This window comes from Lissotriton vulgaris, chromosome 4_1 (genome assembly GCF_964263255.1).
Source record: "Lissotriton vulgaris chromosome 4_1, aLisVul1.2, whole genome shotgun sequence".
Lineage (NCBI taxonomy): Eukaryota > Metazoa > Chordata > Amphibia > Caudata > Salamandridae > Lissotriton > Lissotriton vulgaris.
In genome coordinates this window covers 2,066,380,314-2,066,524,492 of record NC_141691.1, presented here as the reverse complement: position 1 = coordinate 2,066,524,492, position 144,179 = coordinate 2,066,380,314, and the positions used below count along the sequence as shown (strand labels likewise).

At 46.4% G+C, this 144,179-nt stretch overlaps 1 pseudogene across 1 annotated transcript; it reads right to left on the bottom strand.

The window, feature by feature from the left end:
• Window positions 1–31,140: 31,140 nt before the first annotated feature.
• LOC147725000 (uncharacterized) lies at window positions 31,141–132,935 on the bottom strand (annotated as a pseudogene). The gene is made up of 4 exons (XR_015309947.1): window positions 132,898–132,935; window positions 50,159–50,229; window positions 34,438–36,846; window positions 31,141–34,349 (listed from the first exon to the last, which is right to left on the bottom strand). The product of XR_015309947.1 is annotated as an uncharacterized LOC147725000 (transcript).
• Between the last annotated feature and the right edge of the window lie 11,244 nt (window positions 132,936–144,179).

The following is a 144,179-nucleotide window of genomic DNA, read 5'->3' as shown; positions in this document are numbered from 1 at the left end:
CTTGGCGCCTTCGTAAGGCCTCCTCAAAGCAGGCCCGTTGTGTCACAGCCGCTTTCGGGGGTATTGCGCCGTTGCAGGACTTCGTAGGCCTCAAAGCCGGGGCCTAGAGTGAGCCCCTTGTGGTTGTGGGCGGAGCCCCGCCAGCACTCCGCTCCCGAGCGGACCTCGCACTGACCTCAGGGTCCGCCGATGCTCCGGGTGGCCGCCGCCGTTTCCCACGAGTCCAGCACTTCACGGCGCGCCACGCTGTGGCCTCAGGACATCAGGGGCGGGTTCGTCGCTATTCCTTAGCGGCTGCGATGCAGGGAGCCGCCATCTTATCCCCTGCCGTCTTGGGTATTTCGGGCCCTTCAGCGTCCGTTATGCCAGGTGTTGCGGCGCGCTGTCCCAACTGGAACAGACCTGAGGGTTGGCTCCGGGATCGACCCGATTTCCACGGGGATCCCGGGTCTGAGTCAGGATTTAAGGCGGATTACGGGCTGAGGGTCGGGAGCCTCGCTAGGCTGCGACCGTTTCCATCGGCTGCTAGCCACGCCCCCCCGCTTATGGTACTGCTTGGGCTACTGGAGGGAGTTGAGGGGAACAGGGTGGACCAGGCAATATTAGGGACAGCCTTACTGGTGGCCAAGTGGGACATCGCGCCCAATGGAAATCTTACAGGCCCCATGCACCGGCAAGGTGGAGGAGGGGGGCGAACTGGTGCACCCAACGATAAGCTGGTTTTGGACACACGGGTATGCATAGATAAAATTGCCAAAATAATGAGCAAATGGTTTGAAGGGGGGAGATATGGATCTACTTTAAAAGTAGAGTTTTCTTACATCACCGTATGGGACTATTCATTGTATGCATATAATGTCTTTTACTTCTTCAGGGTCTTGTACTGACTGCACTGAAACTTGTTAAAGTAATGAAAACCGTGGATGCGAGACCCTAGCGGACCTCTACCCGAACGACACCTTTGTGTCCTTTGAAGGTGCCAGGGAGTCCTTTGAGCTGAGCGAGGGACAATACCTCCATTATGGTAGTCTCCAGGATGTGGCCAAGATCACGTGGCCCCAGTTCCCGGAAGCGCCTCCGCTCACTGATACCCTAGACATCATCATGTCCTGTGGGAGGGGTAGACGCCTGATCTCCCTCCTTTATTCCGCTATGCGCCGGGATTCAGCCCCCCCCCCCCCCCCCGTCTGCTCTGGCCTGGGTGGCCTGGGAAACAGACCTGGGTGTAGAATTGGAGCCTGCCCAAAGAAAGCGGATTGGGCTGTTGACCCACAAGGTCTCCTGCAATGCACGCTTTAAACTTATTCACTTTAATTTTGTCCACCGCACATACATGACACCGGTCTCCCTTCATCGCATATCGGCGGATAGGCGCCACAATTGTCCTTGGTGTGGAGTGCGATTGGCGGGCTTCCTGCACATGGCATGGGAATGTCCTCTTATCCAGGACTTTTGGCACAAGGTGGTGAGGTATATTGCCCAGGCTACGCGACTCAGGCTTCAACTGGACCCACTCCAATGTCTGCTTGCACTGGTGCCCAAACCTAAAAATAAGAGATTATCTTATAAGTTCCTGCAACTCCTACTGGTCTTGGCTAGGAGACGAGTGGCTATCACTTGGATGGGTCAAAGGGCGCCGGAGATTTCCCTATGGTTGAGGGACGCGAGGGAATGGGCTTTGGCTGAAGAGACCCATATGCAGCGTACCCGTAAGGATGGAAAGTTGCAGGATGATCTACTGGCTTGGAGGATGCTGTGCATGGAGGGCCTGGCGGAAGATGACTCAGATGCCACTAGCGCTGAGTTGTTTTCTTCTGATGCTTCGGGGTCTGAATCTGGAGGGGAGAGTGGTGAAGGGGAGGGCCGTGGGACCGTGTAGGTGTCCTCTGTTGCCACGTTACAGTACCCTAAATATGTATGAATGAATATAGCCGAGATTCTCATGGGTCTATGTAGTCTTGACATTGACTAGGCCTTCGCTGGCCCTCACACAAATATCCTACTCTATTGGATCAGTACTAGCGATGCCATTCTGGGGGTAAATTGTTGTTGTTTGACTGTTATGTGCTATGTAGTCCTGCTGTGTTAAAAAATGGCGAAGACATTGATACGTTTCTTATCCTTGGAGCGCGGATGCAGATTTCTCCTTTGTTAGACATGCCCTGATCCTGCGCCGCCCAGCCTCCGGGATGTGGGCCATACATGGCTGTGTAGTGTCTTTGGAACTACATACTCTTGTTGCTTGTATGTCAATAGTGCTAATGTCGCTGTGCTTTGTGCCCCGCTTTTTCTGAGACTTCGCTACAATAAAAACATGTTTTAAAAAAAAAAAGTAATGAAAACCATAAAAACATGTTTATCAAACAAAGAAAAAAAAAGACGACCCTCCAGAGAAGACGGAAGATGATGACTGCCTTGGACCCAGCCCTGCCGGCCTGTCTCCAGCTTCTGTGGACCTGTGACCTGTCTTGCAGCCAGCGAACTCTGAAACCCTTGAGAGGACTGTTGCTTTCGAAAAAGACTCCAATCTCCTGTGGACAGTGGACCTGTCCTGAAGAAACCTACCCCAAGGGCTACGGATCCTGGCGGATCTGCGTCTCTGGCCCACTCTGCACCTAACACCCACTGCCTGAGTTTGAGTGGCTTACCTGTGCAGTGAAGTCTCCCTGGCAACCCTGACTTTGTGTCCAGAGTTAGTTGACCTTTCCTGCCCTCCACGATGGTGCCTGTAGTGCAAATCCAGATTACCCCCGTGATAGCGACCGGCTCAGGTAAGAAGGCTCCGATGTCGCAAGGTACCCCTGCACCCGTAGTACCTGGGGCTTGGTGAGCTGAACCGACGGTGCCCCCACGACCCCCTACATCATAACTTACCTCTGATGTCACTGGTCTTCCTCTTGCAACCTCCAGTGCAGCGCCTGCAACCTCTTTGCCTTAAGAAGAATCCTCATTGGAAAGCATTGGGAGCCGGACATCGAAAATGCAGCCTGTACCCGGCCGACCCTGTGCCGTGGTGGTGTATGTTTGGTGTTGCTTTGTGGCCCCCCTGTGCTGGTGAAAACCCCCAAAGCTTGACCCCTGCAACCGATTTACCTACCTGCAAGCAGTGTGGCTCCAGGATACCTGTTGTATTGACCGAGATATTGGTACTTTTTGGCTCGGTTATGACCGTTGCCCACCACCATCTCAGTATATGCTACTGTCATCTGAATATGTACGGGGTTCTGCCCATTCTTGATCTTTATTTTACCCAGTTGGTAGGGCTTGCCTATAGGCTTTGACAGCTTTATGTCTCATTATATGCTGTTTTTCGCTGTTTTTCGGGCCTAGAGGCCTATGCCTGAGAGATGCCATGTTCTTTTCTGCCACTCTTGCTCTGGGTAGCTTGTAGGTGAAGGGTGGTGTTTGAGTTATAACTTGTTATTCACTAGCTAAGAACCAGCCCGGACTGGATCTTATCGGAGGAATGTGCTTATTCTCTGCGCTTCAGATGCAAAAACAGCTGGCCACTGGGGGTGCGCTGGTAGCGCGGAGTCTGGTGCAGGAATCTGGTAGGAGGCGGGCTGCTTGCTGGAAAATTCCATGAGAGAGGGCATTCCATATTAACGAAGGGAGAGAGGAGCTGAGGTCAGTTTGAATGAGTTAGAGTTTGAACTCAGTCAGAGTTTGAAGTCAGTTGGAGTTTGAAGCCAGTCACAGTTGGAAGCTGCAGTTGGAAGTTGGAGTCAGCAGTTCGAAGTTGCAGCTGAAGGTGTTGGAACTTGGACAGTTGGTGCTCAGTTCAGATGGAGATCACTTGGTCTGCTGCTTAGTTCCAGTCAGTTGTGCAGTTGGAATTCAGCCAGTTAGTTGGAGAGTTGCAGAGCTGAGTTCAGAGATGGAGAGCTGAATGCAGAGATGGAGAGCTGAGCTGCAGTTGGAAGTCAGAAGGAGTTGCCAGTGGGAGCCAGTTTGTTCAGATGGAGAGGCCATGAGTAACACCAGATGCTGGTGATAACAGAGCACCCTGATCGAACCAGAGAGATGGGCCCCTTGTTAAATATGGTGAGGTGTTCTGAGAATGTTTTTATTATAACTGTTTATGTCTAACCATCTTTACTTTTCAGCTCTTATATGAATGTATGTGTTAGTGATTGCTTATTAGTTGTCATTCTATCAGTGTTTCATAAAGAGCATTGGTTATTTCTTCTTCTCTGTTATTTTGTGATCATTGATCAATATAAAGACCCCAGTTTGCATTGATTCCATTTGTTTGTTGTCACTAAGAGGGAGTGTGGGCTCTTCTTAACCAGATGCTGACAGGTAACTGATGACGGGAAGGTGCGCTGCTTCTAATTAGGGATAACTGCCTTATTCTTTGTGGATGAAGGTCAGGACCCTTTTTTACCAAATGCTTACAGAGGGATGGGTTAGTTCCCCTCTAATGAGTAATTGTTGATACGGGAGGGAAACCGTCACTGAAGCATGAATATCCAAATTGCAGGTAAACTAGCCCAACATAGTATTGATTCACTGGAAGGCGTTGTTCGTGCAGATGCGCATTGATTCGCCGGAAGGCGTTGCTAAGTACGCACCAGGGTGCTTTGCTGATCTGATTCACCAGAAGGTGTTGCTCATGCAGATGCGCGTTGATTCGCCGGAAGGCGTTGCTAAGTCCGCACCAGGGTGCGTTGCTGATCTGATTCACCAGAAGGTGTTGTTCGTGCAGATTCGCATTGACTCGCCGGAAGGCGTTGCTAAGTGAGCACCAGGGTGCGTTGCTGATCTGATTCACCAGGAGGTGTTGCTGATTTTGCTAAGTCTGCACCAGGGTGCATTGCTGATTGATCCGTCGAGAGACGTTGCTATGCATACCCTCTGAGCTATGATTTATTGTATCTTTAGCTGTTAGTATTATTCCTTTCTCAGGTTGGTATTTTATGTTTATGTGTGGTGTTATGATTCCTGGGAAGGGCTGTGGTAAGTAATAGCTGTATGTTTGGCAGAAGCTCCAAATTGCGCCAAAAATCAGTCATTACACCCGTCTTCATTGGAAAGCCTTGGGCCGATTTCCGATTTTTACCCCTGCACCCGGCCATCCCTGTGCCTCTGGTGGTGTCGTTTTGGTACTCACCTGACCCCTTGCCCTTGCTCACTGGTGGCTCCGAAGGGTGGGATTGTAAGTGCTGTACTGACCTATTTTTATTTATTTTTAGTGGTCAGTCAAATAGTACAATTTTACACAGCGTACTTACAACATCATTGCGAAAGCAATAGCTACAGTGGATTTTACCACTTACATGCATCATGTTACCGCTTTTGGTGTCTCTGGCTTTACAGGTCTAATCAATGAGATATTGGAAAAAACTAAGATAATTGCACATCAATAACATCATAAATCAAATGATCAGGAAACATAGGTGCAGCACCTAATACATATACATATAAGTAGGTCCTACTGCCAGCCGGCAATAGGACTAAGTGAGGCATGCATCTCCCATATCGTATTGTGCCTATGAGCCAACCAGCTTGCTCAATCATTCCTCTGCTTGCTTAGACAGAAGCTATTGCACCAGTGGTTCCCCGAAATCCCTTGGACTAGAGGATTGGGGTATGTCTTCTAAATACATGTCTAGTTGTGTTTTACAATATTACATATCCCTGGATTTTTTTGCTTATCAGGGCTTATGGTATTAGCCCTTACTGTAATGTGGGGTGCTAAGAAAGTCACAGCGGTCCTAGAAACAGTGTTGCTTGTGAGTCGTTGCAATTGCCACAAAGGGTAGTGGCTACTAGTCAACCACTCCAGTGACCATATAAAGGTTAGTTGAGGACCGGAATCTCTGTTAGTATGGTTAAAGGGGGTCAAGGAAGCGGTCAAAGAAGGTTGTTTTGATAAAAGGAGTATGATGAATGAGGAAGATGTTAAAAAAAGGATTTTTCTGGAGAAGTATATGGAATGGTAGGTACGTTCTAAAAGTTTATGATTAGCAGCTCTGGTGCACGAGGTACAAGGTCCAGGAGAACTTCTATTTGTGGACTTGAAAAAAGCTTTCAACTCAGTGGAGTGGGACTATCTGGCGTGCCTGCTGCAGAAAAGTAAGTTTGGACCCAAAATTAGAAACGAGGTTCAACTACTTTACATAGACTTGATACCATGGGTCACATTTGATGGGGTAACCTCAAGCTGGTTTCTGATGCAATGGAGCATGCTGCAGGTTTCTCCTTTGTGGCCCCTGCTCTTATCATTGGCACTCGAACCACTTGCCTACTGGTTCAGGATCTATTTCCAGGTTAGGGGGCTTAGGTGGGCACCGGGAGGCTCAGATAGAATGGCACTGTATGCCGATGATGTGTTAGTGTTCTTGGGTGATCCGGAGGAGTCATGTCTGAGGGTACTGCAGATATTTGACAGGTTCATGGGGCTCCACATCAACAAAACCAAAGCATGTGTTTTTATTTGGGGATCCCCTCATGACCAGAGTTAGGTAAGAGATTTGTCGGTCATGTAAGGTGGTTCAAATAATTGGGCATTTATGAGACACTAGACCTTCAAAATAGATGGGACAGACATATCTTGCCACAAATTGACAGGCTGCAGATCTAAAATTCTGGGATACCCTCCCGGTGTCATTGTTGAGTTGCTCCAGTTACAGAACCACCCATATGCAATCCTCAGTTTTTCTTCCATGAAGATGATCTTGATATTTTGTGTGGCACTATAATAGACCACGATTGCCTGCACAGAAGTGTTTGAAATTCACATTCAAGGTGGGCATTGCAACAGCTGACATTACCTCCTATTAGAGGGCAGCACACCTTCTGATTGCAAATGAGTCGTTGAATGACATGGGGTACCCAGCCTGTGCAGCAGAGAATTGGGCCATGGAGTTCCAGTTGCTACACTCACTGTATGGAGGGATGGCTCCTCTTTCTCTGCCGCCACCACCACCAACCTCATGCTTCAGTAATGGCATTATATGCTCACGATATATGAAATTAACAAGGACCCCCTGATGCATAGAAACTTCTAGGATAGGGCAAAACACAATGTGGGTACCTTCCTAGACAGTCAAACAATAGGTTAATACAAAAATATGTGTCTCATAATTCAAGTCAGCAATGTCAAACAAACATAGTCAATCTGATAAAAACAATTTTATGAAAAGATCTTATGATTATTTTATTTAGCACTTCATACATAAAAGTCAAAACAATGTAGATATTCAAAAAATAAAATACAACTCATATATATATATGTATATGTATATATATATATATATATATATATATATATATATATATATATAACAATTATATTCCATAAAATACAATACAATGAACAAAACTGTGGAAAAGCTGTATATTGTTCGACGCGCGTTTCGGCATGTGTAGCACCTTCATCAGGAAGTAAGGCCACAAATCCTGTGTAGCTGAAACAGGGGACTCAGGTTTACATATAAGGCTGAGGTACTTCTGTGCTAGATAATACCTTGTTATTTTAAAAGATGAATATTCCTTAGAGCAACATAATGTCGTCGATATTTTAATATATACTATTCTTGAGGAATTATGATGATGTGGTATTCTTAATATGGTCCCAATGTCAGGAATTATAGCGATTAGAAATCTTTAAAGATGAATATGTTCATATATCTAGTGTCTCATATATAAATCTTAAATTGATATTCGAGAAGAGCGCATGGATTGAGATTGATGCCCGTTTATTGTTAGTTTCAGCGAGTGCAGTAGACTGTATTCGATCATATTCAGTCTACTGTCTTCATGTTAAAAATCTGACTTGAATTATGAGACACATATTTTTGTATTAGCCTATTGTTTGGCTGTCTAGGAAGATACCCACATTGGAATATATGCTCAAGAGCCTCGGATGGAGACACAAACATCTCCGGCAGACACGGCAGATCCTAAGATTGGAAAAAGCACAGTGCCACAGTTCCAGAAGTTTACCCCAGTCACAGTCTCCGATATCCGTAAACTTCCAGAGAAAGAAGATCAGGGTCACTATTTGATCCATGCCCTCCCTCTATATTAAAACTAGCACCTGAACCAGTCACACTAACTTTGACGGCCATCATTAATGCTATGTTGGCGGAAGGGTATTTCCCCATAGCATGTAAATCTGCATCCATACTACCTCTGCTAAAAAAAAAAACAAATCTAGATCCTAAAGACTCCAATAACTTTAGACCCATTTCTAGGCTGTATAATGAATACCCAACTCCATCGGTTTTGGGAGGAAGAACGCTGCTGGATCCCACCCAGTATGGCGAGCAGGGGGGACACAGCACGGAGTCTGCTCTTCTTAAATCCACTAAAGAAATCAGGACTACTTTGGACCAGGGAGGAAAAGCGGCCATGATTACGCTGGGGTGTTCTCTGCGGCCTTTGATACGGTCCATTATGTTCTACTGATGGACCAGCTGCAGGAGATCAGGGCACGGCCTGGAAACTAGTCAAATTGCTTCTAGCTAATAGAGTACAGACAGTCTCCCTCGGAGACGTTACTGCCAAACCTTTAACACTTCCTTGTGAAGTCTCTCAAGGGTCATCCATGAGTCCGACTCTTTTTAATGTATATGTGTCGCAGCCAGCTCCCCTGATTGAATTCTTCGGGTTCAATTAGACTTCTTTCGCTTATGACAACTAGATTGTAGTATCACTGCTTCCAGACAGAATACAGGATACGGCGTCCTGCTTCCACACCTGCATGACAGATGTGGGTATTAGGATGGCCCAAAATTGCCTTAAACTTAACTCCAGTAAATATGGAGGTGATACTTTTTGGCAATGATCAACATTAGTGGTGGCGCTCCCTAATAACATCGAGCAAGACGCCCTTAAGTTCTAGGGCGATGTTGCGGCAGTGGCCGAGTGGATGACTGCTAACTGCTTCCAATTGAATTCCAACAAATCGGAGGTTTTGGTGGTCCGCAGAGACCATGGTCTGTGGAGTGACCTCTGCTGGCCAGCTAGCCAGGGCACGCCCTCTCCCCCCAAGCAAGTGGCTAAGAACTTGGGGGTCTGGCTGGACTCTTCTTTAAACTATCAAGTCCAAACCAAAAAAATTGCAGGTACCTGCTTCGGACTTCTACGGGGGCTCAGGCCGCTGTCGGGCCTCCCCAATGCTTCTACTCACCAGATCATTGTTCTGGCTATGGTATTGTCTAGATTGGATTATGCCTGCTCCCTCTATTTGGGGTGCAATAAAGCAGTGGTTCAGAGGCTGCAAAAGACACAAAATGTGGCAATCAGAACACTGTTAGGTCTGCGCAAGTCCTGCTCTGTGTCGAGTGCTATCCGTTGCCTCCATTGGTCACCGGTGGCCTGGCGCATTGAATTCAAGGCTTTGTCCATCCCTTTTAAGGCCTTGAAACTTGCCTCCCCGCCTATTTTGGCTAATCTGCTTTTGCCGTATGTCCCTTCACGTCCCCTTCGGTCAGAGGGTCAGCACCTGATAGTGGTCCCCAGAATACGTAGAATGCGGGCTGGTGGTCGCTCTTTTCGTTATAGAGCTGCCGCACTTTGGAACACACTTCCTGTGCATATTCGTGGCCTTGAGAATTATCTTGAATTTAGGAAGGCCATTAAGACTCTGCTCTTCCCCACTGGCTAGCTGGTGTCACCCTGCAATCTGTTGGTCTTTCTTTCAGCGCCTGGAAACCCTTTTGCTGGGGCAGCTGCTGCGCTATATAATACACCCTAACAGTAACATACACTAACATTTCTGGACCCCGGCATGGTGGCCGGACTCACTTAGTCCTCTTCCAACTCCCACTAGGAAGGTAAAACATTTAGGAGTCTATATAGACAACAAACTCAGTTTTAAGGATCAAGTGAATGCAGTTGTCTCAGCTACATCCTACATTCTGAGATCCTGCAAAACCTTTTTGCCACTCCTACCCAAAGACAGCCAACAAACAGTTGTTACTGCCTTAGCCATGTCCAGACTGGATTATTGTAATAGCTTATATCTAAATATCCAGGAGGGGTTTATGAAAAAAAACTTAACCTCCTGCAGAATGCAGCTGCCAGATTACTCACTGGCATCCCAAGGTATGCCTTAATCTCAGGGGAGATTAAAAGGCTCCACTGGTTGCCTATCAAAAAGCGTGTTTTGTTTAAAGTTCTGTGTGTTGTCTACAAGTCCCTTCAAGGAAATGGACACCTTCACTTGAAACAACGTTTTCACTGGTATGTACCTAGAAGATCATTGCGCTCCCCAGAAGCAAAATTAGTCTCAGTACCCTTCGTAAAAAAAGCTAACTGGGGTGGCAGAAGCTTTTTAGTCAGTGCAGCCAAAGCGTGAAATTACCCCCCCTTTCCCTCTCAGATGCATGACAAATCTTCTGGACTTCAGGAAGGCCTTGAAAACATGGCTTTTCACTGCCTAATGACTAATCAAATCAAATCAAATCAAAAATCCTTTATTCAGTATTTAAATGTGTAAACACCATAAAAATACAGATAAAATTTACAATAAAAATTGAATAAAAAGTCGTCTTAAAAACAGTTCCAAGTTAAAAAGGTATTGTACAATAGCAGCAAAACAGGTATTGCAAGATAGTCCAAGCGCTGGTAGACAAGCAATATGCAACTGTCATATTTCAACATTTTAAATTATTACATTGAGTAGGTTGCATATCCTAGCCTAAATTTGGCCTTTGCCTTATACAAAACTTCAGAAATTGGGCAATATTTTTTGCAAAGCTAGGGTCTTCCAGAAATTGCAATGCAAGATAAACTGGGCGACATCTTCTTAAGCCCAGCATTCTTAGTAGAGGGATTAACCAAAGTTTTCTGGGTTCGTTATAAAACTTACAAAAGAGAACTACATGAATTGATGATTGAGTGGAAATATCGTCACAAGGACATGGCATCAAGGTGACTGACCAATCATTTATTTTTGGAAAGGACAGCAAACGATAGAATATGTTCAGCCTAAAACGTGTGAACAGAAATGTTTCAAAACCGCTCAAATCAAACATTAGATATGGCTGCATATTCAAAGTTGTTTGAATTGTTAAAATGTGCTGGACGGTCGGTTTGGACGCCTCTGAGGTCAGCCGTAGTTGTGGGTTAAGCACAGTTTTTTTAAGCTCTTTCTAGGAATTTCTGAGATTGATATAGGGGAGTGGTAATACCTTATCATACCTAAGTCATTTAAAAAATCTTTGATGTATACCAGCCAACCTATCCTGTGACCGTATTCTTAAGAGAGACAGTCTTGCAAAAGTGCTTGACTAAATGTGGTGTTGGGGGAAGACCAAATACGGTACCACAGGAGGATTGGTTGAAGTTTGACTATATCTGAAAGATATGGCAGGCCAAGTTCCATATGACAACCATATGTTGAGGTGGTGCGGGGCACGGCAAGGAGGAACCTCAGGAAGTTATTCTCTACCTTCTGGAGGGCTTCAACCCTGCTGTATCCCCACACTCCCGCTCCATAGGTCGCTATGGTTAAGCATTTTGCCCTATAGATATGAATCGATTCCGTAGGAGGCTTTTTCCCTAGCCGTTGAGTGAACTTAACCAGTGCTATTGTCGCCCTGATGAAGAGTAATTTTCTAGTTTCGATAGCCTGTTTAGTATTTTCAATGAAAATTTCCCTGGTCTTCTTGGGTCTGGGTCCAATAGACATAGCATAGGTTTTTTTGATGTTTATTCTAAGATCTAACTTTGCCATAAAACAATGGTATCTAGTCAGAAAGCATTGCAGTTCTACAGGGGTTTGGGCTAGAATCACGGCGTCATCGGCATATAACAGGGATCGGGCGTTTGTCGATCATAGGTAGGTCCTGGCATCCCTCCAACATGGCGCGCTCCAAACCATTTGTGTATAAGGTAAAAAGGAAGGGCGCCAGGACACACCCCTGCCTTAATCCCCTATCTATTCCGAATGGGGCCGTGAGTTTGCCGTTCTTACCGAACCTCACCCTGGCTGTGGCGTTGGAATATAATTCCCGTAGGAAATTTAACAGGGGTAGCTCTACTCCCATGTCGGACAGGATCAACCATAGTTTCTAGTGGCTTAATCAGTCGAACGCTGCAGTAACATCAACGTAAGCCAAGTGCAGATTACCGTCCTTTGCATTAACATATTTACCAGTGAGTAGGATTAAATTTAAACTTGGTCAGTAGTACCTAGTCCTTCTCTAAAACCGAATTGGATGTCGCTTAGCTTGTTATTGTCACCTGCCCATTGCTGCAAACGTTCAAGGATAATCCTCCACATCGTTTTGCCTGGGGAGTCTAGCAGGGATGTTGGGGAGTAGCAAGATGGGGACTTGCGATCACCCTTTTTAAAAATCGGGAATGGAATGGATTCCGACCATGATTTTATAAGCCCCGTGGCACAGAATGCTTCGATGACTCTAGTCAATAATGGGGTCCACAGTTCCAGATTGTACTTAAATAGATCGACTGGGACCCCATCTGGTCCTGGGGCCTTCCCCCCCACTAGCTAACAAAGCTCGCTCAACTTCCAGCTGAGTAATTCCGAGATCTATAGGGAAAACTGATTCCGCTGGATGTGGGCTAAAAGTTTCCACCTCATTTTGGGACAAATGCTCATGAGTCGGTTTGTTAAAAATCCCTGTGAAATGTTGTACCCAGAGAGCTTCATCAATTGCCACCTCTACTTTTGGGTTATCCCTTTCTTCTGAGACGAAGAGGGCTTAAGAACTTTACAAAATGTAATATTGTCCTTCAATTTGCAGCTATTATGCAATTGGATCCAAAGTTCCTTTTTCAGCTCTGTTTTCCTATCTTTTATGGCCTTACTGTATTCTGAGATTAGCTATTGCTTGCCTGTCTGTCTGATTTTTATAGGGCTTTTTTAAGATTTGAGTAAGCTTTGGTACAGGAACTGTTGAACCATCCTTTGGTTTTTCCCTTGCCTTCATTGAATTTTCTGGTCAATGCTTGTTTTACTACATTAGTAATATTTAAAAAACTGTCCAAAATCTCGTTATTAGTAGCAGTTGGATCTAAACATTTCTTAATGGATATTAGGGACTTCTTCACAACCTCTGCCGTAAACGGAGATGGATCTACTTTATCCCATTTTAACGAGTACCAATTTGTTTTATCTAAGGTTAAAGATCCTTGCCCGAATTTCCTTAGGTGGTCACGCTTCTCTGTGTTATTTAAAAGGGATACTATGATACTGTTTGGAAACTGATCCCTAGTAGCGTTGTCTTGAGTGCTAAAATTCAAGATGCGGGGCGCTGCATTTCTTGAAACGAAAGTAAGATCTATGATGCTTGAGGCTCCCCTCCCGTTAAATGTATTAGTAAGTGGGACTGCAGGCACCACTAGTTTGTTTGCCAGCCCCAAATCGAGGGCAAACAATGTTTCGTTTAAATAGTCACCAATTGGTATGTGGGGAAAATGGGCCAACGTGTTTTTGTTCTCATCCTCAATACCACAGTTTGATTTCGTGTTAATATGGGTACAGAGTGTTAAATTGAAGTCGCCACCCCAAATTGTCAGTGAGTTATTAAAGTGAAAATTATGTGACTCTTGAAGTGAAAGAGAGATATGCTTTAAAGTTGTCAATAATTGAGCCTGTTTGATATTACTATAAAAATTCACCAAAATATAGGTGCCGCTTTTATTCATATTTAACTTTATTATTTGGAAGTTGGGGTCTGTTCTAAGCACAGTAATTTCCTTAATCTTGATGAGGTTAGATATAAAGGTGATCAGGTCCTCTTTAGCTCTCCCAGAGACTGTGGGAATTGCTGGAGTAAAATAGGTTTTATACCCCTCCATGTGAATTGGTAAAGTAGCACACGTCTCCTGTAAGCAGAGGACATCAAAGTCCCCCGCAAATCTCAACCAGAGGTCATTGGTCATTTGAGCCCAGCTACATTCCAGAATAATATTTTCAGTGCATGACCGACCGGAATATCGGAACGAGTCAAGCCCTGGTCATTTGGCTCATCACCTAGAAGGGGACGTTCCAGGATGACAGGACCTTCTTTGTCTTGAGCAACATTCATGTGGAGGGATGTGCCGCAATTCTCTGTGGTAGGTGGATTTTACAGGTCAGGGAGATTCGAATTGCTGTTTGGATCTTCAACTGAAGGTGCCCGAATAGTTGTATGATAAAGGTCTGCCTGGTGTGTCCCTAAGTGTGTTAAAACTCTCAAGGGGCCCGGGAGGCTAAAGTCAAAATTGACCAGTCAATCGGTTTCATCCAGGGCAGATAGTAAGTTAATTCTATTGGTAGTTGCGACTCCGTAACATTCGCCCTGGTGTGGCATTGGATTCCTCAGTTTTATGTCATGTGGGAGCCTAGTTAATGGAGGATAAAAGAAGCCGAGCAGGAGGATACTTATACCTCTCGTATTTACAAAATCATTTCCAGCCTCCCGAAGTATTTTCCTGACCAGTACCGGGGATCTAAATGTTAACACAATGCAGTCTCCAAACAGGGACTTCCCAGTATTTCCCACCCACTGGACCCTTCTTGCCATCTTAAATTCTCTGAATAATAAGTCTGTTGACCCAGTCCTCCCACCCAGCCAATGAAGTGATTTATTTCTAAGTGTCTCCCGGGATTCGTCCTCGGAAAGACCCTTTTTAGGGACGTTTGCCAAAATTATTACATAAGGAGTAGCCTCTGGAGGGAGATGGAGTAATGGCTCTGAACTGGGATTTTCCCACATTTGGCATGAAGGGGTAAAAGGTCTAGTATGTGAATACTGAGGAGGTTGTGGCAATAAGGTTGGTACTTTTGGTAAACTTGATAACCTTTCATCCCTTAGATCAGATAGTGAGGTTGTCGCTAATTTATTTGCCATGAGCTGGGTATAGGGACCCGACCTTATATCATTAATACCCTGAATTGGTAATTGGGTTCCCGCCGTTCCAGGTTCCTTATCACTGGTCTGAAAATGCCCTCTTTCAACAGTAGTTAAGGGGCCTGACTCCATGTTAATCCTCCCAACCTCTCTCCTGTGTTCTTGATTATCTACATTTGTGCCACTAGTCTGGTTGTTATTAGTACAAGTGAAATGATTTTCTATGAGGGTTAATCTGCCCCTCAGTTGATCCGGATTCACTCTATAAGGTAAAGGTCTAATCTTTCCACCAGAATAGTTAAACTCTTTATGTCATTACTGAGTGCGCCGAGGGTTCTGCCGTTCTGTTCTTTGCCTCTATCAGAACCTTTTTTTGCGCCTGTACTCGTTTGGCCTTTCTTATCCATTTTGTTTGCTTAGCCCGCCCTGGGGTGTTTCTACCCTCCAGTCCTAATACTTTGGTGGAACGTGAGCTCTCGTCCAGTGGCTGGTTCTTCTGTTTTTTCTGAGGGGGTTGCAATGGGGAATCAGAGTCACCTATTGAAATTTTTTAAGAGATAGGTTGTATACACCCATTTATAGGAGTGGTAGGGGCAGCGGCCTGGTTGGATAACACCTGTGCTTCCTGATGGTTTGGCTCTGTAATAGACTGTAAAGAGCCAGCCTCTATTGACTCCTCTACCGAGGTAATCTGCTTGTTCAAGGCCCCCATAGCCCCTGTTAAATAATTCAATAGTGATTGCTGTGAGTCCATTGTTTTTTTTTTTGTTATACTTGGCTTTGGACTAGTAATTTTCCTTTTCCCCATGTCTAAACACGTTGCTTGAATTCAATATTAAAATCAATGCTAGACTGCATTAATAAACCAACTATCACATAGCAGATTAGACAAAATGTGTGCTAATATGTACAGATCCCATACACCGCGGTTCAAAGATACATTCATGGGAGAGTTCACAAAAGGCAATAGCTGTATACTTGCCAGTCCTTTCCTAGGACGTTGAATCCCCAAAGGAAAATCCAAGAAAATGAGCCCAGCCCGGCCTCACACGGCCACAGACGGGCAAGGACGGGCCCGGTCTTTGCCAGGGCGAGCCCGCGCGCGTCCCGCGCCGCGGGACCCTCGGACAGATTTGAGTCCTGGTGGCTGGGTTGTGGAGGCTCGCGCCACGCCTCTCGCGAGACCGCACTGCCTGCTGGAAGTAGTCTCCAGGCTGTCGCGGTCCGGAGGTCGGCTGAAGTGGGGGCAGAGTCCCGGGGGCAGGTGAAGAGATCCGGCGAGCAAGGGCGGGTAAGGGCCAAACAGAGCAGCAAACGTGTCCCGCACCACGGGAGCCCTCAGGCAGATTTGAGTTCTGGTGGCAGCTGGGTCGCGGAGGCTCGAGCCACGCGTCTCGCGAGACTGCACTGTCTGCTGGAAGGTGTAGTCTCCTGGCAGTCGCGGTCCGTGGTCCGGAGGTCGGCGGCAGTGGGGGCAAAGTCCCAGGGGGCAGGTGAAGAGATCCGGTGAGCAAGAGCGGGTTAGGGACAAACAGAGCAGCAAACGCGTCCCGCGCCGCGGGAGCCCTCGGGCAGATTTGAGTCCTGGTGGTGGCTGGGTTGCGGAGGCTCGCACCGCGCCTCTTGCAAGACCGCACTGCCTGCTGGAAGGTGTAGTCTCCAGGCAGTCGCGGTCCGGAGGTCAGCGGCAGTGGGGGCAGAGTCCCTGGGGGCAGGTGAAGAGATCCGGCGAGCAAGGGCGGGTAAGGGCCAAACAGAGCAGCAAACGCGTCTATTCAATGCTCTTTCTGCATTTGGGCCACTGCAGGACATCAAGTACAGCGCCAAGACACCTTCCGGTAGCAGTCGCCTTGTAGAAATGTCAATAACATTAATATTGATAAACTTACTCAAGAAACATCTTTGTGGGTGGAGACTTGGCTTAGATAGATGGTGGGAATGCCATGGTTCCCACAACGGGTCATCCTGGGTGTCTTTAGATTGGGCGACGTCATGTCAGAGATGGGGATGACGTCCCTTATGGCTCTGCAGGAGAAATTCAAACTTCACCAGAGGCAGATATACAAATGTCTGTAGCTGCTAGGCCAAACTGCTGACAAACGATCTTCAGGAGCACACAGTCTTACAAATATACAAAATGGTAAAAAAAAACTCCACTGACTCCTTGCCTGAGCAGGAGACATTGGAGGGAGACCTGAGCTTACTGGCTGACAATAACTGGTGGGAGTCATACGCTGCCTGGGGAATCAGCTATTTAAGTTTACTCAGCTAAGCTACCTATTCCGAACATACCTTAATCAATATTGATAGTGGAAAATGGGTCTGGTGGCTTCCCAATGTGCCTCAGATATTGTCTTATAACGGTATCCTTCTTCACATGGTTTTGGACCTGTATGGTGGGCAATACATTTTGGGAGGAGATACTTTCAATACTTTGCGCAGTGCCCTAGTTGGATACTTCTTCAAGACCTCCAAATAACTTTGCTAAATATTTCCATTGACCTCAATAGTAAGTTAAAAACTATCACTACTCTGGGTTGGTTAACTGGTTCAAACTAATCCACAGTAGTGGCAGTTTGTAACTGTTACTAACTTGAGACATTGTTCAAACATTGTAGGAAATTGAGTTTCTGGTTCAGAGAGGTGAAATCCTACTCAAGCAGCAGCCACAATTCTTGGCAGGGCAAAGTCACAAGCAAATCCCAAATCAACTTGTGCATAACCCTCTAGTAGCTTGGCACAAAAGCAGTCAGGCTTAACTTGGAGACAATGTGTAAAGTATTTATGTAGCACCACACCAATCTAGTACAATTTAACAAAGTATTTGAAACCAAAACAACAAAAATCCAAATAGCAAATCTGGAGATATGTAATTTTAAAGATATGAGGGACAATAGAGCTAAAAAGCATACATCTCCAACTGTAGTTATATGGTGGCACTACACTAAGACAAATTAACAAGTTAAGGCCGACCGTGATGGAGAACACATTCGTTCTTCGGAGTGTTCCAGAGGTTCAGATGTGAACTGAAGACTAAGAGTTGGGTCTGAGGATCCAGTAGAGTAGGAGAAGTTTCTAGTGGCTTCTACCCACAAAGGTGTTTGGAATTTCGTACCGCCCTGTCCTGGCCTCAGACTGTCTGGGAACATTGTCTGGGATCACAATAGCCTAGAGTTATACCCTTTGTGAGTGTGCTAGAGCAGTGGCTTTGAAATGAAATGTGACAGATGACAGCTCCTCCTCATCCTGACAGAGGAGGAGCATCCGGACAACACCTATTCCCTCTTTGCCTCACTGTCTGGGAGGAATACACAAATCAAATCAAAGGCACTCGTAAAGCACTCGGCTACTTCAAGAGTGTCCCTGTTCTGCAGGTACTACAACCACTGATCACTAAAAAAGGAACAAGGAAATACCCAGGTCCTTGGACCATGCTTTAAAGAACTCAGATCCGTAGAGGCCCAAAGAGAACAGGAAAGAGAATTCCAGCCTGGAGCAGCCAATGCAGAGAAGGAAGAGCTTCCCCAGTTCTTGCTGGCCTATAGTGAGAGAGTCTCTTAGTGAAATAGCTAGGCTCTAGGCCATAGTAAGCCTTGAAATTCACTGTCTCTGATAGCATCAAATACTCTCTTCCAAATAGGCAACTAATGCATCTCCTGAAGAAGTGTTTGGATAGAGATGTTTCTAGGGATATTTAGCAGGAGTCGAGCTGCAGCATTCTGCACCAACTGGAGCCTCTTCAGTTGGTACAGAGGTAGACCCCAGTATAGTGCGCTGGCGTAGTACAAGCGAGATGTTATTAGGGCATGGACTACCGTCTTCTGACATTAAGCCGGGAGCAGAAATAGGGATTTCCTCAGAAACTGAAGGAGGACAAAGCAAGTCCCCAATACACTCTGTACCTGGGGTTTGAAGGACAAGTTATTATCAAACTTCACTCCAAGGTTCCGAACCACTATAAACAAAGTCAGGGGAGAAGGAGCACAGCTAGATCCTACCATTCCAAAGGGGGAGGGGAATCTGTCAGCGAGGAGGCTTGTGGAGTAGACAGTGGTGAGAGCAGACCCCCAAGTAGTTTGACTCACTGTTGTTACTATTAGCTGGCGCAGTCTGGCTCACAGAGCCACTAGAGTCAGCGTAATTGCTGGTACCAACTACTGAAAAAGTCTCTACAATACCCATGAGCTTACTCTAAAAAGAATCCATAAGTTGAGAGCAGATGTTTCGGCAAGGGCTCCAAAGGCTGAGCGAGGGAGGAGAGATTGGCAAATTTTCTTAATATTTTAAAAACCTCTCTAGCTTTGTTATTAGATGAGGCAATTTCATTGATGAACTATTTTGCTTGGTCCTTTTTTATTTCCTTATTGTAGGACTGCAGCTCCTTTTTAGAACAAGCTTTATCCTTTGCTAAAACTTATGCCAGGATCTTACAAGCCTTTTACAATTCTGTTGCCTAGTTCTAAGCTCCTTAACACACCAGGGGGCCGAGGGACATCTCTGGCCAAGAGACGCTGACTTGATGGGAGCCACTTGGTGAGATATATTACCCAACCAGGCATTAACTGCTAGTGCATCAGCATTGATCCTCTCTGATGAATGGGTAAGTTTGTCCACAAATTGTCTTACCTTCCAAGCGGACATAGAATGCAAATGGGAGTGAGTATGGGGGTCATCAATGTTGTCTAAATGAATATTCAAGTCTCCTAGACAGAGAAATTGGGATATTTTAATAGATGACTAGAAAGACTGTCCTCTAATGAGGACAGGAATTAAGTGCAAATAAACAAAAGGGGGAGGTCGAGTGAAGAAGTAGGATTCCGTCTTCGGAGGACAACTCATCCAGAGTTTATTGCACAATAGCAATCACCCCCCAGACGTTTCTGAATGCTCATGAAGCAAGCAAGCTATACCTAATAAGTCATGCGAATTGCATTGAACTTGAGCTATACCGCTGTAGGCACATTATAGCCTGTATTTTTATATACACATATTCCTTCACTTTTTGAGATCCACACAATTTTGTGACAGAATTAGTGAAACGTGAGTAAGGTGGGGAAGTTGTGCCCCCGTCCTGAAGAAGGAGCCTTTGCTCCGAAACATGTCGACGCACACATGAGGTACTGTCCATTAACACGACAGGACCAACCTCGCACTTCATTTCTTTTAGTAGTACCAGCCCGGGGTATGAATACATTTTTTTCACCAAACCCACGAGCCAGGTATCTTTTCAATCCTTCACTAAAATCCCACCACTCACATATAAGTATCCCTATCACATGCATCACACACACCACACATAGTCTAAACTATAAGTGCTCCCGCGTAGTCGTAGGTCGCAGCACACCGCATCCCGTTAGCGGGGTGCGAAGACCCCAATGATGAAGCATGACACCAAGGGGCCTGTTGGTGTGTGAGGGGTATTTCAAGAAACACTAAGTGCTCCCACACCACTGTGAGGAACACTTCCCTAAACTCCCCTAGTAGGATTCTTGTTGATTTTGTGTGACAGGAATTCAGTGGCATAGCCTGGGATGATAGATCAAAATTCCAGCCAAGGACCTATTTGATGTAAGAGAAAAGCAGAAGCCCAAAGATTCAGCTCTCTGAAGCTCTGAAATCTCAAAGGAAGTAGACTTTAGGGAACGTGTTGTGACTATAGCCACTCCCCCACCTCTCTTACCACTCTATCATGGAGGTCAATAGAGTAATCTGCTGGAATTTCTAACGCGATATCCGGCGCAGAGTTATCGCTTAACCACGTCTCTGTAAGAAAGACGATATCCAACTGTTCCTCCCTTAGGAGCTCAAAAATGTACAATGCATTTCTATGGAGCGACCGTACCTTTATTAGCACCACATGAATCATAAATGTATTAGCATGATGCTTGCTGACATTCACCAGAAGCCTGGGAGATGTTAACGCAGGGAATGTTGGCAGGCAACATATAGTCGGACAGCCTAAGTGAACACAGAGGGCATGTTGGAGGCAATGATGAAGTTAGCAAGGGGCGCTAGGTGGCGCACTAGCGTATTGAAGCCTTCACATGAGGCTCCTGCAGTCCGGCGACAATTATCTGTCTAAAAATCCAAGGTATCCGACAACTGCATGCCGAGTTTGGTCGGAATCGGAGTGACGCTGCACTGGTGAGATGCTCCGGCAGTTTTGACGGACTGGCCAGGTGGAGGAAACGGCGTGATCAACCGGCCGTATTAACCAGGCAAGCCCGGGGCTGTGATTACGGCCTTAGGCCCTAAGATCAGGCGAGTCGTGCGGCGCGACCTTGCAACATCGAATCACCGGGACATTTGCGGCGGTGATTGCCTGGGGTAGTGGCGACACCGTTCCCCCCCCCCCCCCCCAACAGCGTCTGAAGCGGTCAACAGGCCTGTTGCTGGTGCTCGGTAGAGCCGATACTGCCCTGGAATTATGGGGGCCCGACTTTTGGAGGCGCAGGTCTTGGGGATGTGATTACTCAACTAGCTGACCGGGTGTGGACGTCTCTCCCTCCCCCTCCAACGGGATGCAAAAGTGAACTGCCGGGTGCCCACACAAGGGGTGAACGAGCCGCCAGGGATATCAGCGGGAGTGTGGGGAAGGAGCCCCCGGTGGAAGCCTAGTGACGGAGCGCCTGGGGGTCATGAGAGCTAGTGCCGCCTCGGCACTTCATAATGATCTTAGTAAGATTGGCTGTGGAAGACCTTACTCCCCCATAAGAGATCACTACAACCAGCAAGAGCCTTAAAGTGAGTGAATATACTGTTTGGCGGGCTGCGCCTGTGATTGTGCAAGAGGCCATGCTCCAGAATTACTTATCGGGATAACGACAGCGGAGAGTCGAAATATTGGTGGGGATTACAGCGTCGCCTGTCGCGCCAGTGGTGTTGTTCTGCTCTTCACTCCTTCATACTGCGGGCAAGTTACTGCGGGGTCTGGACTGCAGCGCCAAGGGACTGAGTGAGGAGGACGGCGCCATTTTGGATTTGGAGGCGAGTAGATCAGTCCACGCCCATTGATTGGCACAGCACACAGTACTGCCCTGAGATTGCTGAGTATCGAGTACGGGTGGTTACGCTGCAATTACTGTTCCAGAAAGCGTGGGGCGAGAGATCAGAGGCCGAGGGACGCACTGTGCTCCTGGCATATCCTGCTACTTGGGGATCCTCTCCCCCCAACTCTTCCTGTTCCCCGTACCACATTAGGACTGCTGGCTGAAGAGATGACGTGTGGTTATCTACAGAGTGAGACAATCTGCACTGATAAGCAGTAAGGATGGGGCGGCTGGACACGAGACAGCCAAAACTCACCTTTGACTCTACCAAGAAGACGAATCGAACTGGAGGGGTCCAACACAGTCCGGCTGGAACGAGTGGAGCAGCGGGGGAATCATCGGACGCAGCAACGAACCTACAAGAAGTTCTGCACGAGATGCATCAAGGATTTGCGATGATCGCTGACAAAGTTGATAGAATATCATCGCGCATGGATGCAGTAGTTCATAAATTGGATGCCCACGAAGACCGTCTGAAAGAAGCGGAACAACGGATCTCGAACTCGGAAGACACTACGACGCAGCACACCTCGCAGCTCTCCAGAATGGACAACCTGCTGCGGGTTATTGCGGTCAAGAACGAGTATTTGGAGGCGAGAAGTAGACGTAATAATGTTCGTATAGTAGGCATTCCGGAGACGTCCAATGTGGGAAAATGGAGGACTATGTTGAGAAGATGTTATTGGCGGCGATTGGCTCAGAAGTTTTTTCTCCGCAATTTATAGTGGAGAGGGCGCATCGATCCTTGGGCCCCAGACCAAAACCAGGTAAGCCTCCTAGACCTATCATCGCTCGGCTACTGAATTATAGGGATAGGGATTTGGCCTTGCGTGCGGCCCGCAACACGAAATCACTCTCATACGATGGCAATTCTTTTACCATATACCCAGACTTCACACCGATGGTACAGGAGGAGCGGAGGAAGTTTCTGGCTGTGAAGGCCAAGCTGCGTAATTTGCAAATGGACTACGCATTGCTCTACCTGGCTCGCCTGAGAGTCACGTACCAGGGACAACAAAGCATTTTCTCAAACCCTCAGCAAGTAGAGGATTTTCTTAAACACTATAGGCGTGCTAACAGGCCTGCTGAGGGGGCAGAGGAAGATCCGGATCCACTGCACGAGGAGATGGAGGAAGGTGAACAGTGAGTGGGTGAACATTGACCACATATCGTGACTTTGGTTATCTGTATATGAGTATGGGGCAGGAGGTATGAGAATGGGGTTCTTGGCCGGGGAAGGTATTGCAATGGAGTACGCATTTCTGACTGTCCCCCACATATATGAGTACTGGGGTGCACGAGTATCTTTGTATACGCGACATTCTTTGTTGCTTCTTTTTTCTGTTTTATATTGGCCATTGATAGTATTGCTTGTTGATGCGGTACCCAAGTTGCCTATGTTTATAGCGCTGGACACTCCTCAGGGTCCCTGGGCCGGACTACAAGTAACATTGTGGTTTTGGCTAAAGTGAGGGGAATTAGTGTTGCCGCCTAGAAATGATCCCCAAAGGGAAATACCCTCAAGTTTCTTTGTTGAGTAGGGAGTTCACTAGCCCTAGTTCTCGGGCAATTGTGGGAGGGGGGGAGAGTACATGGCTGGCAGGTTGGGGTTGCTTCAGTGGGAGTGGGGAGGGTGTAAAGTGCTAGAGGAAGGACATACAGAGGAGGGTGGTGTGGGAAGTTCATTGGAATGCTGTTTTGCATATTCATGAATGTACATTGCTATGGTTGCTGTGGCTAATTTTGATACGAATGCGGGTTCATGTGAAATGTAACATGCTTTGCAATATATGGCTGTTCAGGATATGGGGATTTGATAAGGGATGGCAGATACTGAAAGAATAATTAAACTTTCAGTTTTGTCCTGGAATGTGAGGGGATTAAATGATGCCAGAAAGGGCAGGAAGGTGGTGGCATATCTGGAGCAGCATCATGTACAAATCGCATTATTGCAGGAAACGCATCTGAGCCCACGCTCTACTTATGCATTTGCTAGCAAGTGGGCAGCGGTAAGAAGTTTCTCTTCATATTCCGCATATGCCAGGGGCACTGCAATCTTAATTATAAAAACTGTGCCTTTTGTGAAACTTGGTGAGCATACAGATACAGAGGGGAGATTTGCCATATTGTGAAGCAGGCTTGGTACTGACACAGATCAACAAAAAGAGAGATAGGGAGAGTAGAAAACACTCTTAGTCCCCAAGGTTATCAGAAAACAACAACAAAAGAGTGTTCCTGTGTTAGTTGGGTATAAACGGAGCACAAGAGATCAACAAAGCCCATTAGGTACGTATCAGACTTTGAGGCTAAAAACATCCAGTCCATCAACAACCCCTTTGCCAGGAACATTTCCTTTTGGAAACGGGACATAGATGATGTGCTGCTAATATGGAAAGGAAGTATGGAACGACTGATGGAATTCCTGGGCTGGATCAATACCATCAACAGGTATCTGCGGTTTACCCATACAGTTAGCACCACGGAGGTGGTGTTCCTGGATGTGGTAATAACGAACAGTGGGACGACCCTTACTACCAAAACCCACTACAAGGCCACAGCTAAAAATAACCTACTACAGTTTTCCAGCTTCCACCCACGACCATTAAGGGAAAACCTACCCTACGGACAATATCTACGAATCCGTCGGAATTGTAGTAGCACAGATGATTTTAAACTACAATCAACTGACCTAACTGCAAAATTGCAACAAAGAGGCTACCCCAATCACATTCTCAACAAGGGATTCAAACGGGCACGGAACCAACCACGAGAGGTACTACTGGAACCTGTCTTACCAACCAGGGTGGAACCCCCTCTGACTTGTGTCACCACCTATAGTGCTCTGTCGAACCAGATGAAGAAATCCATAAATAAAATTTGGAAAATCATCTCTAGCACTAAGAAGGATTGGCAGAAACCCCTGTTCTCTTTTAAGAAAGGACGTAGCTTGAAAGATGCACTGGTCCATACGAGGCCTAAAGAACTAACAGCAACCCCAATCAGGAGTGTCACTGACGCATGGAATCTACCTAAAGTCACCGGCCACTATCCATCTGCCAACTGTTCTGTATGCCACCTGACTACTTCCACCAAATCATTGACTGTGGAACCTGGCAAAACATGGTGGCAAAAAGCACACACCAACTGCAACTCCACTAATGTTGTCTACCTTGTCACATGCCCCTGTTTACTCCGGTACGTGGGTATGACGACTAGAAAAGTCAAACAGAGGATATGCGAGCATAGGAGCAATATCAGGTGCAAAAAAGCCACGACGAAAATGAGTGGCCACTTCCTACAAACTAACCATACAACTAATGACTTGAGATGGACTGTTATCGAGCAAATTACCGGGGGCCCCAACGTTGCCGATAGACTGTTCGAAAAGGAGCAACGTTGGGTGTACCGTCTGGAAACCCATATAAATGGCCTGAATGATGATATCCCATGGGGATCTATCCTTAAGTAATCTATTACACAATGCAACTCGTATAAGTTCTGTTACTTCCCCCACCTGTGAAAGACAATGTACGAACCAACTGATGTCCTTAACCACCGTCAGTGTTTCCTCCCAATTCAGTACCCTGTGTCTGAATTATATGAGGCTCCATCACCTATTTAGGATATCGCTAGACTCTTTGAGTCTTTTCCTGGGTTTGTTTACCTGAGACCCAATTGGCCAAATTCTCACACATGCGCACACCATTCAACGCCCACCCCGGAAGTGCGTACACCTCTTAATGAGCCTGGGTATTTAAACCGGCTTTTCATTCCAAGCCCGGATCGGCGAGACCCGGTTCTGAGGGCTGTTCAGGTGTACACTCGGGAGACTGGCGTCGTGGGCGTGAGTAATACTCTGGCTGCACTCAACCATATGAGCTAAGTACCTTTGAAGCTTCTGTATCTAGTTTGTCCCTTGTTTTGCCTTTTTCTTCACCTTGCAGGATGTGCCAAATACGCCGTCCCCTCCCTCCCGCGGTCTATGGGGTGAAAGTTCATCCCTTGTGAAGTGAGAACCTGTCTATCTCACTTTTTCTCGGTTGGGATGAGTGGTCACAGGCCCTTGGCCCATTGATCGCCTAGTGGTAAAGTTGTGAGCGAATGTCCACACCATCGCCATTCCCCTTCTTTTTCACTTATTTTTCTCTTAGCGCACGCGCACTGAGGGCCATTGTACTGTGAGCAACCGCCAAGTACGACACGTGAGATTGCCTCCACACTGTTAAAAGCTAGACAATAGTCTGATTAGTCCGAGCCACAGGGAGAGCCACGCACCTCTGCTACTAGGTATGAGTGGTGCACTTGTTGGCACCTCGAGCACAAGTCACCGGCTTTAATTTGCTAGCCTATTGACAAATTCTAATTGTTTGTTTGTCTCTTCATGTTTGTCTGTACCTTTTACCTCCACAGGTGTTTTGTTTTTGGTCTCTGAATCAGAGACTCAGAGGCTGTGTGCTTCCCGCCTTTTGGTTGGTGAAGCCCCCTCGGTTTTTTGCACTTCACAGACACTTTTTACTTTCAAGTCCTTTGGTAGGGTGGGCCTTAGCGTGCCCATACCGCCGGGGTTTATTCACTCTAGGTCCTGACGAATGCCAGGTTAATTACACCATTCCGGCTGAAACATGTTGACCAACCACTTTTTCACCTAATGTTATTGGAAGCAGACCATCTAATTAGTTGGCCTTGCTTACCAACACATTTTTTAACCTTGTCCTTGATGATCATAGATTTAAACACTTTTTTGATACATACAAGGCAATTTTAACTCACCACCTCACTCTGTTCACATAAATTCACCACATAGCCCTCACCTCTTCACATTACCAGCTCCGCAGCAAATCTGGCGTTGTAGCACACTGGGGTGACATTCGGTCACACCCAGTGGGGCCCGATGATGAAGCAAGTCACCGACCAGGTCAGTGAGTGAGGGCTTTAATAACAAACCTAATGGGCTTTGTTGATCTCTTGTGCTCCGTTTATACCCAACTAACACAGGAACACTCTTTTGTTGTTGTTTTTTGGTACTGACACAGTCACAATAGTAAATTGTTATGGTCCTAACGTAGATTCGCCCGAATTTTTCACGCAGCTATGGGGAAAGATACTAGACACTGGGTCAATGCATATTATATGGGGAGGAGACTTTAATGTTGCGATGGCCCCTGGACTAGACAGGTCTGATGGAAGCCCCCAATATAACAGACATGCCAGGGATGCATTAGAGGATATCATGGGTGAAGGAGGACTTATAGATAGCTGGAGGTTTGTGCATGCTGGGCTTCGAGAGGGAACACACTTTACCACACACGCCAACACGTGGGCCAGGCTTGACTACTGTCTCCTGTCTCGAGGATTGGCGGTTAATCTGGGCAGAGCTACTCACTTACCACGGTCCTATTCGGACCATTGCCCGGTTCTGGTTCAGATATCGATCCCGGGATTTGATAGGGCCGCAACAACGTGGCGTATGCAACCCACAGCACTTTTGGATACACAGTTTAAAACGGAGTTGGGGGAGGAAATCGCAGACTTTTTTCCTCGCAATCATGGATCGGTGGATAGCGTAGAAACCATCTGGGAAGCGTTTAAGGTGACGGTAAGGTGATATTGCATATCAAAGAGCTTTGGGGTACTGAGGGACATTCGAGGAACGCTTGAGAAACTAGAAAAAGAATTGAAGGAGATGGAATCTAGGATGACTCAGGAACCGATGGGCCCCATTCATAAGGAATTTAGAGACAGGCTCACGCAATATGAGGAAGAAGCAGATAGAGAGGCCAAGTTCAGGGGCAAACATTGGCAGGTACGACGATACTGTGAGGGAGAGAGGCCGGGTCGAGCACTGGCAGAAGTCACAAGACATCCACAATGCAACACACACGTACTGGAATTACGCACACCGGAGGGTGGAATACGCCTGGATTCGAAGGGTATTCTAGGCCTCTTCACAGCACACTATGAGGAGTTATATGCTACGCAACGCGCTGCGGAGGTCCGATTTGGGAACTTCTTGGACAACGTAGCACTATGCTGGCTGAGTGACACCCATAGGCAGTTCCTTGGTGCCCCATTCGAACTTGATGAAATATGAGATGAAATTATGTCCCTTAATAATGGCAAGGCGACTGGATTGGATGGTCTACCGGTGGAATTTTATAAATGTTATATTGATATAATGGCCCCGGTGTTAAGAGAGGTCTTTGAGGAGTCTTTGGAGGTGGGCATCTTGCCGGGGTCGATGAGGGAGGTGGTAATCACTTCTCTGCTGAAGCCAGGTAAAGATCCCGCTGAATGCGACTCGTATAGACCGCTTTCTTTGATAAACTGTGACGCTAAGATACTGGCGAAAGAACTGGCTACTAGGCTCTCCTTGCTTATGACCAGGATAGTCCTTCCGGATCAGGCAGGGTTTGTCCCAGGAAGATCCACGGCTAGTAACTTGCGTACTCTTTTTTCTCTGATCCAAACGACCTGCCTGTAGCTGCCATATTCCGTGATGCGACAAAAGCATTTGATTCGGTCGAATGGAGCAACCTTTTTGCCGTTTTATACAGGATGGGGTTCCCTAAAATATTCGTGGCATGGATAAGACTACTTTATACGGATCCAACGGCGAGAGTGCTAATTAATGGTGAGCTTTCGGACCCGATCTCCCTAACCAGAGGCACCATACAGGGGTGTCCGTTGTCCCCGTTACTATTCGCGATTGCGATTGAACCCTTAGCATGTCGTATCCGACAACTGCACAAACAAAGCGCTTTTAAATGTTTTCAACGACAGATAGATGTATCACTCTATGCTGACGATTTAAAGTTATATGTGGTAGATCCATGGACTAACCTCAACCCACTGCTCAGGGAATTTTTGGTATTCAGTCCACTGTCTGACATACAAATAAATTGGAGGAAATCACAGGTTTTTCCCCTGACCCCTGCAGTGGCCCGGTTCTCATTGGATTATCCACATGAATGGTGTGACTCTGACCTACCTTATTTAGGGATTCAGATATCGATTGTAAAGGAGGAGACATTTTGAATGAATTATGGCACTGCCATCACTAAACTGACGGAGGATGTTACACGGTGGATATCTTTACCTTTCACCATGGCTGGTAGGGCTTCACTAATTAAAATGGTGGTTTTACCTCGATTTTTATACTTGTTTCAGAATATCCTGTATTATCCAGGTGCATTTTTTTTTTAAACACTACTTTCTGAACTGTTCCGGCTGTTCTGGGCAGGCAAGCAACCGAGGTTGGCATGGTCGATCATCACCCAGCCTATATCAGCAGGGGATTTGATGTCCCTGATTTTCTAGTCTACTACCTGAGCGCTCAAGCCCATTTTGCCTATCACTGGTTTACACCTACACCATTCATGCCGCAACTGGCTGTGGAGGAATGGATAGCCCGACCTCTTCCATTGAAAGGCATTATTCATGGCCCAGTAAGTGCAACAGAGACACCGGCTACTACGGTGACATGCACGATTGATGCGTGGCGGCGAATACTACACAAGCTACCAGTTACTTTCCTGTATGCACCGGCTATGCCACTTGTTTATCATCGAGGTCTCTCCCTATTGCAGGAGGGGGGGATTCCAAGTGATGTGTACTAAGTTGAAAATTTTCACCTGGGGCAACCTGTTTGTGAACGGTCAGTTCAAAACACGTGAACAATTGCTTGAAGGCTGCCAACCTACACCGCTGGAAATATTCTATTATGTCCGGCTACGGCAGGGACTGAGGACTGTTATACCGCATTTTCCGAAGGAACCTGAAACAGTACTTCCATTGCAAGTTCTGCTTACATCTGCGGATGGAAGGCATCTGGTTTCTCACCTATACCGTAGCATCGGAGGGCAATGTGAGAGTGGAGAGCGCTCAGGCACTAGAGTGCTGATATCGGCAGGGATATAACTGAGGCACAGTGGACATATTGCTGTGATCTCACTTCCAAGATCTCGGCCAGCTGCAGCCTACGAATTATCCATTATAAGTTTTTGCAGAGAATGTACTATACGCCCGAAAAAAAGATGAGGTTCAACCTATCGGATAATGACAGATGTGAGCGGTGCAACTCGGAGGGCGCAGGCTTCCCACACTTGGCATGGGCATGTCCAGGGGTGTTTGACTACTGGACTCAGGTTCACACAGCACTACAGGCTATGTTGGGTGATACGATTGAAAGAGATCCACTTACTATACTACTGGGATATACTTTGCAGGTACCCAAGTCGAACAGGAAGTTTGTAAACGTCGCACTTTTGCTAGCAAAGCGAAGGGTTGCATGTAGGTGGGGGAGGGGCCGTGCCCCGAAATTTAAGGATTGGCTGAATGATTTACTATACTGTCAGGAACAGAACACGGTATATGCTGATACACAACCATTGAGCAGCAGGGCCAGGGACATATGGGGTCCGGTAAGGGAGTACTTGGTAGCCACTACAAATTCATCTGACGATGGGAGTCAGGGAGGAGCGGATACAGCAATGGATGTGGGATTGGAGGGTCAATGCACTACAGATATGGCAAATGCCTAATAGAGATCTACAAGGGTTTGATGTGTAGATGAGTCCGTAAGGGTGGGATTATTGTACTTTTGATAAGGTGCTTCTCCGTGTTGGTTTATTATGACTATGGATGCGCTGCAGATTTCAGGGAGTAGGAGGGCCTAACTGCACAGTATAGGTTATGACATATGGTCTATGGATGCGTGTAGACCTGCTATAAGGTCCCAGCATGCAACATGGATGCCAGACTAAACGGCTGAGGGTTGAGTCCTGCAATGATCTTGTGCTTGAGTATCCCTTGGATTTGTCGTCCTTATTGATATATCATTGCTGTGACAGGTCAGACGGAGGTCTGTCATGTTCGAGGAGGCTGCTATTTCTATGGACTTGCTATGTATGTACTTACATTTATGTGACTGGCAAGATTACAGCAATCACAGACTTATGTTTAGCATGATTATTGTGGGAAAACCATACCCCAAGTTCACGTTCACCGTTACTACGACAAAAACACTTTGTGGACCTTGGACTAATGTGTACCACGCAACAGTGGGAAGAAGTGTATGCTATTGAATTCTGCCGCCGGGCCTCCAGGTTGTCGGCACATTGGCTGTGTATATATACGAGAGCAAATGACATGTTTCATCGAATGCAGCCGGCCCGTGAGGTTGTAGGCATTGAATAAGTGAAGATGACGTATTTACAATTTTAGAAAAACAGAGTTTCATCAGTCCATATTTGAAAACTTTAGGTCACAACAATCATATTATTTTCTTTGTTTGTGTTGTGGCTTAGGATGGACGGATTGGCAAAAGTAACGTCAACGTTTTGACCCTAGACGTTAGTGCAGAATTATTTGCATCTGGGGCGGGTCTTCATCAGGACAATAAGAGAGCGACAGCCTGTGGACGTGGACAGCTAGAGGATTCTTCAGTAGCCGTTTGGAAGTTTCGGTGTCAGCCGACACCCTGTTTCGAGATATCCTGACTTGGAGGATTCTTATGCCATTTATACAGGTTTCTTCACCAGTCGGTGAAGAGATTTGCGGTATGTACCGCCTGAGCGATCACTTGTACGAGCTTAGCTGGGACGCCTGAATCCGTCTCGGTGCGGCAATGAATGGTGAAAGTGCCGCGCAGCTCTGCCCTATTTAACTGGGAAGGCTACGTGGCGTACGTGTGTTTTGGCATGTCATATCTCTTAATTGAGGGAGAAGGCTAAAACGTGGTGTTGGTTCCATATTTTAGAAAACCTTTACGATTCCACATCTTGTAGATTCAGAAAGAATAACAAGTATGTACATAGAACATTGAAACATTAAGTGATGCTGCTGGTGATATTGATGTTACAAAGTGACACCGTAATTCTCACATGGTATTTTTTAGAAAAAACATAACATAGTGACATTGTAATTGTATGGATTTAAACTTTTTACAAGGAATATGTACAATAGAAATATCATGTATTTAGCGCAAACCACTTGTGATATGTGGCAACAATTACATCACAATTAAAATTGGATACCTGCAATACTAATTTACTAGGGACTAACAACTAAATTAATTGTGCTAACTGGATGTAAGCCAGTGTTACCATGTTTTAGGGAGTAAGCATGCATGCTTAGCAGTGGTCAGCATTGGTAAATTTACCTGAGTCCTTAGGCCAACAAAAATGAGATCAGATAAAATATGGCGGCGTAAGGCAAAATGTTTGGGAGAGAAACCACCCCAAGACTAACAGGTGTAATGAACATGGAAAGATCTTGTCATTTTTTTTATACAGGGCCTAATGTAGTTTTCCCTATGTTAGCCTCACTGTGCACCACTGTGCATTAGCTTTGCACATGTTACCACCTACTCACATTTGCTTCTGTGCCACATTATATTTTCACACAGAACCTGCTGTTTTCTCGTTCTGTTCGTTCCTGGGATTTAGTCTGAACAGTAGACAAGGTCAAACAACAATGTCCCTTCTTATTTTTTTCTGGTCAGGCACTCGCACCAAGACACAACACAGAAAGGAAGCTGTTGTTTAATAACATGTGAACCTTGTCATATAGGTATCCATTTTACTATAACACACAGAGAGACCAGTTTTTCCTGAGAGACAATCACGGCTGTATCTGAGATGTACAAACTAAGTTGTACAATTCCCTTCTCCAGTTCAGACCCCTTACATTCTGCAGTCTGAGCTGTCCGGTGCCCCTGTCCTTGTTCTTTAAAGCCAATCCAGGAGGCTCTGTGCAATGTAGCATTTGCCAGGGGCTGGCAGTGTGCAAGCTCTGTTGGATCGCGCCCCGGGTCACCAGACCCAGCTCTTTGCGGGCTCGCGGGCTCCTGGTGCGCGTAGATGCTAGCAGTCTCCGGCTTCAGGCGCGTGAGCTCCCAGTCCCAGTCCATGTCGCTCCGTGCACCGGTCACACCTTATCACATACCGGTCATGGAGGGGAGGGGGTGGTTGCCGCTTGTCGGGTGTAGCGAATTATGCCCCTCTGATTGTCAGGGGCACCTCGTAGTCCACTATTTCAGGTGCACTGATGGCAGTGAGGGAATACCATAGACTATCATCGCTGAATCTCTGATGTTAATTCAGTTGGGAAAGTTTTTCTTTAAAATCACTAGGATCGCACTTCTCACTAAAGCTTTTTCCACATTCTGTGCAGTGGAAGGGTTACTCACCAGTATGGATTATCAGATGTCTGAACAGTTTGCTCGCTTGAGTGACTTTTTCCACAAATTATATGCCCAAACAGGGTTTCTCAGCAGTGTGGGTTTTTCTCACATTTACCACACTAAATCTTCCTTGAATAATTATGCATCCTCCAAAGCTGGAAAAGACTTGTGCTTTGATTAAAGCTTTACCCACATTTTGTGTATTTATATAGTGTGTCCCATGTATGGATTATTTGATGGCTCAGTAGTGTACTGTTCAGAGAAAAGCATCCCCACATTCTGTGCACTCATAAGATGTCTCACTAGTGTGGATTCTTTGGTGTACCAACACATTGTAAAATTCTTTTACAGCATTCTGTACACTGTTAAGGTTTATCACCAGGATGGGTTCTGTGATATCTCAATGGTGTTCTCTTTGCAGCAAAGCTTTTCCTACATTCAGGACACTGATAGTGTTTCTCACCAGTATGGATTTTTTGATGTTTTAAGAAACCGGATTTATGAATAAGGCATTTTCCACATTCAATACACGGATAGTGTTTCTCACCATTATGGAATTGCTTATGCTTCACTAATGTTATCCACGAAATGAATCTTTTTCCACATTCAGAACAATTGTAGGGTTTTTTACCATTCTAGTCTCTATGATGCATCAACAAATAGTGAGTATTATTGAATCTTTATTCTTTTCCCACATTAAGTACAATGACAAGATTTCTCACCAGTATAAATACTCGATGATTCACTAATCTCTGCTTTTCACCGAAGCATTTTCCACATTCGGTGCACCAATAGAGTTACTTACCAGTATGGCCAACAGCCCTCTCTTCTTAACAAAGCTTTACTCACATTTTATTGTTTTTTCACTAGTATGAACTCTGATGCTTTACAAGTTCTCTCTTCTCAATAAATCTGCTTCCACATTCTGCACCGTCATAGGGTTTTTACCAGTATGGATTCTCAGATGCACCAAAAGCCTTCTCTTATGAGTGATGTTTTCCTCGCATTCTGTACATGGATATGGTTTCTCACCAGTATGGATTCTCTGATGTACCGACAAATTGTATGTGTTAACAAATCTTTTGCCCCTCAGTCTGCACACTGAAAAGAATTTTCAGCGGTATGAATTTTCTGACGACCCAACAGTGTGCTCTTTCGAGTGAAGCTTTTTCTGCATTCTGTACAGTGGTAGGGTTTCTCACCAGTATGGACTCTCTGATGTAGTAAAGGCCCTCGCTGCTGAGTGAAGCTTTTCTCACATTCTATACATGGATAAGGATTCTCACCAGTATGAATTTGCTGATGCTGCACCCGGTTGCCCTTCACATGAAGCTTTTATCACTGCAGCAAAGTGGCAGGGTTTCTCACCAGTATGCATTCTCTGATGCCGCACCAAGCTGGATTTCATAATGAAGCTTTTTCCACATTCAGCACAGTTGTAGGGCTTCTCACCAGTATGTCTTCTCTGATGCTGATGCAGGCTGTACTTCAAAATGAATCTTTTCCCACATTTGGTACACTGATAGGGTTTCTCACCAGTATGGATTCTCTGATGCTGCACGAGGTTGCCCTTTCCACTGAAGCTTTTATCACATTCAGAACAGTCGTAGGGTTTCTTACCAGTATGGATTCTCTGATGTATGAAAAGCATTTCCTTCGAAATTAACTTTTTCCCACATTCTGTACATTGAAAGGGTTTTTCACCAGTATGGATTATCTGATGATTCACCAGCCCACGCATCCTACTGAAGCTTTTTCCACATTCAGCAGAGTTGAAGTGTTTCTCACCAGTATGGCTTCTCTGATGTTGATGCAGGATGTATTTCATAATGAATCTTTTCGCACATTCTGTACACTGATAGGGTTTCTCACCAGTGTAGATTCTCTGATGTAGCAAAAGATTTTTCTTCTCAGTAAAGCTCTTCCCCCATTCTGAACAATGTTAGGGATTCTCACCAGTATGGATTCTCTGATGTACAAGCAGTGCACTTGTCTGCGTGAAGCTACTTCCACATTCTGTACATTGATAGGGTTTCTCACCAGTATGGATTCTCTGATGTACGAGCAGTCCACTTGCTTGAGTGAAGCTTCTCCTACATTCTGTACACTGAAAGGGTTTCTCACCACTATGGATTCTCTGATGCCGCACCAAGTTGCACTGGACACTGAAGCTTTTCCCACATTCTGTACAATGATAAGGATTCTCTCCTGTATGGATTCTCTGATGTACCAAAAGCCTTCCCTTCTGAGGGAACTTTTTCCCACATTCTGTACACTGATAGGTTTTCTCAGCAGTATGGATTCTCTGATGCTGCACGAGGTTGTACTTTGCAATGAAACTTTTGTCACATTCTGCACAGTGGTAGGGTTTCTCACCAGTATGGATTCTCTGATGCTGCACAAGGTTGTACTTTGTACTGAAACTGTTGTCACATTCTGCACAGTGGTAGGGTTTCTCACCAGTATGGATTCTCTGATGCCGCACCAAGTTGTACTGGACACTGAAGCTTTTCCCACATTCTGTACAATGATAAGGATTCTCTCCTGTATGGATTCTCTGATGTACCAAAAGCCTTCCCTTCTGAGGGAACTTTTTCCCACATTCTGTACACTGATAGGGTTTCTCACCAGTATGGATTCTCTGATGATGCACGAGGTGGTGCTTTGCACTGAAACTTTTGTCACATTCTGCACAGTGGTAGGGTTTCTCACCAGTATGGATTCTCTGATGCTTCACAAGGCTGTACTTTGTACTGAAACTGTTGTCACATTCTGCACAGTGGTAGGGTTTCTCACCAGTATGGATTCTCTGATGCTGCACAAGGCTGTACTTTGTACTGAAACTGTTATCACATTCTGCGCAGTGGTAGGGTTTATCACCAGTATGGATTCTCTGATGTACAAGCAGTGCACTTGACTGCGTGAAGCTACTTCCACATTCTGTACATTGAAAGGGTCTCTCACCAGTATGGATTTTCTGATGATTCGTCAGACTTTGCTGCTCATTGAAGCTTTTTCCACATTCAGTGTATTTGCAGGGGTTCTCACTAGTAGGGATTCTCTGATGTATGATTAGTGTGCTTCTCTGAGTGAAGTGTTCCCCACATTCTGTGCACCAACAGGGTTTCTCATCAGTGAGGATGCTTTGGGGACTTAACATATTTGTCTTATGACTGAAGCCTGTCCACATTTAGTACAGATAGGGTTTCTCACCAGTATGTATTCTCTGATGTAACAGTGTGCTCTTCACAGCAAAGTGTTTCACTGATAAGGTTTCTCATTCCATACACTGATAGGACATATCCTCAGAACAAACATTTTGATGCCTGTGCAGCAAAGAGCCAGTAGTGCAGCTTTTCTCAGGTTATGTACACTGCTATGTCTCTGAATACGCATTCTCAGGTAATTCACATGATTTCTTTGGTGAGTGAAGCTCTTCTAATCCTCCTTACAATGGTATGTTTTCTCAAGAGTATACAAATATGGTTTATCGCCAGAACACAAACTCTGCGGTACATATAGATAAAAGCTCTAAGTAAACATTTCTCACTCCGTAGACTGATAATTATTCATGGTATGGAGCTTCACACTGTCCACAAAGATCAGCTCTGTATGAAGTTCTTGCTCAAGCTAGTTCATTGTTTTACCCCAGAACGTTTTGTAGAGTGTGTATACATCGCAAGCTTCCATGTAGATGTTTTCACAGACTCGTCACACTGATACAATTTTTTCTTCTGGTGATGCTGCTCCGGACTTTTTTGGTGCAGGGGAACTGCAGGTCTGTTCATCAGCTCCTTCGGTTCTGTGATTGAGAAACAAACGTCAGTGAGGTTGTCACAGCCAGGTGGCTTAAAGATTGAAAAGAGGGATGAGGAAGGAGTTACTGTGAAGACAAGAGAGGCATTGACAGAGGAATACTGCAGAAGATATGCTGAGGTTTGAAGTTAAAGTTAGAGCCTTAAAAGACAATACAGTGTCCTAGTTTCAACTGCTGAATTTGCAGGTTAGGTGGACACTGCTGCCAATCCTGATCACAACAGCCCAGTTTCGAGGTACAGCCTCTTGAAGTCTGGAGCCCCTTGAACATGACACTTAATTGGTTTCCAGGCCAAGTCCAGCACCAGTAATCTCACCTAACTTGACAAGTGACTTTAAGGACCAGTTGACCCTGTGAAGGTTCCTCCATTCATTGAGACCCCAAACAGCAGTCAATTGGAAGCACAGTTTGAAGGATGGCATGCTCTGGTTGACTTTATGAACTACCATTCCATAAAGCAATGAATATTTGATTAATTTTCTGAGCACATTAGCAGTGCTTCAAATACATCAAAGGAGCTTTCTCATATCACTCCCACATTACAATATACTAAAGCAAGTCAGTCCTCTCCTACGCCACCAGAGGAGCTATGTGAGAATATTCCATTCCAAAAAATACATTTCAAAAACCCAGACACTTTTCTCCTCCTGTAATCCTGGATGACTATGCAAGACGAGCCTCACCTACGAACATGCTATTACAATCTGAGCCAATGGCAGAGGTCTCACTTATGGTCTTTCACCTTCAGTCTCCCATAAGGACTTCATCCCAGTAAACGCTATGAAACACCTGAATCCTTTTTATTCCTCAAACAAGAGCTTCTTTCAATACTGCATAATTGCTGGCACAAGGACACACTTGTTTGGGAAAAACACACACCTCAAAGGGCTGATAATCAGAATAATTGGCATCCCAATTTCCTACCACTTTAAATACTGGAGAAGTTAACCCAACTTCACTGATAGAAATACTCCACTGGACCACCATTAAATGGGGATTTTCCTCGATTAACTAGTTGACCCTTGCTCCAGGTGGGCCACACGAGGCTTCTAAAATATAAGAAAAACAACCTCAATGTAAAGTTTCCAATACAAAGAGGATAGCACAAGAGGTCCGACCCACAGCAGGAAAAAAACTCCTACTTTCGTTGCAATATACTGCTTTAATTCCTTTCGTGAATATCATTATTCAAGTCACTGCTGCTACCTTTCTGCAGAAGGAGTAGCCTAGTTGCTCTGGGAGCCATGAGGGGAGAACATTTTCATAAACAGAACGCAATTTAAACTTTGTTTTACTCTGGAGGGAACTGCACCAGGCTCCATCCAAATTGCCACTTTATGTGTTCCAGGAAAAACCTATTTATTATGGTTCAAGAGTGTCAAAGGTGGTCCAATTCTGGCTTTATTATTTTTCAACAGTCTAAAAAGTGCCCTTTTGCTTCCTTGTTGTGTTGCTTATTCAATCCTCTGACACACACATTTTACCAACAGATATTCACAACAGTTTAAAAAGCAATTAAAAGGAGAGTAGGAATTTTGATCCTCCATTCTGTGCGTCATTACATTAGCCACATTTGGCACTTGATTAGTCCAGGTGAGGCTGCTCACTTAGTTCTTCACACTAAGCATTCACCTTCCAAACACAACACTCACCCACATCCACCACCAGTCACAATCAACCACTACCTTTCATCTACCAGCACTCTTCCTCAGTACTAACTACTCGTCCCTCTCTATTCGCCCATCATGATTGGGGTTTTGCGAATAATGCTCATTGGCTATCAGAAGATATGGCATCAGTCCCTCACAGGAGATTAGATGTACAGTGGTATTTGTGGTAATAGCAGGGCATGGTATGGTGGTGGTGCATTTTATAGTCAGGGCCACCAGAATTAGGCAATTGTGTGGCTGCTGCATTTTATATACAAGTATACAACTGCTGCATTTGCCAGATAATCCAACTGCTACTGCATAATTCACACAATTTATTAAATTACTAAACTAATTTTAGTTACTAAACTAAAAGAATCTGCACACTTCTGCCATATCACCCTCTCAATCATCTGAGTTGAGAATGACAGCCACCACAAAACCCTCTTTCCAGATAATACATACATGTTAAAACAACAGCCAATAGTGGCATGTAGCACAAACACTCTAAAGCTAAACCCGGACCTGCTGATATGCTGAAGTAGCACTATCCACGTTGGATCTACCATCTCTCAGCCGCTCCAAATTCAATCAAACACTTTGAAAGAAAGTCTACAAGTACTCCAGCTACGCACTGGCCCCAGTAACACCTAAGAGACAAGTTGAACGAAACAATGGGTGCCTACTAATTCTACAGACTCTTCCAATCTTCAGAAGAAATGTAGCAACTTTATTTGAAGTACAACATTATGTATAGCAATGGTGAACATCAACACCCAAGATAAAAAACCAAAGTAAAGAAGGAACAAATCATGGTTCCAGCATCTCACTTACAAAAAGAAGCAAGAGACAAGTAACTCTCTCAAAACCAGAAACCAATGAGCTGCATCTAAATTAATGGTCAGTTGGAAAACAAGTGGTGAACCCTTGTTATCTGGGATAATGAGTGAAGTCGGATCATTGAAGTCTTTCCTGACATTAACCTCAGGTGATCTGCAAACAGTAGAAGAAAACTCAACAACAGTGAAAATAAAAAAAATGAAATTAATACAAAATAGAGCATTTGGAATTGTTTTGCCTGGAGGGCAAGAACTTAAATTCAGTCTACAAGCTCGGTCAAGCCTAGAAAGACTTACAGAAGGGGAAAATGAGGAACAATGTGAGTATAAATTGCATACGTTGAGGAAGAGAAAAGAGGAAGCAATCTCCATTCTAACCAGCTTGTTAACCAAACTACTGGTTATCCTAATAGAACTTCTCAACATTCCATTCACCCACTGACAAGGCCCTCTAATCCGTATTCCAATAACCCAAAACCTAGGAGCACAATTATATACTGGGACCACATGTTAAGAACCACTAATGTAGAACATACCCAAGCCTCCATGATTCTGTAAGCTGCAAGTAAAACAAGAGAAAATAACCTGGGGTGGCCGGCAAATCTAGCACCGCCAGAAAAAAAGATGCAAGACTAACAACGAAACACTATCACATCAAATATGGCATCATCCAACGTTTTGACTTCCGTGGACCACCCTCTCTAAATCATTATTGAAATCCAGGGAGAAAGATATTAATCTAAGAAAGTCCATACTCAATGAACCTTATACTGGAAGTGGATTGTAAAACTTACATTAATGCTATCATGTACACAAAACCTACTGCAATGTTCATCATAAACAAAAGAAGTTTCTTCTAAAGTTGACTCACAGCAAAAACCTTGTTGATGTAAGGTGCACTGCTAATCTGACAAAGCAAGAAAACACCTTTTTCTCCATTGTTCATAATTCACACCTGAGGACCAATTACTTCCAACATCAAAACACTTATTTAACATCCTCACTGATGTCAACTTTGGATCAATAATTGTATCAGGTTATACTCCAATATCACTGGTATTTGACAACACATCTGTCGCTGTTTACATCTCCAGTTGGCAGTTAAACAAATATTGCTGAACAATCCAGACATAGTTAATCATTTAAAAAAATCCCCTAATAAATGTTTTAATATGAATGACACAGACATTTAAAAAAAGACTATTTTAGGGTGCTCACAATGCAACTCTAGGTAGAGAAAAGGCAGTGTTAGACACGAAATCAAAGCTATAGATTATCAAAGACTCTGAAATCCTACTAAAGAAAATTAAAAAACATAGAAGATTGGCAGGTTAAGGACATATACCATTCTACCAAGTAATAACTGCTGAAACTGAATTTAACAAGAGATTTACATATGTTGCTGACATCATCCTCCGCGGCATCAAATTGTGATGAAATATTGGTGGGAATGAAAAAGCGAAACTCCTGGCCACCTTCCACAAGGTTAAGAAGGAAAATAGCTAAATAATCTGCTACATGCATCAACAGAAGGAATTGTGATTCCTAAATAGCGATTTTTGAGAAATCGCTATTTAGGAAATCGCAAAAGCCTATGCATGTAGGAATCGCCATAAAAATAGCGATTCCTACATATTCCTTAATTGCTACTCGCAAATTGCTAGTTGCAATTAAGGAATGCTGTCCCATTCATTCCTATGGGCCTTCAGGCCCATAGGAATGAATTGGAGATTGCATGAGCAATTTGCGAGTACCAGTAGGTACTCGCAAATTGCTCATGCAATTTCAAGGGTACAAGGGTGTCAAAATGACTCCCTGTTGCACCCCTGAAATTGATTTGTGCACATATGTTGCACACACACATGCCCTAAGGGCATGTGTGCGTGCAACATGAAACTTTGAAAAATGCACAAAAGTAAATTTTTGTACCTTACCATGAAGTTCAACTTCATGGTAATTTGCTACTTCTATTAGCAAAATCGCATTTTTTTTTACTTTAATGCATTGCATTTAAGGAATCTCAATTTGGGATTCCTTAAATGCAATCGCAATTTAAGGAATCGTAATTTAGAGATTCCTTAAAATGCGATTTTTGCATTTGGGATGCATCATCCCAAATGCAAAAATACCGGTTGCATAGGGGAAGAATCTGAGAATCTGCCCATTTGCGAACGGTTTTTCCTTTGATGCATGTGCCTGAATATCCCTTAAAAGATAAATAATGGACTTTTAAATCTAAAGATAAAAATATGATTACAATCTTCAAAAATGTTTACGAAAGCTTATACACACCAGTGAAAAATAAAATGGACCACGTAGAAGATTTCAAGAAGTTTGTTTCACCTGTCAGGAAGCAACATAAAGAAGTCAAAGATAACAGACTTCACTCCTGCTGAACGTGTCAGGGTCACCCCCAAACTTTTTTGCTTTGACTCCTCTTGTTTTTTAACCAGTTTTTTGGGGCTTTCAGGACTCTGTGCACTTAATTACTGCTAACCAATGCAAAAGTGCTTGTTCTCCTCATCTAAACATGATGAAATTGGCTCACATCCAACTGGCACATTTAATTTACTTGTACATCTCTAGTAATGTGATACTATATGTATTCAGGGGCTGTAATTTAAATGCTACAAGTGGACATTCAGTATCCATTGTGCCACCCATTAAAGTAGCATTTTAAAACAGGTGGGAAGTGGAGTTTAAAACTGCCATTTTTACTTTTTAAAACATATAGAACCACTAGGGTGGGCCCTAAAAAGCCCATAGGGCAGGGTGCACGGTGTCTAAATAGTAAAACGTGTTTCAAAATGTTACATGTTCTGGTAGTGAAACACCCCTAAATTTGTTTTCACTACTTTAAGGGCCATCTCTCCCATTTAATAACATTAGGTTCCATTATTACATTTGATAAGTGATACATTTTGACAGGGAGAAGGTAGGAATGTCATGTGTACACACTAATGAAAAATTATTTAAAATCCTCTATAATGTCAAAGACAAAATTTAAGTCATGATTCAGAAAATGTTACTTTTAGAAAGCTTGCTTTTTCATATCCTAACGATTTGGTGCCTGGGTCACATGACCCTGCTACTAGGCTTTGTGTATTCCTCCCTGTGAGACAATAGTGCTTAGGTGTGAGCAGGATGGGTCATCCTGACAGAATGAATGTTTGCGGAGCGGTTCCCTAACCTACTTGGACTACAATAGGGGCTGCCTCCAGCACACTCAAAAAAACATTAAACCATCCTATTGTCACCCCAGGCTTCTTGGAGCCTCCCTTCAACCCAGGCTACCTGAGTAACTCCAAGGGTAAGTTTTATGACCTGTTCTGAGCTACAGGGACCCAACAAGTTCGAGAGGCCTCCCTACAACTGGCCCTGCCTGAACCAGCAACTGAAACTGGTTTGTGCCAAGCAACCACAGAGTTAAACAAAGGTTAACTTAATGACGTTTGTGGTTCACAATGACAAGGATTGTGGTTGTTGCCTTAGTGGGGCTTCCACCCCCTCAACCAATAACAGAATTTCTTAAACTATCACTCGAAAAAGACATTACCATTGGTGACAAAACAGTATTCACAGGCTGACAAAGAGGGCTGTTGGCTAGAAAGAATTCCATCCAAACTTTACCAAAAACTTCAAGATACCCCATCTCCTAGAGTTCCTTAATAATTTCATATACCATACCACACCACACCACATCATCTGGAACATTCACCAAAGCCACTATCATATTGACTCATAAGAAGGACGGAGATCTGCAACATTCTAAAAAGAACCAATCTTTATAGGTAATAAATACGGATTAGAAAATCATGGCCAAAAGTCTTGCCACTCACTTAATCCTCAATGTTCCCTCCTTTGTCCAACCAGAACAGTGAGGTTTTATGAAGTGCCTTTCCTCTGCATCCAATGCTAGAGTTACCAACAATAATTCCAAAGCAGAGATTGATGAACAAAACACTTGATATGATATAGAAATGGATGCAGAGAAATCCATTGACAAAGTAGAATGGTCATATCTCGTCAAAGCCTTGGTGTGCCATAACATCTATAACACTTTCACACACTATGCTAAAACCCCCATGCCACTCCTTAAGCCTCAATCCTCGCCAATGGAATGCTGTGTGAGAAATGCCCAAACACTGAGCCTATCTATGGACCGCAGCAACTAACATCTGTCAAGTAAATGTGTACCAACTACCTCGCCACGTAATACGTCTCTGATATATACCTATGATATGGTGAAGATGAGTTTTTATGAAACCTGCTGGTTTCCTTGTAGCACTTATACAATGTACATGATTTTCTTAATTACTCTTTTCATATTCTCGTTGATGCCTATGTGCAGTGGGGCACCTTTGTTCACGCAAGAGCTGTATCAGCTACTTAATAGTTGCTAGCCTGGAACTCTGCCACGGCGATGCTCATATTTAAAAAAAAAAATAACTAAATTCAACTTAGTGTAGACGATCGGAATTATTACCACCTCCTCTCTCACGATAGCCATAAAATTCTGATGAACCTGGTCCTAGTCCAGTTACAGAGATTCAGTGACAGAATTATGACATACTTTTCAAATGGGATTTTCTTGCTGACATTGGCTTCTGGGGGACCTCATGAGGCTTCTAAATGTAAGCAGAACATCAACTTAGAGCATCTGAAAAGAAGCAAACTTAGGGCCACATGTACATAAGGATTACCGGTTGCAAACAGAGAATCAGACCTGTGTGACACCTAATGGCCTTTTGACATGTATTAACCCTAGTTTGTGAATCGGTAACCAATTACTGAATCACAAAATAGGGTTTGAGAGTCGGTATTAGGAAGGGGTGTGCGAAGGGTGTCCTTTCCTATTAGCAATTCGCAGTGGGATGTATGAATGTTTTGCAACCGCAATGCAGTTGCAAAACATTCGCATTTTACTGCCTACTTCAAGTAGGTGGTAACCCAGTCACAAACAGGAAGAGGTACCCAGGGGACCCCTTCCCTTTTGAGAACAGTAGCAAATATGATTTTTATGAGTAGGCAGTGGTCCTACTCTTCATTTTTCTTTTTGAAATGCATCTCGTTTTCCGTTAAGGAAAACAGGATGCATTAAAAAAAATAGTTAATTTATTTAAAAGCAAACGCAGACCAGGTGGTCTGCTGTCCCGAGCAGGCCACCATCACTGTGTTTTTAGCGATTCCCAATTGATCACAAATTAAGATCTGCCTCATGATTATTAATTAGGCATGGGCGGAAAATCCGTTCCGCTCGCGGATTTTGCGGATTTTCGGGAAATCCGCAATCCGCGAGATTTGCGAATTTCCCGCAAAATCCGCAAATCCGTGAGCAGCGGATTTTGCTCGCACTGCTCGCACTGTTCGCGTGAGTTCGCGCCCCGCGAATAAGTGCAAAATTGCAGAAATACGATCTTAGCAAAACTGAAAGTAACTACTTACCAGGTTCAAAAGTTCAGGCTCATCATTAGTAGCCATTTCCTGTAGTGCTTCCTGAGGGGCCCCTCCAGAGTTCAGTTGCCAGTTGAAACTATTATGTGACCCTGCTCTGAACCTCAGAATAGTTACACATATGCCACAAAGGTCCTGAATTACAGCTAAGGGAGACAAGCAGGAGCCAGGCTGGAAGTTAAAATCCATTAATCAGCCCCTAATTCATTATTGTCAGTTGGGGCAGGGCAGGTGTTGTAACTAATTTTGCAACAATGAAAGCACTTAGCAAGTGCAAAAGATCACTAATCAGGGCGCACTAAGGAAGCAGGTGCCAGCTAAAAAAATATTCTGTGACACATTAATCAGCCCCAAATTAATTCAGGTCACTTGAGGCAGGGAAGGTGTGCTTTGCTTTGCCGAAAATAATGTACACTGGACAACCAGAGGGTGTGGTGATGAAACAGAGGGTGGCATGGGTGGGCCAGAGGGTGGCATGAGTAGTCAGAGAGTGGCAGTGGTGACAGAGAGTGGCAGTGATGAAGAAGAGTGTCCCAAACAGGCTGGACACGTAGAAACAACAAGTTCGCAAAACTTGCGACCCGACAGGTAAGTTCGCAAATTGCGAAATTGTAAAAACCCTCGCGAACTGGCAGAAACACGGGCGAACACAAAAAAAAAAAATCCGCAAATTCGCGGGAATTCGCGGATTGCGAATCCGCAAATCCTCAAAATTCGCGAACGCGAGATCCGCAAAATTCGCCCATGCTTATTATTAATGAGGCAGGCCCATTTGCAACCCACTGAGATTTGCAAACAGTATAAAATGCACTGTTGTACATCGCATGTTGTTTCTTCCTCATTGTGAATCGCAAAAATTCGCAATTGGAACTCACAATATCTGGTGGTTGAGCATGTGGCCCTTAGTCCTGCTATGCTGCTTGATGAGTGAGGTAAGACCTACAACAGGAACAAATGGTGGTGTGCTGCTTTGACACACTTCATAAATCTCTTTACTTGAGCAACTAATGCCCCTTTCTGTTGAGTGAGTAGCCTGGTTCTTTTGTAGAAGAAAACATTCCATGGGAGTCACCAGATGTAGTCTAATTGACTTCACAGGAATCAGTCTCCAGTGCCATCAATGTGGAACTTTCTGCTCATCTAAGAACAGCCTCTTTTTTTTTAAACCTACAGGAGATAGAAGATGGTCTAATTCTAGTGTTATCTTTTGAGGGTTTGCTTATTCAATCCTCCCAGAAGCATTTTGCCAAAAGAGGTTCCTGACACTTAAAAATGTATTAAATAGGAGTATATATTTCTTCCTGTGCATCATTGCATCAGCTACACTGAGCATCAACCTGGGATCAATTAGGCATCAACACCATGTGGTAAGCCGAGTTCAGACAACTCGTTTAGTAAAGGCGGATGCAAGTTCTTCGTACTGAGCAGTCAAATCACCACTGCATTCACCTTCCACCCTCAGCTCTCATCTTCATCCACTACCACTCGCAGCTATCCACTACAATTCACATTATCCCTTTTCCCCTTTTCTTCAGTACTACCCACTCTTACCTCTCTCTTGACCTTCCTAGATCAGACTTTTGTTGTGAATTCTCAAGGATACCAACAGATACTGGCATCACTCATTCTTGGGAACTTTGTGGTTCAGAGGTAGTGCTATCCAAGAGCCCCCAAGTTCCTCGTGGGAAAATAACTGTTTCTTTGCAGAGGCTTCTGCACACTGCTTGGATAGGGGTTCCAGTGGTATGTCTGAATATCCAATAGGGTGTGATTCCTTTCAGCATAGTGTACTGTCAGTTTCTATGTGTTCTAAGGGCCTGATTTAGGTCTTGCAATTTGGTCTGCAGTTGCATTTCTACTGGATTCCCGCCTACTACTAGGCCATTCATCCGCTCTATTTGGATGTTGGTGGGTCTGTAGATGATGGTCCAGCCAAGTGCCACAGTCTCCGACACATTTTTCTGTCTGTGTCGATGCCGTCATAAGCAAAAGTGTCATGAATAACAATCTTGCATGCACATCATGATCTGGTATGTTTAATTAAGGCATAGAAGTTAACATTTACTGTTGTAGGAAAAAAAAAAACCTTTCCCGTGCACCAGCACTCCATATATATAAATGTATTGTTTGCGTTATATTTGGTAAATTGTGTTCTTTTGGTGAAACTGTATTAAGGGTGCACAGACATAATATCGACTCCAAAATATCGACTGGACATAATATCGACTTTTAAATATAGACTGGACAAAATATCGACAGGACAGAATATAGATGACCAGATTATCGTTTTTAAGTTAAGTGATATAATATCGACTGTAAAAAAATATAGATAGTAAAAAATATCGATTTTTTAATAATATCTAATTTTTTATACTGTATTTTTATGGTATAATATGTGTGAAAAGTGTGTATTTATGTTATAATACATTTTTATTAATGATTTTTGTTTTTATAATTATTGCGTAATTTAATTCTGTAGCGGGTTGTGGGTTTATAGGGGAATAGGGTGGGAAGTATTTTAATTATAATTAATTAAACATTTAAATGTATTTATTGATAGTAAATTTAAATTAATAGTTAATTAATTTATAATAGTTAATTAATTAAATTTCAATTGGTAATTAATTATAATTAATTGATTAATTGGTAATTATGTAACTTTTACAAAATTATTTTTGTAGCGGGTTGTGAGTTTATAGGGGAATAGGGTGGGAAGTATTTTTAATGATAATTAATTAAATATGTAAATTTATTTATTGATAGTAAATTAAAATTAATAGTTAATTAATTTATAATAGTTAATTAATTAAATAATAATTGGTAAATAATTTTAATTAATTGATTAATTGGTAATTATGTAAATTTTACTAAATTATTTTAGTAGCGGGTTGTCAGTTTATAGGGGAATTGGGTAGGAAGTGATTGAATTATAAATAATTAATTAATTACATTTTTTTATATATTTAATTTCAAATAATTGTTAAATACTTTTTCATTATTAAATAATTAATAGTAAACATTTTTATTAATTAGTATTAATAGGTGATCAATAGAAATAATTATTGTTAATTAGTAAATTTAATATATTAATTATTAAATTGTATACAAATATTATTTATTTATAATTAATTATTAATATATATTCAATAATACATTTTATAATTATTTATGAAGTATTTACTTTCCCTAATGTTGTATTCTCTGGAGTGGGAATAGTAATTTTAACCCCTACTCTATCCAACTTTTTCCCTACTGTTGCACCCACTGGAGTGGGAATAGTAATTTTAACCCCTACGCTATCCAACACTTTCCCTACTGTTGCACTTACTGGAGTGGGAATAGTAATTTTAACCCCTACGCTATCCAACGCTTTCCCTACTGTTGCACCCACTGGAGTGGGAATAGTAATTTTTACCCCTACGCTATCCAACGCTTTCCCTACTGTTGCACCCACTGGAGTGGGAATAGTAATTTTTACCCCTACGCTATCCAACGCTTTCCCTACTGTTGCACCCACTGGAGTGGGAATAGTAATTTTAACCCCTACGCTATCCAACGCTTTCCCTACTGTTGCACCCACTGGAGTGGGAATAGTATTTTTTACCCCTACGCTATCCAACGCTTTCCCTACTGTTGCACCCACTGGAGTGGGAATAGTAATTTTTACCCCTACGCTATCCAACGCTTTCCCTACTGTTGCACTCTTTGGAGTGGGAATAGTAATTTTAACCCCTACGCTATCCAACGCTTTCCCTACTGTTGCACCCACTGGAGTGGGAATAGTAATTTAAACCCCTACGCTATCCAACCCTTTCCCTACTGTTACACTCACTGGAGTGGGAATAGTAATTTAAACCCCTACGCTATCCAACGCTTTCCCTACTGTTGCACCCACTGGAGTGGGAATAGTAATTTTAGCCCCTACGCTGTCCAATGCTTTCCCTACGCTTGCACTCTTTGGAGTGGGAATAGTATTTTTTACACTTCTTCTATCGTACGGTGATATAATAGTATCTTATTTAATTATAGTATGTTACTATATATATATGTTTTAACAAATATGATTGTAAACATTTATTTTTATTAATTTCATTTAATATTTAATTATTATAAGTTAATTTAACTATTTCTAAGTATATTTTAGTAATTAAATTTTAATATTAATTTAATTTAACACTGTTTTTAATAAAGTCGATATTTTTCAAAACTATATTTTTGTAAACAATATTTTGTACTCGATATTTTTGTACTTACCTGTTTGTAGATACAAACTCGATATTCTGTCTGTCGATATTTTGTCCACGATATTTTTGTAAGTCGATATTTTGTCCCTTGATATTATTTCAGTGATCCGTATTAAGTTTGAAAACTCACAGTATGTAACTCAGGCTTGGGTGGTAATAATTGCAAAAAACATTTTTTGAACATCTTGCATCTGTGGTGTTGCACAAGCGTATTCGATATTGTGGCGTTCACAGCAGCACGAACATAATGACATTGATTTTTGATTTTGGATTTATAGAGCGCGTAGCTACCCTCGGGGGTCCCAGCGCTATAGTATTAGCCTGAAGAAAGTACTCCTGGGGTAGGATTATTGGGGGGAAGAGCCAGGTCTTCAGTAGCCTGCGGAATGACAGTAGATTGGTTTCTTTGCGGATGGTAAGGGGAAGGCTATTCCAGAGCTTGGGGCGTTGTATGCGAAGCGGCGTCCACCCGTGCACGCTTTCCTGATTCTGGGGACGTTGGCAAGGAAAAGGGAATCAGACCTGAGCTGTCTGTTGGATTTATGAGTGGTTTTAGTATGGGAGGGCCTTTGCCTTGTAAGATTTTATGAGAGATGCATAGGGTTTTAAAGGCGATGCACTCCTGGATGGAGAGCCTTGAAGGAGGGCTTTGCCGAGCATCTTGATTTCGTCCCAGTAAGGAGTCTTGCTGCTGCGTTCTGTGCATGCTGAAGTTTTTTTATGACAGCTACTGGTGCGCCCAGGTACAGGTCGTTTCCATAATCCAGTCTAGAGATGATAAGACCCTGGATGAGAATTTTTCTAGACTGGTGGGGAATAAGAGGAAAGATCTTCTGGACAGCACGCATGAGCCCAAAGCAAGTGCCGGCTGTCTTTCTTGCTTAATGGGAGAATTCTACCGCTACCGATCTCAGCGGTAATTTGCCTCGACAGAAGAAGCGCCTCTTTGCGTACTGTCATGCTGGAACGTGACAATATGTGATAGGCGCTTAGGGTGTGACTGACCAGGGTGCGGCAGGCCTATAAAAGCCACACCCATCTTTCCAGAAGGTGCTAGCCTTCCGCTCGCCATCCAGACAGGAACCACAACTTGTGAAAACCTTCAACTTACCAGATTACCGCACGTCACGATTCTGGAATTCTGGCTTGGATTTTCTTATTACCTCTCACCAACAGCAGGATCTGCAAAGAAAGAAAAGAAAGAAGATAAGTAACTTTAAATCTTATCTTTGGCGCCCCATGCAAGAAAGGCATCTTGTTGAATACTTATTTTAAGGACACTCAGACTTGTTCAGGAATTCTGCTCAGACACAGAACTGTGCACAGAGACCCAGAACATCAGTGAATTTTGGTGGACCCAAAAAACTCACCTCAGTACCTAGAACCCCTAACTGACTAGCATCAGTGTCACATTAGCTCTTCATCCTAAAGCAAAGGTACCAATGATTAGACAACCAGAACATGCGACTTATGTTACTCTCCGGTATGGCGGGAATCAAGAACACTCTTTCGTTATATTGTCATACCAGTCCACAACATGGGTGAAAAAAGATAAACAATAAAGTTTAAAATATTTATTTTAACGCCGTGCTCTAAGATGCAGTATTATTGCAAGCATAAGCAGACAAATGATTAACAATAATACGATCAGCATTGTTACAACTCCATAAAACACTAAAGGAGAAATCATATCATAATGATGGTGGGAACAGGTTATATAGCACATAGTATGCCACCCTCTCTAGCTAGGAACTTTGTTTATAAAATATAGAAGGTCTCAGGTTTGAATAGGGGACCCATACCTCCAAGATCAGCAGAAGTGAATCACATCCGGATCTGCAATAGCTCTTGGTCTCTCTGGAAATGGGCTTCCTTTCAGAGTGTCTAAATCATGCATTCAGTGTTATATTAAAGATGCCATGATTGGAGAAGGAGCTTCGCGCGCAACCGAGATGGCCGCGTGAGCACAGGGCTCCCGAGACTCTGGCATCCTCCCGCATCTATCCTGATAAATATCCTGATTACGTTGACGGGTTATTGAAGACGAGCTATGGCTGTGGCAGTAACCATTGTCCACATTTGAATTGGACTTCAGGAACCGGAATAACGATGATTTGAATATTGAGGCCTGCCCCTCGGCGTCGCCCGGGGCTCGAGTTGGCATGGTGCCCTGACAGAAGTTGAACAACAACGGCCTGAGGGGACACGGACTATCGTATTGATTTGGACTTTAACTTTCGCTTTTGAAGCTCCAGTCTGATCCCGTCCGGAGGCGTGCCTCTGCGAGCAGAAAGCCATTGGACTGCGTGGCGCTCATGCGTGCTGTCCTGAGTGTGTATGCTGGGCCCAGACGATCTGTGCCCTCTGATTGCCGCTGATGGTTTGATTGCGTTCTTAGAGCGGCCATCTTCCCTCGTTGCCCACTGCTTCTGGGTGTCTCTTTGTCCATGATGGCGGCCAGACCTGATGGAGATATGCAAAAGTCCAAGATTACTCGGCAAGGTGGTTATACCCAAGCGAACAACATGGATCGCTATGCCCAATCTAAGGGATCCCCCAGTGGTCCGGGTAGATCTCTGGAAGGTACTAGGGCGACCCTGCCTTATCGGGGGAACTGACTTTGCAAGACGTCATGGGCGCCCTTGACTGGATGAAGGCCTCCATCGGCCAACAATTTGAGACTCTCGCCCACAAGCTGGACACTGTTTCGATTGATATCAATTTCATCCTCACTGATTTATCAAAAACTAATGAGAAGGTCAAATCATTGGATCTGAAGACTTCCAGCCTAACGGGTGATGTGTCCGACTTGCAGACAGAGGTCCGTAACCTGCGAACCTCCAATGATTTTTTTGCCCGCCGGTTGGAGTGTAGTGTAGTTCCTATATTCCCAATAGGGTCTGCGCATTGGAATAATATACTCAGCAGTGTAGACGTAGGACTGAGGTCGACTAGGTCTCTACCGACTATATTGGACTTAAGTTTCGCCAGCTAGCTCCGAGGTCACTAGAAACTTTCTCGAAAAATGAGGAGGGGTTTAACCTCCCTGGATAGGCAAGAAGGGATTAGCTTCTGACAACCATACAACATGACAACTTTGCTCTCCCAGAATAAGAGTGTATCTCTAGAGTCGTGTGAAAACAATAGACAGCTATTTCACACAGTCAATCGTGCGTACTTAGTTTCACCAGAGTGCAGAGAAAAGAGAGACGGGCGTTTTCAATAAAAGGTGTAATTTATTGAGCAGTCTTCTTTCTCATGCAAGAGAAATGAATTGCCACGATTGCAATACTTAATGTAAAGTAAAGTGCGTACAGTAAGATGAGTATTATGAAATAATACTTTAAAAGCATTGATATGGTTTCTTAGCCATAAAATACTTAAAATGGATAAAATCTATACATACATATATACATTGGCTAACCTACTCAACTGGTGCTTCTAACTAAGCCTACCCCGGTGTACCTGACCTAAGCCTAATACGGGGGAAGGAGTAAGGGAGTAGCAGTTTAAGTTAAGTTTGTTTTGCCAAGGATCTGAATCAAGAATTCTCTTTAAGGGTTTAGTCAGCTCCGTACCTTGTTATTTAGAAAGCAGGAGGTCTGGTATATCTTTGTCAGGACTCGATATCCCAGCAACCCACGAGGGTAGGCTGGGAACGCCGGAGCTGGATTTTCTCGGCTGGAGAAAAAGACAGAGTCTTTCTCAGCGCGTCAAAGAGGAGGGGCAGCGTCCGTGGGCTCTCGCATCAGCTGGGCTCTCGGGCAAGTTGATACTGCTCTGCTCCAAAAGCACCACCGCGTGTTTGCTTAAGGCAACGTTGGTATATTTATACCTGAAAGTTGCAAGGATTGACGTATGGGTGGACATAAGACGTCAATAAAGAGGTCACCAAGAACTGGCCGTTCTTACAGTGATCGCAGGAGTTCTATTACAAATCAAAACAAAGGCAAATGGGGATTTCCCAGGTTTCTGGAGGTTTGATGCGTTTAGAGAACTCCTTGTGCTTTCTAGGAGTCAGGGGCAGTAGCCTTGCTTAATATGACCGCGCGGGCTACTGCTAGATATGGATCTAATTCTCATGCCGTTACAGGGATATTATGGATTATACCCGTGTAAAGGCATAAAATAGGAATATCGATATAGATTCCTAGATAAAACACTACACCTACTCCACGATCTAATGTCCATCATTACTAAACTTAGCAATAGTAAACATATGAAAGGTGCATGTGTATTCCAACCCGCCCCAAAATACATTATTTTTTTTTTGCATTTGAAACAGTGTATGTGAAATACATGGAAAAGATTATATGTACTGTACGCTTATTAAGCAGGGTAATCATTCAGTAAGAAATATTTTCATAAGTATCCGCTGAACAATCTGCGAAAATTACACATGAAATGGCTCTTAAATACAGAAAAAAAGTCGAGGCCATTCCGTCACATATAAAACAATCGCTGTAAATATGCTAGAGGCTGAGGTAATGTATTGTCTCTAGAGGTCACTAAAAATAGAAGCTCTGTTCTTTAAGAATAGTTCTACTTTAAGCAGATTATATGTGCCAGGAAAAAAAGGTAAATATTTTGGAAGTATTAAACGTTCTCAGTGAGAAAAAAAAAGAGTTCCAATCGTGTTCAGTAGCTTTTGTTATCAAAATCGAAGGCCAAATTCAGATTTCATAGGAAAGCTGTGTGCTCGTTTTTCTTAAAAAGTTATTCTCTCTGTTCAAGGGAGAACATCATTTCAGACAGATGTGCAAAAAAACAGTTGACAGCTTTAGGTGAAAGTTCGACCCAGTTTGAAAATGCCGAAACCGTGCAATTGTCTGCATGATTGCTATCATCGATGTTTGGATCAGCAATGCTCACAGAAGATCGTACCTGGGTGATGTTGCTCTCATCTCGTACTTCACCCCACCTAATTGTAGTGATGAAGTCTCAACGAATGCCGTCATCAGGATTGGTAACCGCTGGGGACAACACGATGCATGAGCCGTTACAGGACTTAGCAAAGTATCGATATCCATTGGTACTGCTGATTGTAGTGTAAGACAGGTGTCCAACACGCATTCTTCTCCGCATAGCATACATCGAAGCACAGGTAAGATGCAATTTTGTCAGATTGGTCTGAATGAAAGAAACCAGGTCATATTCAGATCTCTCAGCCGGGCTAACCCAAGGACTCTAGTTATGCGGTCCCGATAGCGTATAGCTAGGATCGTTTCTTCCATCGATGCTGGAGTCTTGCCTGCGACTTGGCTTGCTATATCAGAGCAGGAGTATTAAAAATAGAATTCCTGCTACGAGTCCCAAAAGTAGAGGTAGACCACCAAAGACAGAATGGACAAAATTGGGAAAGATGCCCAGGACTGCTTCGAAGGGTGTCAACAGTCCCGAAAAAATTGTCTTAAATACATGTGCGATCCCACTGGTCTCTGACATGTTTAGGATTTGGCTTAGCATTTCTACGAAATGCACGGGGCAATTTGTTGATAAAAGGGTATGTATCTCCGCAGTCGTCCTTGCAACTTGCAGATCATACGTTTCTTTTGATGACGTAAGAGGCACTGTTGTCTGTAAGAGAACAGACTTCATTCTGCTTAAAGTATCAATTTTTATAGAAGAGATATTCAAAGAAGGCCAAATCGTCATCTCCGTATCAGGAGAGGCATTTGGATACAATACTAGCATATAGCAAGTGACCATGGAACTAACGCTTATGAGATAGGCTTTCCCTGGCACCAAGCCACAACAGCTGTGATCCGTTATTAGAACGTAACTCCCGTTAGGAAGTTGTCTAAAGAATGGCTCTATTTGTGTTGCAGGTGTGCCGTGCTGGTGGCATGAAAGGTTATTTTAAGTCCCTTCACAAGCCCCATGAAAGTTAATACCTTGGCACAGAAGTATACCGCTTAGTGATCGTTTACAATTGTTACCACTAAGAAATACATTCTGTTTTTTGTCACTATAACATTTGTGTGTATATGGTAAATTCCATGATGAATTAATGTATCCTTTACCCAACCTTTCATACTGGCCTGCTGGTATATACTCTAGGCAATTTTTAAATTGGAAAGTTGTTATCGGAATTGTGATTATTCCATGAATTATCCATTCAATGACAGGTCTTTCTGACATTGTCAATGGTAATCTCTCAAGTTTTTCAATGCTCAGAATCGTATAGTCTGCTCCTTTCTGTGCCAAACTGATTTGTTTATCAGTAAGGGTAAAGATAGAGAATAATGACGTTGTGTTGATTAAACGCCAAGGCACGTAGCCTGAACGCAGATTTTGCAACGTCAAGCCAAGCTGTACAATAGAACGTAATTGGGACTGACCGTGTTGTAGCATTAGTAAGTCCTGCTCTATTATATCAATAGCAGATGATACAATACAGTCCAGTGAATATATCCAGGAGGACAGAGTCATTAACCCATTGTCCACAACAGAAAGTGATTTTTCCAAATTAATACGATCAATTTCTCGTATTTTCTCTGCAGTTTCAATTTGCATTATTTTCCAAGCTTCGTTGTATGCTGCGTATGTACTGGCCGCTATGAAACGTTTTTGACGCTGTCTGCGAGGTCCCATTAAGAAATCACGCAAGTCAGCACCGTCTTTAAGTAAAGTCAAGTGTTGCTTAATTTCAGCCAGTGTGGATTTTTCTAGCCACTCAAGACATAGTTTCCCTACACTGTATGTTGTTACTATCCCTGGATGTTGTCTCTGGGAGTATCTAGGGTCTGGCCTGGTCATTTTAAACCCCTGTGTTTTGTTCAGGAATCTATTTTGACAGTTATTTGTGTCTGTGGGCCAGATCAACCATATTTTCCAATCAGGATGTGTTCTGTTTTGGTATAAAATGTGGAATACGTCTATCTCCATATCAGTAGTGCTATTACTATCAGGTATGGGCTTTGGAATAGACGGTTTGTTTAAGTCTTTAATTTTGGCTAGGCCAAGACAGGATGTTTGTTGAATGGTATCATTCAGGAATATAACTTGTTCTGGGATCATGCAGGCTCTAAATAGTGCTCCTAAACCTTGCACTTGCCAATCTTTTGAACCCCAGATGATTTTCGTTTTAATGTTGTTTTTCCAAAAATCAAAACCAAATGTAATCATTTTTTCATAAAATGTTTTTGAATATATCAATTTAGTATTTGTCAACATTGTCTTTAAACCTGTTTTTTCTGTCAGTTTAAAATAAAACGTTTCTGCATCACTTGTGTTAAACCCTGAGAAGTATGGAAATTTCTCATAAAATGTCTTTGAACTGCTTTCGGGTGGAGTTGCACAATGTTCCCACTGATTATAATTAAAAACATTTCTAGGTTGTGCAGATTTATGAAAGTAGAGATGAGCATAATGGTTATAGCAGTACATCTGTTCATAATTTGATGAACCCTGTAAGTAATCATGTTCTGTAAAGTTTGCTGACGTTACTAAGTCTGACATCATATTATTTATGCTTTCAAAGTCCCAATCATCAGAGAATGTACTTGGTTTTACAAAGTCACTTAATGAAACCTTGAATTGATGTGGATACTTCAAGAGCTCAACCGGGCCATAGATTTTGTAATCTGTTTTGTCCCAAGCTACCCCACCGGCTATTGGAATGGCTGTGACATTTACTGATGATAGTTCTCTTTTCTCGATGTGAGATGACTTGTGTGGCTTCAGGACCAAGTTGATGTTCTGTTTTGCTTTGTCCATTGTACTGTATTTTCCTTCAATGAACTTTCCCAGGCAAAGGACCATGATGAGAAAAAGTACACCTAACACAACCCAAAATTCAATCCATGGAGAAATCAGATAGGTTTCTTTGAGTTGATGAAAGAGTTCAGTTACTTTGTCTTTAAAAGTTTTTGTTGCTGGCGTTTCTTCAGGTTCGCTTGGATCTTCAGAGAAGTCGTCAAAGTTGATGAAATAACCAGATGCAGTTCCGTCAATTGATGGAATTGCTTCCGAATTTTCCTTTGCTTTCGGATTGTTTCTTTCATTTGCATAGTCTGAGGCTACATCATTGTAGACAGGTGTTTCTTGACGAACTGTTGCAATTTGGGTTTCAAGAGGCACAAGTTCCATGGCATTGTTGCATAGTCCTTTTTTATTCACTGTAGGTTTATCGAATGTGATTAGTCTCTCAGTTTGAACCTCTTGGATTGTAGCAAATTTTGGTATTCTGCTACTTCTTGGGAGACCACTGGGCCTACTATTTATTATTGGCCACATGATTGTGGTTTTACCAGGTCGATGGATACAACTCTGTTCTCCTTTTTACCAGCAAGGGGCGGTAGTACGACAGATCTTGTTCCGCTGATGGCTAAGACAGGTACTGCTTTTCTGTAAGAAGGCCCAAATTCCTTCTTCACCGCGATCTTTTCTCTGACCAGATCCCCAATCTTTGGAATCCAAACAGGCCTTGCTGGGACTGGTGGTGTGTCTTCAGTGGCTGTTGGCTGTTGTTTTAACTTTATGTTGCTCAGGGCTTTTCTTGTTTCATTTAAGTCCTGTAAAACAGCCAAACGATCTTTGATGTCAAAGCATTTCTTGTCTACCACTGAGACTTGACTATCTAAGTCCTGAATGTGCATTCTAACACCAAACAATAGTTCGTACGGACTGAAACCTTTTAGAGAATTTCTTGGCAGATTGTTAAGACTACGTTGGACACTTGTTAGATGTTTGACCCACCCATCACCCGAACCTAATACCTTTGCCGTTATAGATTGCTTTATGTCTCGTTTTTTTCTTTCCACAATCCCATTTCCCTCAGGATGGAAGGGACAAGAGTACCGCAATGCGATGCCCATGCTGGTCTTGGCCTCCTTATAAGCTCGAGAGGTAAAAGCAGGACCTTGATCAGAATGTAGCATGCCAATTGCGTATATGCCGTTAAAGACTCGCAAATCTTTTATAACAGTTCTGGTGTCAGCCGAGCGCTGGGGTCTGTATTTTTAAATGAATCTAGTCTTAAATATTATGGGGCGCATTTTTGCGTATAGACAGCATTACTCTGTCTAGAAAAGGTATCTGGGATACAGAGTGGACCGGTTCGCAACTGCGATCTCTGTTGCAGTCCTCGCAATTTTTTGCAAAATAATGGATATCTACGCTCATTCCCGGCCACTAGTATTCTGATTGTAATTCCATTAAAGATTTCAGGATTTCTTGGTGCCTCAGACCCAACCCCATATGTGCTTCCTGTAATAGGAAGATTCTCCTGTTCGTGTTTGGAATTACCCTATCCCCCACTCCAGGGATTCGAGCAAAAGGAACGGAGTTCGCATCAATGATGTATGTATAATTGAGTGGATAGTTCACGGGTAGTGCTGCACAATCTTCTTTCGAAGACGTTTTTACTGCAAGCATGGTTTCCCCATCTATGTATTTTTCTGAACGCTTTTTAGTGGCTACGGAAGCCGGTTTAGTTGCTTCCGCTTTGGCTGTGTCAGCCAATGAATTCCCTGCAGCGTGAACGCCATCACGCTGATTGCTCAGTGAGTGTATCACGTGAGTCCTTTGTAGTTCTTCCTGCAAAAGAACTACCTGTTCCCAAAGCGTTTTATGCTTGATTGTGGCACCTGTGTCATCTTTGTAATCGTTTTGAACCCAGTTCTGCAAGTCAATATTGTAAGATTTTACGCAGAAATGCGAATCACACACTATTAGTGTCGGGAATTCACGATCGGCATTTTCAAGCGCCATCTTTAAAGATCTGATTTCAGCTCGCTGAGCCGAACAGTTTCTCAATGATTCAGTTTTTGTTATTTTCGGTCTGAATTTACCAGAGAGCCAGCGACCTTGAACAATCGCGCACGCAGCATTGTAGGATTTATTATCCAAGTCGTAATGTTGTACAAATCTGTCTGTATAGATTATACAAGAGTACCGTTGGAGAGGCAGAATTTCGATTGGCAGAGGATATTCTTCTTCAAATCTCAAGTCTTTCAGTTTTTTCATGTTTGGGTCAAAATAGTACTTCACGTCTTTTGCAGCAAGAGAATTTTCCCACTGTATCCATTTTGGATCTAATGCCACCGTTTGTAGATTAACTGGGCTTAATAATGCCTCAAAGGCTGATTCTGCTGTATATACAGTTATTCGTTTGCCTTGGGCTAGGGCTCTTTCTCTTGCTACAGCAGTCTGAACCGCATTCACAGTATTTTCTGAAAGACTGAATGTTTTTTCAGCTTGTGTGTACAAGTGTGATTTGTAAGCTATTGGTACCGTTTCTCCCTCGTTAGAGGTCAGGTATGTGAATCCGCATCTTCCTGGGATAACTCGGATTACAAGGTTGTCGCGAGTTTCCAATTTTGTTTTAGCCAACATGTCTGTTTGCAAAGATCTCAAAATTTCAGTGTGTTTCTGAGTCCAATTGATTGGTTTGAAATCAGGTTTTATTAATTCATAGAGAGGTTTTACCCTCTCCGCATAATTTAGAATGTAAGTTCTTACGAAATTCAGAAAACCTAGTATTGATTGCAAGTTCCTCAGCGTTTTTGGTGCTTGGAGTACAGCGCACTTCTCTAAGAAGTTGTCTGCTAGGCTTTTGCCTTCACTTGATAATTCATATCCTAAAAACAGGACAGTCAGATGGGCAATTCGTGACTTCTTAAAGTTGAATTTGTAACCCTCAGCTGTGAACCCAAGTATTATGATGTTCACTTGTTTCAAGTGAGTATGCAGGTCGTCATCTGTGAGATAGATGTCATCGACATAAAATAATGCCTCATCATCATATATTTGTAGTAACTCTGTTACCCTTGCTGAGAATAATCCTGGGCTATCCTTGAATCCCTGTGGGAGACGACAAACATTTTTTTGCGACCCCATTATTGAGAAAGCGGTCAAATACCTGCTTTAAGGTGCAATATTTTGACAAAAGAATCCATTAGAAATATCTAATGTCATTTTGTATTTTTTGCGCACAATGTTATTCATTAGTGCTGCACTGTGTGAGTTTTGTACTGCAAATGTTTTGCAACATGAGTTAAGGTGTCTGTAGTCCAAGACTAGACGATATGAATCATCTGGTTTGGAGACAGGAAACAAAGGATTGTTCATTTGAGAGGTGCATGTTTCAATCACCCCTTGATATTCAAGTTGATCTAAGATCTCCCTGACTTGTTTTTTAGCACTTGCTTAATTGGGTACTGCCTTTGTGCAGTGGGTTGACATTTTAACTGGGTTTTGTGAGGAGGGGAGTCCTCATCCCATCCTACATGGTTTTTATATAATGCAGGAGCTTGGGCCACTGCCCATTTTCTTGCATATGTGTATTTTTTATGAATCGGGATATGATCAGAGAAAGCAGGCATAATCATTTCTTCGCCACAAGGGCACTCCCTGACAAACTCTGGTGGCCAGTCTTTCTCAGCTAACAGAATGTCATAGCCTTTTGAAAGTTTTTCCCAAAATAGACTTTTTACTTTCGTGGTTTTATCTCCCTCTATACGTAATGTTATTTCATATAGTTTGTGGGGCACACTAACTCGTGTGTCTGCAGTTTCCACTTGAATATATTCATTCGTGTCCACTGTCTCCAGAAGATTCATCAGGGTCTTGTGAGCTATGGTCACTTCTGCTCCACTGTCTAGCATTGTCTGTGCCCACTCTCCGTTTTTTCAGCTGTGTCCTCAGTATCCTCGGCATGTTTGATTACTTTAATACTGGCTACCTTCTTTCTTGGAAATTGTGATTTTTTATTTTGATGAGCAGGTTCCTTGTCTTTGGACTTGACGTGCTCTTCTCTTTGTTCTGAACGTCCTCTTCTTTCCGATTTCTGGGAGGAAGATCGAGAAAGATTTGGTGAGAAGGATCTAGAGGGACGTGTATCAATATCTCGATATCTATCAGGTTTCTTCAGATTGTCCCTATTTCTAAGGTTATATCTTTTTTCAGAGGGTTCCCTTTGGGGGGGACTTGTCTTCTCGGCCTGGAGATCTCTCTCTACGCTGAGGAGACCTTCCTCTGGACTGGAATGTTTTTCCTTTGGTAGTGGATTGTTTGTTTCCATCCCAGCTATTTTTCGGAGTATATTGATTATTTTTTCTAAATACTTTTTCAGGATTTTCTATTAGTTGGGGTTTCACTGGTTTCTTACCCAAACTATCTCTACCTAGTTCTTCATAGCATTTTTCTATGATTCTGGCAAGTTCAATTGGTTTGTCTGTTATATCTGTTCCTTTCAATTTCTGGCGGATCGCCACAGATGCTGCTTCACCTTTTATGTTGGCTAATAATATAGCCGAGACCTGCTTGAAGTCTTTCAGTAATTTCATACCCAGAGTTAAAGCAGGTTCTGGACCGTATTCTTTTTGAATCTGTCCTAGTACATCTGGTATTACCGCCATGGACGGAACACCATGTGTTTTTGTGTAAATGGAAGCAAAGACTGTGCCCCAAGTGTCACAGTCCTCCACATGCGGTGCGATCCCCATTGGGAGACAGATAGTCAGAATTCTGTGTTTCTCAATTGGAGTAGTATTGGGGAATACTGCCTCTACTTGAGTTATTTTTTGTGCTAACCAAAATGGGATTTGTTCCCGTTTTATTGGTACTTTACCCAGACATGATTGTATATTCTGTGGTGTAATTTTGTTTGTGTTTCCCCGATGAGGGGTCAGCTGTGGAATGTTAACAGCTGGTTGGACTGTTGAAATCCGCATTACATATGGGACTAATTGTCTATGTATTTTAATCAGTGTTTTTAGCTGGGCTAAAGGTTCAGCAACTGACATTTTTTCGATGTCTGGATGAGGTGTGTAGCTGGCTAGAACCGGCCACGTTGCTCCTGGGATCCCTAGTGGACCGAGCCTGGTGATGTGATCATTATGTTTTAGGGCGCCTTTAAACCAGAGCAGGTGCTCTTAGTAATTTAATGGGATTTCAACATCCTCGAAAGGAGTGTATTCTTCCGGAGGTTCCTCTATTTTGTAATAGTGGAAGTCGTGTGTGATAGCGTTTGCTGCTGGAAAGTTTATCCATGTGTAGAATACCTCTGTCTGCCGATATTCATGGGCCTCTACCACAAATATGACTGTACCACCTCGTGATGTCAGTCCATTTTTTATAAGTTTAAGAGTTATAGATCTTCTTACGTTTACCGGAATGATTATAACATTCGGGTCCGTCTGTAGGAGACTCGTGTCTTCCTCTAGGAGTCGAGCTGCTATTCTAGCTGTCTCCACTTCATTCTCACCTTCCACCATTTTACTGACAGAAAGTTTCTTTTTTGCAGATCAACTTTCAAGGAAACAAAGATTAGGTGCACAATATTTTTGAACACTGTATCCTTCAACGTTGACTAAACCAAAAACTATACATAGGAATCTCTTCCTACTAAGTTCCGGCGGATTTTAACCTCTCACCCACTCCAGACGTCTATTGGAGTTTTTACGGACAAAAGGGTCTGTGTGAAAAAGCAAGACTGAGTTACTCTAACGTCTTGCGTTAGTTTTATCGCCTTACCAAACGTTGGGCGCCATGTAGTGTAGTTCCTATATTCCCAATAGGCTCTGCGCATTGGAATAATATACTCAGCAGTGTAGACGTAGGACTGAGGTCGACTAGGTCTCTACCGACTATATTAGACTTAAGTTTCACCAGCTAGCTCAGAGTTCACTAGAAACTTTCGCGAATAAACGAGGAGGGGTTTAACCTCCCTGGATAGACAAGAAGGGATTAGCTTCTGACAACCATATAACATGATAACTTTGCTCTCCCAGAATAAGAGTGTATCTCTAGAGTCGTGTGAAAACAATAGACAGCTATTTCACTCAGTCAATCGTGCGTACTTAGTTTCACCAGAGTGCAGAGAAAAGAGAGACGGGCGTTTTCAATAAAAGGTGTAATTTATTGAGCAGTCTTCTTTCTCATGCAAGAGAAATGAATTGCCACGATTGCAATACTTAATGTAAAGTAAAGTGCGTACAGTAAGATGAGTATTATGAAATAATACTGTAAAAGCATTGATATGGTTTCTTAGCCAAAAATACTTAAAATGGATAAAATCTATACATACATATATACATTGGCTAACTTACTCAACTGGTGCTTCTAACTAAGCCTACCCCGGTGTACCTGACCTAAGCCTAATACGGGGGAAGGGGTAAGGGAGTAGCAGTTTAAGTTAAGTTTGTTTTGCCAAGGATCTGAATCAAGAATTCTCTTTAATGGTTTAGTCAGCTCCGTACCTTGGTATTTAGAAAGCAGGAGGTCTGGTATCTCTTTGTCAGGACTCGATATCCCAGCAACCCGCGAGGGTAGGCTGGGAACGCCGGAACTGGATTTTCTCAGCTGGAGAAAAAGACAGCGTCTCTCAGCGCGTCAAAGAGGAGGGGCAGCGTCCGTGGGCTCTCGCATCAGCTGGGCTCTCGGGCAAGTTGAAACTGCTCTGCTCCAAAATCACCACCGCGTGTTTGCTTAAGGCAACGTTGGTATATTTATACCTGAAAGGTACCGGGATTGACGTAAGAGTGGACATAAGACGTCAATAAAGATGTAACCAAGAACTGGCCGTTCTTACAGTGATCGCAGGAGTTCTATTACAAATCAAAACAAACTCAAACGGGGATTTCCCAGGTTGCTGGAGGTTTGGTGCGTTTAGAGATCTTGTTGTGCTTTCTAGGAGTCAGGGGAAGTAGCCTTGCTTAATATGACCGCATGGGCTACTGCTAGATATGGATCTAATTCTTATGCCATTACAGGGATATTATGGATTATACCCGTGTAAAGGCATAAAATAGGAATATCGATATAGATTCCTAGATAAAAACACTACAGGAGGACTTTAAAGGTTGGGCCCGGCATAAGAATGTACACATTATTGGGGTCCCGGAAAAGTCAGATGAACCGGCGGCTGATCTTTTTGTTGATGATCTTATAATTAAGCACCTCGCACTGAAAGGACTGAGCATGTTCTTTGCAGTTGAACGCGCCCTCAGAGTACCGGGTGGTAAACCGAAGTTGGGTGCCCCGCCGAGGCCCATCATTGCCAGAATCTTTAACTTCAGGGATAGAGATGCTATCCTGCAGGCCTCACGGGCAGGTGGACCCATGAAATAGGAAAACACTACTGTAAGTTTCTACCCGGACTTTACACAAACTGTCCAAAAGCAAAGGCTAGGATTTCTGGGTGTTAAACGACGACTGAGGGAGATGTGGCTGAAATACGCAATGCTTTTTCCAGCCAAGTTGCTCATTGAATTTGAGGAACGGACATATTTCTTTGATCGTCCAGAGGTGGTGGGTGAATGGCTTGATACTTTGCCTCACCAGCTTGGCCAGGAGGAACATTCTGGAGGAGCGGAGGGTGGCCCGATGGAGCAGGAATAGGAGCATGGTTTCCGGTCTCTGAACTTTGCAGATGGCCCTGACTGTGGTTCGATGACTTTTATTGTGTGAACTGCTGTGTCATACCCGGGAGTGGAGGGGCGCTTGGTGGGACTCTTTCCTCCTCTGGGGTTCTTTTTGTAGACTAGTTCGATGTTAGGGCGACAGGCACACTGCAAGTTGGGGTGGCTACTTAGTCTTACACAGGGGTGCAGGGTGGGTGGATCTGTAACGGGTTTCTGGCTTGGGGGTGGGGGGGTGTTCACTTGGGTGTGTTTTGTTTCTGCACAAGGCAACGTATTGTTCTATCACTTGATTTAGATGCTGAGCTCCGAGGGGGGTTGGATGTACTTTCACTTTCGGGATGGGGGGTAGGGGATTGAGACTTACGAGTTGGAATGTGAATGGGTTGGGGGACAGGATAAAGCGAGGGGTTGTGTTACATTGTTGAAAATACTTTCCCCTGATGTGGTATTGTTGCAGGAAACACATTTGATCGGTTACACCTGTCATGCCATGAACCGGAAAGGGTGTTGTCTGGTTGCCCATGCGGGGTTCTCCTCTGTATCTAGAGGGGTGGGTATCCTAGTTAGGATTTCTCTCTGCTTGGAAATAGATGCAACAGTCCTGGCTGATAGGGGGCACTACGTAGCTCTCACTGGACGGTGGGAGGATAGAACTGTATCCTTGCTCTCTGTTTACGTTCCCCCGGGATTACAGTCGACAACTTTTGCGGACTTGGGGCGAGTTGTATTGAGACTTCCTGAGGGGACTCTGGTCATGGGCGGAGATTTTAACTCGGTTGTCTCTGGTAGGGAAGATCAACACCCGCCTAGGGACCTCACAGGGTCACAGCATTGGCTTAGCGGCTTTATAGATACACTGGGGTTGGTGGACTGTTGGAGATTGCTACATCCGGCCCAGAACCAATACACTTTCCACTCGGGTACACATGGTAGCCTTTCCAGGATTGATTACATCTTGGTGCCGGCCGCGCAGGCCCCCTCCGTTACTGAGGTTCGACATCTGGCTCGGGGATTATCCGATCACTCTCCACTGTGGCTTCGGATGGAGTCGCGTCTGGGTGCTGAGGGGCGAGTGGCCCCGATTAATCCATGGTACCTCCGTAATCCTAAGACCCGCGCTGCCTTGGTCAAATCCCTTGACCAGTATTTTGTTGAGAATGAGGGATCGGTGTCTTCGGCGGTGTCGCTCTGGGAAGCTTTTAAGACGGTTATCCGAGGTCAGGCGTTGTCGTTGATTGCTGGCGCTAAGAAGAGTAAGAATGAGGAGGTGGTTCGCCTTGAGGCAGAGATTGCCGAACTGGAGCATGATCTGGAACTGGGCGTCACCCGTGAGAAGATGCATGTTTTGCATCTTAAACAACTTGAATACAAGGCTTTGGTGACGGATGCTGCGAAAGTCATGAGCAGGGAACAGCAGGGCTGATTGTATGATGTTGGAGATAAAGCGGGTAAACTGATAGCATGGTTGGATAAGAAAGAGAGGGCGAGTCGTGTGGTTCCTGTGATTGAGAGAGTGAATGGTATGCGTGTGATTGAACCAGAGGAGATAGTCCAGAGTTTTGCGGAGCATTTCCAGGAAGTGGACTCCCCTGTATCTGATAGGCCGGAGGAAGATTCACATCTATTATTGCACGACATTGATTTGCCCAGTTTGTCTGATTACAATAGAGAGTTGATGGATGCAGTAATAACCGCTGATGAGGTGGCGCTCGCTATCCGTTCCATTCGTTCGGGGAAGGCGATGGGTCCTAATGGTCTCCCTATTGAACTTTATAAATTACGCCCGACAAAATGGTGCCGTATCTTCGTGACATGTTCCTAGAATCACGAGATAGGGGCTACCTTCCCCGTGATCAGTGGCTTGCGACCAATGTGGTGATTCAGAAGGAAGGGAAACCGAGGGACCGTTGTGCCTCTTATAGGCCGACATCACTCCTTAACGCGGAACCCAAGATTCTTGCTAAATTATTGGCCAATCGTATAATAAAGGTGATTAGTGACTTGATTCATCCGGATCAATCCGGTTTCATCCCACATCGAAATACAGCCCTGAATCTGCGACGTTTGCATGGTCTCCTCGCGAGGACTGCGTCATTGCGTGAGCCGGCCATCTTGGCTTCCTTGGATGCCACGATGGCTTTTGATACTGTGGAGTGGCCGTATTTGTGGGCCGTACTTGCTAAGTTTCATTTCGGTCCTGGCTTCATTGGCTGGATAAGACTCCTCTATGAGTACCCATTGGCGCAGATTGTGGTTAACGGTCGGGTCTTTGAGCCTTTTGTTCTTGGGAGAGGTACACGACAGGGTTGTCCATTGTCGCTGCTCCTGTTTGCCCTTGCTCTTGAGCCCCTTGCTGCTTGGATTAGATGGGAGCCGTCGATGAGGGGTATTCAGTGGGCCCCAGACTTCGAAGACCGTATTTCACTTTATGCAGACGATATACTGTTGTACCTGATGTCGCCCCGGAAATCGTTAATTGTTTTGTTTGATGTCCTTACCTCTTTTGGTAGGAATTCTGGCCTAGTCATCAACTGGACTAAATCTTACATCTACCTTCTCTCGGGAGGTGTCCCCCATTTTCCGCGTGGTTGTCCCATCCAGATTACACAGACGGGTTTCAAGTATCTTGGGGTTTATGTAACATTGAACCCGGTTGTCCGATACCAGCAGAATTTGCTCCCTCCACTAAATCAGTTGAAACTGGACGTGGTGGGCTGGCGCAGGCTGCCGCTTTTGCCCCTCGGTCATGCGGCGCTCTTTAAGATGATGTCATTGCCACGCATTCTGTATGCTCTTCAGAATACCTTTGATATAGTTTCCCGGAACTATTTTCGAGAGGAGGTTGATCTGGGATGGGCGATCGCGTATCGCCCTCGCCAAGCTGACGCTTCCATGGTATGATGGTGGTATCGCTCTCCCTGACATCAAACGATATTACTGGGCGTCTAAATTGGGGGCCATTAATCATGGTATCAATGGTCCCGAATTGAACCCCGCGTTTGCAATGGACAGATGGCTGTTGCCGGGGGGCAAATACTATAGGGCGCTCTATTCGAGATTGGCTGAAGGGCACCTCTCGGGGCCTACAAAGATTGCGGTACGGGTATGGAACTGTACAAATAATGCGATGGGTTGGAAGGATCGACTGACCCGAGCGACCGGGCTTTTTGCTTCCGAGAAGCTGGGTAACTTGTGGACGACGAAAGGATTTGAGAAATGGGATATGATTGGCATTAGTAAGGTGAATGACCTCTGGGCTAAGGGCATGATTAAAACCTTTGAGGAGTTGAAGACTGAGTTTCAACTGAGTGATAGAGAATATTTTCGGTATGCTCAGCTCCACCATGCCTTGCAGTCTGTTTTCCCTAAGGGTGTGGAGATTCCGGAGTCCTCCCCGCTTGAGAATAGAATACTGGATGGTCATGTGCCGGATAGTACTATCTCTTTGATTTACAAAAAACTGATTAACAATAGGACTGATTTGTTGGTGCAGCTCCGGGACGTATGGACCCGAGATGGCCTTGAATTGGATGATGAGGACTGGCAGTCTGCGGGCTTTTCTACTAAGGAGGTTGCAATTTCTGCCCGTCTCCGTTTGGTTCAGCTCAAAATCTTGCATAGAATTTATGTTACTGGCCCCTGTTTGGTTAGAATGGGTTACTCGGAGGATGGTCTGTGCAAGCGTGGTTGTGGGCTGCTTGGGACGTTTCTGCAAATAATTTGGGAATGTCCTGAAGTGGCTGCTTTCTGGACTGGGATACATAATAAGATGGAGGAAGCTACCGGTGTTGCCCTGCTGCCCGAGGCCAGACGTTGTCTCCTGAATGTCTGGAAACCAAATGACTATGATATAATGCAGATGCAGAGGGCGACCCTGGGAAATATGGTAGCTAAGAGAGATATAGCGCAGTTGTGGGGTTCTCAGAGGCAACCCACGGTCGAGGCATGGATGGAAAACATGGATTGGTGCATGTTTAGGGAGAAGACGGTCTATGTGGTGTGGTAAATAAAATTACCGGACTATTTTTCTATACATTAAATGACCATAAAGGATAGCTCAATAAATGAGAGGCAAAGTCCGTGGTATCTGAGTCTTACGGGCTTTAATTATTATTCTCGAGAACCAGGACATCATGTTCCATCACCCCTAAGGTTCAGGAAGGGACATTCAACATTTTATTAGCATCACACATTATATATAGTAAAACAGTATAATTGAAATGAATACAGTAGGCGTAACAAGTGAAAAAGTAAAAGATAAGAACACATGTGCGTAACAGGAGGCGTGTAAAAGGGCGTACACGTAGGCGTGTACCGAATACGTCACAAGAAGTGTCATAAATGGGTGGATGCATAGCGAATTCCTGCAGGGTCAGCAGAAACCTTTGTTACAGATGCGCGCGCAACTAAGCATGACGTGGTATGGACGTGTAACTAGGGAGAACTGGGGCTTGACTTTAGCTCTAGTAGAAGAGTCTTGGTGTCTGGGATGTCAGAATGACCTGTACCTATAGCATATCTGGTATCTCATGTTTGGAGGATGTGTTGTCTGAAGTAAAAGGTCTCTCGGGTAGAGGCCGTTCAATACTGAATGCTAGTGCGTGCATACGTGTCTTGGTGTAAGACGAGGAGCCATGGGCCTACCATGGTAACGGGTTCTGTAAATCACTTGCAAGGAGGACAGGAAGCCGGGCCCTTTGCTCTGCAGCCGGGAATATGTTTACCTATTTCACTAGACTGGAATGTGTTTTCGAGGAGGCTGAGCAGATAACTGTAGGCAAAATACTGTCTTGGCAGGCAGGCCAGGCTGAACCGAGCACCGCTTCGCTGGGCAGGAAGTAAGGTAGAGGTCAGGGATGCATACCTAAACTGCAGCTTTCAGAGGCAGAAGAGACTTGGAGCCTCAATTAAGGGCCTGGCTCGACTGAGCCAGAGAAACGTGGAAAACGTGTGCTTCGCGTTTGTAGGAAGGTGGATATCTGACTATGGTTACCCCCAAACTTTTTGCCTGGTGTTTAGCTGGTTTTTGACTTAGTTGGCCTGGGATCCTGCTATTCAGGGCCCCAGGCTGATTGCTCTCTCCTTAAAATGGACTCCATGTACCCTAGGTGCATAACATAATTGGAACTGGTTCACCTTATAGGCCCCTGTAACAGTGTACCCTAGGTACCCAGGGCATAGGTGCATCCAAGGCCTACCAGGGGCTGCAGCACGTCTTGTGCCACCCCTGGCCTGGCCTCCAGATTTGACACAACTGGCTGATCACTCAGCTGGGGTAAGTTGGTGTAATCACCTCTTACTTAGATATAGTATCCTTATATCTAACCTTAAACTGGACACATGTTAACCTGTAAGCCATTCCTATGGAAGGCCCCTGCAATCCTGGGGGCAGAGTGCTTGGAAATATGTGAGATGGTGCTCTAGCATGAGCTGAGCCTGTCTGCAGCTGTCGGGAACCACTCCCTAAGCTGTTCCGGGATATTGCCATACCATATACTCTTAAGTGCATTATAATCCTCGCGGTTAAATGCTATCTTTGGTTTGGCTTTATCAAAACATGTCGAGTAAGGTGTCATACGAATTGGAATACTATCCCCTCGCCAATTCTGGCGACGGGGATAGCATTCCACCGTTCTAGAGGGACACGACATGTGTGTAGCCTTAACCCCGGTTAAAGTTAAACAGAGCCTCAGCTTCACAAAATGGACGCTGCCACCACAGACACAAGTCTGGCCTCCTGCTGCTGACCGAAACTCGGCAGATGGTGGCCTGGACAAAGGATTTCCTGCCTTGGGAGGTGCGAGCACCACCCCAGACAGGATTTTGTGTATTAGGTAGGACAGGGCTGAAAAGAATCAGACATGCCCGGGGCACACAAGGTGTCCCCGTGCATAGGCCAGCCCAAACCGGTTCTGGGGCCTTCCAGCCCCAGTCCTGGCGCGGAGCTGGACAAAGGAAAGGGGGTGTAACCGCCCCCCTTCCTGGTTCCTCCCAGAGGAGGGACCTAGTAGGTGATCCACCCCCAGTTTGGGAATAAGAGGGGGAGCAGTGCCATTGCACAGCAGATCATCCTGAAATCAACTTTAAACAAGAAGAAGACTGGACTTCGACATTCTGCTGCACAGAAGACTGAAGAGAATCTCCCTTGTGGCCTAGGAGTGGCCACCCTGTGAACACAGGTACCAACCAGCAACTCGACGTCTGCTTTGCCGCCGCCTCCCGCCGGAGACCGAGCCCAGAGCCCGACAAGAACCAGACTCCCAGACCTCTCAGAGCCCGATCCACAGTCCCTGCGAAGAAGGGACCCGTGGAGGCACCGAGTGACGTGGGACCGGACCTCTTGAAAGACACCCGAAAAGCTGACTGCGCAGCTTCTGAGGCATCCTCGACGTTGTGCTTTGGGGATTGAGAACCCCCACCACCGAGCAGCCCTTGCACCGAAGAGCAGCCCTCCAGCATCTCCACGATCTGCGTGGGGCCCTTTTGCATTGTGCCACTCGACGCGCCATCCCGGCCACTAGCCACGCGGCCAGCGGCCATCTTGGCGACGAACCCGAAGATTTAAACAGCAGGTCTGGTTGCTCCAGACCTACCCAAGCTCCTGTGAAAAGGAGCACTCGCTCTGACCTTGCTGGTCCGAGTGAACAGCATCTTTCAACTCCTGCGTGGCTTGCATTTGCCAAGGCCTGTCTGCTCCGACCAGGTCGCCGACACCGCCAACAGCGAGAAGCCTACGTGGGACAGCTCGTGACCGACTCCTGGACGTCCTCGACCCCGGGTATCCACGTGGCTGCAGAAAGAAGCTACCCGACAACGCCTGTTTGCACCCGACATCGCCTGGTTCCACTCTGGTTCCACGGTAGTCACTGGCTAGTGACTTTGAACACTGTCCCCTCTGCTTTCAGGTCTTCAACTCTTCAGATCCACCCTTGGATCCACCGGAACTCTTCTCATCGAGCCGCCTGCAGCATCTTCAGCTCCAAGCACCATCGACCAGCGTGACGAAACCCGACACATCTTCGACCCTGTGCACCCGCTTCCTGTGGGTGAGGTAACTCAGCTCCGCCGGTGCTCCTGCACTGGTACGCATCCCAAGGGCCTGTGTTTCAAGTTTCAGCTCCGTAGGTCACTCGGAAGGTTCCTAACTTTCTAACTTTGTGCTTTTTACGCACCATAGACTTTGTATTGAGAAGTGCGTGCACTTTGAACACTGCACCCGAGTCCCGTGGGCCTTTCCCGACTTAGTTAACTCCAGTCTCGAATAGCTCCAGCGATTCCCAAGGCCCTAGGCCTCTTCACTTTCCTCTAGGTATCTCTTATACCACTTTCTTAGTATATGGTTTAGGTGGCCCCTAGGGCTCATCCATATTGTGCAACTTTTGTGTATTTTAAACTGTCTTGTGATTTAACGCTTGTGCTTCTGTGCTCATAAAGAGTCCAGGGGATTTTAATAGTTAATAAATCAATATATATTTTCAATATATATCTGTGTGGTGTCCCTTTCATTTGGTATTCAAGGGGGTTGTGTATGGTATAACAGCTGGCTTCACATGCCTTTCAGAGTTTAGCCTAAGACTGCTTTGTCCACGTTACCACTAGGATAACTGGTCTACAAGGTTGAATTACAACCATCATCATAAGGGTTGCTTGGCATGGTACAAAGTGATCACTAAGAATTAGTGAGCATTATATACCAGGCCAACTTCTCACATTGGTGAGCAGCGGATTGGGATCTGAGCTTGCTGTTGTTTTACCATTACAATCTTTGAGATTATCATTTGAAAGATCATACAGGTACCTGCTAGGTACATATAAAACAAGACTAGTATACATAAGTTCTACTGAACTTAGTTGTTGTAGAGCAAAGGGAGTAGCACACCCTAGCTACAACTACTAGATAGGTTTAGTAGGTAAACACCAGTGTAGGTAGATTGCAACACATCCACCCACACTAGAGCAATGTCTGGAGCAGAGGGGTCCAGTGGACTTACTCCTGTTGAGAGTGACCCTCCAAGGGCACCATCCAAATTTGCTATTTTTTCCTTTAAGGAATTAAGACAGCTTTGTGTCTTAAGGGGTCTGAAGACAGGGCCTTCCCCTACTACAGACCACCTAAGAGAGCTCTTAGACCAGTCTGAGACTCTAAAGCCCTCTAAGGCAAACCCCACAGGGAATGCTGAAGGAGGCCATCCTTCAGAGGATGACACTGTAGACACCCCTGCCCCTATCATCCTGGTAGATGAGGAAGCCTCCACCACTGGAGCTCCTCAGGTAGATGAAGAGGAAGAGGAAGAGGAGGAGGTGGAAAGCAGTGAGTCAGATGATGACAGAAATAGTCAGGTGCTGGTCAGTAGACTGAACCAGGCTAACTTAAGCCAACTTGGGAATGAATCTGGTAACAACCCATTCAGACCCCCAGGTGGGCTTAACCAGGGGTATTAGGAGGAGGAGGAATCACTCAGGTGAATCCAATACCTCCCATGTCTCTAGAGGCTCTCATGGTCACTCCAGGAAGGAGATGACTAGCCCTCAGAGAAGGGAACATGAGGCCAAGATGAGAGAGGCTGAGCTTAGGATCCAGAGGCAAGAGTTAGAGGTTGCCCTGGCCAAGGAGAAACTTGCTAGAGCAAGACAGCCTAGAGAGAGTGGATTAGGATCCACTGGTGGCAGCAATATCCAGAAGGATAAAGACAGGTCCTTTGATACAAGAAACCTGAGTAAGATTGTGCCCCCCTACAAAGCTGGGGATGATATCCACAAATGGATGACTGCACTTGAGAGAGCCTGCATGGTACAGCAGATCCCTCAGGAGCAGTGGGCAGCAATCTTGTGGCTCTCCTTTGAAGGTAGAGGCCGAGACAGACTCCTCACAGTTAGTGATGGGGATTCTAGAAACTACCTGGTCCTGAAGAGTGCTCTGATTGATGGGTTAGGCTTAACCACTGAACAATACAGGTTAATGTTCAGAGATACCCAGAAGACACAGACTCAGGACTGGTCTGAATTTGTTGAATGTGCCACTAAGGCTCTGGAGGGCTGGTTGCTGGGAAGTAAGGTTACTGACTATACAGGATTGTATAATTTAATTATGAGAGAGCAAATCTTAAGTAATTGTCAAAATCAGCTTCTACATCAGCACCTGGTTGACTCTGATCTGACCTCCCCACAAGAATTGGGTAGGAGGGCAGACAAATGGGTCAGAACCAGGATCAGGCCTAAGAACCAGGGTGGTGACCAAAAGAAAGAGACTACCAAGCCTCAAGAGAAGGGTGGGGATAAAAGTAAGGAAAAGACTTCCCCAGGGCCCCAAAACTCCAAGAATGGGGGTGGGTCCCAAGACACTTCTACATCCCAGAAAAAGCCTTATTGTCATACCTGTAAACAGGTGGGGCATTACAAAACAGATAGCTGTTGTCCCAAGAATGGCAATAAGGAGAATATACCTCCAGGTAAGGCTCCAACACCTCCTGTCACTGTTAGCAGTGGTCCCCCAGGTGGTGGGAGCACCCCCAAGAATTTGGGTGGGTTTACTTTTGGAGGACAGGTGGACTCTGGCCTATCCAGGTCCCCTAACTCAGATACTCTTGTCTATGAGACTGGCATGGGGTTTGCCAATTTCACAGCTTGCCCAAACACTTTGAGCAAGTATAGACAGGAGCCCCTCATCAATGGTTTGAAAGTTGAGGCCTTCAGAGACACAGGGGCTAGCATCACCATGGTGGCTGAATGTCTAGTCCCCTCAAGGCAACTTTTACCTGATGCCAGATATCAGGTGACAAACATTGATGGCATAGAAACCAATCATCCCATGGCAGTAGTCAATCTTAGCTGGGGAGGTGTCACTGGCCCAAAGAGAGTGGCAGTGTCAGCAAACTTGCCTGTAGATTGCCTACTGGGTAATGATTTGGAAATCTCAGCCTGGGCTGAGGTTGAACAGCAAACCCATTCTAGAATGGTAAATCTCCATGGAAAGGTTAGTGGGGCTGTAATGGCTACAGCCCCAATTCAAGATGTCCTTCCTGAAAAGGTTGGGAGGGCTGAGCAAACCTCAGCCCCATCTTTAGATAACTTCCCTCCTGGAAAGAGTAGCAGGGCTGTACTAGTAACAGCCCATACCCAAACTGAGTCTCCTCCTGAAAAGGTTGGTGGGGCTGTGATGGCCACAGCCCAAACTCAAACCGATACCTGGGTAGTGAAGCCTGAAATGATGGATCACTCCACCCAAACAGAGAGCATTGAGGAGGAAGAGAAATCTCCCTCCCACCAGACTTTAGGAAAGGATCAGCCTCCTCAGGGAACTGATCTTACCCCTGATGAAGGAACTGTCCCAGAGGTTGTTAGGCCTGGCCTGACAGAGCCTCTGATGGCAGTGGACCCTTCTCAGGTGGGACCCAGTCTGGAGCAGGTAACCTGCCCCTCTCTACCTTGCCTTACTCAGCCCAGGGCTGCAGAGGACAAGAAGGACAGTGAGACCCAAAGGGCCCCCTGTCAAATAAAGCACCCCCATCAGCAGATTAGGGGCACCGAAACTAGTAGCCCTAGTGAGGTGCAAGCTTTAAAAACTCCTGAGGGATCCCCCTTAAAAGTAGTTAGGGACCTCCCCCAGATGGATATTGTTGGGCACAGCCAAACCTGGGACCCTAAGGGCCCAAACCTGACCTGTCCCTCCAGTAAGCCAAACAGAGGGACCCAGCCTCCAGCTTTAGGTAGCCAGAGGTTGACCCTGAGAGCACAGTGCAACTCAGTCAGAGAAAGAAAGGCACACATGGTGGAGAGTGATTGGAGGAAGCTGAGCCCTACAGAGGAAACTCACTTCAGTACTCCATCTCAACACCAGCCTTTGACTTTGCAAAGACACACCACAGGTAGAGATTCCCTATGGTGGAGACCCTCAGATACCCTTAGGGTGAGGGATTGCTTAGTGGACCATGAGACAGGGGGTTACCAAGCCAGAGCTGGTACTTCCTTATATGGCCACTTAGGCAATATAGGCTTACCTGGTCAAGGATAGCCTTATCTCCTTTCGTTTGGGGGGGGGGGTTATGTAGGAAGGTGGATATCTGACTATGGTTACCCCCAAACTTTTTGCCTGGTGTTTAGCTGGTTTTTGACTTAGTTGGCCTGGGATCCTGCTATTCAGGGCCCCAGGCTGATTGCTCTCTCCTTAAAATGGACTCCATGTACCCTAGGTGCATAACATAATTGGAACTGGTTCACCTTATAGGCCCCTGTAACAGTGTACCCTAGGTACCCAGGGCATAGGTGCATCCAAGGCCTACCAGGGGCTGCAGCACGTCTTGTGCCACCCCTGGCCTGGCCTCCAGATTTGACACAACTGGCTGATCACTCAGCTGGGGTAAGTTGGTGTAATCACCTCTTACTTAGATATAGTATCCTTATATCTAACCTTAAACTGGACACATGTTAACCTGTAAGCCATTCCTATGGAAGGCCCCTGCAATCCTGGGGGCAGAGTGCTTGGAAATATGTGAGATGGTGCTCTAGCATGAGCTGAGCCTGTCTGCAGCTGTCGGGAACCACTCCCTAAGCTGTTCCGGGATATTGCCATACCATATACTCTTAAGTGCATTATAATCCTCGCGGTTAAATGCTATCTTTGGTTTGGCTTTATCAAAACATGTCGAGTAAGGTGTCATACGAATTGGAATACTATCCCCTCGCCAATTCTGGCGACGGGGATAGCATTCCACCCTTCTAGAGGGACACGACATGTGTGTAGCCTTAACCCCGGTTAAAGTTAAACAGAGCCTCAGCTTCACAAAATGGACGCTGCCACCACAGACACAAGTCTGGCCTCCTGCTGCTGACCGAAACTCGGCAGATGGTGGCCTGGACAAAGGATTTCCTGCCTTGGGAGGTGCGAGCACCACCCCAGACAGGATTTTGTGTATTAGGTAGGACAGAGCTGAAAAGAATCAGACATGCCCGGGGCACACAAGGTGTCCCCGTGCATAGGCCAGCCCAAACCGGTTCTGGGGCCTTCCAGCCCCAGTCCTGGCGCGGAGCTGGACAAAGGAAAGGGGGTGTAACCGCCCCCCTTCCTGGTTCCTCCCAGAGGAGGGACCTAGTAGGTGATCCACCCCCAGTTTGGGAATAAGAGGGGGAGCAGTGCCATTGCACAGCAGATCATCCTGAAATCAACTTTAAACAAGAAGAAGACTGGACTTCGACATTCTGCTGCACAGAAGACTGAAGAGAATCTCCCTTGTGGCCTAGGAGTGGCCACCCTGTGAACACAGGTACCAACCAGCAACTCGACGTCTGCTTTGCCGCCGCCTCCCGCCGGAGACCGAGCCCAGAGCCCGACAAGAACCAGACTCCCAGACCTCTCAGAGCCCGATCCACAGTCCCTGCGAAGAAGGGACCCGTGGAGGCACCGAGTGACGTGGGACCGGACCTCTTGAAAGACACCCGAAAAGCTGACTGCGCAGCTTCTGAGGCATCCTCGACGTTGTGCTTTGGGGATTGAGAACCCCCACCACCGAGCAGCCCTTGCACCGAAGAGCAGCCCTCCAGCATCTCCACGATCTGCGTGGGGCCCTTTTGCATTGTGCCACTCGACGCGCCATCCCGGCCACTAGCCACGCGGCCAGCGGCCATCTTGGCGACGAACCCGAAGATTTAAACAGCAGGTCTGGTTGCTCCAGACCTACCCAAGCTCATGTGAAAAGGAGCACTCGCTCTGACCTTGCTGGTCCGAGTGAACAGCATCTTTCAACTCCTGCGTGGCTTGCATTTGCCAAGGCCTGTCTGCTCCGACCAGGTCGCCGACACCGCCAACAGCGAGAAGCCTACGTGGGACAGCTCGTGACCGACTCCTGGACGTCCTCGACCCCGGGTATCCACGTGGCTGCAGAAAGAAGCTACCCGACAACGCCTGTTTGCACCCGACATCGCCTGGTTCCACTCTGGTTCCACGGTAGTCACTGGCTAGTGACTTTGAACACTGTCCCCTCTGCTTTCAGGTCTTCAACTCTTCAGATCCACCCTTGGATCCACCGGAACTCTTCTCATCGAGCCGCCTGCAGCATCTTCAGCTCCAAGCACCATCGACCAGCGTGACGAAACCCGACACATCTTCGACCCTGTGCACCCGCTTCCTGTGGGTGAGGTAACTCAGCTCCGCCGGTGCTCCTGCACTGGTACGCATCCCAAGGGCCTGTGTTTCAAGTTTCAGCTCCGTAGGTCACTCGGAAGGTTCCTAACTTTCTAACTTTGTGCTTTTTACGCACCATAGACTTTGTATTGAGAAGTGCGTGCACTTTGAACACTGCACCCGAGTCCCGTGGGCCTTTCCCGACTTAGTTAACTCCAGTCTCGAATAGCTCCAGCGATTCCCAAGGCCCTAGGCCTCTTCACTTTCCTCTAGGTATCTCTTATACCACTTTCTTAGTATATGGTTTAGGTGGCCCCTAGGGCTCATCCATATTGTGCAACTTTTGTGTATTTTAAACTGTCTTGTGATTTAACGCTTGTGCTTCTGTGCTCATAAAGAGTCCAGGGGATTTTAATAGTTAATAAATCAATATATATTTTCAATATATATCTGTGTGGTGTCCCTTTCATTTGGTATTCAAGGGGGTTGTGTATGGTATAACAGCTGGCTTCACATGCCTTTCAGAGTTTAGCCTAAGACTGCTTTGTCCACGTTACCACTAGGATAACTGGTCTACAAGGTTGAATTACAACCATCATCATAAGGGTTGCTTGGCATGGTACAAAGTGATCACTAAGAATTAGTGAGCATTATATACCAGGCCAACTTCTCACAGCGTTATTTAAAAGTGAACCATGTAAAGACGTTGGCACCATAGGCCTAAAAGCTGAATTAACGTGGTTTTCATGGAAAACTGAATAACTGACATGTCAACGTTGGACGCAAATGCATATGCGTCTTCATAGCATGCATGGGAAAGGAATTACACGACATACATGGAACATGGGTGTATGGATAGGGTGCGAGTGGGGGACACATTGGTTACCTAAAAATTTCTATTTCCTCATTCCCTCCTTGGCCCCTACTTCACCCTTTAGGATATGTCTATTTTCATGAGACTATCTATCTGTTCGTATAACATCATTTGTTCATCTTTTTTCATTCGGGAACGGGAACGTGAACTTGGACGGGGAATACAAGCTGTGGCGCACAAGCCGCAAATCGCTGGCCCACATTGCAGACAGAGACAACAACTGAATACTATGAGCAGTATTATTCCCAGGAATGACAGTACTTTCCATCCCCAGGCGAATATCACACTCCAGAGCCAACCGGACCATGTCCAGGTGCCTGGATTCTGGTGTATCAGATGAGCTATCTCATGAAGCCTTGTATTCGCTTTATATACAGATGGCGCGTTATTTGGAATGAAAATACAACAACTGGATCCGATGACTCTACAAGCCCCGCCCCTATCGGCCAGGATGACGTCAAGGACAAGGCGATTTTGAAGAACAACGAGCCTCATAGCAGACTGCTCTTCGGTCAAGTTACCTAAAGCAGAAGTAGTCTCATTCACTACTGCTTCAAGAGTTCTGGTCAATCTTCGTATTATCTTACTATTTTGGACAGGACCTATGAACCAGAAGTATCCTTTAATATAATCCTTATACTGATCCCATGCTGATTCAGAATAATCGATAACGGGAGGAAGGTCTCTCTTATGTCTCACATGTACAAGATGTGGATTTCGGTGATAATCAGGTGGGGCTAGGATAACAGGTGGCAATAGGAACGCGATATAACACGTTCCATCCCAATCTAATGGCAGACGTACATGAGCTGTCTGACCACATATGAAGTAAGAATGGCGGGAGGCTTTTGAAGAAGACTTTCCTTTATCACTGAATTCGACCACAGTATTACAATCACTGTGTCCTAGATGTACTGAACCATTCTTTCTGACGCATAATTCACCTTTCACTGGCAAGACTGTAATAGACGGCAAGTCCGAATTAGTCTCGGACTGAATGTTCAGAATCATAAGGTTAAGTGTAAAATTACCTAATCCGTACACTTCATTTTCTAGATCGGTCCCTGTCCTTTGGGGAAGACCTTCCTTGTCTGGGAAACATATTTTATTCATAACTGTATTCAGGTTCCCCCATATCCAATTGCCTTGGGAAACTGTGGACTTACTGTCTAGGGAGGACATTAAAGTAAACCATGCTCCACATGAACCATTATGTGTAAACGGGTAGGGAAAGAGGGGCAGAGCTCCCTTGTATTTCTGATAGGGAGGGAGTCGGCCACATACCCAGCAATTCGTGGCATTGCTGGTCTAGTGAGAATGGTGTAACATACGAATAAAAGTGTTGTTGCGCATTGCTAATCGATAGGACAACTCGTGAGGGGGCAGGTCACTGAAAGTGTGCTCTACAGTATCATTAGAGGAAGCATGTACATGAGACCCAAAAGGAAAGAAAACATGTAGCATTAAACTTATGCATATTATCGTAAGACTCAGAAGGAACATAAAAATTAAAGTAATGACACACCTGCTGTGCAGGTTTTTGCAATATTTTTCTCTCTTTTCGATTCGCCTATCTCTCTGACTACTTGGGTCTATCTTATACATGTCAGAAACCTGTCTAACCGCTTCACCCGAGGGGGACTTAAACAATTAAACGCTGTCTGACTTACTAGACCTCAACTTGGCTCGGTACTCCTGTTGTGGAGTTTTCTCTAGCAGGGGGAGTTTAGAGTCTGTAGCGGGGCAGTCCTTAGGGAAAGTCTTTGGACACAATCCATAAAATCTCTTCACGTGGCTGGAGTGCAACCATCCCTTCCGGCCTTCGATCTTCACTGCGGTCCTCGTCGTCATTAACACCAGTTTGGGTTCCTTCCACCTGGGTTCCAGAGGGCTCGATCGGTCAAAGTTGCGGACCAATACCAGGTCTCCGGGAACGATTTCATGCGGTTTCACCTGGGTATTGTCCGGGAAGGCAGCCGCGACCTTGAAGGACTGGGTTCTTTGGACCCAGCGGTGCCAGGGCACAACACCTGAAACCTTCGTGGGTAACCTGCTCCGGCGTACAAGTCACAGAGACACGGGACACTTCCTTCGGCGTCAAAGAGTCAAGGTTTATTTACTGCAGGGAACACAGAAGTCACAGGAAGTACATCGAGTGTAGTTCGGGGAGACTGCTTCAAATTGTATTTGTGGATCGCTCCTTTTATACAGTTTTTACCCATAGGATAACATGATACACAATAGTTTACAACCTGGTTCCCACAAGTCGCTCTCAGAGGGGTCGCTTAGATCACTTTGAAACACACAAGATCCGGAACATAAGTGCGGAAACATTTGGCGGTTCCCAACTGTAAAAACCCATCTTCCCACCATTAGCAAATTCCAATCAGCAGTAAAGTAGATCGAAATAGGAACGAAGACAGGTGCAGAGGAAGACGGAGACAGTAGGGAGATCGGAAAGGGTGTAAAAGGGGAGTGTCGAGAAGCACGAGATACAGGCATCAAAGGGACGTGCCTAATGAGATGCACGACTGAGACAATAAGCCCGTGCGGCAAGATGAGCCTCGAGCGGCGCCATCTGCCTTACAGTAGCATCCCCCTCGTCATAAAGACACTTACAAAGAACATGCGTCTTCCGCCATATCTTGGGAGTCCCAGGGTCGCGAAGCGGACAGCGTCCGTTCGCTGGCTACTTGAGGGCAAGAGACAAAATGGATGCCGTATCTAAGATGGAACCCGTGGGTACAGATGACAAACCCACATAACAAACGAACGGTTTAAGTTAGCACAGCGAAACTGCGCACACTTACAAAACTCGTCATTTGCGGTTCATAGATACTAGACTCGACCATATTCGTGCGAGTTAAAAACACCACTTACAATTGTCACGGAACCTCAGACGCTCCTTTTGCCCTCATGTAGGCAAGCACTAGTCGGAATCATACTCGATATTCATCAGACCATCAAGATGTCGTTGTAGCATAGCTCTGTCCAACCGAGTCCCCTTGGTAACAGATGGTTGTCTCATACACGTTGTAGCACAGAGGCCACATAAGGCAGGACCACACTGCACACAAAGGCAACACGTGAACAGGAACACTACCACAACCCCGATGATCGTCAGAATCTTCCAACCCCAAGTCGACACCAGGCCCCAAAACCAACCAAGTAGCGTCCAATCCCCTACATCCACGTGTATGGATTCGGAGATCTTGTGCAACTTCGAGATGGCTTGATAGACAGTAGGAGCATTATCTGGAATGAAAATGCAACAGCTCGAATGGATCACTTTACATACCCCACCGCGATCTGCTAAGACAACATCTAAAACCATACGGTTTTGTAATGTCATAAGTCTCTCCGCCTGAAGTTCTGTGGTGATATTACCAAGGGCACTGGCAGTAATGTTAGCTGTCGATTCTACCACTCGAGTCAAATGTCTCAGGTTCCTACTATTAACCATAGGTCCCCAAAACGGGAGGAAACCCTTGAAAAAGTCTCCTGCCTCTTGACCGGCAGTATCCTCTTCGCTAATTACGCCTCGTACAACTCTAGTCTTATGATAATCGGCATCTACAGTAAACGTCGGAGGCAACAGATTTGCAACAAAACATGAGCCCATGAAGTCTGCGGGCAACCATGTGTATGCACGATCATGACAGATAAAGTATGTACCCTTGGCAGCCAGAAACACAGGGGACGGGGACATTGGCAAAACGTAACTTTCAGTGCAAGCACTTACTCCAAGTGAGGCTTGCGAGCCACGACCCACAAGACAAAGATTACCAGTGTGGGGTACGACCCATATTGGAGACGAGCTTTTAAGCTGCTTTTCATTAATGAACATACTATATTCCCCTCTACTTAGGACCCTATAGGCTTGTACCTCTTCTTTAGGGATAAGAAAAGGATCATGGATCTCATCTTCCATCTCCTCTATTGCCATCGATAGCACCCACTGATACGAGGTAGGACCAGCGTTGGGGGAACGTTGTTCTGGAGTGGGGTGGAAACCCAGTGCGCTTCGAAGCATTGTTTGGAATGCTCGAGCTGACCCTTGGGAACTATACGGTAACACCAGATATGGAATTCCCTTACCCGTAGTATGTGGCATCAACCCACACACCCAACAATTAGTAGTGTTAACCACTAACTGATGCTGATGGAGGAGCTGGATAAAGGAATTGTTGCGGAATTCTACACGTCTAGCCTGTTCGTGTTCTGGTAACATATGAAAGGAATGAGGAGAAGCAGTAGAAGTAATGTTAGGGTAAGGAGTAGGAGTAGGGGTAGGAAGTAAGAAGTAAGACATAGTGTAATACACCCCACCCGCCAAAAATGCAGAAGCAGTTAAAAACAAAACAAACAACTGGGATACAAAACATTTCGTACGACTAAGTTTCTGCAGCTTGACTCTATATGCCTGAGCTCCTTCCAAATCATTCAGCTTCGAAAATGCCATTTCCCTACGACCGTCCGCAACGTTTCTTGACGCACTTCGTTCTGTGCAGCAATAGTCAATCCCCAGGAGTTCCTAGGAACCGACGGTCTTTAACCTAGTGTCAAGACCTACTGTCCAGAAGGAAGTACGCGCGCGGCCCTACGGCCCTCAATACACAATATGTATATATTAGCACAATATTTCTCAGCTGTGGAAGAAAAAGATACAAGGAAGAAGCTTGATATATATATATATACAAAACAATTTTCAATGATACGAATGTTCAAAGTTGATCATGGGAAACGAAGATATTGCAGTTATCAATTTCAGCAAAGCAAGCAAATTTTTATTTGTCCTTAGTGTGAGATCGCAAAGAATATCGATGTTTCCCGGGACGTGTCTGCACGTCGAACAAAGGATCTGTCGAAGAGACAGCGTCCTGCTGATCAGTTCGTTGGTCTGGTCTTGAGTCTCTTGCTGACAAATGTTCAACAGTGGCTTTCTGCTGCGCTGAGGGTTCTCCAACAAGCTGTGCGTCGCTAAAAGGTACAAACGCCGGCAATGTTTCTGTTTCTGTTGACGCAATGCCTTTCCTTACCCACGGGTCTGCCGACAAAGGAATAGGGACTCGCTTACAATGGGTAGCATGTACCCAATTTTTCCGCCCCTCAAGACGAACGGCAGTCCTCGTGGCCAGGAGCACCTGGTAAGGTCCGGTGAAGCGAGGGTCCAGATTGTTTTTTCGTGAAAAATTTCGGGTAACCACCCAATCTCCGGGCTGGAGCTGGTGGCCTGGACCCTCCGTCTGCGTCGGCAAGGCGTCGTAAACCTGTTGATGAATTAACCTCAGTTTAGCAGTCAAGTCATGTAAGTAATCAATCAACATCGGAAACTCAAGATCAGAGAATATTCCTGGCCTAGGAACCCCCCACACATTCGCAGGACGGCCGAACACTATTTCATAGGGACTGAGCCCTATTCGGGAGTGTACAGTCGCCCTAGTTGACAGTAATGCTAGAGGCAAAGCATCAGGCCACGAAAGTCCAGTCGTAGCTTGAATCTTCGCTAATTTTAGTTTAAGGGTGCCATTGTACCCTTCAACCAATCCAGCTGACTGGGGATGATTGGCGCTATGGAATTTCTGATTTATTCCAAGGCCCTTACACACACTCTTCATCACACTTCCAACAAACTCACTTCCGTTATCTGACCACACGACTCTAGGCATTCCATACCGAGGAAAGTATTCCTTCAGTAGGATTTTCGCAGTAGACAAAGCAGTATTGTCTTTGAGGGGATAGGCCTCGATCCATCGGGAGAATGCGCAAACCACAACCAAAACGTATTTCAGGTTATTGCATCGCTCCATATGGATGAAGTCCAATTGGATCACCTCAAAGGGATACAAAGGAGGAGCAAAACTGCCAGGGGGAGTTGGGGTTCCTTTGCCAGGATTGTACATTATACACACCATACAATTCTTCACCAAACGTTCAGCACACTTAGTAATTCCATCATTCTTCCACACATCAGCCAACAACTTGCAAATACCTTTCGCGCTAATATGTGCTAACCCATGTGCCATTTGCACAACGGCCAGTACATACGCATCAGGCAACATCCATCTTTTCTGATCTGACAAATCAATCCAGCAACCATTCACATCCAACCTTCCCGTACTTTCTTTCCACTTCATCTTTTCAGTGTCGGTGGCCTCATTCTGAATTGCTTTCACACTCTCTATAGTATTCTCACACATACTTGATTCTGTAGGCCACCTAACCGAATTCGTCACATACATTCGAGTGCTAAGGTTCCGGGCAGTCTCCTTAGCAATCTCATCTGCAAACGCATTACCACGACCAACATCATCCGTCACTTTACGATGCGCACTACATTTAACAATTGCAACTTGAGCAGGCAAAGTCAATGCATCCAAAAGATCGTTCACAAGCTGGCCATGCTGTATTTTCGTGCCATGTGACGTCAAGAAACCACGTTCTCGCCACAATCGTCCGAAACTATGCGCTACACCGAAAGCATACTGACTATCGGTGTACACATTCACACGTTTACCTTTTGCTAATACACATGCTCTAGTAAGAGCGATCAGCTCTGCAGCTTGGGCAGAATTCTGATTCAATCTCGCAGTCTCAACAACAGTATTCAATGTCACCACAGCATAAGCAGTAGTCACATCACCATTCGGCAATTTAAAACATGACCCATCCACATACAGGATGCCATCCGGGTCTTCCAATGGGGTGTTTTTAAGGTCCACACGACCTTTTGTTTCCTCCTCTGTCCGCAAGTAACAGTCATGTTCTGTTACTGCATCTGACTCTGCACTAATTGGTAACAAAGTTGCCGGATTTAGGACATTACAACGTTTTATCTGAATGTGGCTTGCCAAGAGCGTCAATTCGTACCCAGATAACCTCGCACTCGTCAAGTGCTGAGTTTTCGTACGGTTCAAAAGAGTATCGACTGCATGCGGAACCATCACCGTAAGCATATTATCCATGACCAATCCTGCTGATTGTCGGATGGAGACCGCAGCTGCCGCAGTTGCTCTCAAACAACTCGGCAATGCTCTAGCTACTGGGTCTAAGGTCGAGGAAAAATATGCACATGGACGTTGCTTACCACCAAAAGGTTGCGTTAAGACGCTTAAAGCACAACCTTCCCTCTCGTGAACATATAACGTGAACGGTTTACTGTAATCAGGGGTACCTAACACAGGAGCCGAACACAATGAATCACGTAATTCAGAAAAACTTTTCTGACATTCTTCCGTCCATGGTAAAGGAGTCGAAACATCCTTGCACGTAAGAGCCACCAATGGTTTCGCTAGCAATGAAAAATTAGGAATCCACTGCCTGCAGTACGATGTGATACCTAGAAAGGCACGCACATCTCTTTGGGTTTGTGGCACAGCCATGCGCGCAATCGCTGCAATTCTCTCTGGGGTCAATCTCCTTCCCTCCTTTGACAATAAGTGACCTAGGTAGGTTACTTCTTGACAACAATATTGGAGTTTAGAAGGTGACACCTTGTGATTTAACTCACAGAGATGTTGCAGCAACGACACTGTAGCAATTTTGCAAATGTCCTGAGTATCAGCAGCCACCAATAAGTCGTCGACGTATTGGATTAAAGCCGCACCAACCGGCAACCTAAACGCATCTAGTTGACCCTTCAAAGCTTGACTGTAAATCGATGGACTTTCACAGTAGCCCTGAGGAGCGCGTTTGAACCGGAAGCTACGTCCACCAAGAGAGAAACCGAAAAGGTCCCTGCTCTCTTCGGCAATCGGGATGCTGAAAAACGCATTTTTCAAATCAATCACCGAAAACCATGAAGCTGTAGCTGGAATCAGAGTCAGTAGCGCCGTAATGTCAGGCACAACAGGGAATTGAGGAACCACAATTTTATTCACCTCCCGTAAATCGATAACAAAACGATAAACAGGCGGTTTGGTAGGATCAGTACGTTTAAGAATGGGCAGTACAGGACTATTGCACACGTTTCCCCGAGTTTCTTCAATGACATCTTTCTCGATCAAATCATAGATGATCGCTAACAAAGCTCGTTCACCATCAAGGGAGATACGATATTGGGGAATACGTGGCAATCGCACATTCGATTTCAACTGAACAACATAAGGGGAGATATCAAGTAGGCCCACGTCATTTGGACCCGTCGCCCACAAAGATGCAGGAAGAGAACTCAATTCCGGTGGAAGCTTATCGAGGGACAAGTACATGGGAGAGACTACCCTCTCTCCGAACGTAAGCTTTACACCCGCAGGAGAACAATACAAAGTCGCATACAAGCGTTTAAGCAAATCCAGACCCAAAAGATTTTCGCCACAACCAGTAGACAAAATCAATGGAGCTTCGAGCTCACGTGGCCCAATTTTAAGGGGCAAAGGGCGCGAAACTGGATTGCTAACGGGGGCGCCAGAGAATCCAACGGAAACATTTGTTAAGCCAGACAAAGGTGCGCCAGGGAGTTTCGAATGCATGATAGAACTTTTCGCTGCACCAGTGTCCAACAGAAAAGGCTCAACGACGCCCGATGTAGCAACTGCGACGTAAGGCCCTCTCTGATCAACCGGAACTGATACCACTCCCTCTCCTTGTCTTTGGCTGTCCTAGTAATTACTATCGTCAGGTCCCTGATCGACGTAATAATCGTCTACATTGTACTGCGCAGATCGTCCTTGCGATGATCCACGTTGATCGAAACAGTTATTAGAATTTGATGAATGGTCAGAGCGATCATTCTGAGCACCACGACCTCTACCACGTGATGCGTGCTGTGCACCACCACGACCTCCTCTAGACGAATTACCACCACTACGGTCATTTAAAGCAGGACAATTGAATTTAATGTGTCCCTCCTGTCTACAATAAGCACATTGATTGTACCCTAATGAAGATCTCTGAAAAGATGAATCATTACGCGGCTGCGATCGATTCGATTGCGACTGCGATCTATTCTGCTGAGGCGCATTCTGATTAGAACGCGGCGGATATGCTTGTTATAACAACACTTTAGTTTTCAGCTCTTTCGTCTTTTTATCGGCACGGTCATTTTCCTCTTTTTCTCTATTTTCGTAATATTGTGCCGTAGCCAATATCTGAGCTGAGGTAGAAACGGCCCATGAACTTTCTGAATTTTTCAATTTATGGCTCAAGTCGGGCAATAAGTTCGATACGAATTTATCCACAAACAACCTCTGTCCACCCTCAGTACCCATATCCTGCCCACTATGATCGACGAATGTTTCCTCGAACCTCGTAAAGAAGTCTGAAACACTCTCATCTTTCTTCTGCTTACAGGCTGACAACTTGTCCCAATTTACCCTCATAGCTGGCATAAGCGTTTTCATTAATGTAATGATTCGCTGGGGAAGAAGTTCAATCAACTGATCGGGTTTAGTAGCAGCCACTTGTCCAGCGTCTGCCGCTGTAATGGCAGCCCAATCACCACCTAATTCATTCGCGTGATCTTGGTGACGAATCTTGGCCCATACCGGTTGCGGTACGACATTGCCAAACAACATGTCGATATCGGCCAGATTCATTATCGTAGCGTCTACGAGCTGCGATAATTCTTTGTAATACCCCGCAGGATTTTTGCGAGGATCAGGCAAAGTTTGTTTCACCTGAAGCACTTCCGATCGTTTCCAAGGGAGGTGTATCCACACTCTCTGGAAATGTGCTGGTATTGGAGCATTAGCATTAGTATTATCAGCGGGTACCCAAACTGGCGGAACTTCACGCATAGGATATTGGCCAGACCCATCTCGTTGTTCAATGTCCTCAACGAACAATGCATGAGGAATAGGAGCGGGACGAAGAGATAGCAACCGCTCAATAGCACGTCGGACATTAGTGTCGACTATCAGTCCAGTTGCGAACTGAAGCCGGAGTTCAGACAGGGCGGTCAGCACCTCGTCAGGCGCATTGGCCGCTATCTGATCATGTAAGAACTTGCACATTTCATCAAACACATATCTCTGAGTAGGTATGTTGAATTGATCAAACGTTTCGAGGACAACACGAGGTGGATTTCTAACAGGGTTTATCATCCAACCCATCGCCATATTGTATAGCGCAACACGTTCTCTATTACCAGGAAGCTGGCTACGTCTCTGTGGACCATCAGAACCTGCAGACCCAAAAACAGGTCCGAGCGACTGAAAGAAGTTTGTCGCAAGGGGAGAATCACGATTACGAGTAGAGGGAGAAGAGTAAGACACAGGACTAACAAGAGAAGGAGTAGAGACGTTAGCAGCAACAGGGGTTAACAACACAGGAGCAGTAGCGTGAGCAGTAGCGGGAACAGGAGTATGTGGAAGCGGAGGAGCAGTAGGAATAGAAATAGGCAAAGGAGCAGGAACAGTCGGAAGAGCAGGTGCAGGTTGAGGAACTGGTGGAGGAATAACAGGTGGAAGAACAGGTACGGCAGGGACCACAGGAGCTGCGGTACCCTGTACGTACGGAGGTGGCGACTTCATAAGATAGGACATTAAAGAATCCTCAACTGCCTCTTCCTTCTTATCCGACTCCGTAGGCAAAACAGGATAGCATTTGTCTATGGACATACGCTGTAATCTCTCAAACACTTCCTTATCCTTATCCTCCTTATCACGCTGAAACTGCTCAGCTTTCTTCACTATAGTAGCAACAGTATCTCGCTGACTACGTTTATTTTGTCTGATCTCTTTCTGTCGGGCTTCTTTGCGCCAGAACCGAAAGGCATCAAACATGGCCGGCCTTGATTTACGTTCGAACAACTTTATTTCCAAATTATCTAAGATCGACGCTTCGAAGCTACCGTGAGGTGGCCAACGAAGATCGCCGTCTTTCTTTGTATATTTGATCCAATAATCGTTAAAAGCAATCGGGCCTAGCCCATGTTTGCTATATAAGTCATATGTAGGAGTTCCAACCGGAGGTATCGGACACGAGTCCTCCAGCAGGGAATCCGCACCACAAGGTCTAAAGCAACTGAACAAAGTACTGCGACCAGGCATCTTGCACACTAGCCGAGTTTCACAAACTTCAAGGGTTACGGGATTTCGGGATTTACCAAGTCCCAGCAAAGAACTAAACCCTCGGTCTTTGGCGGCTGCAGTCGTCAAACAAATACAACAACAACAAAGTACGCTAGCAAAGTGTCACCGACAAAAACACTCACACAGCGTGTACAACAAAGACACCCGCTAAAGTGTCTACAACAAAAACACTCGCTAAAGTGTTTACAACAAAGACACTCGCTAAAGTGTCTACAACCAAGAACTCTGGGAGCGACCCACAAATACTTAACTCAAAGATCAATGGCGTCCTCAGGAAGGCCCGTCAATCGTCTCGCTATACCAAGGTCTACGCCAGGCGCCAAAACAGGTCTACAGTCAGGGCAGCAGTCCGTCGCAGCCGTTAGGAGGCGGGAATCTTCGCGGGAAAAGTCTTCGGGCCACTTATTTCGACAACAGGATCGATGAAGCGGGGTGCACCTTCCCTCGGAGATTTCACACGAAGTTCCTCACGATCGTCGGGCTTGGACCGGTACCACTGATGCAGCCCCACGTTGGGCGCCAACTGAAGGACTGGGTTCTTTGGACCCAGCGGTGCCAGGGCACAACACCTGAAACCTTCGTGGGTAACCTGCTCCGGCGTACAAGTCACAGAGACACGGGACACTTCCTTCGGCGTCAAAGAGTCAAGGTTTATTTACTGCAGGGAACACAGAAGTCACAGGAAGTACATCGAGTGTAGTTCGGGGAGACTGCTTCAAATTGTATTTGTGGATCGCTCCTTTTATACAGTTTTTACCCATAGGATAACATGATACACAATAGTTTACAACCTGGTTCCCACAAGTCGCTCTCAGAGGGGTCGCTTAGATCACTTTGAAACACACAAGATCCGGAACATAAGTGCGGAAACATTTGGCGGTTCCCAACTGTAAAAACCCATCTTCCCACCATTAGCAAATTCCAATCAGCAGTAAAGTAGATCGAAATAGGAACGAAGACAGGTGCAGAGGAAGACGGAGACAGTAGGGAGATCGGAAAGGGTGTAAAAGGGGAGTGTCGAGAAGCACGAGATACAGGCATCAAAGGGACGTGCCTAATGAGATGCACGACTGAGACAATAAGCCCGTGCGGCAAGATGAGCCTCGAGCGGCGCCATCTGCCTTACAGTAGCATCCCCCTCGTCATAAAGACACTTACAAAGAACATGCGTCTTCCGCCATATCTTGGGAGTCCCAGGGTCGCGAAGCGGACAGCGTCCGTTCGCTGGCTACTTGAGGGCAAGAGACAAAATGGATGCCGTATCTAAGATGGAACCCGTGGGTACAGATGACAAACCCACATAACAAACGAACGGTTTAAGTTAGCACAGCGAAACTGCGCACACTTACAAAACTCGTCATTTGCGGTTCATAGATACTAGACTCGACCATATTCGTGCGAGTTAAAAACACCACTTACAATTGTCACGGAACCTCAACCTGTGAACGACAAGATAGTAGTGCAGACATGAAGGAAGCCAGGTAATCTGTCAGCATAGTACTTTCAACATCAGTAATTTTTCGGGGCATAGGCGTACCCCACATATTCGGGGGACGTCCAAAGACTATTTCATACGGGGACAATCCAGTTCTGGAATGGGCTACCATTCGCATGTAAAAGAGGGCAACCGGCAAGGCTACCATCCAATCTACTCCTTTTTCTGCACAGACCTTCGCTAATCGTGTTTTCAGGGTTTGATTATGTCTCTCAACGAGACCAGCGGCTTCGGGGTGTCGTACGCAGTGGAACTTCCACTGGTAACCTAACAGGAGTGATACCTGTTTCATGAGTTCGGACGAGAATGGCTGACCATTATCAGAGTACACGACACGGGGCAAGCCGTATCGAGGGAAAAATTCACGGACTAACTGTTTGGCAGTGGTTACAGCAGTGTAATCTGGGACTGGATATGCTTCTGTCCATCGGGAAAGGGCACATACAACTACGAGGACATACTTGAATCCTCGGCATCTGTCCATCTGGATATAATCCATCTGGAGGACTTCAAAAGGATGGTCAGGAGGATGAAATCCACCTTGTTCCACGGGAATACCTTTGCCTGGATTGAACTGACAACAGATCATGCAGGTACGCACTTTCTGTTTCGCTGCTGCACGTAAATGCTTGTTGAACCAAAGATTCTGAATGCTGTCTAACATGGCTTTTTCTCCTAAGTGTGCTGGACTATGTGCTGTATTAATGATAACTTGAACCATAGAGTCGGGGAGAAACCATGTGGCTCTTCCCTTCGTCATCCATCCCTGATCTGTCTGGATCCCACCTTGTTCAGTCCATTTCTTGATTTCGTCTGGAGTTGCATGTGTCTGTATGTCGAGTACATCTAGTGTGGGATCCTTAACTGTCATACAATGTGTCGGTGCAGTTACTTCAGTCTTTGTCGTGTCAGTCGGAATGTCTGTTTGAGTCTGAGCTGTGAGTTTAGCTGTTCGATCTGCCAGGTCGTTACCCTGGGAAATAGTGTCGGTGACTTTAGTATGTGCTTTGCACTTCATGATGGCTATGGCTGTAGGCAAGTGTATTGCTTCTAACAGGGCTTGAATGAGGGGACCGTGTTGTATCTTAGCGCCATGAGAAGTTAAAAAACCTCTTTCTTGCCAGAGGATACCGAAGTCGTGAACAACTCCGAATGCGTACTGTGAGTCTGTGTATATGTTTACTTTCAGGTTCTTGGCTAGTATACAGGCTTGGGTCAGAGCGATGAGCTCTGCTGCTTGAGCAGACAATGTGTCGATACAATGTGTTTCTATGACTTCAGTTTCAGTGGTCACTGCATATGCGGCCACTAACTCTCCTGTGCTTGTTCTCATACATGAACCATCCACGTAAAGTGTCAGGTCTGGATCGGGCAATGCAATGTCTGTCAAGTCTTCTCTTGGCTTGGTTACGGTATTAATGACTTCTACGCAGTCGTGTGGTGCTGGATCTGCTGTGATCGAGGGTAACAATGTGGCAGGGTTAAGTATGTTGCAACGTCTGATTTATATGTGTGGTTGGAACAATGTCAGTTCATATCCTGTCAGTCGTGCTATGGTCAAGTGTTGAGTCTGGGTTCGGTTTAGGAGAACTTCCACAGAGTGTGGAACTTGTACTGTCAGAGGATGTCCTAACACTATTGAGTCGCTTTGTCTGATAGCTAGAGCTGTTGCTGCAACTGATTTCAGGCACGCAGGCAAAGCCTGGGCTACTGGATCCAATGTACTAGAAAAATAAGCACAAGGCTTGTGTTTTCCTGCTTGATCTTGTGTGAGAACAGATAATGCTGTACCATCGCGTTCTGTGACAAAAAGTGTAAAAGGTTTACTGTAACATGGTGTCGCTAAAACAGGTGCTTGACATAGGGCTTTCTTCAGTTCATCAAAAGCTTGTGTATGTTCCTGAGTCCAAGGGAGGACAGTCGAAGTCGCTGCCTCCTGTGTTGTCAACTGTATGAGTGGCTTGGCTAGATATGCATACTGGGGAATCCATTGTCTGCAGTACGAAGTGAGGCCAATAAAGGCCCGTACTTCCTTTTGTGTCTTGGGCTGTGGCAGATGTGCAATTAACTGAATGCGATCTGGTGTCAACTGTCTACCCCTCTTGGACAGCAAGTGTCCAAGGTATACCACTTGCTGGGCACAGAATTGTAGCTTCGAAGGGGACACTTTATGCCCCTTTTCGGCCAGAAAATACAAGACTGTCAGTGATGCGCGTTCGCAGTCACTTTCGGTCCGTGCTGTTATTAACAGATCATCAACGTATTGGAGTAGGGCAGTGTCAGTAGGCATGTGAATACAGTCTAGTTGTCGTTTTAGTGCTTGGCTGTAAATACTAGGACTTTCTGTGAACCCTTGAGGTGCACGTGCAAATTTGAAACTTCGGCCATTTAAACAGAATCCGAAGAGATACTGGCTTTCCGGATGAATGGGAACACTAAAGAAGGCGTTCTTGAGATCGATTACAGTAAAGAACGCTGCTTCGGAATCAATAGCAGTCAATAGGGAAGAAATGTCTGGGACCACTGGGTACTGGGGTATTATGCATTTATTTAACTCTCGAAGGTCGATCACCAATCGGTAGACTGGTGGTGCATTTGGGTCAGTTCGTTTAAGAATCGGAATGATCGGAGAATTACATACATTGGAGTCAGTTTCTACAACTACTCCTTGAGCAATGAGCTCGTCAATAATTTTCAGTAAGGCTGCTACAGCCTCAGGTGGCAACTTGTATTGTCGGATTCGGGGCAATACAACTCCTTGTTTGAGAGTAACACGATAAGGTGTAATGTGCATACAACCTACATCAGTTGGACCTTGTGCCCATAAATGCTGTCGTACATTCTGCAATCTTGGATCAAAATCTCTCAACACATAATGTCCTTTAAAATCACGCAAAAACAATCTCACTCCTTCCGGAGAACAACATATCACTGCTCCTAGTGCTTTCAATGTTTTAATACCAAGCAAGTTTTCAGGACATGATTTCGTAAGTAACAAATCTGTAGTACGAGACAATGGACCAACTTCTAAGGAAACTGGCTTTGACACTTCGTTAACAATAGGCTTTCCTGAAAATCCAAGGGAAACATTCTGTGAGCCTGAGAGGGGTGCCCCTGGAACCTCGTCATGACTGATGGTAGTTCTGCTCGCCCCTGTGTCAATCAAAAATTTTCTGTCTTTCCCTAATACCTGACTATGTACATAGGGACCCTCTTGATCTACAGGAACCTCGATAAGGGGCAAGCCAACCTCCCTCTCTAGGCTGTTTCATGAATACTGTTGATAATCGGGGTAATCTGACTGTGCATACTGATACATTTGCTGTGTAACGTGTTGTGTGGCAGCAATGGGTTGGGGTTGGGGTACTGCTACTGTCTGTTGTGTATTCTGTGGAGGTTGCGTGTTCTGTGGAATATTCTGTGGAACATGTTCTGGTCTAGGTGGACGCGGTCTTTCTTTCGTCCTGCCTGTAGCAATATTGTATTTCAGAACGGTACATTTGTTTATATAGTGACCTGGCTGTTTACAGTAGTTGCAATTCCCTTTAACAGGAGCTGCAGGATGACTAGTCTGTGTCGTACCCCTCTTCTGGCTGTCTGCTGGGACGGACTGGGCAACTAATACTTTCATTTTCGTGTCTTTCATACGTCTCTGTTCATGTTCGTGTTCCTCTCTGATTCGGTTCTGGTGGTACTGTAACATTTGTAACATTTGGGAAGGGGTATTAGCTTGCCATGTACTCTCGACTTTCAGTACTCTGTTTTTAACCTGTGGTAAGGAATTCTCGACTAAGCTAGTCACGAAAAGATGTGGATACGATTCACTACTTGTTTTCAGGCCGCTATTATTAATGAAACATTTCTCAAATCTGGAATAAAAATCACTAGTGTCTTCGTCTTGTTTCTGTTTGCAGGCTGAGATGGCATCCCAGTCTTCCTTTTTAACTGTCAATAACCTAGGCAAGACCTGTACTAATAATCCTGGTAATGCTTTAGCTTTGTCCCCAAGACCTGTACCTGGGATTCGCCCATTTTCTTCGGTTTCGAATTCTGTCCAAATAATCTTTTTATCTCCCACCTCCCATTCTTTTTCTTTAAGCTTTTCGTAAATGCCTGCTGGCAACAGTACCTTTAACATTTTTAGAATATCGGGATACGTATAATCCCACATGAGTAGCATGTCTTTTAATTCACGGTGAAATCCTGCTGGATCTTTATCATGACAGGGCACTCATTTTTTCATTTCCAATAATTCCATTTTAGTCAAGGGGGTGTATACGAATACTCGTTCTAGCTCACCTCCTTCTGTCCGGACGGGATGAACTTCTCGTAAGGGATTCTGTCTGTCTATGTAAAATGTTTTCCTTACTGGGGGTGGAACAGGAACGAAATGTGGAGTCAGGAAAGTTCTGTATTTATGGCGTTGTTCTAGAATGATGTTAATTAAATCGGTACCTAGGCCTCTCCATCTTTTTAGGAGTAACTCTTCCAATACATTATATAGGGGACCTGGATCAGAGTGCTGACTTTCATACAGTATAATGAGGTGTTGAATCATGTACATACCAGCTAGTCGCTGTTCGTCTGGGGAAAGACTCAAAAACGTTTGCGCTACTATGTCATCTTTATATATACTAGTATTGCCAGCCCATTGGACTGCTGACCGGGCCAGTTCTTGTTCAGGCATAGTACTAAGTTCACTGTAACCTATTCGTTCTTTCAGTATTTTATCGGTGGCTTGGAATAAATGTTCCAGAGAACATTGTTCTGGTATGGGAGAAAGAAAACTTTTCTTGCATTCTAGGCGTATGGGTTTGTCAAAGGGTCTGTCGAAAGGTCTAGCTCTACCTACGTACGCTATTCTGCCTTGTGTTCCTGTTTCTATATTCTCGTCATCTGAAACGTCATCATCTGTTTTCTCGGTTTCTATCGCTGCTTCTTCCTTTGCGTGTATTTCTAGTATTTCTTTACGAATCTTTCTGTACATGGATTCTATACAACCTTGCTTACTATGTTTTCCATCAGCTATGTTGTTACTCCATTTAATTAGAAGTTTCATTTCGTCTTTGTCTTTACCTGGCTGGTCTTGTTCCCTAATCAGACAATTTATCAAAAACTGTAAAATCATGCCTTGAGTTTCCACCTTTTGGTGTGCCATGGCCTCGTGAATACTTTCTGGTCTCTCCCCTGTTCTAATAAAGTGATATATGTTGTCTAAATTCTTAGTCATTTCTGGTAAAATAGTCAAATAGTTTGTAACACGTCGTAAACGTAATGAATATAACATCATATCTTCTTCGCCTGGTACTGGATCATATCTACAATCTGTAATGTACTGTCTTAGGGTTGCGAAGTTAGCTACTTTTGGTGTACGTTGTAATGCTACTTCTAGAAGTGTGAGTCGTTTTAGTGGAGGCGGGGTGACGGGTTGACCTCCTACTGCTCCCCCTGAAGCGAGATCGTCGGCTATTACGGGCTGTGCCGTCACTGGTGGCAGCGTAGGCGGTAAAATAGGTGCAGGTAATACAGGTAGGCCCTGAGTTGCAGGTGCCTTAAAAGGATTGGTAGGACCAGTGACCGGAACAGTGGCAGGAATAGTGGCAGGAACAGTGGCAGATGGGACAGTGGGAGGAGGGGTCAAGTCTTGAGCAGGCTGAATAGGCTGATGTATGTTGTTAGCAGGTTGTACGCGTGCATTGGTATATTCTGGAGCAACATCATCTAAATAGGAAGAAAGGAAAATGTCCACTGCGGTCTGTTTATGACGTAATTTAGTCGGGACCAATGGTGGCGGTAAATTACGGGGTACTTCCGGGGTCGCCCTGGGCAGGCCCTCGGCAAGAACAGGATACATGCCTGTGATAAGACCATTTCTTTGTTGGTCTAATTGTTCTGCTCTGACTCGTTCACCTTCTTCTAGTAACTCTCTTTCTTTAGCTTTTTCAGATTCTTCTCTACTTTTCTCTGCTTTCCTGATTTCTTTTTCTGTTCTTCTATGCGCTTCTTTACGCCACAATTCTATGGCATCTTTCTGGGATTGTCTGGCTTTCTTTTTCCATAATGCTTCTTCTACTCTCATGATGCATTCAGCATCCCATGTCCCTGAGACAGGCCATCTATACTTCTCTTCCAGATCCCTAGTATAATCAACCCACAAGTCTAAGTACAATATGGCATCTAAGCCATGTTTGTGGTACATAAAATGTCCTGGAGTGTCCCTAGGCGGGACCGGAACTGCTTCTTCGAGTATCCCTTTCCTAGTTCCTATCTGACGTAATTTCGAGAACAGCGGCATTTTTGAACTGACTTGAACGTGAACACAATAAACACAGTAATGAATAGCAAACAATCATTCATACCACGACATTAAACACATTGAAACATTTCAGACTGATATTACCTGGAACATAGAAAACATAAATTCTGAAAATCTCGAGAAACAATACTAGAATACTGGATTACTAGATGCACTGCTAAAACAGTACAGACAATACCGGTCCCATAAAGAGACACGTCTTACCGCATCCACCTAAGTGGACTCGTCTGGACCGGGTCTGTGTACCCAGACCCGTCTTGACCAGGCACAAATTAATGAACCCGTCTAGATGCGTTTCCAACAACGGTACTCACCGGGAAGCAAAACTGAAGGCCTCGGAAACTGGACTGGACTGGACTGGACTGGACTGCTACGACGTCTATCACGCATGCGCTTCGGAACAGGTAGGCCTCTGGATACCTCGGACCTTGCTCTCTCGGCTTGGGGCTCTGGTCGGGACTCTCCGCATTCCTCACCGCCTCGTCTGGATGCCGGACCGCAGTCTCCGTCTCCTCCGTGGGCCTGAGGGAGATAGCAGGAAAATCCGCCGGTGTGCACGGAATTCCGTCACAGCTGTAGAAGGGTCAGGGGCCTGCGTACATCACCGGCGCGTGATGAAGGGGAGGGGTCCCTATTCGGGCGCCAGATTATGTGGTAAATAAAATTACCGGACTATTTTTCTATACATTAAATGACCATAAAGGATAGCTCAATAAATGAGAGGCAAAGTCCGTGGTATCTGAGTCTTACGGGCTTTAATTATGATTCTCGAGAACCAGGACATCATGTTCCATCACCCCTAAGGTTCAGGAAGGGACATTCAACATTTTATTAGCATCACACATTATATATAGTAAAACAGTATAATTGAAATGAATACAGTAGGCGTAACAAGTGAAAAAGTAAAAGATAAGAACACATGTGCGTAACAGGAGGCGTGTAAAAGGGCGTACACGTAGGCGTGTACCGAATACGTCACAAGAAGTGTCATAAATGGGTGGATGCATAGCGAATTCCTGCAGGGTCAGCAGAAACCTTTGTTACAGATGCGCGTGCAACTAAGCATGACGTGGTATGGACGTGTAACTAGGGAGAACTGGGGCTTGACTTTAGCTCTAGTAGAAGAGTCTTGGTGTCTGGGATGTCAGAATGACCTGTACCTATAGCATATCTGGTATCTCATGTTTGGAGGATGTGTTGTCTGAAGTAAAAGGTCTCTCGGGCAGAGGCCGTTCAATACTGAATGCTAGTGCGTGCATACGTGTCTTGGTGTAAGACGAGGAGCCATGGGCCTACCATGGTAACGGGTTCTGTAAATCACTTGCAAGGAGGACAGGAAGCCGGGCCCTTTGCTCTGCAGCCGGGAATATGTTTACCTATTTCACTAGACTGGAATGTGTTTTCGAGGAGGCTGAGCAGATAACTGTAGGCAAAATACTGTCTTGGCAGGCAGGCCAGGCTGAACCGAGCACCGCTTCGCTGGGCAGGAAGTAAGGTAGAGGTCAGGGATGCATACCTAAACTGCAGCTTTCAGAGGCAGAAGAGACTTGGAGCCTCAATTAAGGGCCTGGCTCGACTGAGCCAGAGAAAGGTGGAAAACGTGTGCTTCGCGTTATTTAAAAGTGAACCATGTAAAGACGTTGGCACCATAGGCCTAAAAGCTGAATTAACGTGGTTTTCATGGAAAACTGAATAACTGACATGTCAACGTTGGACGCAAATGCATATGCGTCTTCATAACATGCATGGGAAAGGAATTACACGACATACATGGAACATGGGTGTATGGATAGGGTGCGAGTGGGGGACACATTGGTTACCTAAAAATTTCTATTTCCGCAGTGGCACGAGGGCGACCCAGGAAATGGGGTAAGATCTGGGGCCATTGGAATATTTATCGTGGAGACATTTGCACTCCTCCTCTTGTAGACATTCCTGAAGTTCCACTTTCCCCCTGACCTGCCATTCCTTGTATTGTATTGTGCATATTTATCTGGAGCCCGTCTCTCCCCTGCTTCCCCCCCTAGTGTTGATTGTATACCTTCCTGTACTGCTTTTTTCCTTCCTCATTCGGACAGATATCCTACTGTATCATGTTTATTGCCTTGTTTTCAATAAAAAGATTAAAAAAAAAAAAGATGCCATGATTCCAGCTAGCTGCAGCTGCGTGCATGTTATGTCTAGTGCATGAGAAGATCAGCCCGAACAACACTGAACATTGTTTTGATAATGTTTGAGGCTTCAGCACTCACTTTGCAGACTAAGGTTGAGCTGTAAGTCTAGGGACGTTGAAAACAAGCCATTCTCATGTGAAGCAATTCACGCAGTCTAACTTACAACAACAATTACATATAGTGTTGTGTGCAAAAGCAGCAAAAAGGTAAAATGGCGTTTAAACTTGTAATATGCCTATGCTAACATAGCAATGTGCGCAAGTAAGGCCCAGCCCTCACTACACACGGAACAAGAAATACGGAGACGTAGGCCAGACAATCTCTGCTCGCATGTAGGCTTTATTCCTAAATAAAAGTTCTCTTTAAAGAAGCCAATGAATAAATGTAGTAAACGAAAATACTACCCTAAACCAAAAGTTAACAATCTACTTGTTGCTTCACAGGTCCACAACAAGAATTTAACCACGCCCAGTATCCAGCCCTCCTCCTGATATTTCTAATTTATAACTTCATTGTGAGGTAAATATCAAATTATTATTAGTAATTTGGGAAGTTGGTCCCTTGCGTCCCTGTGAAACATTTATTACGCCAGTACAAGCAAGATACAGTAAGAGACTGCATAGTAGCTTGACAAAAAGCGTGGGTTGAAGGGAGTTCAGCCCATTTCTCTGCCTGGCAAATTAAGATGTGCTATCCCGCCGGCATAACATTGGTGGGTAAACCTCCACAACTCGGTTGGGGGTTTCGAAGAAATATATAGAGGTAGAATGTTACCTCTTCTTTTCCACTTTCATTTCAGCAAAGAACCCAATCGTCTAAGTCCTTCCTTTGCTGCTGCTACTTAATCACAAGGCAAATCAACCTAGTCATTGCCTAAATCGAAGGTAAGCTTCTTTTTTACTGGTTTCCATTTGAATTGTCTGTTTTGCATTAGCTCTGTATTCCTGCTCTTGTAAATCTCTCCTACAAACAATATATTGCTAATGTGTATTACATATGTGTGTAATGTTGGGGGTGTAAAAAATGAGTTTTTTTCACAATTGCTGCAAGCTGCCGTCATGATATTGGACACACACAAAAATTTACATCAATCAAAAAAATCAAGCTATATACTGGCGCCATTCATTTGACAATTGGGCGAGAGCAGAGAGCGTAGCTTTGCATATGGAGGAGACTGCAGGTCTTCGTAAATACCCTATAGCCCAGGCCTGGGATGATGTCTTGGCCGCTTTTCACTGGGTGTGTTTGCAGAGAGGCACCACTTAGACACGCTTCCCCTTTATTCCCCAATCCTGGGATGGCACTGACCTACTTTGACGGCGCCCCCAAACCTGCACCCTTTAAATGAAGCAGTTATCACTTCCGTACGGTCGCATGGTTATATCCACGCGATCCTGAATGTTACTGCACTGACAGCATTTTCCCCTCCCCTCCCCCTGAAGTACTGGGTTTTTAAGAACCCAGCGGTGCCAGGGACACACCCTATGACCATCATAATAGCGAGGTGCTAGTTACAGGGGTTCATTTAAAAAAAATCTGGAAAAATGTGAGGCTTGAACGGAATAAATTTTATTTTAACTTCTACCCTATTCACAGAAGCTTTCATATAAAAATCATCTACGCCCACGTAAAAAACAAGCATTTGCAATGCAATAGGTCTCGCATTAGGAAAGTTTGACCTATTGGTATTGTAAATGACTTTTTTTATTTATGTGTTGTTTTTGAAAATAGCCAAATTAATAGCTTTGTCATTTACAATGCCAATAGTTTTAACTTTCGCAAATGTGACACCTATAGCATTTGTAATGCAATATGTGTTGTATTTACATGATTTAGATGTATTGATATTACAAATAACAATGGCTTTTAATTTTTTTAAATATTTAATACTTAAATAAAAGTTATTGTAATTTATAATGGCAATATCTTAAACTTTTGTAAATAACTTTTGTGGAGATTATGTTCAGTGTATTTTATTGTGAAGAAAATCCAAGAACAGAAGTGAAATATTAACATCTTTTTGTGACATTTGTAATAAAGCTTGAAACATTGAGAGAACATATTTGAACCAGTTGTTGTTGAATGGTTGCACAGATTGATGCTGTGATGGTGCTGAGTGATGCTGTGGTGGCGACGAGTGATGCTGTGGCGTTCAGTGATGCTGTAGTAGCGCATAGTGATGTTGTGGTGCCCCTGAGTGATGCTGTGGTGGTGCTGAGTGATGCTGTGGTGATGCAATAGATAGAGTGAGTGTGATAGATAGAGGGAGGGTGATAGATAGATGGATGGAGTGAGGGTGATAGATAGAGGGAGGGTGATAGATAGATGGATGGAGTGAGGGTGATAGATAGATGGAGTGAGTGTGATAGATAGAGGGAGGGTGATAGATAGATGGATGGAGTGAGGGTGATAGAAAGATGGATGGAGTGAGGGTGATAGATAGATGGAGTGAGGGTGATAGATAGAGTGAGGGTGATAGATAGAGTGAGGGTGATAGATAGATGGAGTGAGGGTGATAGATAGATGGAGTGAGGGTGATAGATAGATGGAGTGAGGGTGATAGATAGAGTGAGGGTGATAGATAGAGTGAGGGTGATAGATAGAGTGAGGGTGATAGATAGATGGATGGAGTGAGGGTGATAGATAGAGGGAGGGTGATAGATAGAGTGAGGGTGATAGATAGAGTGTGGGTGATAGATAGAGTGAGGGTGATAGATAGAGTGAGGGTGATAGATAGAGTGAGGGTGATATATAGATGGATGGAGTGAGGGTGATAGATAGAGGGAGGGTGATAGATAGATGGATGGAGTGAGTGTGATAGATAGAGGGAGGGTGATAGATAGATGGATGGAGTGAGGGTGATAGATAGATAGAGTGAGGGTGATAGATAGATGGAGTGAGGGTGATAGATGGAGTGAGGGTGATAGATAGAGGGAGGGTGATAGATAGATGGATGGAGTGAGTGTGATAGATAGATAGAGTGAGTGTGATAGATAGATAGAGTGAGGGTGATAGATAGATGGAGTGAGGGTGATAGATGGAGTGAGGGTGATAGATAGATGGAGTGAGGGTGATAGATAGAGGGAGGGTGATAGATAGATGGATGGAGTGAGTGTGATAGATAGATAGAGTGAGGGTGATAGATAGATGGAGTGAGGGTGATAGATGGAGTGAGGGTGATAGATAGAGGGAGGGTGATAGATAGATGGATGGAGTGAGTGTGATAGATAGATAGAGTGAGTGTGATAGATAGATAGAGTGAGGGTGATAGATAGATGGAGTGAGGGTGATAGATGGAGTGAGGGTGATAGATAGATGGAGTGAGGGTGATAGATAGAGGGAGGGTGATAGATAGATGGATGGAGTGAGTGTGATAGATAGATAGAGTGAGGGTGATAGATAGATGGAGTGAGGGTGATAGATGGAGTGAGGGTGATAGATAGATGGAGTCAGGGTGATAGAGGGAGGGTGATAGATAGATTGATGGAGTGAGTGTGATAGATAGATAGAGTGAGTGTGATAGATAGATAGAGTGAGGGTGATAGATAGATGGAGTGAGGGTGATAGATGGAGTGAGGGTGATAGATAGATGGAGTGAGGGTGATAGATAGAGGGAGGGTGATAGATAGATGGATGGAGTGAGTGTGATAGATAGATAGAGTGAGGGTGATAGATAGATGGAGTGAGGGTGATAGATGGAGTGAGGGTGATAGATAGATGGAGTGAGGGTGATAGAGGGAGGGTGATAGATAGATGGATGGAGTGAGTGTGATAGATAGATAGAGTGAGTGTGATAGATAGATAGAGTGAGGGTGATAGATAGATGGAGTGAGGGTGATAGATGGAGTGAGGGTGATAGATAGATGGAGTGAGGGTGATAGATGGAGTGAGGGTGATAGATAGATGGAGTGAGGGTGATAGATAGAGGGAGGGTGATAGATAGATGGATGGAGTGAGTGTGATAGATAGATAGAGTGAGGGTGATAGATAGATGGAGTGAGGGTGATAGATGGAGTGAGGGTGATAGATAGAGGGAGGGTGATAGATAGATGGATGGAGTGAGTGTGATAGATAGATAGAGTGAGTGTGATAGATAGATAGAGTGAGGGTGATAGATAGATGGAGTGAGGGTGATAGATGGAGTGAGGGTGATAGATAGATGGAGTGAGGGTGATAGATAGAGGGAGGGTGATAGATAGATGGATGGAGTGAGTGTGATAGATAGATAGAGTGAGGGTGATAGATAGATGGAGTGAGGGTGATAGATGGAGTGAGGGTGATAGATAGATGGAGTGAGGGTGATAGAGGGAGGGTGATAGATAGATGGATGGAGTGAGTGTGATAGATAGATAGAGTGAGTGTGATAGATAGATAGAGTGAGGGTGATAGATAGATGGAGTGAGGGTGATAGATAGATGGAGTGAGGGTGATAGATGGAGTGAGGGTGATAGATAGATGGAGTGAGGGTGATAGATAGAGGGAGGGTGATAGATAGATGGATGGAGTGAGTGTGATAGATAGAGGGAGTGAGGGTGATAGATAGAGTGAGGGTGATAGATAGAGTGAGGGTGATAGATAGATGGAGTGAGGGTGATAGATAGAGTGAGGGTGATAGATAGAGTGAGGGTGATAGATAGAGTGAGGGTGATAGATAGAGTGAGGGCGCTAGATAGATAGATAGATAGATAGATAGATAGATAGATAGATAGATAGATAGATAGATAGATAGATAGATAGATAGATAGATAGATAGATAGATAGATAGATAAATAGATAGAGTGAGTGCGATAGATAGATTGATAGAGTGAGGGGCGATAGATAGATAGAGTGAGGGCAATAGATAGATAGAGTGAGGGGCGATAGATAGATAGAGTGAGGGCGATAGATAGATAGATAGATTGAAGGCGATGGAGCCCATCCAGGGACCCGGCAAGTTGCCGGGCTATGCAAGGTTTCATCCTTGTAGCCTGAGAAATTGAGAACCATCTAGTTTGGTCATACCACCTAAAAAACCAGTTCCTGCAAATTAATAAGTTGTGATGTGCGTCATATAAATACTAATATTATTATCTGTGACACTGCCTGAGACATCAATGGCATTTCTATTTTACAGCAATAGTATAATTGGCCAACATATTATTAACACGACATAACGTGTACTTCCTTGACAGGAAAAAATAACGAGTTTCTCCCGTTACAATCGCATATTACAATCCTTGCATTTCCCCATAACGTCTGACAATTATGCTTGTTTACTACATAGTAAGTTCCTCTAAAGAAAAATGGTGAATTATAATTCATTTTAAATTGAGACTTGTGCCGTGAAACACAAAAGAATGGATTTAATTAAAACGGTTGACAAAGCAGATGATGCCTCCTTTAAGAAAACAGAACTTCAAATATATGGTCCAGTGGGAAGTAAATCGCCGTTCGCACTATAACCCCTGTAAGTCATTGTGATTCGAGCCTACACCCAAAAGGCATTAGACAACCAAGCAGCATTTCAGGAGCAACTGAATCACTAGCCCACAGTCCCGGACAAACCATGCAATGATGAAAGGGCCTCCATATATATGGATGAACTATATTTAATAAAGCACTTCAAAAATGGCACCTAATATTGAGATATTTTGCTGAACCGTTCCATTTCCTTTTTTCTACAGAGGCATGGTATACACATATCTACGGTGTGCGAGAGCTAGTGAGTGACAGTAATGTAATCCATACATTTATGTACACACACACACTGTGTAAGGCTGCCAACACGCAAGCACACGAGGGAGTTGATTTGTAGGAATATGTGTTCTTTGCGGTGCTCCGAAGTGGCAAACTGTGATCTAGCAAGCACTACATAGACCACAATTTAGTTTTTGTTAACTGTAGTAAACAAAACTGTCCATGGAAGTTACGGTTTCAACGTGTGTAGACTCACTACAATACCAAATAAACAAGCAGGGGGGAGGGAGTGCACAGAAGAGAAGTCCACGGAATGTCTCCGATTCCAACTAATACTTTCAAATAAAATATAAACTCAAAAGTGGCATTCAACTTCAATATTTTAAATGCTGTGCAACACCAAACCATGCAGGACCAAAATAAAACAAGTGAGAGCGGTGGGGTGCACGGAATAACTAACAAACGAAAGGAACGGCTGCCATTAATCCAACTGAGGTTTGCTGTGCAAGTTATATAAATAAACAAGGTTAATACATGGTCCGTTTCAAACTCGATTCCAACGAAACCAAGTGGCAAACTGCAACTATATATGACGTACGGTGATTAACATGGCTGACTGCACAGATGTCTCGAAGCACACAGGTAAAAAAGCGCAAGCCCTCGGCATTGCTGTGGGGGGGTGGGGGGTTGGTGGGTTGGCGGGGGATCAGCAGCCTTTGATGTGGTGTGCGAGGCGGGTGGGGAGGGAGGCTGGGAGCGAGTGAGTGGGAGGGAACCATATACAGAGGCATGGTATACACATATCTACAGTGTGCGAGAGCTAGTGAGTGTCAGTAATGTAATCCATACATTTATGTACACACACACTGTGTAAGGCTGCCTACACGCACGCACACAAGGGAGTTGATTTGTAGGAATATGTGTTCTTTGCGGTGCTCCTAAGTGGCAAACTGTGATCTAGCAAGCACTACATAGACCACAATTTAGGTTTTGGTAACTGTAGAAAAAGAGGATTACAAAATACTTCACCAAATCGACACTGCTTGCGTAATAAGGTGGGTCACAGTCCTTCGACCTTACGGTTGTTGTAGATAGCAGCATTCATATTTTGTGACATTAAAGGTGTATGTGAAGTAGTCCACTTTGATTTTACAGTTAATATGCCCAGTGTTGTTTAAGTGTTTCACTATTTAATGGAGCTGCTCGAAAAGCAACGCTCACCAGGCTGTCTTGAGTGATCCCCTTTCTCGGTGCAAAAAACCTGGCTGTAGGACCCGGTCTCTATGGATTTCACAGCTGTTCTGAACAAGGAACATTAATCGTTGTTGCCTATGCTGCTTCTGTGTGTGGGGATTGAGCCTACATTACTACTACCCATCTTGTATGTCCTATTGCTTAATTTGCGCTGGTGGGGCCAACAGCACGCATTTTTGGGGACCGTGACTTTTTATTTATTATTAGCTTTGTTTAAACTAGCGCAAGAGAAAGTAAAGAGAGAAAGATGAGAAAGCAGTAACAAGGGGTAAAGGCAGGATTTAAAACAAGCAACGACAGCGGAATCTCAGAAAAGCAGGCAGAGACAGAGCACAGAATTTGGGGAATGCATATAGTGGCAAGGGAAGCAAGCAGGGTCGGAGAAGTGTCAGAATAACTAAGTGAAGAGCCAATGGGAGAGAGGCTGTGGATGAGTGTTAGCGTGCTAGAGAGAAGGGGGGGTGATAAGTGTGAGGCGAGAGACGGCCTGGCGGCCGTCAAAGTGAAAGCCGTGGGCAGTGAATAAATTAGGGGAGGAGAAATGCCTGACGCACAGTGCATGCTGGGGGATGCCTGTGGGAGGGAGGCTGGTATCTTTGATGTGCACAGCGCACGCTGGGGGATGCCTGTGGGAGGGAGGCTGGTGGCTTTGATGTGCACGCGCTTTTTAGGTCAATGCGCTTGCGCATTGAGCCTTGCTTTTCACAGACACAGCATCAAATCGCCCGATGGTTGAACTCTGGTTAAGCCCCAATATCTCTCGCAAGCTCAATGCGCAAGCGCATTGACAGGCTCGACCAAAAAAGGGCGCCAAGCAGGTAGCCATGGAGGAGGCATAATAGGGTTGGATTGCAGGGTAAAGGAGGGATGAATCGGGTTGGGGGGAGGGGGCCGTCCAGGAGAAGGAATGTAGGGAGATAGGGTTATGGGCGTGGGCGTGGGACGTACAGTTAGGTGCCATTTGGAGAATAGGCCTCCGATGCAAAGGGAGCAGAATTAAGAAGAGCTATACATGTGTAGCATCAGCATATCGTTTGGTTGGCACTCGTGGCGAATAGGCACTAAAGGTATACTGCAGGAATTAGGCATAGATTGTGCAACACAGAACTTGGTGGCCTTTGGGGGGTCCTAGTAGAGTGAACGAGAAAAAGTTTCACTTTTCCATGAAGGGATAACAATAAATTGAACTATGGATGCTTAGAATGTCAGGCGCGGTCCCGGCGAAATTCAGGTGGGTTTGGGCTGGGGGGGTTGGGGGAGGGGGGGCAGGGTGCAAAAGGAACAGGGGGCGGGAGACGGTAATGGCGCCACAAGGTAGGGGGCGGTATGGGGCACCAACGCAGGCAGCCAGGGAAGACACAGCATAGGGGGTTAGTGACAGGAAGGAAGGAATCAGCAAAGGAAAGGAATTTGTAAGATGAGGAGAACAGGGAGGGCCGCCTGCTCCACCAGGCATGGCAGGGAGCGGCAGATAAGGGGGTGGGGGAGGAGAGGGGTGAAGGGTGCAGGGAGCTTGGAGAAGTGCCGGCAAGGAGTTGGGGACCCTCCTCCCCCCCGTGGTAGTCAAATAAGGAGGCAAGGATCAGCACAACAGGGATACGTATGGCTACAGAACAAGTCGAGAGAGTGAAGGTCCCAGTCCTGACATCGGCGGGGAGAGTGCCATAAGCGAAAGTTTAACTCTGAAGCATTGTTTCCAGGAAGTGTGTGTGGGGGCAATTAGGACAATGGCATGAGCAATGTGCCCACTGGAGCGGGGGGACACAGATCGGCAGTTAAAGTGAGCACAATAGTGGGTAGGGAGAGGGGAGGGAAGCATGGCACACCGCTAGCGGCCTCAACGCTTCATTGCTCTACTAGGGTCTCGTTCCGCACACAAGCGAGGACTGTGGCCCAGATTGTGTGATGTCTAAAGGATCACTTCAGAGTTAGCAGTATAAAAAAGGTAGGTACGAAAGGCGGGGGCACCCTATGTGTAACGTGGATGTGCTGGTGAAATACAACACGACTTTGTGCAAATTGAACGAAACTCCTTCCGAGTTAGTAAACTACCTAAGACCGTTCACTCTATACCCTTCACATGTCGGATGGTGTTCAACACAACTGATACGCTGGCTGCCGTTAGTAACTGACTTTATTTAATACGTGATTGCAAGGTGAAAGTCGGTGCTTCACGAAACTGAGGGCATTTCTTCCTTAGTTCCTTTAGATTTCAAAGAAAGCGTACCTTTGAGTTGGCTACTCGCAACACTTGTTTTTTGATGAAACTACAGAATAGTGCATTTCGGTTAGCACACCGTGTTATGTTTGACTTTATTATTTGATTTTCACTAGCATGCCACACATTCTCAGTTGGTATATTGTATTCGGCCAGTTTGTAGCATCCACTTCTAATTTAGATTGCAGTGCAATTTGCAGGTTTTCTGTTGCTGACATTAACAACGTGTGGTCGAAAAAGGGGGGGCGCTGACGAATGGTTAGAGGCTTGTTGAGGGTTGCGGAGACAGGGCTGGGGCTCAGGAGCAGAGGATGTGGCGTGACAAGACGGGGGGCTATGCTGGGGGCTCAGATGGCTGAAGGACGTGGGGGGATGTGTGCAAGGTGGGCGCCGGTGGGGTGAGGGTGTCCCGGACTGCGGGGTGCAAGGAAGGTGAAGGAATACGGGAGTGGAGGGGAGTGGGGGCCGGGAGCACGCAGAGGTAGTAGCAAGTCACAGTGGGGTGGGGTCTAATCCTAGACAGGAATACGAAAATGCAAAAAGGGCTATTTAAGGGGATATGGATGGATATGCGTGAGGTGCGGACATATGCCTTGGTTGCTGCCTTACACAGGTCGGTAACGGAATTTGAATAAGAGGGCGATTTTACCTCTTGGCTATTATCACTCATCAAGTGCTGATTAAGGTAGGCAAAGGTGCAGGAACACCGGGTAGATAAGATACCTCAATGGGTCCTGTAGTATGTTTCATACATAGCGTTATAATGTCGATGGATAGATAAGAGATAACTTGCGCGGTTAAAAGTGCTGAGCGAGTATTGGATGCGCGAGAACGCCCCTTCAAGGCCACTGTAAAAGATAGTGAAAAGCCCGCCGGAGGCACTAAGTAGGGACCATGGAAGAGGCAGCGTCCGGTCGGATTGCAGGGTAAAGGAGGGAGGAACCAGGCTGGGGGGAGGGGGGCTGTCCAGGAGACCCCAGGAGAAGGAATGGATAGACATAAGGATATCAGAGCGGGCGAGGGATGACCAGTTGGTGCCATTCGGAAATTGCCTGCTGCAGTGAATGCGTTGGGGGAGCCAGCAACAGAACACGATGTGAAAAGGCCTCTAGTGCCAATACAGAGAACACAGAATTTGGGGAAAGCATATAGTGGCAAGGGAAGCAAGCATGGTCGGGGAAGTGTCAGAATATCTAAGTGAAGAGCCAATGAGAGAGAGGCTGTGAAATGAGTGTTAGCGTGCTAGAGAGAAGGGGGGGTGATACGCGTGTGGGAGGGAGGCTGGTGGCATTGATGTGCACGCGCTTTTTAAGTCAATGCACTTGCGCATTGAGCCTTGCTTTTCACGGGCACAGCATCAAATCGCCAAATGGTTAAGCTCTGGTTAAGCCCCAATATCTCTCGCAAGCTCAAAGCGCAAGCGCATTGACAGGCTCGACCTAAAAATGCAAATGCTGAAAATGCATACCGAAATGTTGGGCATTCACAAAAAGATATCTGTATCTGTGATACAAATACATTTTCACATTTCATTTGCTTTGACCATGGGCACTGACATATGTTTTCACACCCTCCTCCAAAGCAGCACCCTCTCACCCTCTCACCCTCACACACCCTCACTCACCCTCACTGACCCTCACCCACCATCACTCACCCTCACCCACCCTCACTCACACCTCCTCACCCTCATACCCCCTCACCCTCAAACACCCTCACCCACCCTCACTCACAACCCCTCACCCTCACACCCCCTCACCTTCACACCCCCTCACCCTCACACCCCCTCACCCAGTCACCTTCACACCCCCTCACCCTCACACATGCTCACTCACCCTCACACACCCTCACTCGCCCTTACAGCCTCACACCCCTCACCCTCACAACCCTCTCACCCTCACACGCCACATCACTCATGAACACCACCGCATCACTCAGGGACACCACCGCATCACTCAGAGACACCACTCAGGGGTACCACAACGTCACCCAGGGGTACCACCACGTCACTCAGGGACACCACCACATCACTCAGGAACACCACCACATCACTCGGACACCACCACATCACTCCGGGACATCACCACATCACTCGGGGACACCACCACATCAGCTAACCATTCACAAACAATGTTTATATACCAATTTCAAATTAAAAAAAATATTAATGCAAAGCATTGTCATTTACAATGCCAGTAACTCAAACTTTAATGCTGAGAGACCCATTGCATTGCAAATGCTTGTTTATACAGGGGGACTATAATGCTCCCCTTCCAAGAAGGGGGGATTTTATTCATAAAGAAACAATATTTAAAAAGGGGCTCTAGAAAATCACCCCATACTTCTGGCTCCTTTTTAGGTCTTGCACCTGGCGATGCAGCGTGAAGCGCTGTCACCAGCGAGACCTATAGTCGTCGACTATGCTTTCATGGGCTTGCAAGGGAGACAGGAGATGGGCACGCACAGGCTGCATGTTGGACTGGTATGTGAATGCGCGCGTTCACAGTGTACAGTTACGTGCTGTGACCATCTCCTGTCTCCCTTGCAAGCCTCCTGCAGTTACTTTCACTTTCCCTCCGCCGTCGGCTCCATGGCCCGTCAAGGCACCTCGAAGTGATCCTTTCCGTTATCACAGCACACCAGCACAATTGCATTTCCCTCGCACCACTAAGACTGGCTCCCCGGCCCGACCAAGCCCCCCCGCCAAGAGGAAACGTGCAAACTCACCCTGTGTGGCGGCTGGCTGCGGCACGGTACTGGAGCACTCCAGCTCCTCCAAATTTCTGGCAGCATGATGCGGGCTTCCTCCTTAGGCATAGGAGCCCCACACTGCTATCAGCTGCTCTCCCGGAACTTCAGCTCCCGCACTTCACTTCCTCTTTGGTGCTGGGGCTCCCTCTTCATCACGGGAGCCCCGGAAGGGGACAGGCGCTGCATACAACATTCACACGCGCGGGCCACAGGGCACGCAAAATGTAACATTTACCATGCCTGCGCGGCCAGCCCTCGCCCTCCCAGGTCTCCTCCCTGCCCGGATGTGGAGCTGCGCCTGCTTTCTATTTTGCCGTTCCCTGCCTCCCGAGCCTGAGATGGGACTGTGAGCTACCCGTTCGTGCTTCATGTTCTCGCTCGCCAGTGGAAATTGACAGATTTTACAGGTACGTCTAATCCCCGAGAAAAAATTCTGGAAAACTGTAACTTTAAATTCCTCAATACTTTATATTTTTTTTACTTTGTATATTGTATTTGTACAAATATCGTTAGCCCTGTTAAATATGTCAGTTCACACTTTCTTTCTGCGGGATTGGAATAATTTTATTTTCGCTTATCCGTTTCATACCTGTTCGCTTCTGCTTGTTATTGTTTGTTATGAAAATAGACTAAAAGGTGCCTGTTGGGCTCGCAAGCATGCCTCAGTCTGTTGTTGCCTAAAGCAGAAAATGCCCTGCAGTTAATCTACTGGTTGCTTGCTGTAATCCAGGCTGTGTGGCAGATAAATATTGCATCCCGCCCTCAAAACTTGACTTGTACAGCAGCAGGCTGTACTCCACGACGGCTGCAGTCACACGTTCAACCTAAGCATTTGAAGTGTCCAGGCCACGTATCTTTCTGTGACACCATTGATTATAGTTGCAGCCTCAACACAGATAAGGGAGTTCCACTTCAGCGGCTACATAGTTTTCCTCTCTTTGTCAAAAGCAACACCACCAGTGATATGAACCTGTGGTGGATTTTCAGTCTTCACAAGAGACTACAGAAAAAAAGGGAGAGTGATAGAGGAAGACAGGGAGGACGACTGAAAAGGGCGAGAAATGGTCGAGAGAAAGACCGGAAGGGGATAGGAGGTGAATGAGGAGCGGTGAGATAATGATGAAAGAGAGATGGGTGAGAGGAGGAGATGGTCCGGCAATGGAGAGGGGACGGGGATCATAGTAAACAAGCATCTGCAATGCAATAGGTCTCACATTTGAAACTGATTGAGCTCTTGGCATTGTAAATGACAATGCCTTTTATTTATGTGTTGGTTTTTTAATCTTAAATAAAAGGCATTATCATTTACAATGCCAATAACTTAAACTCCCGCAAATGCGAGACCTATTGCATTGCAAATGCTTGTTAATTAGTGCAATTGGGATACCATCTGGCCCTGGTACGCCAGAGGTTCCAGCAATCTTTATATACTTTACCAATTCCTTTCCTGGCAGGGGGCCAAATTCAGTAAATTCAGCAGATGCGAGTTTAACCCCATCAGTCACCACGGGAGAAAATATTTCCATATAATAGAGCGATGCAATCCACCCATTCCTTTTCGGGAATCGGTATTGGTGTAGCTCTCCACCTTGAATCGCAATATTTAGCGATCAGGTGCCAGTATTTTCTTGAATCCTTGGCCCTTGCAGCTTCCCTCAGCCCTATCCACTTCGCATCAAGCTCCCTTCTTTTTTCACTGAGCAGGAGGTGTCTTCTCACTCACTTGAGGCGATTGATTTCCTGCTGTCGACCAAGGAGGAAATGTATGTGCTGTTTCGAACAAGATGGTTAATTGCCTGTTTTAAGAGTATCATATTGGACATATCTTGTTTATACGTGCGAGGTTCAGAAGATAAAGAGCTTAAATTACAAATCTTCTTGATTTGAGCCTCAAAGAAGGATATAATGTTGGATTGAGTAATACCTTGCTTTTCTACATAAACCGTCTTCACAATGGAGCCTACTTCAGCAATGTTTTTTTGCTTCAAAAAGAACCGACCATTTCCTTTGTTAAAAGTGGCCGAGCCCTGACCGGCATTCCCCGAGTCCAATGTGGGTAGATCAAAGGCCACTGTCATGCCCACTATGCTGTGGTCGCTCCATATCGACGGGCTAACCAAAAAAAATCATCACAAGCCCCAAACATTTGGTAGGAACAATCACATACTCTAAAAGGCTCTGAGTATGTTGAGAATGAAAGGTAAAATGGGCTGTTTTATCAGCGGGAACTCTCCCGTTTAAATAAAATAACAAGATCTAGACTTCTAACGATATCAAGCAAAAGGAACCCCCGCTTATCTGTTTTTACTTTATGTGGCAATAAAATCTCTCGAATGTGCCAAATTTCCTCTTTGCCAGTATTGGCATAAATCTCAGAGGCAGAATTTTAAATTTTAGCATTTAAGTCCCCTGCTAATATCACTAGGGGGCAATCTTCCCTAGTAGCTATATCCTGAATAAAAGAAAAAAATATGGGCAAAAGATGATCAAAATTTTCCCCAGGGAGGATATACAAGTTTGCCACAAGGAAGGAGGTGGACGTGTCAGAATCTACCAAGCATGCCAACTTCAAGCATATACAGAGGTTTGAGGGGTGGGGGAAAACCTGATTACAATTGATGGAGTTTTTGAGCAAGATAGAAACCCCCCACTGCATGTCCCCTTTCCGATCGCTTCGCATAGCATGAGTATACAAAATAGCTATCACATTCTAACTCTTTTCAAGACCACTTTTCTTGTAGACATATAATTATGGGATTCATAATTTTAAAGGAATTTAATTTTGTTTCATTGGGTCCCAGACCAGCCATATTCCAGGTCAAGAGAAACCCACCCAGGCAACCTCAATGGAGCCCTCCTTACTGCAACCACATGGGTGTTATTCAGGGCTCTTGCAACCCAACTCCACTGGGCGAATTCATCTTCTATGTCTGGAGTCTGAGGGGCAACTGCTACTTTGGGAACCTTTATTAAACGCCCCCTCCAGTCCACAGAAACCACTGTGGGGCAGATGTATCAAAATACCTATTTGCGATTCTCAAATAGCGATTTTTGGAGAATCGCTATTTGAGAATTGCAAAATGGTATGTATCTAAAAAAAAACCGCAATTTTTTAGCGATTTCTTAATATTCCTTAATTGCGATTAGCAAATTGTGAATTCGCAATTAAGGAATAATTTCCCATTCATTTATTTGGGCCAGGAGGCCCATAGGAATGAATGGGAAGTTATTCTCAATTTGCGATTCGCAATTTGAGAATTGCAAATTGAGAATTATTTCAAGGGTGCAAGGGTGTCATAAGGACACCCTGATGCACCCCTGAAATGTACATGTATGCGCAACTGGCGCACATACATGCCCTAAGGGCATGTATGTGCACCACATGACACCTTCACAAATGTCAAAAAGTGCATTTGTGAAAGAAATCGCAATTTACCACCAACTTGAAGTTGGTGGTAATTTGCGATTTCTTAAGGAGAAGTTTCAAAAATTAAATGCTTGATGCATAGCATTTAACACCTTAGCTGCTTTGGAACGTCCAGCTCAAGTGCTGAACGTTCCATTGCGCAGGTGCAGTTGGAACGTCCAACGGCCGAAGGCAGCACTCCCGAGGTAGTGGTGCCGTCGGCCACTGGACGGGCGCAGCGCTTAAGGGGTTAAGGAATCCCAATTTGTGATTCCTTAAATGCTTATGCAAAATGAAGGAATCGCAAATTTTGCGATTCCTTAATGTTGCTATACAATTTCTTACATACATACCATTTAGCAAATTTTTTGTTGCAAACGCTGCTTTTATGCGAATCGCGTTTGCGACTAAAAATTGCTTCGATACATCTGCCCCTACATCTTTAGGATTCAAAGTAGAACACTCTATTTCGGGGCCCAATGCGTCTAGTGCCACTGAATTCGTAGCCGTAGAAACTTTCAAATTTTGCCTCTTAGTGCCCGCAATTTGATTTTCCTTTTTTGATACCATTTGCAGGGAAAAAAACAGACGCTTTCATCTGTTGCCCTTTTTTCGCATTTCCCCCCAAAAAACAACATTTAGCTGTATTTTGGCTAATTTCTGGGTCCACTCCAGGGGAATCCACAAACCCTGGGTACCTTTAGAATTCCATTGATGTTGGAAAAAAAGGATGCAAATTTGGCGAGGATACCTTATGTGGTCAGAAAGTTACAGGGGCCTGCGCGCGAACTAACCCAAATAGCCAAAAAAAGGGTTTGGCACTGGGAGGGGAGGCCTAGCAGCGAAGGGGTTAATTACTATATAAACAATTCTCTACATGCGTTTCTGAAAGGCTCAATGTTTTCAGGGTCTGACACTGATCTATTATACCTAGATGTGAGCACGTGTATCACCTTATCTTAGTGTCATCATGCTTATAAGCAGCTCCTGGGGCTGTAATTCTCTTTTTAGAGCATTGTGCATCAAGGGAAAAACAAGAGAAAAGAGAGAAATGTTAAATACTGCCGGAAATTATAGGAGAGTCCCATACCTTACAAAGCTTCAATTTATGTAGTCGAATTAGTACACAATTATACATTTAAATGATTCCTGTGCACCTATCAATCTACAAGCATGTTATAGGTTTTCTGGGGCGCTAGGGTTTTAAAAGCTTTGTACATTTGCAGGATCTTTTAGAAAACTAAAATCAGGTTCCAATCTCGCTCTCTCCTTACACTCTTTGTAATTTAATATCTAAATTGAATTGCTTGCAAACTGACTACAGTGTTAAATACACTTTTTGTTAAACAAAGTTTGACATTTAAAGCAATAAAACACAATTCGAAAGCACGCCACCATGAATGGACAAGCATCGCCCCAGTGTGGGCACATCCGGCAGTAGGAATGGATGCAGCATTTATGCACCGCCACAACCCCTGCCCGAGAATCAGTATTACCGTGAACAGCAGCCAATGGCTGCACAGTAACCCATTCTACCTTTAGCAGCCCCTCCCCCGCCGAGTCCAGCGGTTGTCTCACATCTGCTGCTCCAAGGTGTACATAAGGTCATGCGGAGGACGAATGGGCGCCTGCCACGTCACACAGGGTGGAAAGTACCAGGGAGGGGGCGGGGCTCACCGACTAATACCTACTGTGCGAAACCAGCAGTCCCGCTGGTAGAGATCAAAGCAGAAAGGGACCCCCCTCCCCCAGTCAGGGCACTCAACGCGAAGAGCTGGCCCCTCTAACCACATCCAACTGCCATGGACTCACCACCCCTATGGGGCCCCCACCCCTCTAACCTCACCCGACAGCCGCTGCCATGGACTCACCACCCCTATGGAGCCCCCACCCCTCTAACCTCATCCAACAGCCCCTGCCATGGACTCACCACCCCTATGGGGCCCCCACCCCTCTAACCTCACCCGACAGCCCCTGCCATGGACTCACCACCCCTATGGAGCCCCCACCCCTCTAACCTCATCCAACAGCCCCTGCCATGGACTCACCACCCCTATGGAGCCCCCACCCCTCTAACCTCATCCAACAGCCCCTGCCATGGACTCACCACCCCTATGGAGCAGCCACCCCTCTAACCTCATCCAACAGCCCCTGCCATGGTCTCACCACCCCTATGGAGCCGCCACCCCTCTAACCTCATCCAACAGCCCCTGCCATGGACTCACCACCCCTATGGAGCCCCCACCCCTCTAACCTTGTCCAACAGCCCCTGCCATGGACTCACCACCCCTATGGAGCCCCCACCCCTCTAACCTCATCCAACAGCCCCTGCCATGGACTCACCACCCCTATGGAGCCCCCACCCCTCTAACCTCATCCAACAGCCCCTGCCATGGTCTCACCACCCCTATGGAGCCGCCACCCCTCTAACCTCACCCGACAGCCCCTGCCATGGACTCACCACCCCTATGGAGCCCCCACCCCTCTAACCTCATCCAACAGCCCCTGCCATGGACTCACCACCCCTACGGGGCCCCCACCCCTCTAACCTCACCCGACAGCCCCTGCCATGGACTCACCACCCCTATGGAGCCCCCACCCCTCTAACCTCATCCAACAGCCCCTGCCATGGACTCACCACCCCTATGGAGCCCCCACCCCTCTAACCTCATCCAACAGCCCCTGCCATGGACTCACCACCCCTATGGAGCCCCCACCCCTCTAACCTCATCCAACAGCCCCTGCCATGGACTCACCACCCCTATGGAGCAGCCACCCCTCTAACCTCATCCAACAGCCCCTGCCATGGTCTCACCACCCCTATGGAGCCGCCACCCCTCTAACCTCATCCAACAGCCCCTGCCATGGACTCACCACCCCTATGGAGCCCCCACCCCTCTAACCTTGTCCAACAGCCCCTGCCATGGACTCACCACCCCTATGGAGCCCCCACCCCTCTAACCTCATCCAACAGCCCCTGCCATGGACTCACCACCCCTATGGAGCCCCCACCCCTCTAACCTCATCCAACAGCCCCTGCCATGGACTCACCACCCCTATGGAGCAGCCACCCCTCTAACCTCATCCAACAGCCCCTGCCATGGTCTCACTACCCCTATGGAGCCGCCACCCCTCTAACCTCATCCAACAGCCCCTGCCATGGACTCACCACCCCTATGGAGCCCCCACCCCTCTAACCTTGTCCAACAGCCCCTGCCATGGACTCACCACCCCTATGGAGCCCCCACCCCTCTAACCTCATCCAACAGCCCCTGCCATGGACTCACCACCCCTATGGAGCCGCCACCCCTCTAACCTCACCCGACAGCCCCTGCCATGGACTCACCACCCCTATGGAGCCCCCACCCCTCTAACCTCACCGCACAGCCCCTGCCATGGTCTCGCCACCCCTATGGAGCCCCCACCCCTCTAACCTCATCCAACAGCCCCTGCCATGGACTCACCACCCCTATGGAGCCGCCACCCCTCTAACCTCACCCGACAGCCCCTGCCATTGACTCACCACCCCTATGGAGCCCCCACCCCTCTAACCTCACCGCACAGCCCCTGCCATGGTCTCGCCACCCCTATGGAGCCCCCACCCCTCTAACCTCATCCAACAGCCCCTCCCATGGGCTCACCACCCCTATGGAGCCCCCACCCCTCTAACCTCATCCAACAGCCCCTGCCATGGACTCACCACCCCTATGGAGCCGCCACCCCTCTAACCTCATCCAACAGCCCCTGCCATGGACTCACCACCCCTATGGAGCCCCCACCCCTCTAACCACATCCAACTGCCATGGACTCACCACCCCTATGGAGCCCCCACCCCTCTAACCTCATCCACAGCCCCTCCCATGGACTCACCACCCCTATGGAGCCCCCACCCCTCTAACCTCACCCAACAGCCCCTTGCCATGGACTCACCACCCCTATGGAGCCCCCACCCCTCTAACCTCACCCACAGCCCCTGCCATAGTCTCACCACCCCTATGGAGCCCCCACCCCTCTAACCTCACCCACAGCCCCTGCCATGGTCTCACCACCCCTATGGAGCCCCCACCCCTCTAAACTCACCCGACAGCCCCTGCCATGGACTCACCACCCCTATGGAGCCCCCACCCCTCTAACCTCACCCAGCAGCCCCTCCCATGGGCTCACCACCCCTATGGAGCCCCCACCCCTCTAACCTCGTCCAACAGCCCCTGCCATGGTCTCACCACCCCTATGGAGCCCCCACCCCTCTAACCTCACCCAACAGCCCCCGCCATGGACTCACCACCCCTACGGAGCCCCCACTCCTCTAACCTCATCCAACAGCCCCTGCCATGGACTCACCACCCCTATGGAGCCCCCACCCCTCTAACCTCACCCAACAGCCCCTGCCATGGACTCACCACCCCTATGGAGACCCCACCCCTCTAACCTCACCCGTCAGCCCCTGCCATGGACTCACCACCCCTATGGAGCCGCCACCCATCTAACCTCATCAACAGCCCCTCCCATGGTCTCACCACCCCTATGGAGCCCCCACCCCTCTAACCTCATCCACAGACCCTCCCATGGTCTCACCACCCCTATGGAGCCGCCACCCCTCTAACCTCATCCACAGACCCTCCCATGGACTCACCACCCCTATGGAGCCCCCACCCCTCTAACCTCATCCACAGCCCCTCCCATGGACTCACCACCCCTATGGAGCCGCCACCCCTCTAACCTCATCCACAGACCCTCCCATGGACTCACCACCCCTATGGAGCTGAGGAAATATAAATTTTATGGTCAAGATTGTGTTCCCTAGCGTGTACCCCACCGACTCCATGTACCAGCTTAAAGTGCATGTAACTTCCCTCCTGTGCCAGCTACGAAGACGCAAATACATTTGCGTCCAACGTTAACATGTCCTCTTTCAGACCCACCCTGAATGGGTTGAATAGTCCGTTCCTAAGTATGCTATGCCAACGTCTTTTTGTAGTGTACTTTACACGTTTTTCAGCTCTGGCAAAGTAGGCCCTGAATTTCTGCCATCGAGCCATTTTTCTGGCTTCTGACTCTGAAAACCTCAGCCCAGGCTGCCTCTGTACCCGTGAACTCTGACTTACTTCCAGCGCGGCCCACCGCGCTCAGCTCAGCCTGCTGCCTGCCAAGACTGACTATAACCTTCGAGTTATCTGTTCCGCTCCTCGAAAATACATTCCTGCCTACTAGCTTCAGTAAACATCCCCCTCATCTGCAGAGCAAAGGGCTAACCTGTCTCCGTGCAAGTAATTCATAGCCTCTGTTACCATGCTCCCATGGAAGGCCCATGCCCCCACGCTTCTCATGCAGACACCCAGGCGCTTACACACGCACTCACAGTCAGTATAGAATAGCTTCTGCCCCAGAGACCTTTCCCGTCCAGATAGTATGGTTCCCAAACATCAGATATCAGATATGATAGAAGTACAAGTTGATCTGACATGCCAGACTTCTGTCTCTTTCCGTCAGTGTAAATGTCAAGTCCCCTGCACCCTCCAGTTTCACGTCAATCACACGTCATGTAGCTGCGCGCGCATCCAAGTCTCCGATTTCTGCTAACATCGCAACATTTCTGTTTAGTGCCACCCACTTGTGACACCTGCCTGTGACGCTTCTAGTTCACGCCCAGTTCACGCCTCCTAATTACGTATTGCTAACACGTGGATGCTGTTATCTTGTCTTCTCTCAGCTGTTACGCCTACTATACTGTTTTCTATGACATGAATTAAGTATATAAGCTATGTACTGTCAATAAAATGTAGCGTGCGCTCTCTATCCCTTCCTGAACCCTGTGTGGTTGCGGGAACATGATAGCCAGGTCATGACCATTCCTTTTTAAGGAATAAAACCCCTAAGAACTCTAACACCACGGACTCTGGTTCTTTCTTTCCGATTGAGTTATTATTGATTAAGTACTTACTTGCATAGAAATTATGATAGTAAATTAAATATTTACAACATTTTGGCGCCCGAACAGGGACCCCTCCCCCACCTCACGCGCCGGTTGGTGCGTTGCAAGCTCTGTCCCCTGCCATCAGTTAGAAGGAAACTACGCGTACTGGCAGGATTTCCTGCATCTCCCTCTGGCCCACGGAGGTGACGAAGACTGTGATCAGTACCCAGACGAGGCGGTGAGGAGTGCGGAGGATCCCGACCAGAGCCTAGCCGAAAGAAGCAAGGTCCGAGGTGTCAAGAGGCCCACCAGTTTCCCGAAGTTTTCCGAAGTTTTCCGAAGTATCCACGTGTCGAGTCGAGTCGAGTCCAGTTCAGTCCAGTCGAGTCGAGTTTTCCGAGGCCTTCCGATTTCCGTGCTTCCCGGTGAGTACCATTGCTGGGTCGTATCAAGACGGGTTTGGGTACACAAGTCCGGTCTGCACTGTTTTTAGACAGTGTATCTGTGCTGTTTAGCAGTACCTCCGTTATTTCAAGGTCTGCACTGTTTTTAGACAGTGTATCTGTGCTGTTTAGCAGTACATCAGTATAAAGGGGTAGTGATATATGTTTTAAATGTTTTTTCATGTGATTAATGTCGTGGTATGAGTGTGACTGTTTTTAATGTGCATTATTGTGTGTTCTTGTATAAATAGCTGTATTCAGTATTAAGTAGGTAAGATCGAGCTTTCAGTACTAAGTAGAAACAAGATGCCGTTTTTCAACAAGTTAAAGCAGATAGGAACTAGGAAAGGGATACTGGAGGAAGAAATTCCTATTCCCCCTAGGGACACTCCAGGAAACTTCATGTACCACAAGCATGGCTTAGATGCCATATTGTATCTAGATTTATGGGCCGATTATACAAAACATCTAGACGAGAGACACAGATGGCCAGTTACTGGAACATGGGATGCTGAGTGCATCATGAAAGTAGAGGAAGCACTATGGAAAAAGAAAGCCAGACAATCTCAGAAAGACGCCATAGAGTTTTGGCGTAAGGAATCACATAAGCGTGCTGAAAAAGCACTACGTAGAGAAGACAGACTTAGAGAATCCGATAAAGCCCAAGAAAACAAATTAGTTACTGAAGGGATCCGAGTAAAAACAGAGCAAGTAGACCGTGCACGAAATAACCTCGTAAACGGTATGTATCTCGCGGCCGAGGGTTCGCATGAGGCCATTTCAGAAATACCGAAAAATCTGCCGTCACCATTGGTGCCAACTAAAGTAAATCACAGGACCACTAAAGACATATTCCTGAATTCCTATCTAGAGGATGTAGCACCCGCTTACACCAATCTGCCTGTCCGCGCCCTGCCTAACGACAGGGATGGGGGTGGTAACCCGCCCCAAGATCATATTCCGCCAGTACCACAACAGATTCCTCCACCTCCACCACTTCCCGCAGCTAAAATAGATCTACCGAAACCACGTCTACCTGACGCTACCAAAGGACAAATTCAAGTTCAGATACAGACTCCACAGAGAGATAATGCCCAAGCTTCCGCCTCAGGAGGTGCGACTGGGGGTCTTCACACCCCACCATTGACACACAGAGTAAACCTTAGGGATATGCAGAGTCCTCTCACGTTCAAGTCACCCCGTCTTGACATACTCAAAGAAAAACTTTCAGTTTGCAGATATGATCCCGTACCCGGCAAAAACGACAGAATGATGATGGCCTCACTACGGTTAAGATCTGCTACTGATTTCCTGCTGTTATTTGCAGGGATGAAGGAGCGCCTAGATAGAATATATCAGTTCATTCAGACTGGTAAAGACCCTGACAGTGTTAAGGATGCCATGGAGCATCAGAAAGTTGACATTCAAGCACAGATACTACGTTTTTTCATAAATTGCCTAATAAGAGAACGAGATAGGCCTGGGACAGATCAGAGCGAGTTAGATGCACTAAACAAGTGGGGTCAAAATATATCTGAAGGAAAACATGATAAGGGGGCTTGCATAGCCAGTATGTACAAGAAAATTAGAAAAACAGTGATAGAAATACACCAAAAGGAGAAGGAAAAGGCTTCCTCCGAGGAGGAAGAAGAGTTTGAAGAACCAGAAAAGACTACAGATACTATAGCGTATGTAGGTAAGGGAACTTACCTTAGGAAAGGTATCCGTCCGGAAAGCAAGAGAGTTTTTCTCTCTGCCTTAACCAACCCGAATTCTTCTGAACACCAGTTCCAGGAGACTGATAAAAGACTCCGAGACCGAGTGGGGTACCACATACTAAATTCAATGGATGAACAGGAATTAGCCCGGTCAGCCATATTATGGGCTGAAAATACGGATATGTATAATGATGATACCGTAGCACAGACATTCCTGAACCTCTCCCCAGACGAGCAGAAATTAGCAGGTGTATACATGATGCAGCACCTCCTCACGAAATACAGAAATAAACATTCCGATCCAGGTCCCTTACACGAAACTCTAGAAGCACTACTCATGGATAGATGGAGAGGTCTAAGTACCAAGTTAATACAAATAATTCTAGAACAACGACATAGATATGACACTTTTGTAAGCTCTGAATATGTTCCCGCTCCACCCCCAGAAAGAAAAATGTATCATATGGAATGCCTGAGTGGCATTGAAAGTCAGAACCCCTTACGAGAAGTACACCCAGTTATGGGTGAGGATCATCTCTTGAAACGTGTGTATGTACACACGCCACTGACTAAGTTAGAACTGTTAGAAATGAAGAAACTAGTCCCGAGCCATGATAAAGACCCTGCAGGTTTCCACAGAGAGCTTAAAGACATGTTACTGATGGGGGATTACACATACGAAGATATCATGAAAATGTTAAAGGTACTGCTGCCTACGGGCATATACGAGAAACTCAAGGAAAAAGAATGGGAGGTGGGAGACAAAAAGATTGCATGGGCAGAAATAGAAGACGAAGAGAACAAACGTGTCCCAGGGGTAGGCCTCGGGGACAAAACTAAAGCATTACCAGGTTTAATAGTACAGGTTCTGCCAAGATTACTAGCAACTAGGAAAGAAGACTGGGATGCAATCTCAGCATGTAAACAGAAACCCGACGAAGATACTAGTGACTTTTATTCAAGATTCGAGAAATGTTTCATTATTAATAGTGGTCTTAAACCAAGTAGCGAATCGTACCCGCATCTTTTTGTATCAAAGTTAGTTGAAAATTCCCTGTTAGCAGTCAAAAATCGTGTATACAAGGTTGAGAGTACATGGCAAGCAAATACGCCATCCCAGATGTTACAAATGTTACAATACCATCAGAATAGAATTAGAGAAGAACAAGATCAGGAACAGAAACGTATGAAAGACACGAAAATGAAAATGTTAGTAGCCCAGTCGGTACATACCGACGGAAATAGAAAGGGTACGACCCAGACAAGTCACGCCGCAGTTCCCGTTAAAGGGACATGCAACTATTGCAAGCAGCCAGGTCACTACGTACATGAATGCCCAGTTCTGAAACACAATATAGCAACAGGTAAAACTAAAGAGAGACCGCATCCACCAAGACAAGATCAGGTCCAGCAACAGACCCCACAGAATGTACAGACCTCACAGAACACACAGCCTATGCATGCTTCATCCCATACAGCACAGACAGTAGCGGTATCTCAGCCACAGCCTCTTGCCGCGACTCAGCAAGTTTCCCAACAAATGTACCAGTATGCCCAATCTGCTTTCCCCGATTACCAGCGATACACATGAAACAGCCTAGAGAGGGAATTTGGCTTGCCTCTTATTGAAATTCCTGTAGATCAAGAGGGTCCTTATGTACACAGTCAAGTATTGGGAAAAGATAGAAAGTTTTTAATAGACACAGGGGCAAGCCGTACCACTATAAGCCATGACGAAGTCCCAGGGGCACCCCTCTCAGGCTCACAGAATGTTTCCCTTGGTTTTTCAGGACAGCCCATTATAAATGAAGTATCAGAACCAGTCCCCCTGGCTGTGGGTCCATTATCACGTGTTACAGACTTGTTACTTACGAACTCATGCCCAGAAAATCTGTTAGGAATTAAAACATTGAAGGCTCTAGGAGCTATAATATGCTGTTCCCCGGAGGGAGTTAGACTTTTTCTGCGGGATTTCAAGGGTCATTATGTCTTACGAGAATTCGATGTCAGATTGAATAATGTACCAGATCACTTGTGGGCAACAGGCCCAACTGATGTAGGTTGTATGCATATCACACCATACCGTGTTACACTCAAGACAGGAGTTGTTCTACCACGAATCAGACAATACAAGTTACCACCCGATGCTGTAGTGGCTTTACTGAAAATCATTGAAGAGCTCATTGTCCAAGGAGTGGTCGTAGAGACCGACTCCAATATCTGCAATTCCCCTATCATTCCGATTCTTAAACGTACTGATCCCAATGCACCGCCAGTATATCGGCTGGTGATTGATCTGAGAGAACTGAATAAATGCATTATTCCACAGTACCCTGTGGTCCCCGATATCTCTTCTCTATTGACTGCTATTGATTCAGAAGCAACGTTCTTTACTGTAATTGATCTCAAGAACGCCTTCTTTAGTGTACCTATTGATCCAGAGAGCCAATATCTCTTCGGATTCAGTTTAAATGGACGAAGTTTCAAATTTTCCCGCGCACCTCAAGGATTCACAGAAAGCCCCAGCATCTATAGTCAAGCACTAAAAAGACAACTAGATTGTATTCAAATGCCAGTTAACACTGCTTTACTGCAATACGTCGATGATCTGCTGATCACCGCACGAAGTGAGCCCGAATGTGAACAAGCATCACTGACAGTCTTACATTTCCTGGCAGACAAGGGACACAAGGTGTCTCCTTCGAAGCTGCAATTCTGTGTTCAGCAAGTTGTGTACTTGGGTCACTTGCTGTCCAAAGTGGGGAGACAGCTCACTCCCGATCGCATTCAGTTAATTGTAAATATGCCACGACCCCAGACACAAAAGGAAGTGCGGGCCTTCATAGGCCTCACCTCGTACTGCAGACAATGGATTCCTCAATATGCATTTCTAGTCAAACCACTCATCCAGTTAACGACACAGGAGGCAGCAACTTCGACTGTCCTCCCTTGGACTCAGGAACATACACAAGCCTTTGAGGAACTAAAGAAAGCATTATGTCAAGCACCAGTTTTAGCAACACCATGTTACAGCAAGCCGTTTACACTTTTTGTTACAGAACGTGATGGTACAGCATTGTCTGTCCTCACCCAAGATCAAGCAGGTTCACATAAGCCTTGCGCTTATTTTTCAAGTACATTGGATTCAGTAGCCCAGGCACTCCCTGCGTGCTTAAAGTCTGTAGCAGCAACAGCATTAGCAATCAGACAGAGTGATTCAATTGTTCTAGGACATCAGTTAACAGTACAAGTTCCACATTCTGTAGAGGTTCTTTTAAACAGAACCCAGACTCAACACTTGACTATAGCACGACTGACAGGTTATGAATTGACGCTATTCCAGCCACACATAGAAATCAGACGCTGCAGCATTCTGAACCCCGCAACATTGTTACCTACAATTATGACAGATCCAGCCCCGCATGATTGTATAGAAATCATTAATGCAGTAACAAAGCCCCGACGAGACTTAACAGATGTTCCACTGACAAATCCAGACCTGACACTTTATGTGGATGGTTCATGTATGCGAACAAGTACAGGAGAATTAGTGGCCGCGTATGCAGTGACCACTGAAACCGAAGTAAAAGAAACACATCGTATTGACACACTGTCCGCTCAAGCGGCAGAGCTTATTGCTCTGACCCGAGCCTGTATTCTAGCCAAGAACAGAAATGTCAACATATATACTGATTCCCGTTATGCGTTCGGAGTTGTACACGACTTCGGCATGTTATGGCAAGAACGAGGTTTTCTGACCTCTCATGGTGCCAAGATCCAACATGGTCCCCTCATTCAAGCACTGTTAGAAGCAATACATCTGCCTTCAGGCATATCCGTCATGAAGTGTAAAGCACATACTAAAGTTACAGATTCTGTTTCCCAGGGTAACGACCTGGCAGACCAGACAGCAAAACATACAGCACTGACTCACACTCAGACAACGGATGTGACAAAGACAATAGGACCGACAAATTGCATGACAGTCAGGGATCCCACACTAGATGTAATCGATATTCAGACACATGCTACCCCAGACGAAATAAAGAAATGGATTGAACTAGGAGGGATCCAGACAGATCAAGGTTGGATGACGAAGGGAAAATCTACATGGTTTCTCCCTGATTCTATGGTTCAAGTCATGGTTAATACAGCACATAGTCCAGCACACCTAGGAGAAAAAGCAATGCTAGACAGTTTACAAAATCTTTGGAGCAATAAACACTTACGAGCAGCAGCAAAACAGAAAGTGCGTACTTGCATGATCTGTTGTCAGTTCAATCCAGGTAAAAGCGTCCCTGTAGAGCAAGGTGGATTTCATCCTCCCGATCACCCTTTTGAAGTCCTCCAGATGGATTATATCCAGATGGACCGTTGTCGAGGATTCAAATATGTCCTCGTAATTGTTTGTGCACTTTCCCGTTGGACCGAAGCATACCCAGTCCCAGATTACACTGCTCCGACCACTGCCAGGCAGCTGGTTCGTGAATTTTTCCCACGGTACGGCTTGCCTCGTGTCGTGTACTCAGATAACGGTCAGCCATTCTCATCCGAATTAATGAAGCAGGTTTCCCTATTGCTAGGATACCAGTGGAGATTCCATTGTGTCCGACATCCCGAAGCCGCAGGCCTTGTAGAAAGGCATAACCAGACATTAAAGACACGCCTTGCAAAAATATGTAAAGAGAAAGGGGTCGACTGGATAGTCGCCCTGCCCGTGGCACTGTTCTACATGAGGATGGTTGCCCACTCGAGATCAGGACTATCCCCGTACGAAGTGGTCTTTGGTAGACCACCGAATATGTGGGGGACGCCCATTCCGAAGAAGATTACTGATGTTGATTGTAATATGTTGACAGATTACCTTGCCTCCTTGATGTCTGCACTCCAATCATGTCGTTCACAGGTTGCCGCAGCTTTCCCCGACAACACTGATGTAAAGCCACATGATGTCCGTCCTGGGGACACAGTTTTAGTACGGAACTTCGACAGGAAGAGTCCGCTGGAGCCCCGCTGGAAGGAGCCAAAGACCGTCCTTCTTACAACGAGGACCGCAGTGAAACTGGAAGGCAGAAAGGGGTGGGTCCACACGAGCCATATCAAAAAATACAATGAACTGAAACCAGATCCAGGCTCGTCCACCCCCACCAAAGACTGTATCAAAACTAATGATTTTAAAACTTCCGAACGAGAGAAAACTCCCCAAGAGGAATACAGACTTAAGCTCCGATCTAGCAAGTCAGACAGTTTAATTGTTTAAGTCCTCCCCTAGGTGAATCGGTTAAATAGTTTTCTGACATGTATCCCCTAGATCGAGATAGAGAGAGAGAATTCAAGAAACGTACATACTGTAAATCACTACGTAGTCACTGTATGGTGACATTATTAATTATGTTTTTTCTAAGTGTTCTGATAATTATTGCGAGTATACTGCTCCCCATCTATTATCCTATTTTCAAGCGTGAACAATCTGCTTATAATGTTTCTGCTGAACATTCTTTTAGTAAATTACCTCCACATGAACTTTCTTACAGACTTGCGCTGCGCAACAACACATTCATTAGTATGTTACATCATTCCCATCAGACTAACAATGCTACAAACTGCTGGATATGTGGCCGACTCCCTCCCTACCAGAAATACAAGGGAGCTCTGCCCCTCTTTCCGTATCCGTTCACTCACAATGGCTCCTGTGGTGCATGGTTTAAAATAATTAATTCCGTAGATCCTGATATTGCTGTTTTCAAAGGGAGCTGGGTTTGGGGAAACTTGAACTTAGTTCTGCTTAATGCCTGTTATCCTGACAAGAAGGGACTCCCCATTAGAATAGGAACTGATCTAGAAAATGAAGTTTATGGATTAGGTAATTACACAATTAACCTTATGATTCTTACTGTTGAATCCGAAGCTGCACCAGTTCTGCCCGCTATGTCAGTACTACCAGTCACTGGTGAATTATGTGTCAGCAAGAAAGGTTCAGTACACTTAGGCCATAGTAAATGTACTATTGTGGTCGAATTCAGTGATCAAGGCAAGTCTTCTTTTAGAGCTACCCGTCATTCCTATTTTGTTTGTGGTCATACCGCATACATACGCCTGCCTCCCGACTGGGATGGTACCTGTTACATTGCATTCCTTCTGCCACCTGTTTTTCTAGCTCCTCCTGATTATCACAGAAATACAAATCTAGTAAAGAATAGGTTCCAAAGAGATCTCTCGCTTGTCGACTATACAGAAACAGCATGGGAACAATACACCGATTTTAATAAAGGATTCTTTTTCTTCTTGGGTCCCGTCCAAAATAGTAAACTAATACGCAGATTAACTAGAACACTTGAAGCAGTAGTGAATGAAACTGCCTCCGCCTTAGGTAACTTAACAGAAGAGCAGTCCGCCATGCGGGTTGTTGTTCTTCAGAATCGTCTTGTTATTGACGTCATCTTGGCAGATAGAGGTGGAGCCTGTAAGGTCATCGGGTCAAGTTGCTGTATTTTCATCCCAGAAAACGCGCCCACAGTATATCAAGCTATTACACGTCTTCATAAAATTGCAAATCTGATACATCAGAATCCAGGCACCTGGACTTGGTCCGGTTGGTTCTGGACAACGTTAACTGCTTGGGGATGGAAGATCCTATCCTTCCTAGGCATTGGCCTAGTCCTAGTATTCAGTTGCTGCCTGTGCCTACAGTGTGGGCCAGCGATTTGTGGACTGTGTGCCACATCGTGCATTGAACATTCCAGTTTCCTCTCAAAACGTGAAAGAAAGAAAGAAGAACAAATGATGTTACAAGAACAAACTGATCGATTCATGAGGATCGATATATCATGAAGGGTCCGTAGGGAACAAGGAGGGAATGAGGAAATATAAATTTTATGGTCAAGATTGTGTTCCCTAGCGTGTACCCCACCGACTCCATGTACCAGCTTAAAGTGCATGTAACTTCCCTCCTGTGCCAGCTACGAAGACGCAAATACATTTGCGTCCAACGTTAACATGTCCTCTTTCAGACCCACCCTGAATGGGTTGAATAGTCCGTTCCTAAGTATGCTATGCCAACGTCTTTTTGTAGTGTACTTTACACGTTTTTCAGCTCTGGCAAAGTAGGCCCTGAATTTCTGCCATCGAGCCATTTTTCTGGCTTCTGACTCTGAAAACCTCAGCCCAGGCTGCCTCTGTACCCGTGAACTCTGACTTACTTCCAGCGCGGCCCACCGCGCTCAGCTCAGCCTGCTGCCTGCCAAGACTGACTATAACCTTCGAGTTATCTGTTCCGCTCCTCGAAAATACATTCCTGCCTACTAGCTTCAGTAAACATCCCCCTCATCTGCAGAGCAAAGGGCTAACCTGTCTCCGTGCAAGTAATTCATAGCCTCTGTTACCATGCTCCCATGGAAGGCCCATGCCCCCACGCTTCTCATGCAGACACCCAGGCGCTTACACACGCACTCACAGTCAGTATAGAATAGCTTCTGCCCCAGAGACCTTTCCCGTCCAGATAGTATGGTTCCCAAACATCAGATATCAGATATGATAGAAGTACAAGTTGATCTGACATGCCAGACTTCTGTCTCTTTCCGTCAGTGTAAATGTCAAGTCCCCTGCACCCTCCAGTTTCACGTCAATCACACGTCATGTAGCTGCGCGCGCATCCAAGTCTCCGATTTCTGCTAACATCGCAACATTTCTGTTTAGTGCCACCCACTTGTGACACCTGCCTGTGACGCTTCTAGTTCACGCCCAGTTCACGCCTCCTAATTACGTATTGCTAACACGTGGATGCTGTTATCTTGTCTTCTCTCAGCTGTTACGCCTACTATACTGTTTTCTATGACATGAATTAAGTATATAAGCTATGTACTGTCAATAAAATGTAGCGTGCGCTCTCTATCCCTTCCTGAACCCTGTGTGGTTGCGGGAACATGATAGCCAGGTCATGACCATTCCTTTTTAAGGAATAAAACCCCTAAGAACTCTAACACCACGGACTCTGGTTCTTTCTTTCCGATTGAGTTATTATTGATTAAGTACTTACTTGCATAGAAATTATGATAGTAAATTAAATATTTACAACAGAGCCCCCACCCCTCTAACCTCATCCACAGCCCCTCCCATGGACTCACCACCCCTATGGAGCCCCCACCCCTCTAACCTCATCCACAGCCCCTCCCATGGACTCACCACCCCTATGGAGCCCCCACCCCTCTAACCTCATCCACAGCCCCTCCCATGGACTCACCACCCCTATGGAGCCCCCACCCCTCTAACCTCATCCACAGCCCCTCCCATGGACTCACCACCCCTATGGAGCCCCCACCCCTCTAACCTCATCCACAGCCCCTCCCATGGACTCACCACCCCTATGGAGCCCCCACCCCTCTAACCTCATCCACAGCCCCTCCCATGGACTCACCACCCCTATGGAGCCCCCACCCCTCTAACCTCATCCACAGCCCCTCCCATGGACTCACCACCCCTATGGAGCCCCCACCCCTCTAACCTCATCCACAGCCCCTCCCATGGACTCACCACCCCTATGGAGCCGCCACCCCTCTAACCTCATCAAACAGCCCCTGCCATGGACTCACCACCCCTATGGAGCCGCCACCCCTCTAACCTCATCCAACAGCCCCTGCCATGGACTCACCACCCCTATGGAGCCCCCACCCCTCTAACCTCATCCACAGCCCCTCCCATGGACTCACCACCCCTATGGAGCCCCCACCCCTCTAACCTCATCCACAGCCCCTCCCATGGACTCACCACCCCTATGGAGCCGCCACCCCTCTAACCTCATCAAACAGCCCCTGCCATGGACTCACCACCCCTATGGAGCCCCCACCCCTCTAACCTCATCCACAGCCCCTCCCATGGACTCACCACCCCTATGGAGCCCCCACCCCTCTCACCTCACCCAACAGCCCCTCCCATGGACTCACCACCCCTATGGAGCCGCCACCCCTCTAACCTCATCCAACAGCCCCTGCCATGGTCTCACCACCCCTATGGAGCCCCCACCCCTCTAACCTCACCCAACAGCCCCTGCCATGGACTCACCACCCCTATGGAGCCCCCACCCCTCTAACCTCACCCGACAGCCCCTGCCATGGACTCACCACCCCTATGGAGCCCCCACCCCTCTAACCTCATCCAACAGCCCCTGCCATGGACTCACCACCCCTATGGAGCCCCCACCCCTCTAACCTCATCCAACAGCCCCTGCACAATATTTTATGCACAAATCCATTTCGCATGTAGACCCGGCCCTAACAAATAAGGGCCCTCACTCTGGCACAAATTAAGCACTGGAAGGACTAGAATTTAACGTCACTGGTGCTGCGCAGATTGACAGCTCTTATCAGCAGAGGAACAAGGAAAAACTGCCGGAAGAAACTTCCGTTTTTGGACAGACGGGGAGTCTACCCTGCAGAATCAATAATTCCTCCTTGTCCATGAATGTTTGTACTAACCAGGCACAGGGGGCATTGGAAGCACTCGAGGAAGCCCACAATTGGAAACGCCACTTACCATCCCCGGAAGGATTTACTGCTGCACCTGTGAGAATGAGGCAGGGACCGCACCCACGCATTCGGACACGGCGTCCACATTTAAACATTTTATGCACAAATCCATTTCGTATGTAGAACCGCTCCTAAGAAATAAGTGACGGTGTGAGCACCGGCAGAAATTAAGCACTGGAAGGACTACAATTTAACGTCACCGGTGCTGCGCAGAATGACAGCTCTTATCAGCAAAGGAACACGGAAGAAGCACTAAGAAAACCCGGGACTGTCCGGGCAAAGCCGGGACGCCTGGCCACCCCGACTGGTGTTCTTCCTGTGGGGGTCGTACCCCCCACCTACCCCCCAAATCTTCAGAAGCTGCTGCGTGTGATCCCTAGTGCTCTGTCCTTGTGCACCGGCTGTCTGTCTGTCTTTCCTCCGTGCGTCCAGCAGTGCTGGACTCTGAAGCCCGGGACGTGATTCTACACGTACAGGGTCTATCAGTAAGGCACGTGGGCGACCTAACAGGAAACTAGCGCTTAGAGGCTGCCGGCATGAGATAAAGCGCTGCGCAGAAGCTGAAGTCCTTCACTCACCTGTGCTCTGCGGTGAAAGGCGCCCTCTGCTCGATGCTGATGCTCAGTGTCCCCTCTCCAGGGGGTGCCCTCTGTGCCCCCCCTCGATGCAGGTCGAGCAGCAGCTTCTCGGCGCTAGAGTGAGAGCGTGCTCACTCAGGAGGCTCCAGGGAGGGACTGAGCATGAAACAGAGAGGAGGGGCCCTCATGCCCCGGGCAGCTGCTGTCCCTGGACGGGCCAATCAGAGAGCCTGGGTGGGGTAGTGGGGGGGGGGGGGGTTATTTGCGTGCTACACACAGGTGCGTATCTTCAAGGAGGAGGCAGAGCCCCCCACCCGCAATAAACTTCGGGCTATTTTATTTATTTATTTATGCGTTTTTATATAGCGCGGACTTTACCCGAAGGTGTCAGAGCGCCTCACAGTAGGAACAGAATCGATACATGAGAACATTACAAGTAAACAAATTACAAAAGCAAAAGTTACATTACATGAGGCAAAAGTGACAATTGTGGGCAAACAAAATACACGAGGTAGCAAACGGTGCATTACAGGAGGAAAAAGTGACGTGTGCAGGTTACAAAAGTGTACAAAGTACAAGTGGAGGTAAAATACTGCAATAAATGGCAGACACTCCAGCACAAGAACAAACGTTACGTAGGCAATGGTGGCACTTGTGCAAGTATCTAAAGCAAACAAAATGTAAGAGGTAGCAAACAGGGTGTTACAAGAGAAAAGTGACGTGTGCATTGTGGTAAATTAAATTTACTTATTACCTCATTTCTGAATTTCTATGCTTAATAAATCATAATTTCTTGTCAATGCAAAGCGAGGAGTCCGTGGTGCTCAAATGAAGGAGGAGGAGACCAATAACTCGAGTTAAGAGGAGCGCTTCCAGCACCAAGCGGGCACAGGACCAATCTCTCAAGTCCCTCTCTTGAAGTGGGGGTGTCTTTATTTTTAACAGCAGAACATTTATACAGTCTTGGTCACGAGGCAAAATAGATGAACAAACAGGTCGTGGCAGATAGAGGAACAAAGATCAGCAAGAGTAGCAGAGTGTGAAGAAATGGGGGCGTGTCTTAGGCTTCGTGAGGGGACTTGCGATGTGAAATAGTCTGACAGTTGAAAGGGGGAGGCTTCCTCATTTGGGGTTTGTGCTCGTGCTTCATGTCAGAAACATGAACCATCTCTGCGGGGGGGCCAGGAACTCATGTACTGGTTTCCCGGACTTGGCAGAAACCACAGAGACAGATGGTGAAAATGAGGAAGGCCAGGTGCAGGGGTGTCGTGCTTGTGCTCGGGGTCTTGGGACAAAGTCCTGAATACAGAATAGGGTCTGAACGAAATGTTAGAGGGTGGGCCCAGCTCAGCCTCCTCTTGCCTCTGACGGCCACAGACGGCCCGCCCTTTGCCCGGGCTTTGCCCGACGTCCCGCGAGGCGGGGATGTGACTGATTTTATGCGCCTCCTAGCGCGTTCTGGGCATGCGCGGCTTCAGGCCGCCAGGAATTGTGGGGATTGTAGTCCCACTGGGCCCGCACGCCTCACGGCGGCCACACCAAGGGTCTTAGCGGTGCAGCGGCGGGAACACAGCGGGACAGCAGCTACCAGGTCACCAAAAAAGGTACTGCCAGCGTTCGTCCAGGACTTCCACAAAAGCTCTCCCACTCGGCAGGGGATGTGACTGATTTTATGCGCCTCCTAGCGCGTTCTGGGCATGCGCGGCTTCAGGCCGCCAGGAATTGTGGGGATTGTAGTCCCACTGGGCCCGCACGCCTCACGGCGGCCACACAAAGGGTCTTAGCGGTGCAGCGGCGGGCAGCGGGAACACAGCGGGACAGCAGCTACCAAGTCACCAAAAAAGGTACTGCCAGCGTTCGTCCAGGACTTCCACAAAAGCTCTCTTATATAGCGCTTGTTACCCGCCCATAAAGGTTTAGTGGTGAATTAGTATGGTGAAATATGAAAGTAATTTCAGTGATGGATATTAGTCAGTTATTTGGAGTGAGAAGGATAGCGGAGGGACAAAAGGGGAAGAAAGGTTTGCATTCATATAGCACTTGTTACCCCTGATCGGTGTTGAAGCGCTTTTCTGGCGAGTAGCACGCTACTCCAGAATCCATAAAGGATTAGTGTTGAAAATTAGTATAGTGAAATATGAAGTAATTTGAGTAGTGGATATGTTATTCAGTTATTTGGGTAGAGAAGGGTAGGTGGCAGGATAGAAGAGGGAAAGAGTTTGTATTTATATAGCGCTTGCTACCCCTGATGGGGTTTTGAAGCGCAAGTAGCACACTACTCTGGAACCCATAAGTATTAGTGTTGGATTAGTATGGTGAAACATGAAAGTAATTTTAGTGGTGGATATGTTAGTCAGTTATTTGGATTGAGAAGGGTTGGGGAGGGGTAGAAAAGGGAAAAGATTTGCATTTATATAGCACTTGTAACCCTGATGGGGTGTTGAGACTCTTTATTGGAGAGTAACACGCTACTCTGAAACCTATAAAGGATTAGTGGTGAATTAGTATAGTTGAATATGGAATTTGAGAAGTGAACATATCAGTCTGTTATTTTGATTGAAAAGGATAGTGGGGGGGGATAAAAGAGAAAAGGACTTTGTTTTAGGTCTTAGCAGTAGGAGGAGGCTTTTGGCTGAGTTAAAAGGAGTTTCGGATGGGAGGACTCAGGGGGGAGAGTTTAGAAAGGTTTGTTTTAGGGGATCGGTATAGTAAAAGGTGTCAGATGATGCAAGGAGGGGTAGAGTAGGAGAGAGTCTAGAAATGGTTATTTTGGGGAACATAGTAGTGGTATGGGGTTTGGGATAAATGAGAGAGTGGATGCAGAGGATATATTGATAGATGTATAGGGTGAGAGATAGGGTAGGGCATTGGAAAGAGTAGTAGAAAGAAGTTTGAGATGAGTCAGAAGGTTGGGCTAGAAGATATATTGAGAGAAGTATAGGCTGAGAAATAGGGTAGTGAATTGGAAATGTTAATTAGAAGAAAGTGATAAGTATATAGATCCCGCGTCCCACACAGCCCTGCTTTCACCCGTGTCACCCACCTGCCCTGCACTGTATCATAGGGCCACCCACCGCTTCACTGTGTAATAGGTTCACCCATCCCTGCACTGTGTAATAGGGCCACCCGTCCCTGCACTGTGTAATGGGCCACACCGTCCCTGCACTGTGTAATAGGGCCACCCGTCCCTACACTGTCTAATAGAGGTATCGCCCCTGCACTTTGTATTAGGGTCCACCTGCCCCTGCACTGTGTAATAGATACACCGTCCATGCACTTTGTAATAGGGAGCCACCCGTCCCTACACTGTGTAACAGAGGCACCGTCCATGCACTGTGTAATAGGAAGCCACCCGTCCCTGCACTGTGTAATAGGGAGCCAGGGAGCCACCCATCCCTGCACTGTGTAATAGGGAGCCACCCATCCCTGCACTGTGTAATAGGGAGCCACCTGTCCCTGCACTGAGTAATAGGGAGCCACCCGTCCCTGCACTGTGTAATAGGGCCACACGTCCATGCTCTGTGTAATAGGGGGCCACCCGTCCCTGCACTGTGTAATAGGGAGCCACCCGTCCCTGCACTGTGTAATAGGGTCACCTGTCCCTGCACTGTGTAATAGGGCCAACCGTCCCTGCACTGTGTAATAGGGCCACACGTCCATGCTCTGTGTAATAGGGAGCCACCTGTCCCTGCACTGTGTAATAGGGCCACCCACCCCTGCACTGTGTAATAGAGGCCACCCTTCCCAGCACTGTGTAATAGGGAGCCACCCGTCCCTACACTATGTAATAGGGAGCCACCCGTCCCTGCACTGTGTAATAGGGAGCCAGCCGTCCCTGTACTGTGTAATAGGGAGCCCCCCGTCTCTGCTCTGTGTAATAGGGCCATCCGTCCCTCCACTGTGTAATAGGGAGCCACCCGCCCCAGCACTGTGTAATAGGGCCACCCGTCCCAGCACTGTGTAATAGGGGGCCACCCGTCCCTGCACTGTGTAATAGGGAGCCACCCGCCCCAACACTGTGTAATAGGGCCACCCGTACCTGCACTGTGTAATAGGGAGCCACCCGTCCATGCACTGTGTAATAGGGAGCCACCCGTCCCTGCACTGTGTAATAGGGGGCCACCCATCCCTGCACTCTGTAATAGGAACCCAACCCTGCACTGTGTAATAGCGGGCCACCTGTCCCTGCACTGTGTAATAGGGAGCCACCCATCCCTGGACTGTGTAATAGGGACCACCCGTCCCTGCACTGTGTAATAGCAGGCCAACTGTCCCTGCACTGTGTTATAGGGAGCAACCCGTCCCTGCACTGTGTAATAGGGAGCCACCCGTCCCTGTACTGTGTAATAGGGGGCCACCCATCCCTGCACTGTGTAATAGGAACCCGTCCTTTCACTGTGTAATAGCGGGCCACCTGTCCCTGCACTGTGTAATAGGGAGCCACCCGTCCCTGGACTGTGTAATAGGGACCACCTGTCCCTGCACTGTGTAGTAGGGCCACAAGTCCCTGCACTGTGTAATAGGGCCACCCGTCCCTGCATTGTGTAATAGGGCCACACGTCCATGCTCTGTGTAATAAGGAGCCACCTGTCCCTGGACTGTGTAATAGGGGGCCACCCATCCCTGCACTGTGTAATAGGGAGCCACCCGGCCCTGCGCTGTGTAATAGGGCCACCCGTCTCAGCAGTGTGTAATAGGGGACCACCTGTCCCAGCACTGTGTAATAGGGGGCCACCCGTCCCTGCACTATGTAATAGGGAGCCACCTGTCCCTGCACTGTGTAATAGGGACCACCCGCCCCTGCACTGTGTAATAGGGCCACCCGTCTCAGCACTGTGTAATAGGGGACCACCCGTCCCAGCACTGTGTAATAGGGGGCCACCCGTCCCTGCACTGTGTAATAGGGAGACACCCGTCCCTGCACTGTGTAATAGGGCCACACATCCATGCACTGTGTAACAGGGTCACCCGTCCCTGCGCTGTGTAATAGGGCCACCCGTCCCTGCGCTGTGTAATAGTGAGCCACCCATCCCTGCACTGTGTAATAGGGTCACCCGTCCCTGCACTGTGTAATAGGGAGCCATCCGTCCCTGCACTGCGTAATAGGGAGCCACCCGTCCATGCACTGTGTAATAGGGAGCTACCCGTCCCTGCACTGTGAAATAGGGAGCCACCCGTCCATGCACTGTGTAATAGGGAGCCACCCGTCCCTGCACTGTGTAATGGGGAGCCACCCGTCCATGCACTGTGTAATAGGGGGCCACCTGTCCCTGCACTGTGTAATAGGGAGCCACCCGTCCCTGCATTGTGTAATAGGGAGCCACCCGTCCATGCACTGTGTAATAGGGAGCCACCTGTCCCTGCACTGTGTAATAGGGAGCCACCTGTCCATGCACTGTGTAATAGGGAGCCACCCGTCCCTGCACTGTGTAATAGGGCCACACGTCCATGCTCTGTGTAATAGGGCCACCTGCCCCTGCACTGTGTAATAGGAAGCCCCCGTCTCTGCTCTGTGTAATAGGGCCTCCCCTCCCTGCACTGTGTAATAGGGCCACACGTCCATGCACTGTGTAATAGGGTCACCCGTCCCTGCACTGTGTAATAGGGAGCCACCTGTCCCTGCACCGTGTAATAGGGCCACCTGTCCCTACACTGTGTAATGGGGCCACACGTCCATGATCTGTGTAATAGGGAGCCACCCGTCCCCGCACTGTGTAATAGGGCCACACGTCCATGCACTGTGTAATACGGTCACGCGTCCCTGCACTGTGTAATAGGGAGCCACCTGTCCCTACACTGTGTAATAGGGCCACACGTCCATGCACTGTGTAATAGGGTCACCCGTCCCTGCACTGTGTAATAGGGAGCCACCTGTCCCTGCGTAATAGGGCCACCTGTCCCTGCACTGTGTAATGGGGGGCCACCTGTCCCTGCACTGTGTAATAGGGTCACTCGTCAACTGCACTGTGTAATAGGGAGCCACCCGTCCCTGCACTGTGTAATAGGGCCACACGTCCATGCACTGTGTAATAGGGTCACCCGTCCCTGCACTGTGTAATAGGGTCACCCGTCCCTGCACTGTGTAATAGGGAGCCACCTGTCCCTGCGTAATAGGGCCACCTGTCCCTGCACTGTGTAATGGGTGGCCACCTGTCCATGCTCTGTGTAATAGGGGGCCACCCGTCCCTGCACTGTGTAATAGGGTCACTCGTCAACTGCACTGTGTAATAGGGAGCCACCCTTCCCAGCACTGTTTATTAGGGAACCACCCGTCCATGCACTGTGTAATAGGGAGCCACCCGTCCCTGCACTGTGTAATAGGGGCACCCGTCCCTGCACTGTGTAATAGGGCCACACGTCCATGCTCTCTGTAATAGGGGGCCACCCGTCCCTGCACTGTGTGATAGGGGGCCACCCGTCCCTGCACTGTGTAATAGGGAGCCCCCCGTCTCTGCTCTGTGTAATAGGGCCACCCGTCCCTCCACTGGGTAATAGGGAGCCACCCGTCCCACCACTGTGTTATAGGGCCACCCGTCTCAGCACTGTGTAATAGGGGACCACCCATCCCAGCACTGTGTAATAGGGAGCCACCCGCCCACCACTGTGTAATAGGGCCACCCGTCCATCCACTGTGTAATAGGGAGCCACTCGTCCTTGCACTGTGTAATAGGGAGCCACCCGTCCCTGCACTGTGTTATAGGGTCACCCTTCCATGCACTGTGTAATAGGGAGCCACCCGTCCCTGCACTGTGTAATAGGGGGTCACGCATCCCTGCACTGTGTAATAGGAACCCGTCCCTGCACTGTATAATAGCGGGACACCCGTCCCTGCACTGTGTAATAGTGCCAACCGTCCATGCACTGTGTAATAGGGCCACCCGTCCCTGTACTGTGTAATAGGGAGCCACCCGTCCCTCTACTGTGTAATAGGGAGCCACCCGTCCCTGTATTGTGTAATAGGTGGCCACCCGGCCCTGCACTGTGTAATATAGCCACCCGTCTCAGCACTGTGTAATAGGGGACCACCCGTCCCAGCACTGTGTAATAGGGGGCCACCCGTCCCAGCACTGTGTAATAGGGCCATCCGTCCCTGCACTGTGTAATAGGGAGCCACCCGTCCCTGCACTGTGTAATAGGGGGCCACCTGTCCCTGCACTGTGTAATAGGGGGCCACCCGTCCCAGCACTGTGTAATAGGGCCACCCGTCCCGGCAGTGTGTAATAGGGCCACACGTCCCTGCACTGTGTAATAGGGAGCCACCTGTCCCTGTACTGTGTAATAGGGCCACACGTCCCTGCACTGTGTAATAGGGCCACCCGTCCCTGCACTGTGTAATAGGGAGCCACCTGTCCCTGCACTGTGTAATAGGAGGCCACCTGTCCCGGCACTGTGTAATAGGGCCTCACGTCCCTGCACTGAGTAAAAGGGCCACCCATCCCTGCACTGTGTAATAGGGCCACCCGTCCCGGCACTGTGTAATAGGGCCACACGTCCCTGCACTGTGTAATAGGGCCACCAGTCCCTGCACTGTGTAATAGGGAGCCACATGTCCCTACACTGTGTAATAGGGCCACACGTCCCTACACTGTGTAATAGGGCCACACGTCCATGCTCTGTGTAATAGGGCCACCTGCCCCTGCACTGTGTAATAGGAAGCCCCCGTCTCTGCTCTGTGTAATAGGGCCTCCCCTCCCTGCACTGTGTAATAGGGCCACACGTCCATGCACTGTGTAATAGGGTCACCCGTCCCTGCACTGTGTAATAGGGAGCCACCTGTCTCTGCACTGTGTAATAGGGCCACCTGTCCCTGCACTGTGTAATGGGGCCACACGTCAATGCTCTGTGTAATAGGGGGCCACCCGTCCCTGCACTGTGTAATAGGGTCACCCGTCCCAGCACTGTGTAATAGGGAGCCACCCGTCCCTGCACTGTGTAATAGGGCCACACGTCCATGCACTGTGTAATAGGGTCACCCGTCCCTGCACTGTGTAATAGGGAGCCACCTGTCCCTGCACTGTGTAATAGGGCCACACGTCCATGCACTGTGTAATAGGGTCACCCGTCCCCGCACTGTGTAATAGGGAGCCACCTGTCCCTGCGTAATAGGGCCACCTGTCCCTGCACTGTGTAATGGGCCACACGTCCATGCTCTGTGTAATAGGGGGCCACCCGTTCCTGCACTGTGTAATAGGGCCACTCGTCAACTGCACTGTGTAATAGGGAGCCACCCTTCCCAGCACTGTGTATTAGGGAACCACCCGTCCATGCACTGTGTAATAGGGAGCCACCCGTCCCTGCACTGTGTAATAGGGGCACCCGTCCCTGCACTGTGTAATAGGGCCACACGTCCATGCTCTCTGTAATAGGGGGCCACCCGTCCCTGCACTGTGTAATAGAGGGCCACCCGTCCCTGCACTGTGTAATAGGGAGCCCCCCGTCTCTGCTCTGTGTAATAGGGCCACCCGTCCCTCCACTGTGTAATAGGGAGCCACCCGTCCCACCACTGTGTTATAGGGCCACCCGTCCCAGCACTGTGTAATAGGGCCACCTGTCTCTGCACTGTGTAATAGGGGGCCACCCGTCCCTGCACTGTGTAATAGGGGGCCACCCGTCCCTGCACTGTGTAATAGTGAGCCACCCACCCCAGCACTGTGTAATAGGGCCACCCGTCCCTGCACTGTGTAATAGGGGGCCACCCGTCCCTGCACTGTGTAATAGGGGGACACCCGTCCCAGCACTGTGTAATAGGGACCACCCGTCCCTGCACTGTGTAATAGGGCCACCCGTCCATGCACTGTGTAATAGGGAGCCACCCGCCCCAGCACTGTGTAATAGGGCCACCCGTCCCTGCACTGTGTAATAGGGAGCCACCCGCCCACCACTGTGTAATAGGGCCACCCGTCCATTCACTGTGTAATAGGGAGCCACTCGTCCTTGCACTGTGTAATAGGGAGCCACCCGTCCCTGCACTGTGTTATAGGGTCACCCGTCCATGCACTGTGTAATAGGGAGCCACCCGTCCCTGCACTGTGTAATAGGGGGTCACCCATCCCTGCACTGTGTAATAGGAACCCGTCCCTGCACTGTATAATAGCGGGCCACCCGTCCCTGCACTGTGTAATAGTGCCACCCGTCCATGCACTGTGTAATAGGGCCACCCGTCCCTGTACTGTGTAATAGGGAGCCACAGGTCCCTGTACTGTGTAATAGGGAGCCACCCGTCCCTGTACTGTGTAATAGGGGGCCACCCAGCCCTGCACTGTGTAATAGAGCCACCCGTCTCAGCACTGTGTAATAGTGGACCACCCGTCCCAGCACTGTGTAATAGGGGGCCACCCGTCCAAGCACTGTGTAATAGGGCCATCCGTCCCTGCACTGTGTAATAGGGAGCCACCCGTCCCTGCACTGTGTAATAGGGGGCCACCTGTCCCTGCACTGTGTAATAGGGGGCCACCCGTCCCAGCACTGTGTAATAGGGCCACCCGTCCCGCCACTGTGTAATAGGGCCACACGTCCCTGCACTGTGTAATAGGGAGCCACCTGTCCCTGTACTGTGTAATAGGGCCACACGTCCCTGCACTGTGTAATAGGGCCACCCGTCCCTGCACTGTGTAATAGGGAGCCACCTGTCCCTGCACTGTGTAATAGGAGGCCACCCGTCCCGGCACTGTGTAATAGGGCCTCACGTCCCTGCACTGTGTAAAAGGGCCACCCATCCCTGCACTGTGTAATAGGGCCACCCGTCCCGGCACTGTGTAATAGGGCCACACGTCCCTGCACTGTGTAATAGGGCCACCCGTCCCTGCACTGTGTAATAGGGAGCCACATGTCCCTGCACTGTGTAATAGGACCACACGTCCCTGCACTGTGTAATAGGGCCACACGTCCCTGTACTGTGTAATAGGGCCACCTGTCCCTGCACTGTGTAATAGGGAGCCACCTGTCCCTGCGTCATAGGGCCACCTGTCCCTGCACTGTGTAATAGGGCCACCCGTTCCGGCACTGTGTAATAGGGCCACACGTCCCTGCACTGTGTAATAAGGCCACCCGTCCGTGCACTGTGTAATAGGGAGCCACCCGTCCCTGCACTGTGTAATAGGGTCACCCGTCCATGCACTATGTAATAGGGAGCCACCTGTCCCTGCACTGTGTAATAGGGCCACACGTCACTGCATTGTGTAATAGGGCCACCCGTCCCTGCACTGTGTAATAGGGAGCCACCCGTCCCTGCACTGTGTAATAGGGTCACCCTTCCATGCACTATGTAATAGGGAGCCACCTGTCCCTGCACTGTGTAATAGGGACCACCCGTGCCTGCTCTGTGTAATAGGGCCACCCGTCCCTGCACTGTGTAATAGGGTCACCTGTCCCTGCACTGTGTAATTGAGAGCCACCCGTCCCTGCACTGTGTAATAGATAGAGCCACCCGTCCCTGCACTGTGTCATAGGGCCACCCGTCCCTGCACTGTGTAATAGGGTCACCCGTCCCTGCACTGTGTAATAGGGAGCCACCTGTCCCTGCACTGTGTAATAGGGTCACCCGTCCCTGCACTGTGTAATAGGGCCACCCGTCCCTGCACTGTGTAATAGGTTCACCCGTCCATGCACTGTGTAATAAGGCCAACCGTCTATGCACTGTGTAATAGGAAGTCACCCGTCCCTGTACTGTGTAATAGGGCCACACGTCCCTGCACTGTGTAATAGAGAGCCACCTAGCCCTGTACTGTGGAATAGGGCCACACGTCCCTGCACTGTGTAATAGGGCCACCCGTCCCTGCACTGTGTAATAGGGAGCCACCTGTCCCTGCACTGTGTAATAGGAGGCCACCCGTCCTGGCACTGTGTAATAGGGCCTCACGTCCCTGCACTGTGTTAAGGGGCACCCGTCCCTGCACTGTGTAATAGGGAGCCACCCGTCCCTGCACTGTGTAATAGGGTCACCCTTCCATGCACTATGTAATAGGGAGCCACCTGTCCCTGCGTAATAGGGCCACCTGTCCCTGCACTGTGTAATGGGCCACACGTCCATGCTCTGTGTAATAGGGGGCCACCCGTCCCTGCACTGTGTAATAGGGCCACTCGTCAACAACAATGTGTAATAGGGAGCCACCCTTCCCAGCACTGTGTATTAGGGAACCACCCGTCCATGCACTGTGTAATAGGGGCACCCGTCCCTGCACTGTGTAATAGGGCCACACGTCCATGCTCTCTGTAATAGGGGGCCACCCGTCCCTGCACTGTGTAATAGAGGGCCACCCGTCCCTGCACTGTGTAATAGGGAG